At 45.0% G+C, this 144,179-nt stretch overlaps 1 protein-coding gene and 1 pseudogene across 4 annotated transcripts; both read left to right on the forward strand.

The window, feature by feature from the left end:
* Positions 1-9,434: 9,434 nt before the first annotated feature.
* On the forward strand, positions 9,435-9,701 carry LOC127664211 (ATP synthase subunit f, mitochondrial-like; annotated as a pseudogene).
* A 5,394-nt stretch (positions 9,702-15,095) lies between these two features.
* On the forward strand, positions 15,096-69,014 carry Pfdn1 (prefoldin subunit 1). 4 transcript variants are annotated; one of them, XR_007973015.1, is made up of 5 exons: positions 15,096-15,160; positions 18,625-18,791; positions 38,039-38,123; positions 62,318-62,530; positions 68,633-69,014. XR_007973015.1 is itself a non-coding variant. In XM_052155485.1 (5 exons), the coding sequence occupies exons 1-5, from the start codon at positions 15,128-15,130 to the stop codon at positions 68,714-68,716; spliced, it is 477 nt and encodes a 158-aa protein (XP_052011445.1). In that variant the 5' UTR covers positions 15,096-15,127; the 3' UTR covers positions 68,717-69,014. The 4 variants fall into 4 exon arrangements, 3 of the variants coding, with proteins under 3 accessions (XP_052011445.1, XP_052011446.1, XP_052011447.1); XM_052155485.1 differs by lacking the exon at positions 62,318-62,530 and adding an exon at positions 52,826-52,933; XM_052155486.1 differs by lacking the exon at positions 62,318-62,530.
* Positions 69,015-144,179: the final 75,165 nt, after the last annotated feature.

Below are 144,179 nucleotides of genomic sequence, written 5' to 3' on the forward strand. Positions count from 1 at the left end.
CACTGTTGTATGGAATTTAGTTTCATAAGTACAGACTGCCCCATTCTTTTTGGGGGTGGGTGGGTGGGTGGGTTATGGTGCTAGAGATAAAATAGGGGGCCTCATGCATGTTAAACATACACTTTAGCAATGAGCTAGCCCGGGCTACGCCCCCCTTTCTTGAGAATATTGGAAGATGGACCATTCAGGGGAAGAGTCTTACAAGACTAGATACTGTTTAGCTCAATTCTGTATCCACAGTGGCTACTTACAGGCCAGTCAACCACATCTTCTTACTATTCTTGGGCATGGTAACCGAGAGCTTAAAAATGAAGGGTCGGACTGGAGAGATGGCTCAGAGGTTAAGAGCACTGACTGCACTTCCAGAGGTCCTGAGTTCAATTCCCAGCACCCACATAGTAGCTCACAGCCATCTGTAATGCGATCCGATGCCCTCTTCTGGTGTGTCTGAAATACATAAAATGAATAAATAAATCTAAAAAAAAAAAAAAAGAATGAAGGGTCAACAAACAGAACAAGAAGAAAAAAATTAAAAGAATCTAGAAGGTAAATGTTTATAAGAGCTATGATTTCAAGCCATTCAAAGCACACCTAGTGTTCCAGGCACCGTCCTGAATACTCAGCATGTCAGTTTGTTTAATCCCCACAATGACTCTGTAGTTACAATGCTGTTTTGTACCTAATTTTCATATGGGAAAACTGAAGAACAGAGCAATAGATAACCTGTTTGCCAACATGTATGGCAGTATTCCCAGCCCCAAAGCTTTCAGGGATTCTCCTGCCTCCACACTTTATCTCACCACGGGCGTCCTGAGACGTCAGACCAGGGTTACAGCATCCCACTTTATGGGAGTTCTAGGGGTACAAACTGAAGGACTAATGCTTTCTCAGCAAGCACCTTTCCTACAGAGCAATTCCCCAGTACTAGAGTGCTTTAACCATTATACCACACTGCCTTTTCTTAAAAGCCCTGAGAGTTGTGATGGGAACTTTTTTTTTTAAGTTTTGTTTTTTTGTTTGTTCGTTTTGTTTTGTTTGAGACAGGGTTTCTCTGTGTGGCCCTGGCTGTCCTGGAACCTGAAGGCAGGCTAGCCTCAAACTCATATAGATCCACCTGCCTCTGCCTCCCCAGTGCTGGGGCTAAAGGAGCGTGCCTCCACGCCTGGATAAGATGGGAAGTATTATGTAGAGAGAACAGGAAGGAAGTTGAGTGTGCATGCCGGTTGGATTTCTACTGATGCAATAAAATACCATGACCAGAAGCAAATTAGGAGGAAAGGGTTACTGGCTACAATCCAGCTTCCAGGGAAGTGAGAGAAGGAACAGAAGAGAGAAGGCAGGAACTGATGCAGAGGCCATTGGAAGACACTGCTCACCAGAGGCTTGCTCAGCCTGCTTCCTCATGCTACCCAGGACCACCTACCCAAGGGTAGCACCTACTCCAGTGAGCTGGGCCCTCCCACATCAGTCGTCAATCAATCAACGCCCTACAGGCTGGCCCACAGACCATCCTAGTGGGGGCAGGTTCTCAATATGTTCTCTTTCCAAATGACTCCAGCTTGGGTTAGATCACCTTCTACCATGTGCTTCCATGGGTTCAAACTCAGGTCACCTGTCTTGTGGCAAGCGTCTTTACCCATTGAGCCATCTTACCAGACTCTACCTTGTTGATTTTTTTCTCTTTCTTTCTTTCTTATTCGCTTTTTTGCTCTTGTTTAGCTTTTTTTTTTGTTTATTTGGTTTTGTTTTGTTTTCTTGTTTTTACATTTATTTATTTGGGTTTATTTATGTGTTGGTGTGAGTGTGGATGTCAAGAGGAACTTTCAAGAACAATAGATTCTCTCCTTCTCCTGTTGGACTCCAAGGACCAGACTAAGGGCAAAAGGCTCAGTGGCAGGCATGTACACTCCCTGAGCCACCTTACTGACTCTCGGGTGGTTTTTGTGCCACCGAGTCCAGCAGTCAGCAATTTCTAGTGAGTCGCTAACAACCAGAGCTGAGTGTTGAGTCATCAAGGGCTCAGTTGAAACAAGGGGTCATTTGCTCTGACATTTTCTGAACCTTTCCAGATCGTCCCATTCTTTGATAAGTCCCTCAATGTCATAGCTTCCACATCTGTCATACTATCCACAGCTCAGGCCTCCTGATTCACTGATATGACATTTGCGGCTTCTGTAGCTTTATAAGAAGAAAACCCAGAGTTGGAGAGTCACTAGAGCGTTCTATAGCTCAGTTTTCTTATCATCACAGAGCTGCTGGCTTCCTGCTGAAGCAGTCTCCAGGTTACAGCAATATTATGTGTTCTATGCTGCCGGGGCCTAGTCTCTGTGCATATCTCTTCCCTTTGAACCCATGCAGAAGGTTTGCCTCTATCCCATCTCATCTGCCCAAACATGGCTGGAAAATGTCATTATTATTGCCATAGGCAATTGTTACTTTAATTTTTTCAAGCATTATTATTGTTGTTGTTCTTGTTGTTTCGAGACAGGGATTCTCTGTATAGCCCTGGCTATCCTGGAACTCACTCTGTAGACCAGGCTGGCCTCAAACTTAGAAATCCGCCTGCCTCTGCGTCCCAAGTGCTGGGATTACAGGTGTGTGCCTCCACCACCCAGCCTCAAACCTTATTTTTAATGATGGTTCTTACATGCTTTAACCTCCCTTGTAGCCCACCACCCACCAAAGATAGTGGGAAAGAAAGGATACGGGAGAAACAGGGGAAGTGAACCTGTTTAGAAAGGTTCTTTGGAGCAACTCCAGTCTGTGTTGTCTGGAAATTGGCAGTTCAGTTCACAGGTCAGCAGTGGCAGCTCGATCCACTCGCAAACACTCTATAAAGTGGATATATATATCCTACGAATATATATATCCATATATATGTATATGTGTGTGTGTGTGTGTGTGTGTGTCAGTTGTCCAGTTTGGTGGAGTAGGAATAGCAAACATGAATCAACAACTGTGGCACTGCCTAGCAGAGACAGCCAGGCCTCAGCCTCAGCAAGAGTCAGCAGGAGGGACCAGGAGGAAGGCCAGGAGAAGTCCTCTGCTGTGCCTCTCTCCATGAAGCAAAGATCAGCAAAGACGTGAGACCCACAAGCATTGCACAGCTAACTCTATAAGCAAGCCTAGCTCAGCCTCCGTCACTGTCCCTCAGGTCCTATTTATACTCTCCAAACATCACGCGTCCTCCGCGGGTCTTGCCTCAGCATGGGTGTGTCTAAGCTGACATTCTGCCAATAAGCTTGAGTTTGAGGAAGCTTCGAGAGCCTGCCACACACCACCAGAAGCTTTTGTGGTGTGGTTCTCTCTATGGAATCCCAAGAAATGTAGTTCAACTGCAGAATGTAAGGTGGATCAATGCATTCATGTTGTTAACAAAGAATTCTTCAACAGGTGTCCTTTCATATCCTTGCTCTATGAGAACATCCTTTCACCTGTGTCTGCTTCAGCTAAATGTTCCCCAGGAAAACACCATGCAAACAACTTTCCAAAGAATCCTTAAGTTTCCACTTCAGGCAATGAGGTGCCTAGTTAAACACCTCAAACTCTGTTACTGCGGAAGAGAGATGGAGCATAGACATAGTGGAAGTGATTAGTTTCTGCTCTAAGTGTTTTGTTCATGGAGCCGTTTCCTAGCTCACCATGTTACCTTATTTTCACAGCTTTTGAGCTATCTGCCCAGGACTCATTCAGGGTGAGAGTAGTCTAGCTGAGTAGTAAGAGTATTTGTGTCTTACTTACTTTTGTAACTTATGAAAGAAAGCATTTAATTAGGAGCTTACAGTTCAAAGGGTGAGTCCCTGACTATCATGGTGGAAAGCATGGCAGAAGGCAGGCAGGCATGGTGCTGGAGAAGGAGCTGAAAGCTCACATCTTGACCCACAAGCATGAGGCAGAGAGAGAAAGAGAGAGAGAGAGACAGAGACAGAGACAGAGACAGAGACACACACAAAGAGAGAGTTAATTAATTAGGGGAATGGTAAAAATTATATGAAGATTCTTCTATAGGAGAGGTAATCTCCAGGAGTTAGAAAACTCAGGGAATGGGCTGGAGAGATGGCTCAGCAGTTAAAAGCACTGACTGCCTTTCCAGAGGTCCTGAGTTCAAATCCCAGCAACACGTGGTGGCTCACAACCATCGGTAACAAGATCTGATGCCCTCTTCTGGTGCTGTCTGAAGACAGCTACAGTGTACTTACATATAACAATAAATCTTAAAAAAAAAAAAAAAAAAGAAAGAAAGAAAGAAAAAAAAGAAAAAAGAAAAAAGAGCCAGGCGGTGGTGTCACATTACAGATCCCAGATTACAGATCCCAGCACTCTGGGAGGCAGAGGCAGGCGGATTTCTGAGTTTGAGGCTAGCCTGGTCTACAGAGTGAGTTCCAGGACAGCCAGGGCTATACAGAGAAACCCTGTCTCAAAAAAACAAACAAAAAACCCAAACAAACAAACAAACGAACAAAGAAAACGCAGGGACTATAGAAAAGGGGTTCCTGGAAGTCTTGTTCTTGCAGGGATCAAATGCAGCACCCGGCTCATGCTAGGAGGCCCTCAGCCACCAAACTATGCACATCCTTAGACGTACCCAGGAGTCTTGCAGGAAGCAGAAAAGGTGTTCTTAGAAGAATCAAAGGTACTAAGACAAGAGAAAGAGATCAGAGCCAGCCAGATGATTCAGTAAGGGCGGGCCCTTGCCACCAAGCCTGATGACCTGAGTTGTCCCTGGATTTCAGGCACGCCACCATCAATGCCCTGGCAGTCCATCTTCCTTTTATCCTTAGATGACAACTGTATTAGCTGCTGGTTTTGTTACTATGACAAAATATCAACAGAAGCAATTTAGGAACGTGTTGAGTTTGCCCCACGGTTCGTGGGTACACCCTCAGTCAAGGAGCAGATGAGATGAATGCTCTACTCAGCTCATGGTTAAGACCTGAACCATAACTTATGAAATGCTGCTGCCCGGGCGCATTTAAGATGGGTCTTCCTCTTTAACTGATCTACTCTAGATATTCTCTCTCACACAAGCCTAGAGATGTGTTTCCATGATGATTCTGAATCCTATTAAGTTTTCAGTCAAGATTCACCTTTGTGGATACAGTTATTTATTTATTTATTTATTTATTTATTTATTTATTTATTTATTTATTTTTAGGCAGGGTCTCATTATGTAGTCCTGACTGACACAGAACTTGATAGGTAGACCAGGCTAGCTTTGAACTCAGAAAGAACTACCTCACTCAGTCTCTGGGATGCTGAGATTAAATACATACACCACCATACTCAGACCTCACCTCTTCATTTCTTTTAAAAAAGATTCTTTTAAAAGATTTTGTTGGGGCTGGAGAGATGGCTCAGTTGTTAAGAGCACTGACTGTTCTTCCAGAGGTCCTGATTCAATTCCCAGCAACCACATGGTGGCTCACAACCATCTGTACAGAGATCTAATGCCTCTTCTGGTGTGTCCTGAAGACAGCTACAGTGTACTCATATGCATAAAATAAATAAATCTTTTTTAAAAAAAGATTTCGTTGGTGTGTCCACTGCATGACCATGGGTGGGCAGAAGACAGCCATAGGCCCACCTGCTGCAGTGTGGCCTGCCCACAGCAGGAGCCACTGTGATGTGCAAGTGTGTGCTGGAGAGATGTGTGTGTGTGTGTGTGTGAGAGAGAGAGAGAGAGAGAGAGAGAGAGAGAGAGAGAGAGAGAGAGAAGTGGAAAGGTTTGAACACTGAGAGGTGAAACTGGAGACTTAGAGGTAGAAGTTCTGGAGTAACCTAATGTGAGAGGCTTACCCTGCCACCTGAAGCCATGGTGACGTCTTGGTCCCCTGCTGCCACTGAGGGCTATGTCCAGGTCCATGGTCATACAGAAGTAAGGGTCTATGTCATTATCTGTGGCCCATATTTCCACCAGAGGCTCCGTCCGAGGATACCCCTGGTTTGGGCTGTAGCCTCGGATCATATTGATGTCCAAGGGCTATGCAGAGCTGGCCCAACCCTTTGCCAGCTGCAGCATTCAGGAGAGCTGGCCCTGGTGGCAGAAACATGAGAGCTAGCCCCACCACCAGTCTGCTGTGTGATGGTGTGGATGAGGGAGAAATGCCCCTTCCCCCCATGCCCCTGGCCACCTGCAGCAAGTGGTCCCAGGTCACAAGAGTGGGAGAGCTGGCCCAGTCCCTCTGTGGCTGCAGCACCTTGCCTGGACAGCACAGTAGAGCTGGTCCTGGTGTGTGGGTGAGCCGGCCCTAAGGGCATGAGAGCAGCAAAGCTGGCTTGCTGGCTCTCCTGGCTGGCTGCAGCCTTGGGTGAGCTAGCTGGGCAGTGCTGGAGGGCTTGCCCTGGTGATGTGGGTGTGGGAGAGCTAGTGGGGTGGCCAACTCAGCTACCACCCAGGCCCAGATCCAGGGCTTTGAGTTGGCCCACTCCAGCGTCTACCCCATCTAAGAACAGCTGAAGCACGTGAAGGGGTTCAGGGCCAAAGCTGCAGGGTCTCCATGACACAAGGCAACAACAGGATATCCGAGAGGAGTCCTGAGGAGGATCCAGGATTGATAGGGGATCAGAAGCCAGAAGCCTCAAACCAGACTAATGATTGCAACGAACATTTGCAAGTAAAGATGTGTGGACAAAATGGTGGACTGTGTGACACACTGTGACACACTACAGCTTCTACAATGAGATACTTTTTGTTGTTGTTCTTGTTTTATTTTAATTTTTTTATTTTCTTTTGGGGAGATAGTTATAAGGGCAGAAGGTGGACACAGAGGAATGGGGAGATGATTGGGATTGGGGTGCAGGATGTGAAATTCACGAAGAACCAATAAAAAGTTATAAAAGGATTTATTTTGTTTTTATTTATGTGTTTGCGTGTGTGCCTGTGTGCGTTTACATGTGGTGTGTGTGTGTGTGTGTGTGTGTGTGTGCATGTGCGCGCGCCCTCAGAGGTCAGAAGAGAGCAACCTACCCCTTAGAACTAGCGTTAGAGGTAGTAGTGAGCCACTTGGTGTGAGTGCTAGGAACCCAACACAGGTCCTTGGACTGCTGTCTTAGTCACTGTTCTATTGCTGTGAAGAGACACCATGACCACAGCAACTCATATAAAAAAGAAGCATTTAACTGAGGGCTGGCTTACAGTTTTAGAGGCTCAGTCCATTATCATCTTGGCCAGGAGCATGATGGTACACAGACGACACTGGAGCAGTACCCAAGAGCTACATCCTGAACCATAGGCAGAGAGAGAGAGAGAGAGAGAGAGAGAGAGAGAGAGAGAGAGAGAGAGAGAGAGAGAGAACATTTTGGGGAGGAGAGGCAGGTTGAGACAGGGTAACCCATGTAACCCTGGAACTTGCTATGTATATAGCCTTGGCTGACGCTGGACCTCTGGCTGTCCTGCCTCTACCTCCTAAGTGCTGGAATTAGAAGCTTGAGCCAGTACTTCCTGCTTCATTTAAAATTTAATGCATTTAAATCCTATTTTGTGCTTAGTATTTTTTTTAAAGATTTATTTATTTATTATATGTAAGTACACTGTAGCTGTCTTCAGACACAACAGAAGAGGGTGTCAGATCTCATTACGGATGGTTGTGAGCCACCATGTGGTTGCTGGGATTTGAACTCAGGACCTTCAGAAGAGCAGTCAGTGCTCTTAACCGCTGAGCCATCTCTCCAGCCCCGCGCTTAGTATTTTTATAATCAAAGTGTAATATTAAAAAGTCATTCAATTTGGAAAGGGTTTTAAAATAGAAGTACTATCCAATATAGAAAGTAGAATATTTTAAAAATATTCAGCAATTCTGTTTTTTGTGTATTGCATTATTTCTAGATGTGTTAAAAATTAGACTATGAGAAACTAATAGATGAAGCTAGATCACTATATTGATGTGTGCTGTATCTCAAATGACAGATAATAGGCAGCTCTCTTTTGGTAGTGGGGTGGGAAGTTGAGACAGAATCTCTCTTTGTGGTCCTGGTTGTCCTGGAACTTGCTATTTTAGAAGTCAGGTGCTGGTATAAAAGGCATGCGTTACCGCACATGGCTTTTTTTTTTTTTTCTTTGAGACAGGGTTTCTCTGTATAGCCCTGGCTGTCCTGGAGCTCACTCTGTAGACTAGGCTGGCCTTAAACTCAGAAATCTGCCTGCCTCTGCCTCCCAGAGTGCTGGGCACCTGGCTATTAGTTGGGTCTTGATTCTGCTAATTATTGCCAACAAAATTGTGTCCATGATACTTTCTAAATTTTCTGTAGTTATGAATCTCTGTAAAGCTGTATATATTGATGCTCCACTGCCATCCAGCACCTGGGGTCTGGAGTATGGACAAGAGTGAGTGGGAGGCCTATAAACAAACAAACAAAAAACATGATAGGGATGGGGACTATTGCTCAGTGGCAAGGCACTTGCCTACACGTACAGTCATAGGTCAATCCCCAGCACCATACAGACACTGATATACATGCCACAATAACAACAAAACCCTGCAACCCATAAAGTAACCCGGCATGATGGCACAGGTCTGTGCCCTCAGCACTTGGGAGGTGGAGGTGGGAAGGTCAGAAGTTCAAGGCCATCCTCAGCTATATAACAAGCTCAAGGCCACTTAGATTATAGAGACTCTGTCTCAAAAACAAAACAAAACAACCAACCAACCAACTAAACAAACAAAACAGAAAATAAGGATTGGGATTTGGTGAGGCTGATAAAGTGCTTGCTGTGCAAGTGTGTAGACCTGAGTTCAAATCCTCAGATCCCATGTAAAGAGCCTGGTGGAGCCATGTGCATCTCTAATCCCATTGTTGGGAGGCATAGATAGGCAGATCCCTGGAGCTTGCTGGTAAACCAGTATAGCTGTGTTGTCAAATTCAGTGAGAATCAATGTCTCAAAAAATTAAGTGGGAAATGATAAAAAAAGATACCTAATATTGATATCTGACCTACACACACAGCTCTCAACGTGTACAAAGGAGGAGGAGGAGGAAGAGGAGGAGGAGGAGGAAGAGGAGGAGGAGGAGGAAGAGGAGGAGAAGAAAGCTTTTCTCTGAACAAAGAGGATATGAGAAAGGAGAGAGGGAGCTTTCTCTTCTCCTTCCTTCCAGCTAGACTAGACATCAAAATGACGAGTGGTCTTGGATCACTTGGATCTGTGTAAGGCAGAAGGGGCCTGGGGCTCATATACTTGTCTTAGATTGTTTGTGCATGCGTGGCTGTGATGGAGAGAGACAGGTTCTATCTTGTCTGAGCAGTGACTATTTTGGATCTCTGTTAGAGCAGCTGAACCTATATTATACTAATGTTTTTTACTCACAAGGGTGAGGGTTATTATTCCTACAGAGGAGACAGACACTACATACATGCCTTCCCCCCACCCCCACTTGGCAGGAAAGTTTCCAGTAGTTTGACTAGGTTGAAAATTTAGCAGTCACACCAGGACTGCAAGATGGTGTCGCTTGTGCCATTGAAGGAGAATAAACTCATGGAGGGTAAATTTGGAGAGCTGCTGAGCTGGATACTGCTGTGGGATTTCACGCCCAGTGGCATTGCAGGAGCCTTCCGGAGAGGGTATGGCGGGTATTAGAACAAGTACATCAACGTTTTGAAAGGCAGCGTCTCAGGGATTAACATGGTACTGGCAGCCTATGTGGCTTTCAGCTACTGCATTTCTTACAAGGAACTCAAACATGAGTGGCGACACAAGTACCACTGAAGGGGGTGGTGGGAGGGCATTGCATGGCAGAGTGTAACTGCCTGCCCCACTCCAACCTAGGAAGAATTCAACTGGCAGAACCTCCATATCCTGACTGAGAACTGGTGTCCAATAAAAGGTGACTGACTGGTTCAAGAAAAAAAAAAATTAGCAGTCTTTCCGTTTTGAGTTAGGGCTTCACCATATAGTCTAGGCTGGCCTATATAGTTGGCCTTGAACTCACCGTGTAGTCCAGGTTGGCCTAAATGCAGAGTTTTCATGTTTCTGTCCCTTGAGTGTTGGATGCCACTATGCATGGCTTTTTTTTTTTAAAGAGCTTTATTGAGCTAAACTTGACATATAACAATTTTCTGAATATATTAATTTAATGCATTCACATTTGGGAAGCCAACTCCATAATAAAGCAATAGCTTCAGCTGCCATTACCATCTCTTTCCCAGCCTGCTGGGAGGCTGTCCTAACTGGTTATCTGATTTCCACTCTTGATTTCTCCATTTCTCCCCCTGTTTAGTACCCACACTGTCCCTTTGAAAATGAGATCATATCAATATTTCATTTGAAATTATTTAGTGGCTTCCAGGGCTGGAGAGATGGCCCAGTTCATAAAGTGAGTACTATTTAAGCCTGGGAACCTGAGTTCAGATCCCCAGAACCCACTTAAAAAGGTGGTCATGGTCGCACAGCATATGACACTAATGCTGAGTGGGCAGAGAGAGGTGGGTCCCTGGAGATCCCTGGCCAGCTCATCTAGCTAAATAAGGAGACTCTTCTCAAAAAAAGGAAAGCTTGAAGCAAGGAAAGATACCAACATCTGTGCCCTCGGCACATAGGCACACATAAGCCCATATGCACACCTGCACACACCGACAGCAACACTGTACACAGACACAATACCACACATATACAATGTAACATACCCCAGAGTATACACATGAAAATTAAAAAAATAAGCAATATGAAATGATTTAGTGTCTTCCAATCCACACTCAAAACGAGGCTCTAATCTGACCATGATCTGACCTCACTCATCTCTTGCAGCCTTAGCTTACCATCTAGACTCACTGATTCTTTGTTTTTGTTTTTCAATAGGCCAACCTTGCCCCATTTTAAACTGTGTTTGTGAGCGTTTGTGTGTATGTGTGTGAATGAGTGCATGCAGAAGGCAGAGGGCAACACTGGGTATCCTTCTGTAGGTAACATGCCTACACAGAGAGAGGGGAAGGGGAGGGAGGGGAAGAGAGAGTGGGAGGGAGAGGAGGAGGAGAGGGAGAGAAGAGAGAGTTTTAATCGTGTATTGAAGTGTCTGTCTGTGTGGGCACATTCCAGTGTCTATGAAGGCCAGAGGCATTAGAGTCCCTGCAGCTGGAGTTACAAGAAATTATGAGTCTCCTGATGTGGGTGCTGGGAATCAAACTCAGGTCCCCTTAAGTGCTGAGCTGCCTTTCCATCCCCTCAACTTTTTATTTCTTCAAGAGAAGCTCTTTCACTAGAACTTTCCAAATAGGCTTGGCTGGCTAGCCAGCAAGTCTCAGTACTTAGCTTGTCTCTACCTTCCCAAGGCTACGAGGCTCTGATTAAATTTTTTTCATTGATTCTGGGCACCAAACTCAGGTTCTTGTGCAAGGCAAACACTTCACCAAATGAGTCATCACCTTGGTTCCAAATTCTTAGCTCTTTTGATTTCCTCTGTCTGGGAAACTCTCGTCGGTTCTCTGCTGGCTCCTTTTAATTTTTTCAAGTCTTGCTTCAAATGTTTCATCGTCCTGAAAATGTCCCACATTTAAGTAACTTCTACTCATCTATATTTATTTATATATTTTAAGTGTGTTTTATGTGTATGTGTATTTTGCCTCCACTGATGGAAGCCAGAAGAGGATGTCAGATTTCCTACAACTGAAGTTATAGACAGTTGTGAGCTGCCACTGGGTGCTCTTGGCGGCTAACCCATCTCTCTAGGCCCATCCAAGCATTTTATTCTATTTTCTTATTTGAATATATGTATGTATGTATGTATGTATGTATGTATGTATGTATACATATATAGACATTGCATATACACACATATATATATGTATACACACACACACACACATATATATGTGTGTGTGTATGTGACAGAGACACAGTTTTATGCAACATGGCTGCCTTTGAACTCCCAATCCTCCAGCCTCTACCTTACCTATTGGGATTACAGGTATGCACCACCATGGACTGACATTTACTTATATAATTTTTTTCTTGTTTGTCTTTCTTCAAGAGAAAGCTGCTCTGTGAGGCCAGGGAATTGTTCCTTTTGATGTGACTATATTTCGAGTGCTGAAATGGGGCCTAGCAGATATTTAATAAATATTTGTTGAATGAATAAAAATGTATTGCTCAAGGCTGGAGAGATGGTTCAGTGAGTAAAGTACTTACTGCTTGAGTTTCGGAGTTCAGCACCTCAGCACCCACATAAGAAGCAGAGTGTAGGCCATGTCTGTAATCCTGGTATTGGGGGGAGAAGACAGGAAGTTCCCGTGGCTCACTGGCCAGCCAGTCTTGACTGTCAGCCAGTTCTTGATCCAGTGAAAGACTGTCTCAAAAAATAAGGTGGGGAGTGACAGAGGACAACAGCCAAAGTTGACCTCTGGGTTTGAGTCTTGGAACCCACATAAAAATCCGGATACAGTGAGCCAGCACTGCTGAGTAGGGCACGCAGTGACAGAAACAAGAAAGACTTTGTTTCAACCCAAAGTTGTCCTCTGACCTACACACACACACACACACACACACACACACACACACACAAGATAAAAAATAGATAGAGCCAGGCAGTGGTGACACACACCGCCTATGATCCCAGCACTCTGGGAGGCAGAGGCAGGCGGATTTCTGAGTTCGAGGCCAGCCTGGTCTACAGAATGAGTTCCAGGACAGCCAGGGCTATACAGAGAAACCCTGTCTCGAAAAACCCAAAAATCAAAACAACAACAACAACAACAGCAAACCCCAAGAATAGGTAGTCTGGAACTCATACGCTTTAAAGGGTTTTGGTAGATATAAATGGAAGGAGTTTACAACAGCGTTTCTTTCTCTAATTCCTTTTTTAGGTCTATGTAGTCCTGGCTGGTGCTAGACAGAGATCTTCCTGCTTCTGTCTCCTTAGTGCTGGGATCAAAGAAAATCATCAGAAGAGAGATCCAACAGACATCCTCAGTGAAAGAAGTCACATCCAGAAAACCTCAGGCTCAAGGCATTGTAAAGAAAGACTATATACAGTTCTAACAACAATTATGCTCTAATTATACTCCGAATCAAGTAGATCATGGAATTATGGGAAGGAGCTGATAGATTTGAAAATGACCAAGTGGAAAAGGTTTTTTTTTCTGTATTTTTGAGGCAGAATTTAACTTTGCAGCCTTTAATTTAACTTAGCTGGCCTAAGCAGTATTTTCTAAACTGAAGTTTACCAGAGCACGGGGGGGGGGGGGGGGGGGGCCGCATAGCCAGAATGACAGTGTATGGGAGGCTGAGGCAGGAAGATGAGGAGCTCAAGGCTAGCCTGGGCTATGGAGAGAAAATCTATCTCAGAGGAGCAAAGACAACACTAAATAAAAAAATTAGAGTTTATAGTTGTTGAAGTAAAAATTCAGTTCAAGAGTGAAATGACAAACAAGACACAGTTGAAGAGACAATGCTTAAATGAGTGGAGTGAATTATAGAAAGCCTCGGTGTAACTCACAGAGATAGGAAGGTATGAAGCGTGAAGCAGAGGTTGAGAGACATGGATCCTTCAACACACTTCTAATCAGACATTGGCTGCACACTCTCCAGAATTACATCCGCCCTTAGATGAAGGAAGTATATTGTGTGCCAAGCAGGAACGAGAGAATGACAGAGCCAAAGCCAAAGTGCATCTCTGTGTACGATCTTAGTCTGGATTCTACCCCTGTTTCTTGGCATGGTGTCCCTGTATAAACAGCCTACACTGGCCTGGAATCACTACCAGACTGCCCTTAATTTAATGATGATCTTTCTGCCTCAGTTTCTCCAGTGCTTGGATCACAGGAATGGGCCACCACGTTTGACCTTCATCTATTATTTTTGAGTTTTTTTAGTTTTTGTTCTTTGAGACAAGTCTTACGTAGTCCAAGCTGAGGCTCAGCTCTCTCTATGTCATTGAGAATAATTTGACCTTTTTAAATTCACAGATTTATTCTTATTATCTTTAATTTTGTCTACATGTGTGCCTGTGTGTGAGAGCATGTAAGTACAGATGCCTGCAGAGGATGGAGGTATGCATTCTCCCGGATCTGGGGGTACAGGTTGTTGTATCTAATGTGTGTGCAGAGTCAAGCTCTGGTGTACAGAGAGTCAAGCTCTGGTTCTCTAGAAGAGGAGTACGTGCTTGTTAACTGCTGACCCATCTTTCCAGTTCCTAGCTTTAATTGAAAATTGAATTTATTTAGTGTATGTGTGTTCATGAGCATGTGGGGTACACACATAGAAGGAACTCGGAGGATAATTTGTGGGAATCAGTTCTCTGCACCACATGGGTTCTCAGGATTGAGATTGAATTTTAGTTCATTGTGGTGGCAAGCACCTTTATTCCCTGGGCTGACCTGACCTTGAACTTCTGATCCTTCTGCCTCGACCTACCTAGCACTTGGACCACAAGTATGCGCCATCATACCTGTTTTGTGCAGGACTGTGGATCAATCCAGAGCTTCAAGCATGCTAGGCAAGCACTCCTCCAACTAAACTACACCCCAGCCAGGAATCTGATTTCAACAAACACATGGGGCTTGTCTTGAGAAGCACTGTGTCTAGAAGATATATGAGAGGCTTCAGCAGAATTAAGTTCTTTTTGGTTGAACGGTACTTCTTTTTTTTTTTTTCCGAGATAGGGTTTCTCTGTGTAGCCCTGGCTGTCCTGGAACTCACTCTGTAGACCAGGCTGGCCTCGAACTCAGAAATCCACCTGCCTCTGCCTCCCAGAGTGCTGGGATTACAGGCGTGCGCCACCACCGCCCGGCTGAACCGTACTTCTAATGGTCTTATAGGCATGTCCGAAGCTGGGGGCTTTATATATCCCTAACAGCACAGGGACTGAATGAATGGCTGATGAGCTGTGAAACACAAACCTGTTTCACTTTCACAGTCCAAATGAAGATGTTTGTCTAATTGTGTGTGGAAGATAAGAGCAAGCCACATCTCAGCAGTTACACGTTTACAAAATCTAATCAGAACCTCAATGTTCAGGGTCACTTGTCTCATAGCAGAGTGGTAGAGTAGGGTAAGATAGATTACAGAACGAGAAAATAAGGGTTAGTTGAGCTTCACCTTTTGCGCAGGCGCAGAAGGAAGCCTACGAATAAAACCTGAGAGTGCTCTTCCCCCACCCCTTTCCGGCTTGCCTCTAGCGCAGGCGCATAGAGTGCTCCAATATGGCCGCCTCCGTGGATCTGGAGTTGAAGAAGGTAAAGGGGGCTTTTCAGAAGACAGACTCTTTTGTTTGAATGATGAAGCGAGTGGGGACGAGAATGGGGGTGGGGAGGCTCTTGCTGGTGGAAGGAGACTGTAGGGGGCGGGATCTGGGCTCCCGGAGCCCTGAGACGGGCGGGACTCGCTCTGCTTCAGGTGGAGGGTCTAGCTGGCAGGAGCTGCTTCGGGCGGGTGGGTTAGGTCGCTGGGTCGCGTGCGGGCTGGGCTGCAGTGTGTCCTTTATGTTGGAACTTCAGAGACATAGCTCTGTGTTTTGGAGCCGTCGGGTTCCTAATTTCATAGCAAGAACTGAAGACAGCGTCTCACAGTGATGCCCGTCGGGGTGCTTGCCGGAGCACCGGCAGTTTTGGTTTCCTTGTTTGATTTGAAAAACTCCAGGTTCAACTTTTGCTTTTAAAGGTCATTTATTCTGTACCATACCTTCCCCATCACTTTTGTAAAGAGCTCACACACCACCCCTCCTCCCCAAGTAAGCTTTCCAAAAGACCTTTCAGAGGAATTGGATTATTATTATTATTATTATTATTTTCAATCCGTTGCTTAGAAATGGTTTTGTTGTCATTTTGGTTTTTTGTTTTTGCTTTCTTTTTTGTTTGTTTTTTAAAGTGATAGCGTCTCAGTGTTGTCTGGAGACTTACTATGTAGCCAGGCTTTCCTTGAACTCCAGTCTTTCTGCCTCAGTCTCTTGAGTTCTGGGAATTACAATCTTGAGTCAAATGTCAGTTTATAAATGGGTTGTTAATTGGAAACATTTTTTTCCTACTTAACAGTCCAACGACCCTGACTGTGCTTTCTTTGTGGAGAGGTAGCTGTAATTAGAGAGGACCCCAGAATTCATTCAGTTTAAATGTACTTTCTAGAAAGGTAAACTTCTAGTGCTTTTTGGTTTGTGGTTTGTTTGGTTTGGTTTGGTTAGACCCTGAACCCCTAATGCATTTTAGTGCTGCCTTCCAAGTATTAGTGTAACAGATATGTGCTAGGGTCCCTGGCAAGAAAAGTCTTAAAAGATTGAACCCCAGGCAAAAAAATGGGTCAGTGGGTGAAGAGACTTGCTAGGCAGCCTGGCTGGTTAAGTTCTAGCCCTAGAACTCATGGTGGAAGGAGAGAACTGCTCAAAGTTGTTCTCAAATGCCTTAGAGGCACACCCTAGTACACTGGTCCCTAGCTCACACACAATAATAAACACATCTTAAAAACCCGAGTCTAGAATTTGGGATTATTGTGACCTTTTTTTTTCAATCAGTAGGTTCTTTTTTTTGGGGGGGGGGGTTGGGGTATTTGGTCTTTTTGAGACAGGGTTTATATAGCCCTGGCTGTCCTGGAACTCACTCTGTAGACCAGGCTGGCCTCGAACTCAGAAATCCGCCTGCCTCTGCCTCCCAGAGTGCTGATATTACAGGCATGCGCCACTGACGCCACCACCACCACCACTACCACCACTACCACCAGGCTGACTAGTAGGTTCTTTAGATGAGAAACATTTTTAAAACTTGTGTGTGTGTAGGCATGCTTGCAAGGTGCTTAGTGGAGGTCAGAGATAACTTTTGGAAGTTGGTTCTCTCTTAGGTAGTGGGTCCTGGGGTTTGAACTCTTGGTGCCAGGCCTTCTAGGCAAGCTGAACCATCTACTGGCCCAGATTCTGGTTTTGTTTTTTCCAAACAGAGGCAGAGTTTCATGTAGCCTGGGCTGGCCTGGAACTTGGCTGTGTAGTTGTCATGCACCTCTACACCCAGTTTTCCCCAGTCCTAGGATTTGCACTCAAGGCTTCCTGCATTGGACAAGACCTCTCACTGGAACCTAGGGATTACCACTTTGGCTAGATTGTCTGTCTAGTGAGCTGCAGGGACCTTTTTTTCTCCTACCTCCATGCCTAGCATTAAACAACAGAAGAAAGTTGTATTTTTACGTATGTATCTTGCTTGCATGAATGTCTGTGTACCGCATGCGTGCTGCCCTCTCAGGCTAGAAGAGGGCTTTGCATCGCCCTGAAACTGTAGTTAACAGGTGGTTGTGGCCTGCTATGTGGGGACTGGGAACCAAACCTGGTCCTCTGCAAGAACAGCCAGTGCTCCCAAGCTCAGCTTTCTTTCTGGGCCCTGGGGGGTGAACTTTGGGTCAGTTGACTGAACTGTTTCCCAAGCTCCCGTAAGTAGCATCTTCAGTAGCTGCCTTTGGTTAACCTTTGCCTTAGCAGTACGACAGCTGAAATAGCTGTTCCTAATAAAAGAAGCCACTTGTTACAGTTCTGGGGATGCTAAGCATGTGGACCTTGCCTTTTGCCATTCTTGTCTCGAAACATGTAAACTTAGCCTTTTACAGCATTCTCTCGTGGGATAAATCTCAGCCTTTAAAATTTTTCTTTTTCTCTTTTTCTTTTTTGAGACATGGTCTCCCCATGTGTTCTGGACTAGCCTGAAACTCACTATGTAGGTAGACCAGGCTAGCCTTGAAATCACAAGAGATCTCCCTGAGTGCTGGGATTAAAAGTGTACATTTCTATGCCTGATATGTAAATCTCAGCTTTCTATATATAAAGCTTTATGTAAAATGTTTTCTCTTCTTTTCATGTGAGCTCAGGTTCCAGGGATGGAACTCATGTTGTTAGGCATGGTAGTAAGTACCTGTACCTGCTGAACCATCTGGTGGACCTCTGTCTGTCTGTCCACCCATCTATTTATCTATCTATAGATAGAATAAAATTAATTTAAAAGTGTTTGTGTGTGCATATAAAAGTGTGCTCAAGTGTTCTCTTACCATGTAGTTCTCAGGGATCAAACTTAGGTCATCAGGCTTGGTGGAGAGTGCTGTTATCTGCTGAGTCAATCTCGCTGGCCCTAAAAAAATTATCTTTTGTGAAACTAGGGGTCTTGTAGCTCAGCCTGGCCTCGAATATCTTATGAGTCTGAGTCCTAAACAACTCCTGAACCTCCTGCTTCTGCCTCCCAGTTGTTAGGATTATAGGTGGGAGACACCAGGACTGGCTCTCCAGCCAGTATTTTGAATAATGTGGGGTGTTTTGGAGTCTAGTTATTTAATACAGATTAATAGGTTGTTTCTTGCTTTGGATCTCTGGGTTTATCTCCTGAATGTTATTTATCCTTTTTATTACTCTCTGGTTACTTGATAAATATAGCTATACTCAGCAATCCACCTGCCTCTGCCTCCCAAGTGCTGGGATTAAAGGTGTGCACCACCACCGCCCCGGCAATATGGCTATTTTTTAATGCATGTTTGTTTGCTTGTTCATATTGATAACGTTGTCTATAAATAGGGCTAACGAATAGGGTATATTTAGAATAGTGTTAATAATCCTGTTGACTCTTATTTGTGCTTATCTTGGTAAATTTTACAGCCTTGTCTGGTTAGCATGCTCTGTTGTAACAAATCTAAATTTGACTTAAAAGTTTAGCTTACTAAATCAAGCACTTGTTTTCCTTAGGCCTTCACAGAACTTCAAGCCAAAGTCATTGATACTCAACAGAAGGTGAAGCTTGCAGACATACAGATTGAACAGCTGAACAGAACGAAAAAGCACGCACACCTCACGGACACAGAGATCATGACGCTGGTAGATGAGACTAACATGTATGAAGGCGTAGGGAGAATGTAAGTAAATTACATCCTTTGTGTTGTTTTGGGTGAATTAAATGGTAGAATTGTTTGTTTTCAAATTGGGTTAAACAAAAACTTGTGTTTTTTAGGCCAGGTGGTGGCGCACACCTTTAATCCCAGCACTTGGGAGGCAGAGGCAGGTGGATTTCTGAGTTCTAGGCCAGCCTGGTCTACAGAGTGAGTTCCAGGACAGCCAGGGCTACACAGAGAAATCCTGTCTCAGGCGGGAAAAAAAACCCAAAAAACTTGAGTTTTTTAATTTTGGGCTATAGAAATAACTTGTAAGCTTTCCTTTTTTGTTTTTAATATTAGATATATTCTTTATTTACATTTCAAATGATTTCCCCTTTCCTGGTTCCCCTCTTCCCCCTGAAAGTTTCATAAGCTATCTCCCCTCTCCCTGTTCCCCAATCAACCCCCTCCTGTCCTGTCCTGGTATTCCCCTACACTGCTGCATCGAGCCTTTCCAGGACCAGGGGCCTCTCCTCCCTTTGATGTCCAAAATGGCCATCCTCTGCTGCCATGTATCTGGAGCCAAGGGGTCCCTCCATGTGTACTCTCTGGTTGAAGGTTTTGTCCCTGGGAGCTCTGGGAGTACTGGGTGGCTCATATTGTTGTTCCTCCTATGGTGCTGCAAACCCCTTCAGCTCCTTGGGTCCTTTCTCTAGTTCCCCCATTGAGGAACTCAATGTGCTCAGTTCAATGGCTGGTTGAGAGTGTCCCCCTCTGTATTTGTTGTGCACTGGCAGAGCCTCCAGGTGACAGCTATATCCGGCTCCAGTCAGCAAGTACTTGTGGGCATTGATAATAGTGTCTGGGTTTTGTAACTGTATGTGGGATGGGTCACTAGGTGGGGTAGTCTCTGGATGGTCTTTCCCTCAGTCTCTGCTCCACACTTTGTCTCTGTATCCCCTTCTGTGGGTATTTTCTCCCCCCTTCTAAGAAGTACCAGAGTATCCATACTTTGTTCTTCCTTCTTCTTGGGCATCATTTGGTCTGTGAATTGTGTCTTGGGTATTCCAAGCTTCCACTTATCAGTGAGTGCATACCATGTGTGTTCTTTTGTGATTGGGATTGGGTTACCTCACTTAGGATGATATTTTTCTGTTCCACCCATTTGCCTAAGAATTTCATGAATTCATTGTTTTTAATAGCTGAGTAGTATTCCATTGTGTAAATCTACCACATTTTCTGTATCCATTCCTCTGTTGAGGGACATCTGGGTTCTATTTGAGCTTCTGGCTATTACAAATAGGGCTGCTATGAACATAGTGAAACATGTGTCCTTATTACATGCTGGGGAATCCTCTGGGTATATGCTCAGGAGTTTTTTAATTTTGGGCTATAGAAATAACTTGCAAAAGCTTTCTTAAAAAAAAAAAAACCCAGGTGGTTTTATATGTGTGTATTTTTAAATTTTATGTTTTTCTCTTTTTCTCTCTCCCTCTCTGTGGGGGCATGGGTATGTGTGGGTGTAGGTGTGCCTGTGCCTGCCTGCCCCACCCCACCCCACCCTTGTCCATGCCAATGAAGGTGTTAGATCTCTTGGAACTGGATGTAGGTGCTTGAGAGCCTCGTGATGCTGGTGCTGGCACCTGAACTTGGGTCCTCTGCAAGAGCAGCTAGAACTCCTAACTGCCGAACCCTCTCTCCAGCCACAGCCCTTTTAAAAATGTTTCTATTAACTATGTATGTATGTATGGCTGTAAGTACAGGTCCCCACTAATTTATGCTTTGTACTAATTATCACTATAATCTATTTATTTTAAAGCATTCTTAATGAGTGAAAATAAAGACATGTTATTGAGAAAGAAAGAGTACTCGTGAGTCCGAGGAGTGGGCTAGTGAGCAGGGGAAGGGCTGAAAAGCCCTGATTGCTAATATAATTAACCACTTACATTTTTTTCTATCAAAAACATATTCTCCGTATGAGAGAGATTAAGTTTTCTTTGTGAAAGCCATTGTGTAAGGGCCACATTCCATTTCAGTTAGCTCACGGGGAACTGATTTTTTTTTTTAAGGTGGGGAGGAGGGAGTTCTGTGTTTGGTCTTTGGGCATTATGCACTAGGTGGGCCTTTAAGTTTGGAGATCTTTTAGTTAGAATGGAATTTGACCTCAGTCTTGGGATGACTTCTTTTGTGATTGACTGGGAGGAAGCATAACATGTGTAAAGTTCTGTAATGACTTTAGAATGACATCATGACAAGGTGACCCTTGGCGGGACTAATTCATTCTTTCTGCTAAGAGGGAAGAGAATGTATGTGAACCACATACATTTTCTCCTTAGTTCATGGTTTTCATTTTGTCTTGTTTAAGAGACTGAGAGCCCCTTTTGTGAGTTTTTGGTTTTAATTTTGAGATGTTCTTACTGTTTCTCAGTCTGGCCTCAAACTCATTGTGTAGCAGAGGGTGACTGAACTCCTTGTCCTCCTGCCTCCAGGTCCCCACATGCTGGGATTATGGTGCTGTTCAGGATTAATTCCAGTTGGTGAGGGTGTTAATGGTTCAGAACAGAATGGGAGCCAAGCAGAACCCTTGATGGTGGGCCCTGTAGTGTGAAATGTATTGCTGGCATTCACCGCAGGGTAATTTTATTCCTTAATTTGAATATTCTTAGGTCTTAAAACAGTGATGTCAGCCTATTACTCTCCTTGGAATTCACATGATGACTTTAGCCTTTGTTTATAACAGCTAAAGTTGTAAAGTTTTTTGTTTTTGGGGTTGGTTGGTTGTTTTTACCAAGCTGGCCTAGAACTCAAAGGGAACCACCACCTGCCTCTGTCTCCTGAGTGCTGGGATTATATATACCCTCCCCACTCCCCACATTTTATAGATTTATAAGACAGGGATTCACCTGCTAGCTTCGCAGAGCCTTCCGTCTCTCAAGGGGGCTAGGGTTACTCTTGTGTGCTTCACTGAAAACAATGTTTTCAATTTTCAAAAAGTTTTAAATTTTAATTGTTTCATGTTTGATTCTAAGAATCAAACCTGGGGCTTTGAGCATTCCAGACAAGTCTTCAGCCACTCAGCTGCAGCCCCAGCCCCGAAGTTTATATTTCTTTAGAATAATGACATTTAGTAAGCATGGTGCATAGGTTAGTTTTCTTTTTTCATATTGTCCAAAATTCTACAGAGAGATTATATCCCATGTATTACATAGTTCAAAGGCTTACACATGCGAACTCAATGGTAGAATGGTATTATCTCATATAAATTATGTTTCTTAAGAGAAATGTGCAGTTTTAAGAGTTTTGGATGAGCTTTGGTTTTAAAATGAGCTTTGAATTCTGCACTTTGTTCAGTGTGAGTTTTCCCTGCATTGTAGGGCATGTGAGGTGAAATGCTTCTGTTCCTTGGCCAGACAGAGTATTGGTGCCTCAGGGCTGGAGAGACTTGCTGAGTGCCTGTCTGGTCATGTGGATGTGCCCTTTCTTGATGCTAACCCTGGAATACCTACTTCTGAATTTATGGTCCTGAGTAATCTTGAGTCTCATTGTTATTAATTTCTTTGACTCCAGCCTTCCCCTTCCCTTCTAAGTACTACTCGAGAATTCTGGTCATATGACTTCACCCCATAGTTTGTATTTTGAAATAAGATTTTTAAAATCCAAAACCCTGCTTTGTTTTAGAGCCTGCAGTAGATTTTTTACCTTGTGACCCACAATCACTGTTATTGTTTGTTTTTTGGAGTGCTGTATGTTAGACAGGTGCCCTGTCATGAGTGGCATTCTCAACCTTTTTCATTGTAGCCGAGCCTAGCCTGAATTTATTACAGTAGCCCAGATAATGCACCTGCCCGGTGCATCTCTGTATTGCCTAGACTGTCTTGGAACTCACTCTGTAGACCAGGCTGGCCTTGAACTCAGAAATCTGCCTGCCTCTGCCTTCCAGGTGCTGGGATTAAAAGTGTTCACCACCACTGCATGGCTTCTTGATTCCTTAAAGAAGAGTTATGCTTCAAAGTGATCAGAGGTTCAAGAATTAGAACTTATAATCCTATTTTAATACATGATTTGGTCAAGATGGAATTATAAAGTAATATATAAAGCCACAAGTGGTGGTGAATGCCTTAAATCCCAGCACTGGGGAGCTGGGCAGGGGGATTGTTGAATTTCAGGCCACTCTGGCTTACAGAGGGAGTTCCAGGCTAGTAGCCTTGTTACATAGTAACACTGACTCAAAACTGACAAACAAATAAAGTAACATTTTGACTGAAGTAGAGGAATTATTCTTTAACAGAATTGCCTGATCAGACTTGATTAATCTGATAGGATTTCTTCTTTTGAGAAAGTTGACAAATTTCCAATGCCAGTCAGTTTCAAAGTGTCAAAACTGACAACAAAGAAATCCCTAGATCACTGGGTGGTGGTATCCATGCCTTTAATCCCAGCTTTTGGGAGGCAGAGGCAGGTGGATTTCTGAGTTCAAGGCCAGCCAGGACTACACAGAGAAACCCTGTCTCGAAAAAAACAACAAACAACAAAAAACAACAACAAAAACAAACAAACAAACAAAAAACCCCAAACCAAACCAAACAACAACAAAAAAACCCCAGTCCTTCAGAATGATGCTGTGGCAACGTTCTTTGGATGGGAGGATGGGGGTGAGGAACAAAGGCTTTTCTGTATAGTGTAATTTCAGTATAATCCTGTCTGATTTTTTCCATCCTCACATAGCTGGAAGACAGATTTCCCTTTTCAGGATATGTATGTATTTAAGCAGATCTTTGCAAGCCCGCATGCCCTTCAGCTTATATTTAGAGAGAAGGTTGGTAGTGTTAAATAACTTCTGTGTGACTATTTTGGGGTTAAAGTGAGGGAAGCCAAGCTTCGGGGTCAGGGAAGATGGATCGCTCTCCACTATAAACCCCAAGCTTCATCGCTCAAAGCTGTCTGTCCGTCTTTTGGGTCCTTGCCAGCACATTTTTGTTCTCTTACTTCATATTCTTCGGAGAGGCTGTTATGTAGCCTGATACTACTACCACCGATTTCTAGTTCTGCTGCTTAAGCTGTTTGTGAGCTGATCTCACCGATCCGCTTTGAGAAGCATGATGAAAGTTACAACTGTGGGCTGACCTGTCTGGCTATTTGGAAGTGTTTGTCTTTGCATCTTTTCTATCGTGCAAGGAGGGAATCCAGATTTCAAATAAATGTGATGTGAATATTTCTTGTTTTTTTTTCCCCACAAATACAAAATAATTTCTAATGAGTTTTTCTTTTCACTCTTTATAGTACAGGATGAGAAGTTTTTGAAAAATAATTTTAATGTTTTGATAAGAATTATATTTAAGTACATATAGATAATATTTAACCATGCTAGTGCTTGAAAAGACTGTTTTTTTGTTTTTGTTTTTTTATAAACAATAAGCATGATTCTGACCTTGATTTGATATGAGGACTATCCTAACATTTTGTTGAGCAGTGCATAAATAACATTTCTAATTTTCAAAACAGATAAATTGGCCTTTTATTTTTATTTATTTTTTAACATGAGAGCAACTTGAGTAGATTAGCCTTTGAGAAGAATGATAAGTCCCTTTTTAAAGCTTGACTAAAAATAACTTGGTGCCATATTTAAACCAATTTAGAGGTATGCTTCCATTCTGTGGGTATTTTTTTACATTTAAGGAACTAAGAATGAACAATGGTGTAAATCTACCAGCCGGATAAGCGTCTAGCAATGCAGAGGGTGCTCTTGGGGAGTGTGGCTATTTCTACTTGTTGAAGTAATTTTATGGTTGATCTTTGCTGGTTGAAAGATCTAGAAGTATAAACTTAAGTTAAATGCTGCATAGGTAGAGAGTAAAACAGTAGACGCAAAGATAGCCAAGAGCCGCTCTGTGAGAAGCACTCAGGCAGATTTTCAACTAATTAGGATAAAGAAGTCAGAACTCCTCATCACAGCTTGGTCAACTTGCCCTTTGTTTAAAATCATAATGTTCATGCTGTTATCTTATTTGTTACTGTGACTGTTGACACTTAATTTTACTTGTGACATCCCTTAAAGGCAGGGTGAATAGTTTACTTACATTAGCTATTGATAGAGATAACAGGGGTGCATCTGAAGTGTGCAGCCCTCTTACAATCTCATGTGTCCATGTAAAGTTTATCTTCCAATTAAGTGAGGTAATTTTAAAGCCAAAGAAACTCATACTCTGTCTGGATGCTGGGAATTGAACTCAGAACCTCTGTGAGAGCAGCACCCAGCTCTTAACCGTTGGAACATTTCTCCCAACCCCAGGTTTATATATTGAATGCTAAGTGCAGATGGGAAAAATACGTAGAATACTTTTGGTAGGAGAACTCTATTGTAAATGCAAATTTATAAGTTTCTTTTATATTCTTTCCATAGGGAGTAACTTGTATTTTTTGGTTTAGAAAGCAATGTAAAGATACTTTTTTCTTTTTTTTTTCTTTCTTCTCTCTCTCTCTCTCTCTCTCTCTCTCTCTTTTGTGGGGGTGTGTTTTGAGACAGGATTTCTCTGTGTACTCTTGGCTGTACTGGAACTTACTCTATAGACCAAGCAGGCCTTGAACTCATAGATCCACCAACCTCGGCCTCCCCAGTGCTGAGATTAAAGGTGTGTACCACCACTCAACTGCAAAGATAATTTTCAAAGGTAGTATTTTTATTTTTTTACTTTAAAAGATTTTTATTTTTAAGAGAAGAGAGGCTCTTGCTGCTCGGCTACTCTTACTAATAGGACAGGACTCGCCCTCCCTGTGTTTTTATACAGAGCCATTTAAAGCCATTGCTGTCACTGCTTACAGTTCTGAGGGAAAGAAAAACAACGCTTCCTGTTGTATGTGGGAAAAATGACTTCAGTTTTGTTGATGTGGAATATGTATAGAACCCCAGATGGGCACAGCTCCTTCTTCCCAGATTTTGGACTCTAGAGAGAGGGGACCTTTGAGTAATCTTAATTTCCTTAAGTTGTCAACAATTTAAAAACTTAATGCTCATTACGACTGTCCTCCTGCTGTGTACAGTGACATAATTGTTTTTAGGTTGCAGAGCTTACCAGACATTTGCGCAAGTCTTACATAGTCATGTTTCTTCTGCAGAAAGAGACTTTAATAATTCCTTCCTGTCTTCCCCTCCCATGTTTCCTAGAATGTAAACATTCTTACTGAAACACAGGATATTAATTTTGAAAATGTGCTAATTACAATCAATTGTTAAAAGGAAAAAAAAAGAGTCTCTTAAATAGTGCAAATGTGCTAAAATAAATTTTTATTTAATGTATCTTTATGAGGTTACTTATTTTTAGACTTTAAGTTCCTTCTTTCTCTTCTTTCCTCCCTCCCTTCTTCCCTCCCTTCTTCCTTCCCCCCCTCTCTCTTTTGTTTTTTAAAGACTATAATCCATTTATTCTGGTTCTTTGCATCTACAACTCCTGACATTAACAGACCTGATATAGGGACTGGAGAGACGGCTCAGTGGTTAGGAGCACTGGCTGTTTGCTCTTCCAGAGGACCAGAGTTCAACACCCAACACTAACATGGTCGCTTACAACCATCTATAAGTCCAGGGGATATGATGTCCTCTTCTGGCTTCTGTGAGCTAAGGCCCACACAGCGCACAGACATGTAGGCAAAACACACATACACATAAAATAAAATAATTAGAAGTAGCTTTAAAAAAAAAAAGACTTGCAGCTGGGTGGTGGTGGTGGTGCACGCTTTTAATCCCAGTACTTGGGAGGCAGAGGCAGGCGGATTTCTGAGTTTGAGGCCAGCCTGCTAGCCTGGTCTACAGAGTGAGTTCCAGGACAGCCAGGGCTACACACAGAGAAACCCTGTCTCGAAACAAAACAAAACAAAACAAAACAAAAAAACCCAAAAAAAACCAACAACAAAAAAAGACTTGCTATGTCTCCCACAGAAAGGATTAAACATAGTCTGCCTCTGTCGTGTGAAGGTAGAAGTTATACAGCAACCTGACAGCAGCATGATGAACCTAAGTTGATGATAAACAAGAATCAACATGGTTAACTCTGGGAAGGGGTCAGGTACCAACTGACTTGTAGCTGCCCATGTTACACTTTGTTACTGAGAAATTATGTTCTAATTAACTTGAGGGAAAAAAGTAAAATTAAAGCTGTACTAAAGAATTTTCCGATTTTTAGCTGCCACATATGTCATAGTTATACATTTAGGGACGGTGTGCTGTCTAATCTGTTTGAATGAGATGGCTAAAGTGCCTATGTCGAGGACTGTAGCCTGTTTCTCGAAATACCCAAAATGGACTTGAAAGAACTGGCCTACAGCAAGAGGCTCAAACCATTGTATGTACACATAGGTGGTAATGATTTATTACTTGTATCAGAAATTGCTGTGCTCTAGAGTGATGGCACACACCTGATTACCAAGTGATGGTAAGCCATTGCTAGGTACATGGAGCTGAACAAAAGGATTGAGTCCAAGAGGAATTCTTGTTACCTCTCTCCTCCCTGTTTTTACAAAGTGTGTGTGTGTGTGTGTGTGTGTGTTGTGTGAGATCATGTGTGCCTTGGAATTACAAGTGATTATGAGCTGCCTCATGTGGCTACAGGGAACTGAACTTGGGGCCATTGGAACTGCTGCAAGAACTCCTAACCACTGAGCCACTTTTTTCTAAAAAAAGTAATCATTTTACTTGATCAGTATCTTGTATGTGGGAGCACACGCGGAAGTCAGGACAACTTGAGTCATTCTCCTTTTCCACCATGTTGGTCTTCGGACACACACTCAGGTGGCCAGGCTTGGTGTCAATCACCTGCCGAGCCCCCCTGGGCTTCTCTTGTTTAGAGGCATATCAGTTACTTTGAAATAGGTCAGATGTTTGGAATCATTATCCTTTTGGCTTTAAAGTGGACTTAAATTACTCTGATACCAAAACTTTCAAGCATCCAGAGGCTAGTATTAAAAACATCTCTAAATAGGTAAGAACTCATGACTGCTCTCTGCCCATCTTTTTATGTTTGCTGAGACTAAGAGATTTGGATGACAATATGCAGTCTATTTTTGGTTTTGTTTTGCTTCATTTTGAGACATGTTCTTACATTGTAGCCTAGCCTGGCTTGGAGGAATTCATTATGTAGATCATGCTAGTTTCAAACTAAGGTTGATTTTCCTGACTTAGACTTCTAAGAGCTGGGATTGCTACACCAGCTTCCAATATGCAACCTGTATGTATGTTTCTGAATGACTTTTGACATGATTTAAACTTTTTTGATGACTTCCTGTTCTTTTATTGGCTTTCCACCTGTGTATGTTCATCAATACTCATATTCTTGATTATATTTTTCCAGTATCATATTTTAACCTATTAGTAAAATAAAGATTACATTTTTAAAGAAGAAGGAGTAAGCTTTCTTACTATTTACTTCAGCATTTGAGGTTTGATGAGGTCAGAATAAAAGTGGTAAACATCAGAGGTGATTATTTACCAGAATATTTAGAATGCCAAATAGTAACCCCAAATAAACATCTGTTTTAAAAATAGATTAACGTACTACAGCTTCCATTTCAGGAGTAATGACTTGACTAAAAAATATACAGTGCTTTTTAAATTAGCACAAGCTGAACCTTGCAGTGGACATTACTTATCTCGAACACAGAATATTCATTCGTAGGTGGGATCAGGGTCCTCAGCCGCCATGGACATCTAGTCCCTGGGGTGTAGTCTCCGCCCTCACCTGACCCCTCAGAGAGGAGTCCAGCTGGGCCTTATTCTTTCTCCCTGCCTTGACTTTCCTCTGGACCTGACCAGCATCCTTCTCACTCATACTGTTTTCTTTTCCTTCACATTTGTAAATACTAGATTGACACTGGGCTTACCAATTAGATTTTCTCCCCTCTTGCCTGGTGTTTAATTGTCTTCCAGGTCTCTCCCTCCCACCCTCTCTGAGATAGGATATCCTATATAGCCCAGGCTGACTTTGCATTTATTATATTGCTGAGACTGAAGTTCCATTTGTGTATGTGTGTTTATGTGTTTATATGTGCATGTGGATGAGTACGCGCGCGCGCGTGCGTGTTTGTGTGTGTGTGTGTGTGTGTGTGTGTGTGTGAAGAGCAGCAAATGCTCTTAACTACCTGAGCCATCTTCTCAGCAATCTCTTCAGTTCACTGAACCTGGAACCAGTGCAGCAAGATTAGTTGGCCAGTTAACTCTAGGGAGCCTCCCGACTGCCCCCCCTCCCCAGCCCTAGAATTGATCAAAATGTGTGCTGTGCCTCTGTAGGTAGGTCATTAAGCTTGCAGAGCAAGCGTTTTACCAGCTGAGCCATTTCTCAAGCTCAGACTTTAAACTTCTGCTTCTCTTAGCTCTCCCTCCTAGGCTCTGGGATTATAGGCATGTGCCACCACCTGGTGTATGCTATTGGGAGGTTGAACCCAGGACGGACTCTTTGCATACCAGGCAGGCCTTGTAATGGCTCAACTACATCATCAGCCTGCAGATGCTTTCTTACATATTGACAAGTCCCACGTTTTTATCTTTAGCTGCCTTCCTGCATTCTGAACTTGGTTATCCAGCCATCTACTTTACATCTCTATTGGTGGCTTAATAGGTATCTCAGTGAACTTGGCCAACATAAAAGTTCTTGCTCTTTATGAATAAGCCACGCTGCTCGGTCTTCCTCATTCAGCCAGTGGCTTTTCTATCCTTTCACTGCTTCCACATCTGGGAGCACTGGAGCATTCCTTTTTTTTTTTTTTTTTTTTTGATCTGGCAAGTTTTAGGAGCATTTACTGTGTTTACAAAAATGCCATCAGCATAGAAAGTTTCCTCATTGATTTTGCTTTACTTTTTTTTTTAGTTTAAACTCACTGTGTGTCTCTTACTAAGTAGACCATGTTGCTAAAATTACTTCCCAGGAAGAGATGGAAGCAATCTCGACCCCTTTTCCTAAGGTCCCAAGGGAAGCTTAGGCACAATTCTGCCTGAGTTCTCTCTGGAGAACCAGTGAGTTTATTGGGGTTACCTATAGGGGTGTGGGTTCCCCCTCCTCAGCAATCTGCACCCGGAAAGCCTTTACCCAGCAGGGACGAGGGTGTCCTTGTAGCTGCAGAGATGGAGCCCCTCCTTTGTCTTCGCTGGTCTAACACTTCTCAGAGGCCACATGCAATTAAATGACAGAGTTGCATACACCAGGCAGTAAGGTGGCTAGATACTTAGGTGAGAATCTTTTGACTCTCCCCTTCCATGAGGTGGTATAAGAATCTGACAGTCCCAGCTGGGATAATCTCTTTGCCAGGGGGTATAAGTGACCACTCTAAGATGGCAGTTGATTTGCTTGGGGTACAGTCACTTCTAACAACCAGGCTGATCGTGAATTTAGAGGTCCACTTGTCTGCCTCTGGAGTGTTGGGACTAAAGATGAGGAAGACTCTCACTGTGAAGCTCTGGATGGCTGGAAGTTGTAGTTCTCCTGCCTTAGGCCCCAAGTGCTGGGATTAAATGTATTTGTCACCATACTTAGGTAATTAATTATTATGTCTTCACTTTATGAAAATTAGGATTCATCTTAAAGTGTGTGTGTATCTGTTCGGCTATGAGATTGCTCAGACAGAAAAAGTTCTGCCAAATAAGCATGAAGACCTGAGTTCAATCTCCAAACCCCAGAATAAGCATGAAGTTATATACTTAAAAGCCTGGCAGAGACAGGTTCACCAGGGGCTCTTTGGTCCGCTGGCCTAACCTGATTGGTGTGCCCCAAGTCTCAGTGAGAGCTCCTGTCTCAAAACCAAGGTAGAGTTTGGGAATGGTGCCTGTACTGGCTGGTTTTGTGTGTCAACTTGACACAGGCTGGAGTTATCACAGAGAAAGGAGTTTCAGTTGGAGAAGTGCTTCCATGAGATCCAGCTATGGGGCATTTTCTCAATTAGTGATCAAGTGGGGAGGGCCCCTTGAGGGTGGTGCCATCTCTGGGCTGGTAGTCTTGGGTTCTATAAGAGAGCAGGCTGAGCAAGCCAGGGGAAGCAAGCCAGTAAGAAACATCCCTCAATGGCCTCTGCATCAGCTCCTGCTTCCTGACCTGCTTGAGTTCCAGTCCTGACTTCCTTTAGTGATGAACAGTAGTGTGGAAGTGTAAGCTCAATAAACCCTTTCCTCTCCAACTTGCTTCTTGGTCATGATGTTTGTACAGGAATTGAAACCGTGACTAAGACAGAACCTCACATCTTTAATCCCAGTACTCTGGAAGCAGAGGTAGGTAAATCTTTGTGAATTTGAGGCCAGCCTAGTCTATATAGGGAGTTTGAGGCCAGCCAGGACTATATAGGGAGATCCTGTTTCAAACAACAAGGTAGTTTAATGGAATAGCATCTTGTTTCCAATGGTTTTGGGGGTTCCTTTCCAGAAAGTCATTCTGTCTCCTTTATTTGAAGCAGGATGTCCAATTTATAATGGGGCTAGAACTCACTATGTTTCTAGGCTGGCCTCACATTTGTAGCAATCCTCCTGAATCAGACTGTGCAAGTGCTGGGATTACAAGCATGAGCCACTCCTGCCAGGACATCCAAATTGTAACAATGTCCTGAAGTGTTTTCTCTGTTTACCTCTAGTAGTTTAAGAGTTTTGGGTCTTTGACAGATCCAGATCTCTAATGTCATTTCGTATGGGGAGGAGATAGGAATCAAGTTTGATCCATTGCATTTGTATTTCTAGTTTTCCCAGCACCATTTCCTGAGTAGGCTGTTCTTCCTCCAGTGTATATTTTTGGTGCCTTTGAGAATTAGCTGGTTGTAGATACGTGGGGTTTGCTTGCTTGTTTTTGAGACAGGGTCTTTGTAGCCAAGGTTGGCCTGGAACTCACTGTGTAGCCAGGCTGTCTTCCAGCTTCCAGGTGTTGGAGATCCAGCCTGTGGTCTTGCACCTGCCAGGCAGGCAGGACTGCACAATGGCACATAGCTGTGTCCCATTTCTCTTGGTGGAGGAACTATTTGTAGCATTCCTGTGGCATATGTTTGCCAAGGTAAATATTCTCAGTTTTTATTTGAATTTCTGTTATTTTTGAAGTATATGCTGGTTGATACTTTTTTTTTTTAAAGCTCGTTGAAAATGTCACACCGTTGTCTTCTTACATAGTTTGTTATAATTCTTATCTCTGAATAATGTGTCATTCTCTGGCTACCCTTAAGACTGTCATTATCTTTGGTTTGCAGTAGCTTATACTTTGTCCAGTTTTATGTGTGCATGTGTGTGTGTGTGTTTTCATTTTTGAAACTGGCTGGGGGCCAGAGAGATAGCTCAGTGGTTAAGAGCACTGACTGCTCTTCCAGAGGTCCTGAGTTCAATTCTCAGCAGCCACATGGTAGCTCACAACTGTCTGCAATGGGATCCATTGCTCTCTTCTGGTGTGTCTGAAGACAGCAACAGCGTACTCATATATATAAAATAAATAAATCTTTAAAAAAAAAAAAAGAATGAAACTGGCTGGGACGCTAAGTATCTGAGAGTGGTGGCTGGTTTATTTTGTTTAAGAAAGTGCAAGTTTAACCAGGCAGTGGCTGTGCACACCTTTAAACCCAGCACTTGGGAGGCAGAGGCAGGTGGATCTCAGAATTTGAGGCCTAGCCTGGTCAACAGATCAAGTTCCAGGACAGCCAGGGCTGCACAAGAGAAACCCTGTCTCAACAAACAAACAAAAGAAGTGCAAGCTCATGATCTCTTTACAAGTTTCTTCTCTCTCTTTTCCTTCTTGATCTAACTACATTAGAGTGCTTGAGGCCTTTTTTGTGTATGTTTTATTATTCTTTTTTAACTCTACATAAATAAGAAAAGGTTAATTGTTTTTATTTATACTTATTTTGTAAATATGCATGACGCATGTGTGTGGGGACCTGCAGAGGCCAAAAGAGGGTGTTGTATTTCCTGGAGCTGTAGCCAGTGTGGGTGCTGGGAACTTAGTTCGGTCCTCTGGAAAAACAACAAGCACTCTTAACACTGGCATCTCTTCATCTCTCCAGCCCCTATGTGGAATAATTTTTTAAAAAAAAATTCTGATATGTAGGTGTGTGTGTGTGTGTGTCTGTGAGAGAGAGAGGGGGGGGTAGATGCATGTGTGCATGCTGTGCCGTGAATACAGAAGTCGAACAACTTGGAGAGTTGGTTTTTTCTCCACCTTTATGTTGGAGCTGAGGCTCAAACTCAGGTCCTCGGGCTCCTGAAGCTGTTACTTTACCTGCTGAGCTGTCTTGTTGGCCCCTTGGCGACGGACATTTTATTAGCTTTTCTTATAGTTAATTTGAACTATGCTACTTGTCTAACTAGGAGTGACTGTAAGTTAAGTTTTGATCTACATGTTTGAGGGTCTATAGTTGTATACTTTGGCCTGTGAAGCTAGTGTATGGTTATTGGTTATTGTCATGCTCATGTCTCTGTAGGGGAGTGTCTGGGAGCTGATCATACAGTTACCCCGGAGGAGGAGGCTTCACATGTCACATTTTGCAGATGCTGTTTTTAGCTAAAGATTGGCCATTTCTCAGCATTTGTACGTGGACTGGGAGAAGTGTTGCCCTTCGCATGAATCTGAGGCATTGGTGTACCTGAAATGTCATGAATGTTTGTTCACATCCACATCTAACCCAGCTTAGATTAATTTTTATTGCTTTAAATTTTGTCTCTGGGTGTGTAGGTGCACATGTGTCAGGGGCTGGAAGGGTTGGTCCTCCTGGAGCTGGAGTCAGAGGTGGTGAGCTGTCTGACAGGGGCGCTCCATGAATGTCCGGCTCAGCCCTCTGCAGGAACGATGTGCTGTCTTAGCTGGGCCATCTCTCCGGCTCCTGAATGCCTGTGTGTGTGTGTGTGTAAAGATTATGTGTATGAATGTATGTATGTGCACACATGAATGTCTTGTGCTCTCAGAGTTTGGAAGAGGTTGTCAGATCCACTAGACTAGAGTTATAGATGGTTGCTATCAACCATGTGTGTGTGCTAGGAATCAAATCTGGGTGCTGTAGAAGAGCAGAGAGTGCTCTCAACCACCGAGCCGTTGCCCCGGTTCCACGGTGTATATCCTTTCATGTTTGTTTGTTTTGTCTGCTTGTTTTGAAAGAGGGTCTCATTATGTAACACTGGCTGTCCTAGAATTTACTATATATACCAGGCTGGCTACAAACTCAGAGATCTGTCTGCCTCTACCTCCCGAGTTCTGGGGTTAAAGGTGTGCACTGTTATGCCTGGCTTGATTATATATACTTCTTAATTTTTTTTTAATTAATTTATTTATTTACTTACGTAGTATATATGAGTACACTGTGGTTCTCTTCAGACATATCGGAAGAGGGCATCAGATCCCATTGCAGATGATTGTGAACCACCATGAGGTTGCTGGGAATTTCGGTTATATATTCTTAAAAGATATTTTTAATTTAGTTATTCTACTCACTCCTGACGTAGTTTTATTTTAATTCTACAAATAAACAAATTTATTTTTTTCAGTACTCTTAGGCAAAAGGTGGAACTCTTTGGGAATCTGCCTTGAAGAGCAGGTTCTTCTAGGTGTGCTCTCACCCGGTTAACCTGCTGTTTTCTGTTTTCCTGTCAGTGCAAATATTTGAGACTTCTAAAATTCCTCAGGGACTTTCGGGGTGCAAACCCAGTTTCTGCTTTGTAACTTAACAAACATCTTCTTTTAGAAATTCTAGCTTTCCCAGGTGGGGGTCTCATATAGTAGGGGCTGGCCTCCAACTCCCCCCTGTAGCTGGGGGTGACCGTGAGCCCTTGTTTCTTCCGCTTCTGCCTTCCTAGGGTCAGATGACAGGTGTGCACCGACTTGTCTAGCTCCAGTTTGGTTCATTCTTATTCATCCCTTTTTGTGGATGTCTTGAAAATGAAACGCCATTAAGATTTTTTAAGAAATCCAAACAAAGTCAAATGTTGGGAGCACTTTTTTTTTTCTTATTTAAATGGCATATGTTCAGGTGATCAAACTGCATTGCCATTGGCCTGAATTGTATTTCTGGAGGTGCATAATAAATACTTTTGCTCCATTCTGAATTATAAGAAGTGAAGCTCATCTGTCAGCCCGTAGTATGATCTAAATCACAGCCTGTGGTGTTTCTCTTAGAGGGGAAAAATTAGAGAAGTGTGTTATCCAGGTGACATAATTGCAAATAAATTAAGAGTGAATGCAGAAGGTCACATGTCTCTGAGAGCTGGTTTTGCAGAGCCACAGGGTATTGGCTTCCAGGTGAAATGGAGGTCTTTTGAAGCAATGGCTAATAAAGGTTATGTAATCCCATTTGTCACCTGTACACTGGCTGCTCATCATTTTTCATGAAAAAGAAGAATTCTTTTCCTTTTTTTTTTTTTTGGTACATTTTAAATTTTAGTTTTATTATCTGTTTATAGAAACAATTAAGCAAGATCTCTATGAGATTCTCTTCTGGAAACTGTGTACTTAATATTTGTGATAATAAGACTTATGATGCATTGTGTCCAATTAATTCACTGCCTCTTAGATCATAGATAACGCATTTCTTTAGGACCTTTCAGAAATCTTAGCCTTTTGGAAGTCTTTCTAATAGGTATATCGAGTATCTATGCCATATTTTGAATTGAGGGCTCAAATAACTTTCCATACATTTTGTTTTTGAATTTTGTATGCAACAGCCCCTTTAGGTAAGCATTTTGGCTTATAAAATACTCATCTTGTTTAAAACCTGAATGACTGAGACGTTTTAGGTTCATAGTAGTAGGCTGGCGGGCTGTGGCCTGTGAAGTTGGCCAGGCTGACACAGCGACCTTAGGATATGTGACCATGGACAACGTGTTTCTGTTGTTTACTGTTCTTGCTTTCTAGTGACTTTATTTTTTGCTCAAGGGATTTAGTATCTGTTCAGATAACTTTCCTTTTAAAGGCCACATAAAGTAATGACTTGCCATCTAATCTTAGCCTTGAAAATTTCCCAGACACTAAGAAAGCTGATGTCTGATGGCCTATCATTTGAGAGTACTACTCAATGGTAGTCAGTGCTGTTTGAAAATTGTGCGTGATCACAATAATTGGCCACTCCTGGGCCTTGCCCATGTGATGTTTTTCTTTCTTTCTTTCTTTCTTTCTTTCTTTCTTTCTTTCTTTCTTTCTTTCTTTCTTTCTTTCTTTCTTTCTTTCTTCCTTTCTTTCTTCCTTTCTCTCCTTTCTTTCTTCCTTTCTCTCCTTTCTTTCTTCCTTTCTCTCCTTTCTCTCCTTTCTCTCCTTTCTCTCCTTCTCTCTCTCTCTCTCTCTCTCTTTCTTTCTTTCTTTTTGGATTTTTTGTTTTTTTTTTTGAGACAGGGTTTCTCTGTGTAGCCCTGACTGTCCTGGAACTCACTCTGTAGACCAGGCTGGCCTCGAACTCAGAAATCCACCTGCCTCTGCCTCCCAGAGTGCTGGGATTACAGGCATGCGCCACCACCGCCCGGCTGTGTGATGCTTTTCATGTCATGTCATTAAGACCCTGTGTAGTTCAGACAGCTCTTCGTGAATAACATTCCCTGATTCTGAAAAAGAAAAGCCCCTCAGTGTGACCCAGTCTTATTTGAAATAGCACTTGTCTCTCTGGTCCAGAAAGAATGTTTAGATATGATGGGTTCTATAGGGAAAGACCTACAGTTAATTAATCAGTATTATTATTTTCTTTTTATGAGTGTCAACCATCTCCCAGGTATAATGAAGAATCATTAGTTAAGGTAACTAGACATAGGGCTAGCGAGGTGGCTCAGCCATTAAGAGTACTTGTTGGCCCTTGCAGAGGACCTGGTTCATTTCCCAGTACCACATGGCAGCTCATTACCATCTTTAACCCCAGTTCCAGGGTGTCTGATTTCTACTTCTGACCTCTGTGAACCCCAGGCATATATGTAGTGCACACAGATACACACAGGCAAAATATCATACACATAAAAGTAAAATAAATCTTTTTAAAAAAGATTTATCTGGGTGATTGACATCATGGATGAAGAAGCAAAAGGATTACTGGCATGAAAGAGTCCGTGGGGCTGTATTAATAGGTATGGGACGGTGCTTCATGAAGGAGGAGAAAAGTGTTTTCTTGGGTGTCAGGTCCCAGTTACTCTGTGAGTGTCCTTTGTTCAGTATCCATGGAAACATAGTTTTTTGGTGAGGTCCTACGGAGGCATCCTGTTGTTTCTTTCAAGTTGGCAGAGAAAAAAAATCACATGTTGATAACTCAATTTGTTTTGATTTTTTTGTTTAAAGATAATGTTTGGTTCTTTGCTGCTGAACCCTTAAGTGTAAAGAGGTGAAACTGTCCAATTACATATTTGTAATTGTGAGGCTGGAGCACTGAAGGGCTCAGTGGTTAAGAGCCCTAGCTGCTCTTCCAGAGGACCCGGGCTCAATTTCCAGCACCCTTCCGACACCCTCTCACAGAACACATGCAGGCAAAATAACAATGCATATAAAAAATAAATTACCTTTAAAAAGTAATCGTAATTGTTACTTGAAATCTATTTTAGCCTAGTTAAATAATCTTGAAAGACAGTTGAGTAATTGGAGTTTTTCTATGGTTCCAGAAGAGAAATACTTAATTCAATTCCCTTACTTGAGGCTCTGAAACAGTTTGTTCTTCCTTTTCCTGCAGCAAGAATTGTGAATTTAATGTCAAAAATCAGTGTTAATACATAAAACTTCCCCATATTTGGATCCTCAATAGCTACGGTAAATAATGTGGCTGACTGTGAAATGGAAAAAGTTGAGATTTTCTGTTTGTGCGTTTTCAGCTCCCCAGAGGTATTATACACTGGGATAGTAATAAAAGACACTATGGCTTATGCAGTGCCTTTGTGTGAGGAGCCCATATAGACACTAAGGCATTGATCTTAACACAGTACTCAATTGTGACTTTAAAGGTCAGGAGTTACTGCTGTTACAAAAAGCCAAAAAGATGGAAAACGTTCCAATTTACAAATACTGCTTTAAAAAGTCTACAGAAAAAGACAACTCAAAGTTACTAGAAATTTTTGTAGCTTATATGTTGACTTTTTAATGCTTTTGCCATTGTTTACTATCTGTAAATATTTTCAATGCTAGAATGTCTTTTAAATAAGAAAGCAGAATTTACTTTTATCCCTTTACTTTTCCTTGGCCAATAAAGCTTGAAAAGTTTCTGTGATGGATTAGTTTTTTTTGTCCTGAATCTAGAGGCCATCCTCTTGACTACTGTGTTAATTGTGGGTTTTAACAACTGGTTTTGAATATAGTAATAGTAGTCATGTGATTTAACTTTCAACTCTTTTTGTTTTCTAGGTTTATTCTACAGTCCAAGGAAGTAATTCATAACCAGCTGTTAGAAAAACAGAAAATAGCAGAAGAAAAAATTAAAGAGCTAGAGGTATGTGCAGCAGCGACCGACCTTCCGGGACAAAAGCAGTGATCACACTGGGTTCTATGAAAGGAAAACATGGCCAACAGGGGCTGAGTTTAGGTCATAGTTTGGTTTTATCTAATTTGTTCTAATTATGTTGAAACTGTGGAATAGCCATATCTGTGACAGTATTTGAAGGTATAGAAACAAAACTGTTGCTGGACAGTGGTGGTGGTACAGGCCATTAATCCCAGTACTCTGGAGACAGCAGCAAGCAGATCTCTGTGAGTTTGAGGCTAGCCTGGTTTATAAAAAGAGCCCCAGGATAGCTAGGACCGGACTATTCAGAGAAGCTCTGTCTCAACAAACAAACAAAAAGAAATAAAACCCTTTTTTAATTATAGTAGGGAGCTGTAATTAATAAACAGTAATAATTATTAATTACTTAATACTTAATAAACAATCAGGGATGTTGTGTGTTCCAATGAGGAAAACAAAACTTTAAAACTTGGGTAAAAGAGGATAGACTAGGAAGCAGGGAACTCAAGTTTATTATTACAGTGTCCTCATGTGCTGGAACCTTCAATGGGATTTTCTTTGGAGCTTTGGAGACGGGTTTGTCCTGTATGTCACAGAGGTTACATTAGACCAAAAAATTGGCTGTTTCTTATGCACCAAGATTTCCTGTGATCAGGGTGGATACATCATGATCTCATAGGTCATGTGATTTAATTTCTGTCAGTACTATTGAGGCAGTGGTTTTAGACTATGACTCAACCCTCTGCTGAATTGGGGAGACAGCCCATCTAGTCTGTGGGGATTCCTCAGGCCACTGATCTAGTGTGGCCTTGGAGTATGTAGAATCTAAGAAACTTCAGGGTTTCTTAGTCTTATTTTAGTTTGACTGATAATTTTTTTTGGTGATGGGAGATTTTGAGACGGGGTTTTTCCATGTAGCCCAGGCTGTCCTGGACGTCACTTTGTAGACTGAGTTGGCCTCAAATTCACAGATTTGCCTGTCTCTGCCTCCCAAGTATTGGGATTAAAGGTGAGCACCACCACTGCCCAGCTTGGCTGGTAATTTAAACTAGCTTAATATATTTATGCATTGGAAAGATGCAGTGTAAAATAAGTAAGACAGAAACCATGAGGAAACAAGCCTGTTGGCCTGTGGCACCCAGTTGGTTGTTACAGCCTTTACGTCTCCCAGCTGCTTTACAGTAAGTGCCCTTCCTGTAGGTTTCACTCAGAAAAACATGAAATATTTAAAACCCAAATAAAGCCTTTCATATAGGTTAAACAAAAAATTGTTTTTTGCAGCCAGGCAACAATCTAGGAATCCACAGCCCCTCCACAGCCCCAGTGTTACAGGGGGACACCATCACACCTGGATTTTCTACATGGGAGCTGGGGATCTGAACTCAGGTCCTCATATTTGTATGGCAGGCACTTTACCAGCTGAGCTATCTCCTCAGCCCCATTCGCTTTAATCATTTTATGAAAACCAGAACCAAAGCCATTAGTACAGTTTCCGTTTTGTTGTGTTATGGTTTTGAGACTGAGTTTTCTTTAGTTCATAACTTGCCATATAGCCAGAGGTGACTTTGAACTCCTGAACTTCCTATCTCTATTTTTCAAGGTCTGAGATTGCACATATATATGTCAACATTCCTGGCTTTTGAATAAGTGATATGTAAAGCTAGATTTTAAATTGTTAAGCAGTGGCTAAGGAAATTACTTAGGGCATACAGATAAAATGATTTTTTTCTTTCAAACATTTATTTATTTATGTAGTGACAGGGCATGTGTATGCTATGGTTTATGTGTGGAAGTCAAGAAAACTTGCAGGAGTGAGTTGTTGTCTTTTGTCCTGTGGGACGTAGAGATTGAACTCGGGTCCTCAGGCTGTTTAGCCAGTGCCTGTACCTGTGGAGTCTTGTTCATACCATCGTGTGGAATAAGTATACATTGACTGTTTTGTGAAAACATTAATGTGTGTGTGTGTGTGTGTGTGTGTGTGATATGACACTTGGGTGGAGATCAGGGGCAACTTGTGAGAGTGGGTCTGCGGTTTAGAGATCAGATTTAGGTGGTCAGGCTCGGGTGGCAGGGTTATACCCCCTGATCTTATCTTTTAGCTTTTATACTTAATTTTCAAAGGGGCTGGGTTTAAAGGCACACACCTTCAATCCCAGCAAGGAGGCAAAGGCAGACATATCTTTGTGAGTCCAAGGATAGCTTGGTCTACAGAGAGAGTTCCTGGACAGCCAGAGAAACCCTGTCTTGAAAAAAATAATTTTCAAGGGGTTTGAAGAGATGTTCATGAGTTTAGAACATGTGTAGCTTCTGCAGAACACTCACATCAAGTAGGTCACAACCACCCATAACTCCTCCTCTATGTAAGAGTTTCCACAGGCACCTGTGTACAGGTCTCTCTCTCTCTCTCTCTCTCTCTCTCTCTCTCTCTCTCTCTCTCTCTCTCTCTCTCTCCCCCCTCTCTCCCTCCCTCTGTCCCCCCTCCCCCAAGACAAAATTGCCACAGGTGATTTTAGCATATTGTTCAGTTCTAATTAGTCCTGGGGGATTAATGAAGTCTATAGAAAACTGCTAGGGCTAAGTAGTCTCTAGGGTGTTCAGTTTCTTCTTTCAGGTCTTTAGTTTCACATGTTATTTATATTATAAAAATAATAAATATGCATTTTAAAAAGCAAAAATGTTATAGAAAAAATTAAACATGAAAATATACTCTTCTTGTTTTCCTGTATTCTTCCAAGTGTTACATGCACATTTTGTATATATTATTTCAACTTTGTTCAGTGTATTATTTTCATACATAATATGTATATATACAAATACATTAAAAACATTATGTCACCTGATAATTATCACTATTAGCCTTCTGAATTAACACTATAAATTTGTGTTTGGTTTCTTGTTTTGCATTTCTCCTACTGTTGCAGGCTTTTATTGACTTTGCATTCAGTTACTGCCCGAGCTTTATGTCTGCATTAGTGTACAGACAGGCCTTGAAGATATCCCAAATTTTGGTAGTAATAGAGGTGTATTATATTAAGGCTAAAATGATCTTTTTTGTGGTTTCTCAATACCTATGAGAGTTGTGTTTACATCATACTTTAGCATATATATACACGTATGTGTACATTCATTTATAAATCCATAGCATATATATATGTATGTGTACATTCATATATAAATCCATAGCATATATATATGTATGTGTACATTCATATATAAATCCATAGCATATATATATGTATGTGTACATTCATATATAAATCCATAGCATATATATATGGTGTGTTATAATCTTTTTACTTAAAAATGCATATGCCTTAATTTTAAAATGATTTATTGGGGCTGGAAAGATAGTTCAGTGGTTAAGAGCCCTTGTTGCTCTTGGAGAGGACTCAGGTTAAGTTCCCAGTGCCCACACAGCAGCTAACTACAGTCTGTAACTCCAGATCTAGACTCCATCTAACCCCTGTGGTCCCAGGCATGTATGTGGTACACAACCATACATGCAAGCCAAATACCCATACCACATAAATAAGATAAATGAAAAAAAAAAAAAAAACCTCAAGACAGAGTTTCTCTGTGTAGCACTGGCTGTCCTGGAACTCATTCTGTAGAACAGGCTGGTCTCTGCCTCCTGAGTGCGCGCGCGTTGGACAGCCTGTGTTAAGTACTGGTGGCTGCCAACTGGTCAGGGCGGTTGCTGAATGTTGGGGTGGCCATGACAATTTTAAAAGTCAATAACATTGTCCTGACAACATTTTCAGAGTGAGTGCTTGCCTAGCATGCCCTGGATTCAGAAACAGCAAAAACCCATCACTCTAATTCTGTAAGAAGTTGTACTATAGGCAAAGTGCTTTTGAGCAGAGTCCATAATTGTAGTAACTCTTTTTTTGATTGGCAGCCTTCAATCCATTGTACAGCTGACAACAACCTTGAACATTTTCTCTAAAATTTTCTTTTTTTCTATTTTTTTTTTTCTTTTTGGTTTTTTCGAGACAGGGTTTCTCTGTGTAGCCCTGGCTGTCCTGGAACTCACTCTGTAGACCAGTCTGGCCTTGAACTCAGAAATCCTCCTGCCTCTGCCTCCCATGTGCTGGGATCTAAGGTGTGCACCATCACTGCCTGGTCTCTAAAATTTTCTTATTAGTTTTATTTTATTATTTTATGTGTTTGCCTGTATATATGTCTTTATATCGTGCATGTGCTTGGTGTCTGAGGAAGACAGAAGACCTGTCAGGTCCCCAAATGGGTGCTGGGAATTGAACCCAGGTTCTCTTCAAGAACCAGTGCTCTTAACCTCTGACTGTATCTCGGCCCCAACCGTGAGCTCCTGAATGCTGAGCTTACCAGCATGTGCCACTACATCCAGGTCCTTATGCTGTGCTGCCGATCCATCCTTGTGCTACATCCCCAACCAGCCTGCAAACTTTGTATAATGTTGATTTTCCAGCTTCCCCATGAGCTACCAGTCCTCTTAATATATAATAATGAAGTCTTTCAGTTAACCTTGTCCAGGGCCATCAGAGTCGTGCTCTGTGGCAGCCATGATGGACAGCTGTACGCAGGCCCTTGTGCAGGCCTTCCTCCTCTCTGCTCTTACTGTTGTAGGCAGGCTAGCCTTGAACCCATGAAGTGCTGGGCTTACATGCACTCACCACCTTGCTTGGCTCTAAGTAAGCTGCGAGTGAGTGGTGAAAATGGAAACTGTGCCACACTAACTGTGTTAGCAAATGAGAGGACTCAAGCTGTCGGGTGCCCAGGCTCGTGCCCATATGTTGAAAAGGATCTTTCCTCTGAGCTGTAGGTTTCAGCACCAACCTTAACATTTTCAGAAAAGCATGCTAGAAACAGTCTTGCTGTCATCCAGGTTTTGTAGTCCCATAGGGAGCAGTCTGAGAAGATACAGTGTCCGGGGCCCTTGAAAGTTCAGAATAGTAAATGACCCATTGGCTTCACGATAAATCATCAGCCGTATTATTAGTCTTTAGTAAGAGATCCAGACTGTCCTTTGAGGCTCTAAAATCAAGAATGGGTTTCTCTAGCCATGGGAGCCCTAGGTGGCATCTTCCAATAGAGAGCTATTGTTTGGCATAGACATTATTAATGATCTGTTATCAGAGCTGAAGCTCTTACTCTGGCTGCTGCTTCATCTCGCACTCTTAGTCAGTAGACTCGTCATCTTGCTTTAAGCCTCATGAGTCAGCTGCTGCAGCTGTAAACTATTGCAGCTTTCTCAGCCTTTACAGAATTGAGAACTGGCTTCGGTTCGAGGGTTTGTGGCGGCTGGTTTGATCTTCTGTTTAGACTGCTAGCGTTCCCTCCATCACTGTGAAGGCTGCTGTGCTTCTAATTCATGTGCTTCCTAGAGAAGCACTTTGCATTTCTGCCATTTTCTTCTCCATTTACAACCTGGCTGTTGTCATAAGTGGCCTTTCTTTTGTCTTATCTGAGTTCTAGTACACATGTCTCATTAACTACGTCTGATTTTTTTTTATTTAAGGTAGGTGATGTTGGACTCTTCCTTTGACTTGAACACTTTGAGTCTTTTGTAGGAAGCTAGTCACACTCTGAGGTAAATACTGTTGTTTCAGAATAAGGAGGCCTGGGAGAAGAGAAAAAGTGGAGAAATAACCAGCCAGTAGACTTAGTAGTGAACACAGTTATCAATTACATTTGTCATCTTATATGGGCATGGTTTGTATTATCCTAATGCACTAGTGACATCACAGATTCGGTGTTGGCTTAGCAGTTGTGAGCACTTGCTGTTCTTGCAGAAGACCCAGGTTCAGTTTTAGCACCCATGTGGCTCATCACAACCATCTGTAACTCTAAACAGCCTTTTCATGCACTGCACAAAGGTGGTGCACATACATATACCACAGGCACAGTCCTCATATGCAGGAAATAAAAATAAATAAATCTAAGTTTAAAAAACTGGTTATCAAGCTTAGATCATGAATAACAGATACAATAATAAAGGGAAAGTATGAAATATACTGAAAAGTACTTCAACGTGTCAAGGACATAAGTTACCATACACTGTTGAAGAAGTACTAACAGTATACATGCCCAACACAGCCCCGTAACAAACCTTGGATTGCTAGACAGTGCTGGGGTCAGTGAGATGGCTCAGCTAAATGACAATCCCTGGGACCCACCCGGTGGTAGGCGAGACCAGTTCCTACAGGTTGTCCTCTTGACCTCCACAGGCACATGTGCACATGCACACATGTGTACCCTCCTGTCACACACTTGTGCACCCTCCTGCACACACTAACTGTAAAAGAACAAGTATATAAAGGAAATACAGTAGCTATAAAACAGTGACATGATATGTGTGTACTTCTCATTCTGCCTGTAATCCCTGTTTTTAATAGCAGTCACCGCATGCTCCGATTTGTTCCTGAAACAATCCTTATGTTCTTTTTTAGTTTTGATTTAATTTGGTTTTTGGAGATAGATTTTTGTCTATGTGGCCCTGGCTGTTCTGAAACTCAGATGTGTAGACCAGGCTGGCCTTGAACTCAAGAAATCCACTTGCCTCTGCCTCCCCAGGGGTAGGATTAAAGGCATATGCTACTCCAAACTACTTTTTATGTTCTTTTTAACTGTACATAATAATAGACTATTCCTTTAGCCTAAAACCTATTTGTGCACTTGAATAGACTCACATTAATTTAAATATTCTTTGTGCTTCTGAGTTTTCTTCTGTTTATTCGGTTGATGAAAGATTTGTGGGACCTCCTGTAAGGGTATTTATGAATGTGTCTTTCATCTGTCAGTTTAGTGGGCAGTGGTACTTAAAGGGAGGCGTGTGAGTCTCCATGGTTACTGCATGCACACCTTAGAGTAGGTTTTATATTTTTAGTAATTTCTCAACTCTTCTTAAGGAAACATCCCACTGATTTCTGGTACCCATTGTCAGAGTTTTATATCCATCTGATTGTTGTTAATGTGCCTTTGTCCCATGCTGCATTTTAAGGGGTCCTTTCAGGATCTCTGGCTGTGTGGACTGCTGGCTGACCCTTCTCTATGTGTCTGTCCAGTTCTAGGCACATGTGAATGCCTTTGCCACTCCCTTCTCTTTCCAACAGGGTTTCCACCCTTCCCACCGCCCTGGTTAGCTCAGCACTGACAGAATGAGAGTGAGGGAATACAGGCTTCTGGCCTTTGGCATAGTGCCCCTTCTGACGCAGGGTGCAGTATTAGGGTTGTTGAAACACTTCCCTTGCCCAGGCTGTGAGCTCTGGAAGAAGAAGAGTGATTTGAGAACTGGATATGAGGTGTCTGTGATGCTGTCCTTGGCTTAGCTCTGGTCCCTGATGAGAACATATTTTGAAGGAATTCCCATGACTAAGGAAATTTTACTCTGCCCATTGAGGGTAATGTTTTCCAGAGCACAGGTGGCACAGGTAGTCCAGCTTTGCCATAAGTGTTCCATTTTTGAGCTGGTATTGGTTGTGATGGATCTGTCTTTGGAGGTCACTAGCGTGTTTTAAAAACATTAAGACTGAGGGCTGGAGAGATGGCTCAGTGGTTAAGAGCCTGCACTGTTCTTCACCAGGCTGGCTCGGTTCAGTTCCCACCGCCCTCGGCAGGCTGCTCACACTGCCCTAACTGCAGCTCAAGGCAGACTGACGTGGCCTGCCTCTGGGTGCACCAGCACACACATCACACCTCCTCCCCGTACACACATGAGTGAAACAAAATCAGTCTGTGAAGATTCCACAGAACTTTAGTAATGGAGTATACCTATTTCAGCTGCTTATATAACTCACTTTAGAGCCCATTACACTTTTAGTCTATTTATTTTGTAATGAGATACGGAATGGAAGAAATGTGTATTAAACATAGTTAAGTGGTTATAAAGAAAATACCCATATAATTATAAGGCTGAGAAATCAAGCATGGACAAGACACCAGAGTTGTCCCAGCACGTTTGTTTCCCATTTCCTGCGTACACTACCATTGCTTTTCGCCACCCTAAACTTTGAGGTAACTATTTCAGTTTTCAAAAATAGATTTACTTGGGGACTGGAGAGATGGGCCAGCACTTGCCGCTCTTGCAGAAGACTCAGGTTCAGTTTTCATTCTGGCAGCTCACAACCATCTGTAACTCTACTTCTAAGGGATCTGACATCCTCTTTCAAACTCCAAAGACACCAGGCATGCATGGGTCACACATACATGTACATAGGGAAAATACTTACATATAAGGTAAAATTTTTAAAAATTTAAAATTTTAAAAAAGTTTTAGTTTATTTTAAATTATTTGTGTGTATGTCAGCGTATGGGTTTGAGTATGGGTATGTGTGTGGGTGTGTGTGTGTGTGTGTCAGTGCATGAGAGTTGCAAGTGCCTTGAGGGAAGCCAGTGTCAGCTCCCCTGAAGCTGGAACTGCAGGTACTTGGCGGTGCTGGGATTCAGATTTGTATCAGTGCTTTTAACAGCTGAGCCATGTTTCCAGCCCCAGCTGTTTCACTCTTCATGGGCCCAGAGAGACAGTTGAGCCGTTAAGTGTGCTAGCTACTCATCTAGAGGATCCGGATTTAATTTCCACCACCCACATGGTGGCATCTAACCTCATTCCCAAGGGATCTGATGCTCTCTCTTGGCGTCTGTGAGCACCCGGTACATAGGTATACATAAAGGCAAAACACCCATGCACATAGAATAAAATGTTTAGTTTTATTATCTGTAAATGTATCCTAAAAATAATATAACTTACTCTCTTCTTGGACTTTTTAAACAAAGTCACTCCATATTTTTGTTTGTTTGTTTGTTTCTTTGGCTCGATGTGTGTCAAGTGCTTGTTTCTAAGATGACTTGCTCATCTTCCCTGGTATCACATTATGTAGACGTGCTAGCAGACAACCCATTCTCATCCGTGCAGACCTCAGAGTGTGACTAGTTATAACATACTACTCTTGCTGAGGAGGGACTTCACCCCAGCAGAATCTGAGTCCTGGAAATATTAAATGTGTCAGAAATTAATTCCACAAACTTCTAGCTTTCAGGAGTAGCTAAACAGAAAGGAATTTAATAGATGTATTGCTTTTTTATTTTTTTTTTAAAAACTTGTAAGTTCCTAAGTACATTGAGGTTTCAGACATCATTCCTTCAGAGAGGCCGTTTGTGTTCTCAGGTTATTTAGGGTGTCAGTGGGTAGAAACCTCAGAGCCTAGGGTGAACTCTGTAAGATCCCCAAGACCTGGTGTTGTGAGGCATAATGTAGCTTTAGGATCCTCTGTCCTACCTTCAGAGGTAGTGTGGCCATGGGTCCCTCAAAGCCCACATGTACCCTTTGATTTGATCAAGTCAATATTCCCAGTTCCTTAGTGTGTATTCATTGTGATCCCCTTACTAAAATTTCCTCAAATAGAAACTTTGTATATTTCATATTCCCAGTAGAAATATTTTTGGTTTAAGGAGAATTTAGATGTGAACAGTTGAAATGGACTGCTCTTTTTATTTATCTACCTGACAGATACATTTTACAGGTATTTTATATGCAATATACCCTTGATTCAGAATGTAAAATACCTGTAAAATGTACCCTTATTTTATGGTTAAGGTAAAAAATTTGCAGTAATTAAACGCTCATTGCAATGAGCCCAGAGATGAGCTTCCCGCATCTTGATGCATGCTGTGTTTTTCCTCGCAGATGTAATTCTAGGGAGCTTCATGTCCTTGCAATGCTTGAGCCCATATCAGACCTCCTTCTGAGTGCTTCAGCGAGTTACCTACCTCAGCCTTGGCTGTTACACACTTCCGTATGAATGAGTATAGGCACCCTACCTTCCTCATCCCTGTGCTTGAGAGGTCTTCAGATATTTCTCAGGCTGCCTGGAGGCTTGTTTGTTTTGATGAGAGTTACACTTTAATTTTCTTTACTGTTAGTGAGCTGCTCTATGTGGTAATCGGAAATCAGTTACTGTTCTTACAGGACAGGTCATCTCCAGCTTCAAGTGAGAGATGCTGGCCAAGCAGGTGCTGAGGTGCACATCTGTAGCACTACCACTCTGGGAGGCAGGAGCAGGGGCATCACAAGTTGAAGGTCTTCCTTTGCTATGTGAGTTCCAGGATAGCCAGGGCTATGTGAGATCCTGTTTTAGACAGACAGACAGACAGACAAAAAGGTACTGGCCAGAAAAGCCAAAGTGTCTAAGCCACAGTGTGGGGATGGGCACACCTATATTAATAAGTGTGTTCATGGTTTGACGGCGTCTTCTTTCATATTTGTGTTCCAGTCACTTACATCAAAGAAATGTTCATATGATATTAAAATTAGGTTTATAGGAGGGCTAGAGAGATGACTCAGCCATCTCTGAGGTCCCTGATTGGATTGCTAGCACCCAACCATAGCGGCCTATAACTCCATCTCCAGAGGACCTGCCTGTATTCACATGCACAAACTCACACGGACACACATATACACAATTTCTTCATAAATAAAATTTGCACTAGCCATCACCAGTGTTTAACTGCACATGCCTAAGTCACCATACACAGGAAGATGCTTTATTGATGCGTAGCACTTTATATGGTCGTACAAATTATACAGCCCTTAGAATATTGGCGTGTTTGTCCCTGTATAAACTCTGATAAAGAATTAGGTTTCCTTCACTGTATATGGACATTTTATAAATTGTTTCGTGTTAGTTCTTATTGGTTTCAAGTCATTTGCTGATGTAGATAGTTCTGGTCTTTGTTGAAACTTTACTCATCATTTTAATTTCCTGTGCTATTTAAAAAATCATTTTGTTATATTTCATTTATTTATTTTTAAATTTATTTATTGGTTTTTCAAGACAAGATTTTTCTGTGTAGACCAGGCTGGCCTTAAACTCAGATATCAAACTGCTTCTGCCTCCAAGTACTGGGATTAAAAACATGCGCCACAATAACCAGCCCTTTCACACACACACACCCCCCCATATTTCATTTATAAATAGAATGTTTTGGGTTGATTTCATATTGCTAATTATGATTAAATAGAAGAGGCTTTCCAATCACATTTTGTCTTCCTTTCAAACAACTCTCTCACCTGCCACCTGCAGAATTCCTTCTCTACTCATGAAGGTGTTCTTTTTGGTTTGTAATCATCTTACAAGTGATAGTTTTTTTTATGATTTTATTTCTTTATTTTATATATATGAGTACACTGTTGCTGCCTTCAGACACACCAAAAGAGGGCATCAGATCCCATTACAGATGGTTGTGAGCCACCATGTGGTTACTGGGAATTGAACTCAGGACCTCTCTAGAAGAGCAGTCAGTGCTCTTAACCACTGAGCCATCTCTCTAGCCCAAGTGATAGTTTCTAAAATGAACACAGATATATTACACGCCTTTAAACTTGAACATTGCTGTGTGCACACTGACGTACACATGCAGAGCTCAGCAGATGACTGCGGGAGTCCATTCTCTCCTTCCACCAAGGAAGGAGAGGGGTTTGCTGCTGAAGCCAGGCTTAAGCTGCAAGTGCCTTTGATCACTGAGCTGTCCGTCCGCTGGTTGGCCAGTCCTGACTGTTTTTTGAGGTGGTGGTGGTGGGTGGTCTCAGTGCCTTGGCCCTAATGAACTTGCTATGTTGCTGAGGCTGTCCTTGATCTCTGGGTCTGTCCCAAGTGCTGGGATTACAGAGATTCAGAACCACACCCGGCTTCTGCCTCTGTTATTAAGAAAATGGACGGGAGTATGGAACAGTGCCCATTCAGGAAACCTTATCAGTTTCCACTAGTGTTTTATAGTGAAACACTGTTTTTATATCTAAAGGGTAAACTGTGATGCTGCAAAGATGTGGAAAATGAGTCTCCTTAGTTAGAGGAAGTGATAACTTTGTTGTCTTTTGCTGGTGGTATCTGATAATCCCCCTCCCTTTAGCTATTCTGGGCATGTTTAGTTGCCTGGCGTTGTCCACTAAATTGCTAAAAATAACAAATAAGGGGAGTGTGTTCTAAGGCCTTCCCCATGAGCTGCAGAGGGATGCTCAGCGTGGCTCCTGGGGAAAAGGCAAAAGGAACCTCATACCATTTTCTCTGACTGGATTTTGTTTGTTTATTTAAAATGCTGAACAAACCATTGTTTGAGGCTCCTTTGTCTCACACCCCAGAGCACTTGGGGACCCACAGCCGTGTACAGTGCAGAGCCAGAGCCTAGGGCCTCAGAAAGCACACTTCCGCAGCTGCAGCCTTGTGCTTATGGCTTTTGCTAGTGGGAAGGGAGAGAGAGAGAGAGAGAGAGAGAGAGAGAGAGAGAGAGAGAGAGAGAGAGAGAGAGAGAGAGAGAAAGAGAGAAACAGAAGCTAGTAAACAAATGAGGTTTGATAGTTTAAATGGGAAAGTGAGTGTGTGGAAAAGAAATGTACTTATCCCTAACCAGCTGTTTTGAGTCAGGTTGTTTAAAAAAGCTAACCACACATATGATTCCAATATACCTGCATTTAATTTACAAATTTAAACAATGTTTATTTGTTGCATGTACATGTGCATGTGTGAACACGTGTGAGTGCATGCACAGGTCATTCGCCCGTGGTGGTTGGAAGACAGCGCGACAGACCGTGTGGGTCCTGGGGACCGAGAGTCAGGCTCAGCAGCAGGCACTTGGCCTCAGCGAGGCCTCTGTCTCCCTGGGCATCCCACAGTGTTCTCATGGAAAGCTGTGCCTGGGTTTGTCTCTGCAGCTCTGTTCTCCACTCTGCATGTTTGGGAAACTGTTGAAGGATCCTTAGATGCCTTTCCTGTCCCCTGCTGTGGGTCACGGTGCTGGATTGTGTGCAAAACAAGCAAACTTTCTTGCACTTCCGTTGCTCTGCAGTTTTTCTTGATTTACCTGAGGACTTTCTTCAGTTTTCTTTCTTTCTTTTTTTTTTTTTAAACATTCTCTGCTTATCTTTTTATTATTTTCTTCGGTTTTCATATTCTCAGGTTACTAAAGTCTCTTCTGAAATCCTTTTGTTGCATAATTCCTGCTTTGATCTGGGGTGAGGAATGGTGTGATTCTGACTTCTTTAACACTGGGGCCAAAAAATGGATTGCTTTCATTACAGATATTTTTTGGACGAGTGCTTGGGCATATCTGAGGGGAGTCTAGTGTTCATGTGAAGCTGTGTGTGTGTGTGTGTGTGTGAACTGATAGCCTCACATATGCTAGGCAAGCATTCTGCCACTGCACTGCATTCAGCTCAGGGACTGCTGGGTTCCAGTCCTGACCTTGCTGGCTTTCCCTTATTGCTCTGACTCTGGAGCTGGCCATGCCTGGATGGCCAAGGGAGGCAGGTTTGCTCTTATGAGAAGGTAAAGGTTGACATTGTAAGCTCTAAGCTGAGTGTGTTATGTTGGTGGGATCACCCTGCTCTGAGCTGAGTGTGTTATGCTGGTGGGAGCACTCTGCTCTGAGCTAAGTGTGTTATGCTGGTGGGAGCACTCTGCTCTGAGCTGAGTGTGTTATGCTGGTAGCATCACTCTGCTCTGAGCTGAGTGTGTTATGCTGGTGGGATCACCCTGCTCTGAGCTAAGTGTGTTATGCTGGTGGGATCACTCTGCTCTGAGCTGAGTGTGTTATGCTGGTAGCATCACTCTGCTCTGAGCTGAGTGTGTTATGCTGGTGGGATCACCCTGCTTTGAGCTGAGTGTGTTATGCTGGTGGGATCACCCTGCTCTGAGCTGAGTGTGCTATGTTGGTGGGATCACCCTGCTCTGAGTTGAGTGTGTTATGTTGGTGGGATCACCCTGCTCTGAGCTGAGTGTGTTATGTTGGTGGGATCACTCTGCTCTGAGCTGAGTGTGTTATGTTGGTGGGATCACCCTGCTCTGAGTTGAGTGTGTTATGTTGGTGGGATCACCCTGCTCTGAGCTGAGTGTGTTATGTTGGTGGGATCACCCTGCTCTGAGCTGAGTGTGTTATGTTGGTGGGATCACCCTGCTCTGAGTTGAGTGTGCTATGTTGGTGGGATCACCCTGCTCTGAGTTGAGTGTGTTATGTTGGTGGGATCACCCTGCTCTGAGCTGAGTGTGTTATGTTGGTGGGATCACTCTGCTCTGAGCTGAGTGTGTTATGTTGGTGGGATCACCCTGCTCTGAGCTGAGTGTGTTATGCTGGTGGGATCACTCTGCTCTGAGCTGAGTGTGTTATGTTGGTGGGATCACCCTGCTCTGAGTTGAGTGTGTTATGTTGGTGGGATCACCCTGCTCTGAGCTGAGTGTGTTATGTTGGTGGGATCACCCTGTTCTGAGTTGAGTGTGTTATGTTGGTGGGATCACCCTGCTCTGAGCTGAGTGTGTTATGTTGGTGGGATCACCCTGCTCTGAGCTGAGTGTGTTATGCTGGTGGGATCACCCTGCTCTGAGCTGAGTGTGTTATGCTGGTGGGATCACCCTGCTCTAAGCTGAGTGTGTTATGTTGGTGGGATCACTCTGCAGGGAGGGAACTGCAGGACACATTCAGCATCTTTCTAGGGGCCTTTGACCATCGGTCATTTTTCCTTTTAACAGGAAATGCCCACTTCAAACTTTACTGAAGATAACATAGAGAGATGGCACAGATTTTTGTTGTTTGATTTGTTTATTGTGGTAGAGGCTCACCTTGTTGCCCAGGCTAGGGTGGGAAATCTCTGTCTTCCTGCCTCGTACGTGTTAGAATGTCCCACCCTGTGTAGCAGAGTCTCTTATTTGGGTTTTCTCCTTTGGCAGTGCTGGAGAGTGAGCCCTGGCCCTTCCACATTCCAGGCAAGCCCTCTGCCACTGAGCTACACCCCAGCCTCAGCATATCCCAATGTTGTTCAGTCTTCAGAGGCAGAGGTAGGCCGATTTTTGTGAGTTGGAGGCCAGCCTGATCTACATAGTGAATTGTAGGCCAACAATTGTGTGAATTGTATATAGTGAGACAAAACAAAATGATTTAAAAAACCCAAACGAGCCCCCTCCATACACAAAAGCCTACACTACCACCAGAACACAACAATACTGATGCGATTGGAGTCTCGTTGTTGTTTGCCAGAAACTGGCTGCTTTCATGGTATATGTGCCTGATGGATAACACGTCACTCACATATTTTAACAACCTGGGTTTGTTCACTTAATAGCAGGTTTCACAGCACTAGTGAACTACTACATAAATAGATGTAGCTCGTTGGTTCTACACTGCTGTAGAAAGTCCACAAGAAAAAGTAATTCTCTGTATTTTATTTGAAGAATTGAGAGTTGATACTATAGTTTACCCCATGTAAGTGTGGATTTGAGGCTTTAAGACTCCTCCAAGAAGAATAAACTGGTGGGCCAGGAGGCCTGGATGTTGGGCATGAGGACGTACACGTGACATCTGCTGCTCTGATTTCTTAATAGAGAACATCATCTCATGAATTGGTATCTTTGTTCATAGTTTGGAAATAAAGATTACCTGTGTTTTGCAGTGCTAGAGTCATTCAGAGAAAAAGGGATACCAGAGTAGGAACCCAGAGTTCTGGGCTGTAGACTGCAATTCATACTGTTATTCACTTTGGCGCTAAAGAAATGAAAATTCTTTCAAACACTTATCCATCTATCTATTTGTGTGTGTGTGTATGCACGTGTGTGCTTGTGGAGCCTGTTTCCCTCCCATTGTGTGGATTCCAGAGATCTGTAGTCCCAGGTTTCTTTACTGAGTCCTCTGCCAGCTCAGGATGCAGGCATTGTGGTGGAATGTTTGAATTTTCTAGGATTTTTGATCTTATAAAATGAAAGTTGTCTTGAAACATCAGCTCTCAGTAGAGATTGTGCATGGTTTCTATGTGGCCTAGCACCTAGGGGTTGAAGAAAGGGCAAAATGGAGCCACCCCTTGAATCATGTTTGCATAGAGAACTGTGCCAAGGACTCTTTTATTACTCCGTCATTATAAATTTAATTGGTATTATGTCAGTACTTAGATCAGAGCTAATAGCATATGAAACTCCAATCTGTTTACACTAGTTCCATGGTAGCATGGATGGGTGTGGAGTTGGGGACAAATAACAACTGTGACGTTTGGTCCATCGAATGGTTTCATCATGGTCTGAATTCTGCATCAATCACCCTGGACAGAGAAGTTATGATGTGGACCCGATCTTCCCAACGGAGCACTTGGCTGTGAGCAAGGTCCTGCTTGCTTGTCTTGCCTGGAAAGTTAGCTTAGAGATAGAGCAGTGCTTCCTGGGATGATGCTGTCAGGTATAGCTGTGAGCTTCTGTCCTTTCCATCTGAAGCCAGAGCCAGGGTTTTTGGAAAGCTTTATAAATAGCCCTTTGATATCGGAGTGGATTCGTAGTCTCCACTTCTGCCCTCTGTTGACCCACAGCCCAGCCAGGCGGTGCCTGTGACTCATGCCTCTCTGCTTGCCGTGGCTTTGAGCTTGTTTTCACCGTCTCCAGGTCTGTTTATGGGTTTCCGGTTGCCGTATCTCTATTTTTTCAGTTGTATAAATACGTTAACTCCATTGGAGAGTAGTAGTGTGATCACATAGCCTTTGATTGTTCGTTGGCTCCCTGAGTTCCATATTAACTTGTGGTTCTGAGTGCTTAGTACTTCTGTTTAGAGCATTAAGATAATTTTCAGAAATCAGCGTGTCAGTCTGTCTTCCCCTGGCCAGTCTGTGTATGAACTACTTAAGTTTCTGGGTGGGCTGCGGGTCAGTTGAGGTACCACTGGGGAGTAATCTGCTGGAAACTTCTCTCTGTTGTACCTGTCATCAGACAGGCTGCAGCATGAAGCTTCTTTACCTGTGTGACCCATCAGCTTGAGGATACTTTTGTAGCTGAGTTAAAATACACTTAACATAAAGCTGTTGTGTAACCATCACTACTGTGACCCCAGAAGAGCACATCTTGCGGGGGCCCCCCCGTGACCTTCCCCCCCCCCCAATTCCATCTCCACAAGGCAGCCAGTCTCTTTTTGATTTCACTATACTTTTATTTATTCATTAATGTGCATACACACGAGTGTCATGTCTGTGCACACTCTTGCCATGAGATCCTGGGGTTGGAGGACTGCTCTATGGAGTCTGTTCTCTCTCACTATGTGGGTTCAGGGCTTGAGTACAGGCTGTGGTGGGCGTGGCACCAGCCACCTTTACCTGCTGAGTCACCTGCACTGGGTTGATTGGTTTTGGTTTTTGTGGAATGTGGCTTTTGGGGTTAGCTTAATTGAGGTCAGGGATAATCTGTCAGTCTATCCTTCCACCTTGTAAGCCTGGGGACTGAGTTTACTAGTTGGTGCAGTCACCTTTAGAGCCACCTTGCCAGCCCTTTTGATTGTTTTTTAATTGCTCTTTTATTGAATTGTAAGAAAACAGCAGTTCTTCGTTTAGTTGGAGCAGAGAGCCTGGCCACAAGCCCACATACCTGTGGGGGTGAGTCCTACCCCCTGCTGAGCTGACTCAGCCTCACCCCCACTTCTAAGAATGTGAGGTGTTGGCTTGTGCTTCCTCTTCCGGCTCTGGCACACCCTATTTACTAGACCTTTGGTCCAAACGCTTGATTTCTGGTTCCTCCTAAAGGGAGGACCTCACTGGCTTTCTTATCGATGCTAGAGTTTGATAGTCCCTCAGCCCTTCTTAAAGAGACCATTGTTTTCTTTATAGAAAACTTTACAACAATTTATGTGTGTGTGTGTGCCTGTGTATGTGTATGCCATGTATGTGAAGTACCCAGGGAGAAGAGAAAGGGTGTCTGATCCTCTGGAGCTGGGCTCACAGGTGGTTGTGAGTCACCAGACAGTGTGGGTTCTAGGGACTGAACTGAGTCTTCTGGAGCGCAGCACTCTTAACTGCTGGGCCCTTGAGCCTTTTTTAATCCTGGAAAAATAAAAGTAATATATATTAAGAACATTCTTGATTTATTAAAAAAAAGCAAGTCCACATTTTCTTTAGTACACTCAAGTGCTCCTAATTGTCTCCAGTGAAGAGACTTGAGTTGTGGCGCGTAGGCGGAGCCATGTCATCTGAGAGGGCAAGCGCTGCGCTGCGCTCACTTCCATGGGACCTCAGCCGCTCCCTGCTGCCTTTTGCTGCTCTCCTTGCACTTCATGGGATTCTCGGCCTCGGCCTCGTGTGCTCTCTGAGGAATTGCCTTGGCTGCTTTAGTTCCTGAGCAAAGCCTTTCAGCCTCTCAGCCTTCGCTAGGTGTGATGCCAGCCACGCCTGAGCAGTTGGGGCGTGTACAAGGCCCAGCGTCTTGCTGGAAAGATCTTGACACTTAAAATATTTCTAATTTCTTTCATGGAACTTTGGGGTCAGTCCTCAGGGTAGAAGATAGCCTAGAAACTGGATATGGCACCCCCTCCCTTCCCACACAGCCCATCTTTCCTTCCTCCCCTTCCCTCTCCCCTCCCTCCTTCTCCTTTTGTTGTGTTCTGTTTTTCTTAGCCAGGGTCTTGATATAGGGCCCTGGTCAGCCTGACTTTCTAGCTTTTCTGGTTGATCTCATCTCCTTTCCTAAGCATTTTTTTTCTTTTCCTCTTTTTTTTTTTTTGTTGTTTTTGTTTTTTGTTTTTGTTTTTTTCTCCTCTTTAGCCCTTTATTTCTTCTTCCTCCAGCTATAAAAATGTTGAAGTTTTTTAAGGCTAAATCCTCCATACTCTAAGAGTGTCATCCTATCTCATGACCTGGGGGGAGGGGGCTCTCATTAACTTAATTATTTTAACTTTGAAGTTCTTTTTTTTAATGTTTATTTATTATATGTAAGTACACTGTAGTTGTCTTCAGACATACCAGAAGAGGGCATCAGAGCTTGTTATGGATGGTTGTGAGCCACCATGTGGTTGCTGGGATTTGAACTCAGGACCTCTGGAAGAGCTGTTAGTGCTCTTAACCGCTGAGCCTTCTCTCCAGCCCTGATTTTAACTTTGATTATGTTTATCTGTTTGTGTTGGGGTATGCATATGCCATTGAGTGTGGCGCTCACAAGACTGAATGCAGGAGTGGCTTCTTTCCTGCATCCAGGGAATCCTGGGAATCAAACCTAGATGGTCATGGTGGCAGTCACCCTTACCTGCTGAACCATCCTGTTGCCCGTACACATGAGAGAGGTGGGGGTGGACATGGGGGAGAGAGAGAGGGGGGGGAGAGAGGAAGGGAGGGAGAGAGAGAGAGAGAGAGAGAGGGGGGGGGGAGAGAGGGAGAGATTTTACTGCTCATCTTTTGGTGGTACTGGGAACTGATTCAGGGCTCCACATGTGCTAGGCAAGGGCTCTGCCCTGAACTACACTACATTGTCAACCTTCCGAGTTATGCTCCCCGACTTTCTGTTTTGTTTTTTGAGATAGGATCTCACTATGTGTGTCTGCCTAGGCTGGAACTCAGTCTGTAACCTAGGCTAGCTTCAAACTCAGATTCTCTTGTCTCTGCCTACTCAGTGCTGGGATTAAAGGTGCCCAGATTGTTTGTTTGTTTGTTAAAGATTATTGCAACAACCTCTAACACAGTGGTTCTCAACCTGTGAGTAGAGACCCCTTCCACAGGGGTAACCTAAATCCATCAGAAAACACAGATATTTACATTAAGACTCATAACAGTAACAAAATTAAAGTCATGAATTAGCAACATAAATAATTTTATGGTTGGAGGGTCACCACAACATGAGAAAGTGTATTAAAGGATCACAGCATTAAAAAGTCTGAAAACCACTGCTCTAATAGATTTTCAACACTTACACGTGTGTTCTGTAATCTTGTACTTAATAACATCTCTAAATTGCAGATCTCAGACAACTGTATTTGCACATCACAAGCAACTGGACCAGATGCTTAGCCTTGATGGCCTCTGGGAATAAAGTGACGGACCTGTCTTGAGCATGCGTGTTACCTGGTCACACTCATAGTCCCTTCTGTGAGAAGCTGAGTTTTCACTTTGGGCTTTAGTGAGAGGAGGTGCTATACTCACTAGTGGCTTCACAATAAATATGAAGACTTTGATGGCTCAAAACCCCGTATAATGAGCTGGGCGTAATTATGGGCACTTTTATCCCAGCACTCTGGAGGCAGAGGTAGGAAGATCTGAGTTTGAGGCTAGCTTGGGCTACTTAGTGAGTTCCAGGACTGCTAGGCACATGTAGTTAGACCTTGTGTCAAAAAACCTTATCAAAGGAAAACAAAACCAAAAAGAAGGCCCTGTGTAATCTGACTCTCAGTTGCCCATCATTGAATAAGAGAGGCCCCTAGAGGCTCATGTATTGAATGCTTAGTCATCGAATGCCTTGCTATTTGAGAAGGGTTTGCAGGTGTGGCCTTGTTCAGGGAGGGAGGGGTATCACTAGAGGTGAGCTTTGCAGTTTCAAAAGCCCACAGGAGGCCTTTAGAAACACCTTTAAAATTCACTTTTGTTTTGTTCTGGAGAGCTCTTATCTGCGTCAGGAGTTAGTTCCCTGCTGTGAGCGCCCTATGACTTAAGCCCAGTGGTCTGTGGGTCTGCCTGTGCTGGGTGCTGTTCTCTTACTAGGAGGGGTGGAGTTTTTACCAAGTCAGACCAGCTGCTCAGAGCCAGTGCCCATTGTGACCACAACAAAGCAAGCCAGAGACTGCATGGGGGAGGGGGCCACGTTTCAGACTTCCTTGGAGCTGCCTTTAGTTGAGTATTTATGAAGGGAACCTTCTTTGTTTTTGTTTTATTTTTGAGACAGATCTCACTGTAGCTGTGGCTGACCTGGAACTTGCGAGGTAGACCAGCCTGGCCTTGAACTCATCGACCTCGCTCTGCTTGTCTCTGCCATCACACCTGGCGGCTATGTAGTTTTTATAATTTTATGAAATTGAGCAGATGGGTGGGTGCCATTCACTGAGCACAGATGCCTGAGGAGAATAAGTATGAAATCGCTTTTGTTGTAAGCAGGCTGACCTGTTGAAAAAACAAAAAAGCAAAACTGGCTGGGAACTGGCAGGCAGGAGGGAGGTTAGCTAGAGAGGCAGCCCTGTAGGAGGGAATGTATGGTGACAGAGAGCTAAGAGGAGGTGCCTGAGTTATGGTGGATGCTGGTGAGGGACTGAGCAAATCCTAGAGAAGCCTGATGCAGTAGGGCGCGCAGCCGGCCCTGCAGTTGTAGACCCTGTGGAAGCAGAATTGGAGAGGGCCGGGGAGCAGGTGGGAGGTAGAGGCCGCTGCTGAAACGACTGCCTAAGTTACAGCTCTTGGAGGCTCCATTCTAAAATGCCAGCACTTTGGGATCCTGAAGCAGGGGGATCACTGTGAGTTCCAAATGCCCAGGTAAGTGTCCTGTCTCTGTAGGAGTGCCAGGGTTGTAGATCCATGCTGATCTCTTTCGTGGTTGGCCTGGGAATTGAGCCCAGGTTGTCAGCTCGTGTGGCAAGTGCTTCGCCCTGGTGAGCTGTGTTGGTGACCAGAGGAAACATTTTTCAGTATTTCATTTTAATGACTTTCCTTGTCAAGATGGATCTTAAATAAATAGCTTAGGAAGAAAGAGACAGTAACTGGGAAGGCATGCAGTGATACATTCAGGGCTTAAGTAGGAGGCTGGTTTTGATTCCTATAGAAATACGGGACACTGTTAGCATTTTAACGGTGGGGAGAAAGGACAGTCACAGCAGCCGTTGCTTCGATTCAGCAGCAGAAAGCAGAGTAATTATTACATCCTCCCCCATTGGTGAGCTGAGAGAGAATAGAGTAGTATAGTTTGAGAATCAGAGACAAAAAGTATGAGTTTGTTTTGGAGTGTGGACAGGTGGACATAGTAAGGCTTTAATAGGGTTTCTGGCCACGGTATCTTTTGAGGATCATGGTCTGTAGAGTGTTTTCTTCCAGCATTTCCTTGCCATTATAGGCATGGCTATGTTTAATATAGACTGGCATTTTGCCAGATAAGTGCAACAGGGGAGAGGGTAAAGGAGAAAAGTGTGTGCCTGGAAAATAATGTTGTGGTTGTTGTTTAAGAAAATTTAAAAATCCTTTGCTGGTCTGTGGCAGCTAGGCTGGGTGGGTAGGAAAGGGGAACGAGGTCACTCTGGACAGGGTAGAGCGTAGTGTCAGACACCAGTGGTCCAGGTCTCGAGGTTGTGGTGGTGAGCGGGCTGTCTGGGGCGGGCACAGGGGCTGTAGCTGTGCGATCTGGTGGAGGGCCTGAGCCAGGGGCCTGGTGAGAACCATGAGGAACATGGGGCAGCGTCATGGGCTGTTGTCTGTGCTCTACTTTAAGTCACTTGATGATGCAGCCTCTGGGTGGGAAGGCAGAGAGCCCCAGTGAATGGGGGCTCACCCGGGCAGTTGAGTGGGGTGCTGAGAATGACGGACACCCCGATTACTGAAGGGAAAAGTAGGCGGAGCTGTTCTGTGAGCTGAGCAAGCGAGTGAGTGAATGGATAAAGGAGTGAATGGAGGCTGGCATGCCGTCAGCCCTCACTGAATCTGTCACCCAGGAGAGGGTGGCAGGGCACAGCTGCTGAAGGCTGGCCTTGTGTGTGTCCCTAACGGCCAGCTGCGCCTGTTACTTAGGTCACACCGCTGGTTCACATGGTATTGATGGCTTCGTTTGTGCTGCAATTGCAGACAACCCCATAAAACCTAAACTATTTATTTTCTGGCGTGGTAGAGGGAAGATTTACTGATTCCTGATTTGGACAGTGGCTCTCACACTTAAGCAGGCTTTGGAATCACTGGATGACTGTAAAACACAGATTACTGGACTCCACCCAGAGTTTCGGATTCAGTGAGCCTTCGTTGGGACATTTCTTTTTTCTCTTTTCTTTTCTTTCTTTCTTTTTTTTTTTTTTATTAGATATGTTCTTTATTTACATTTCAAATGTCCCCTTTCCTGGTCTCACCCCCCCATAACCCACTAACCCATCCCCCATCCCCCCTCCCCCTGCTCACCAACCCACCCACTCCCAATTTCTGTCCTCACATTCCCCTACACTGGGGCATCAAGCCTTCTCAGGACCAAGGGCCTCTCCTCTCACTGATGTCCAACAAGGTCATCCTCTGCTGCATATGTGGCTGGAGCCATGGGTCCCTGGGAGCCCTTGGGAGTGCTGAGTGGTTCAAATTGTTCCTCCTTTGGGGCTGCAACCCCTTCAGCTCCTTTGGTCCTTTCTCTAACTCCTCCATTGGGGACCCTGTGCTCAGTCCAATGGTTGGCTGCGAACATCTACCTCTGTATTTGTCAGGCTCTGGCAGAGCCTCTCAGGAGACAGCTATAGCAGGCTCCTGTCAGCAAGCACTTGTTGGCATCCACAATAATGTCTGGGTTTGGTGACTGTATATGGAATGGATCCCCAGGTGGGGCAGTCTCCGGATGGCCTTTCCTCTGATCCACACTTTTTCTCTGTATCTCCTTCTGTGGATATTTTGTTCTTCCTTCTAACAAGGACCAGAGTATCCATACTTTGTCCTTCCTTCTTCTTGAGCTTCGTTTGGTTTGTGAATTGTATCTTGGGTATGCCAAACTTCTGGGCTAATATCCACTTATCAATGAGTGCATACCATGTGTGTTCTTTTGTGATTGGGTTACCTCACTTAGGATATTTTCTAGTTCTATCCATTTGCCTAAGAATTTCATGAATTCGTTGTTTTTAATTGCTGAGTATTACATTGTGTAAATGTACCACATTTTCTGTATCCATTTCTCTGTTGAGGGACATCTGGGTTCTTTCCAGCTTCTGGCTTTTATAAATAAGGCTGCTCTGAACATAGTGGAGCATGTGTCCTTATTACATGTCGGAGAATTCTCTGGGTAGATGCCCAGGAGTGGTATAGCTGGGTCCTCCAGTAGTGCCATGGGTTGGGGCATCTCTGACAGCTCTGTCAGGGGTGGGAAGCACGTGAGCAGCACTGCCCTTCAGGGCTCTTCTCCCTGACTCTTGACTAACCCAAACGTCCCAGCCTGCATCAGTGCCAGCCATGCGACAGGATGTCTGGGTTTTTGTCTCTGCTGGTGATGGTTCTTTGGATGAAGCTTGTTGGTGCCATTTGCTTTGGACAAGTTGTCCCCTCTGCCTCTGCACTCCTGCAAGCTTTCCTCCACCCTTGTGTCTCCCAGGGTGTCATAGCCTGGGCTTTCCTACAGCTTAAATAGAAGTCAGGGAAGGTATCTTAGAGGTCACATAGCCTCAGGGAGACTGAGGGGCTAGCCTGTGGGCTGGAAGGAAGGTGCTAGACCAGTGTGGCACTTGGTGGATTGAGTTGAACAGGGAGCAGGGGATCCAGCTGCCTTGGTGTCTGACCCCCACAGGAGCAGCGTCCATCGGCTTCTCCACAGGAAACCACACTGTGTCTGCTTACTGAACAAGTGATGAGCTCCTGTCCTTCAGCACAGCAGCTTCCAAAGGTGGTCCTGACATAGCTTCTAGAAGATGCAGATACTGTACCCGGTCGCTTGCTTGCCCTGAGCTTGTACTTCTGCAGTCACCCTTGGTCCTGGCATCTTCAGTGGGAGTCACAGATGGTCAGTACCTGTTTCTCACATCAGACCCTGACTTCGTGCTTTTGTGATGTTGTCTTCCTCAGTTCAGGTCATGGGCGTCCTTGCTCATGGACGTCAGAGATGCTCCCACCGGCTGCAGAGACCTTTCATTTTGCCTCCTGACCTCCTGCTCGTGCCTTCTGTCTGTTCCTTTGGCTTTCTCTCCCCTTGCTTTCCACGTTGGTTTCCTGTCTGCTGAGATATACCCTCTTAGCTTTAGTGCATCTCAGACTTTTCCAGCTTCGTTGTGGTGGGCAGCTGCCTCCCTCTGAGCAGCCGCACTCCAAGACTGAGAGAAGTCAAGAGTCTGGCTGTGCTTGTGTGTGCATGTTGATGCATGTACAGCCGTGTGTGCGAGTGGGTGGAGGCCAGAGGACAGCACTGGGCATCCTCATTAGCTGCTCTCCACCTCAGCCTTTGAAACAGGGTCGCTCAATGAACCTGGAGCTCGTCCATCTGCCTGTCTGACTGGCTGGGGGGCATCCAGGGGCATCCAGGTGTTGTCCTGTCTCTCACCCTCTACCGCAGAGATCTCAGGCATGTGTTGCTACATGCAGTATGTGCTGACAATCCACACCACCAGCAGAGCCATCTCTCTGACCTTTTCCTTATTATTTCTTGTTCTTCCTCCTCCTCTTCCTCTCTACCTTCCTCTTCTTTCGCCTCTCCTTCTTCCTCTCTTCCTTCCCCTCCTCCTTCTCGTCTTTTAAATGACAATCGTGCTAAGTTCATAGGTGTAAACCACCATGTTTGCTTCTTAGACTTTTAATCTGGAATGCGGAGGGACAGATGAGCAGAAAGTAGCCTTTGCCTTGAAGTAGGAAAACTTGAAGTTGGCAGATCCCTGGATTCACCACAAGAAAGTGTGTTGGCTGTGGCTATGACAGACTCAGAGCTGAGAGTCTCAGAGGACAGGAGTCTCCCCAAATCTCTGATGCAGAAGAGTCTAAGACAATCCCGTCTGTTGCCCTGCAGCTTGGATTGGGGGGGTGGGGCACAGGGTTGGCTGGAGGCCTGCTTCGATCTACTGCATCTTTCCTCTCCCCTTATCTCCATTTTATGTTTTACTTTAATGTTTGTCTGTGGTTAAGAGAAAATTGAGAGGCATAGAGAGGAGACATGTCAAAACCCTAGAGGGCAGAGATCAGAGAGAAGAACCTGATAGCTAGTATGGTGCTGCACACATATTCTCAACATGTGAGAGGCTGAGGCAGGAGGATTGTGAGTTCAAAGTCATCCTGGACTAAAAAGAAACAAGCTACATGGTATGAGAAAGCAAGAAAGCTCCCAAGCCTTCTTTTTTATATCCCAAGGCACAACAAGCAGGAAGGAAAAAAGTGCAGATTCAGGAGAGAGTTCCTAAGAGAGAAAAATCTGGAGAGTCACAGGTGAATTACCTCAGGAGTCTAAGAGATTGTGTCATGCTGGGAAAGTTCTGGGCACTTGAACCTTGCTCCTCTGATGAGACTGAAGAGCCAGTCTCAGATGTCTCCCATCTGAGCAGTAACTTCAGCAGTGGTACCTTCCAAGCTATGTTGAGCCTCGCAGGAAGTCTCAAAGATTTCTTAATTAAAAGAAGGTCCCACAAGAATGTCACTGCACCCAGAGCTCTGTGGTTTGATGGACAGAGAGAATTCCCTAGGGAAAGGCTTGTGAGGGGAGCTGTGTGCAAGGCGGGAGGCAGCTGCAGCAAGGACAGCACACGCCTTCTCCAGGACTGCTGTGGGAAGGTGGGTTCTGGGCCCTCTGGAGCTTACAGGTGACCATTGTCCGTGTGCAGTCCACAGAAGCAGAACGTCTGGCACCAGATGGGGTGGTTTCTTACAGATCCCAGAGTCTAAACTGCAGGGACTTGAAAAGGCTTGCTCTATAGCTATAGCAGTTGACCCGCTAAAGAAGGCCTAGGGCCTGCTCTGCTTGAGACCAAGGCTCCGAGGTCTCTGTTGTCGTCAGAGAAGTTCTAGTCATAAATCTATATATATCCAGGAGCCAGGGTAGAGGCCAAACCCTAACAGGAAGGCCATTGTGGAGAAATCACTCTCTGCCTTTGCTTCCTCTGGCGCATGTTCTCTATTTATTGAACTTGGGAGGGAAACAAGGGCCAGTGAATGACCAGTCCTCCTAAGATGCTCTCCCAGTGAATGCATCACTTCAGCCAGCATGAGCTGCTGCTATGCACTGGCCATCCTAGACTCTAGGACCCAGGTATGGACAGAACCAAATTCCGACCACTAGACATTTCCTTCTCAGAGAAGGTGACACTTGAGAACTTGGTTTGGGAAATGATTAGGTCACAGGGGCATAGCCCTTTGGATGGGATCAGTGCCCTTTTTTGTTTGTTTGTTTGTTTGTTTGTTTTTGTCTTTTGTTTTTTTGAGTCAGGGTTTCTCTGTGTAGCCCTGACTGTCCTGGAACTCACTTTGTAGACCAGGCTGGCCTCGAACTCAGAAATCCGCCTGCCTCTGCCTCCCAAGTGCTGGGATTACAGGCAGGTGGATTTCTGAGTTCGAAGCCAGCCTGGTCTACAGAGTGAGTTCCTGGACAGCCAGAGCTGTACAGAGAAACCCTGTCTCTCAAAAACCAAATCCAAAAAAAATAAAAATAAAAATAAATCAGTGCCCTTATAAGAGACCAAGGACTTCATTTGCACACTTGAAGGTCGAACTTTCTGTGTGCAGACAGAGCCAACCAGATTCCTAATCTGCATCTGTCATGGTCCTAGCCTGCAGAAGGTGTATGTTTAAAAGCCGTCTCTGCTGTGCTGTTTGGCTTTAGCAGCCCACGGACTAAATAGCTTTGATTTTTATTCTAAGATGGAAATCTGGTGGAGAGAAAGCTTTGAGTGTAAAAGGAAGACCTCAGCCTCAATGTGGCGATCAGGGAAGACAGTTCATGAAGGCTCTGAGACAGGGCTAGCAAGGTGTGACAGACTCACGGATGGCGCACAGTGGCTGTCTAGACCCAGTGAGAGGATGGAGCTGCTGTTCCTGAAACGGCTGGCCCTGACGTTGTAATCCTCTCAGGAAGTAACTACAGAGCGCCAGGGAGAAAAGGTTTGCTGAATCCTGCTTCCTTTATATTCTTTATCCTCTGTGATGGTTTCGTTTGCATTTTTGGTTGGGTTTGTTTTCTCAGTTATTTTTGAGAGAAGTATGATCACAGCATATAAATATTCAGAGACATTTGCCAGTTGATGTGGCCAGAGGTATTAGATCCTTTAGGTCCAGAAGAGCCTTTGGTATGAAGATATATGGACATATCTCTTCTCGTGTTCTGTTGATTTCTTAGCTATAGTCACTACAAATTTGTACATTTAAAAAACAAACTTTTCCCATTTCTTGGAGGTACAGAGGGCCTGCGCTGCTTCTGAAGGGCTGCAGAAAGAGTGCCTGCTTAGCTCCTCCAGCTTTCTAATGGACCAGTCACTCCGTAGAGCACATATGCCATTCTCCCTCTTTTGGTGACCTTCTTCCCATCACCTGCTTTCAAGGACAGTAACTGAATTTAGAGTCCATAATGGGATCGAATCTGAGACTTCTGTTCCTGATTATGAGTGTGTTCAGGGGTAGCAGAGATTAGAACCTCAGGGCACATTTTGTGAGATAGTTTACCTCACAGGTCATTTGGGATTAGTTATACTTGATGCTGAGACAGGAACTATTAAAATACTTAGAAAAGATCCATTATTGAACTATTTATTTCTAAAGAATTGTACACTAAGTTCATTTAAAGATTTAAAGGGCTGGGTTTGATGGCACATACCTGTAATTCCAGCACTTGCAAGACTTGAGGCTACAAGTTCAGAGCCAGCCTAGGCTACACATGGAGAGCACCAAGGACAGCTCAGGTTACATAGGAAAATCCTGTTTCTAAAAATAAAAGCCAACCAGAAAATGAGACTTAAAGAAAGATAAGATTATTTACACTATCTTTTTAAAAAATATTTTTATATATTGTGTGCATGTGTGTGTTTTGTTTGCATGTATGTACACACTTTGTTCCTAGTGCCCAAGGACATCAAAAGAAGGTATTGGATCCCCTGGAACTAGAGTTATGGATGGTACTGAGTCACGATGTGCGTGCTAGGAATTGAACCTGGGTCCTCTGCAAAGAGCAGCCAGTGCTGATAACTGCTGTGTCCGCTCTCTAGCCCCCAATCTGCCTTTTTTTTTTTTAACTGAAGACTGGGCTATAGTAGTATAAAATTCATGAAAGAGTGAAGGACGAGATGCTGTGGGACATTGTATTGATGCAGAGGATTAGTACCTGCAGTTGTTGGGAAACCCGGGCAGGATGAAGTAGACCTTGCTCATGCTCTAAGTTTAAGGTTTTGCCATCTATGACAGCAGTTTATCAGGCCAAAAGCAACAGACCTAGGCCCCTGAGCTTTAGCCACGGCTGGGCGAGTCCCGCTTCCTCCACCAGCTTCCTCCGTCAGCACTTTGTATAAGGCTGGGTCCAAGGTGCCCAGGAGGCATGTGGCACTATGACTGCTATCCTGTGGGTACATTCTTCAGTGATGAGCCAGCAGTATGTGCCTCTTAAACTCACAAGTAAACTCTATGGGCTGTTTATCAAAGGAAGTCCAGTCCCCAGTCTATCACAATGATAGGCCATATCAGTGTTAGCATGTACTTAACCAAAATCCCATGGCAACAGTACACAGTTGGAGCCGATGAGTGCACAGTCCTGATGGCTTTGACAGCCCTCCAGGTGTTGTAAGGAAGTGGTGCAGTTGGCAGCAGGCAGATGAGTCAGGGTCTGGGCCTTTCCTGCCCAAGACTAAATGTAATGGGAAGGTCAGGTTAGAGATGGTTCACACAAGAGCTGGTACAATTGTCTTGCTTCTTCAGAGCAAGCCTTGGAAGGCATGGTTTGACAGCTATCTGGACACAGTGGGAGAAGTTTAAGGCAGAGACTTTGTTTGTTTGTTTGTTTTTTGGTTTTTTGGTTTTGTTTTTTGAGACGGGGTTTCTCTGTGTAGCCCTGGCTGTCCTGGAACTCACTCTGTAGACCAGGCTGGCCTCGAACTCAGAAATCCGCCCGCCTCTGCCTCCCAAGTGCTGGGATTACAGGCGTGTGCCACCACCGTCCTGCTAAGGTAGAGACTTATAGACTAAGCATTAGCGCTTTGGTGCCAATGACCACCTTGAAGATAGGCTCTTTCCCTGTCTGTACCTTCACGTCCCAAGCAAGCAGGTCCAGGAGGTCTGCCAAGCAGGTTGTGATGCCTCTAGAAGCATGGTGACATGTGGCCCACCAGCCCTCCACTGTAGGCCTTCCCTGGGTCATATAGGCACTTTTGGTGAAATGTGGAGGGCATTGGTGGCAGCCCAAGTGCTGGTCCATCAGTCATTTATGTGCCCAGGGAGTGGTTCTGAGTATTCTTTGAAGATGGGTACTACTCCTCTAATGGGCACTTTCGTGTCTGCTAAGAGGGAACACAGCCACAACACTGTTCCCAGGGCAGGAGCCTATGGTAAAGCCACCATGCTTTTGGGATGAGCACAGCACAAAAAATGTATATACATCATTTCCTTTGACTAAGTGGTCCCAGTCCTGATGTGGCTTCCCAAAGTAGTTGTTTCTTTGTAGAAGTTGAGAGTTTTAATTTAGGACAGAAGATGAACTTCCACAAGCCTGCTCTACCCATGTGTCATTGTTCTGGACTGTGGCAGCAGCAGATTCACTAGGAAAGCAGACTGCACCCTGTGCAGCTGACAGGGCTCACTGGACAGTGTGGTGCGTGCACCAGAGGCTGTGGATGCCCGGCTCAGACCATGGAAAGCCCTCAGGGGGACATTGCATTGTGGGGCAGGAGCTGTCCTGGAATTTTCTGGCCTTCATCTGGTATAATGTCATGCTCTTACGTTGGGGGAAAGGGTGCTATGGCTTGCCCTCTACAGGGCCTTTGTGCTCCCTATACCTGGCCAGGTCCTCCTGCTGCCTGAGTGGACTGCTGAGCTTCCCTGCCCCTTATTTGGTAGAATGTCTGGGATCCCTGTCCAGGGAGGACACAGATCCTGTGGCTGTCATGGCCACCCCTGCTCACCTTGGCCCTAACCCTTCTTTCTCATATTACAGCAGAAAAAGTCCTACCTGGAGCGGAGCGTTAAGGAAGCTGAGGACAACATCCGCGAGATGCTGATGGCTCGGAGGGCACAGTAGGAGCTGCTGGGAAACTACTTCCCTTCTGATCCCTCCCACGCTGTCAAGGCAGGGGCTGTGCAGGGTGCTGCCCTCCCTCTGCCCAGCGGCCCCCTCTCTCCATCACCGAACCCCTCAGGTTCCAACCGAATGTCTGCCAACCCCTGTCCATGACACTCTTCTTTCCTGGGGCAAACCAGGAGCTCTCAACAAAGGGAAGACTGGAGGGCAGACGGAGAAAGCTGTCCAGTTGGGCCTGTCACTAGGCATGTGGGTTAGACCAGGTTAGACCAATAAAAAGCTATGTCTTACTCTATAACATCTGCTTTTCTCTGCCCAGGGAGGGAGAGGCAAGTGTCTTCCTCAGCTTGTGTCCCCTTTTTCCTCCTCTTTCTGTCCTCTGACAGGTGCCTCATGGCGCCTCTGTAGAGCAGAGGAGGAAGAAGACAGGTTGATAGGTGAGGGGAGCAGAGCCACAGCTGGCTTCAGGGCTCCTTCCCTGCTTTCTCCCCAGAAATCCAAAACAAAGTTCACTAGCAAGCAGCATCTCCGGGCTGTGTCTGGCTGGCTGGCCCTGGTGCGCCCGTGGCCCTGCCTCCGTGCTCCCTGCACGCTCTGTCTGACAGCTCCACAGGCGGCTTTCAGGAACTTGACTGCAGGTCAGTTAAACACAACTGTGACTGAAAACTAGATGTAACTTAAGTATTTGGAACAGAAACTACTAGTAAACACTCAGAGCTCCCTTCCTGTTGCCCTGCACTTGGCCATCGGACAAACTCCTGACACAGTTGCTGAGTCAGCCAGGGTGTTGTTATTTGGTGGTGGGCTTTAATTGGGAGCACTGATCCAGTGTGTAAAGATATAAAGTTGTTTCTCTCAAGACATGATCGACTCATTCTCCACACACACACTCCTTTGAACCCTGCCTTCCATGGCTGCTTTAGATGGACAGCCGCCAGGGCTGTCCTGGTGCTCTGTTGCCAAGGATACCCTGACAGCTTAGCGACACCCTGTGGCTGAATGTGAGAAGAACAGGCTGGTTAGCTAATTTAGGAGTGGGGGAGCAGGAAGAGCCTCTGATCTGTTTACTCTGTGATTATGAGTCCTGGAGAGCAGCCCTGGGCAGTCCACAGTCACCCAGAGGTCCCTTTCCCAGGGCCTGAGCAAAAGCGGGTCTGAGCTGTGTTGGTAAATATGCCCACCCGAGCCATCTCTGACACTGGGCCGTGGACAGCTCTTTTAGGAGGTCGCCAGAGTAGAAGAAAAGTTCCTCTTTGTGAATTGGACAGTAGGTACCACAAGGTGACCTGCTTACATCCTACAAGCCTTGGTGGATGGAATATAACAGAATCTAGGAGATAGAGTCACAGCCTCAAGGTGGTTTAGATTACCGGGAATAATTCAGACAGCCAGATTTTGGACAGATTTATTGAAACAGAGGGTGTGAGCAGAGAGATCTAGTGGTGTGTCACATATTGCCATTACCTTGAGTGTATAATTTAAACATTATAAATATATATTTCATAACTAAGCCTTTGGCCAAAAAAAAGGTAAATTATTTAGCACATTTGTTAAAGATCAGTAAGAAATGAGTTTTGAACATTAAAAAGATCAAGTCACAGTTACAGCAGTAACCCTCACTAATCTAAAACTCCGTAGGACTGAAAGTAGAGGTGTCTGCGCAGAGCTAGCCACTTAGAGCAATCAGAAGAGATGGGACCAGGCACACCTATCGGAGGTGGCACAGAGCAGCCAAGCAGAAGAGCTGGGCTCATCAGGCGATCAGGTGAGCATGTCCCAGAGGCAGCAGCAACACAGAGCAGTCCAGCAGGCTGTGAGGCAGGTAGACGGGCCCAGGTCATCTCGTCTTTGGTCTTCCACCACATACACTGGAAAGAGAAGGAGGGGAGAGTGAGACAGGTCCAGTACACAGCTCAAGCCCGCAGTCACCTTCCAGGACCAGAGAAGGGCAGCCTGCCTGTCTCTCCTGTGCTTGCCGAGGATGCGGAGGAAGGCCGGCCTCTCTTCTCCCATCATTCAAGAGGACAACCGTTTTCCTCCTAGGGACACTATAGACCAATAACCACGGCAGTGAAGCTGGTGATCAGTGAAGCCCTTTAACAGCTGATCAGCTAGGAAGCACCATCCCCGACACTACATGGGTGTGTGTGGTCGGGGGCACTCCTGCAGATTCAACTAAGACATGCAGAATTCAAATCTGTATTTTAAAGGAATGATCAGGAATAATAAAACCAAAACAAACCAAGTGGTGGCACATGCCATTACTCCCAGCTCTCAGGAGGCAGAGGCAGGAGAATATCTGAGTCTCGGGACAGTCAAAGCCACAGAGAGACCAAACAACAACTCCCTCCCCATAAAAACAAAAACTTGAGTGTTACTCAGTTGCAAATTACACTGTAAAGATGTGCAGCAGGAGTGCAGACTGCTGGAGGCCTTCAGAACGGAGCTGCGAGCCTCAGCCTACACTAGATACCTTGGTTTCTCTTCCCCTAGGGTGAGCTCTATGGTGGGTAGGAGTTGGCAGCTACTTGTTTAAGCTTAAACCCCTCATCAGATCCATACCTTTAAACTTGCACAACACAGGAATTTGGATTTTATGAATCAGACCAGTTCTGCAGCGGGCCTCCGGCTCTAGTCTTGTGTTTTCTATTTTTACACCTTGGCAGCTCTGGGGCTGGTGTAGGAGAGTGCACTGGCTTATTAGGATCTGACACAGGTTTAACCCAAGACCACTCAGCTTTCAGCCCTCAGGGAGGCTGCTCACCATGCCAAGACTTAGTGAAAAGCCCACCACACAGTGCTATCTGGCCCTCAGCCTTCCTGAGGGACAGGCACTGGGCGTAGTCCTACTTCCCCTGGAGACTTTCTCCCAGCCCCGGGCACAGGGCCTTCCCTCCTGTGAGAACCTGTGGACCTTGAGCTCGCTCCGCTGCAGCAGCACCAGTGCCCAGTCCTGCTTGCTGCACTGCTTCTCCATATCAGCCAAGGTCACTGCTGCCAGGTCTCACCTCACCAGTTCCTGGAAACCCGGGGACCTAGGGCCTTCCTGCTTACCCCTCCCAGGCTGCTGACAAGATGCCCAAGGCACCCATTTCCAGAAGACAGTCCTCCAAAGCTCTTCTGACGCCCCCTCCTTGTCAACAGACGCTAGGAGGATGGGATGGGGTCAAGGGTCTGAAAGTCTCCTACCCGCCTCTGGCTTTCAAGTTAACCAAAGCAGCAGTAACTGACCCAGAAGCAAGGTGGAAGGAAGGCCTTCCAGAGCCTCACAGCATGGGCTGGGGGCCTAGAGATGGGAAATCTTCCAACAGCATTTTCTAGACACCCACCTGCTCACGGGAGAAAGGCCTTGTGTTCCCAGAGGGTATCTACTGACTAGCATAGCCTGGCCTCCGCCTCAGGCTTCTCTATCCACCCAGGAGGCTCGCAGTTCTATATTCTATGTTGCCTCTGTCCCCGTCACCTCTATGAGGGAATCTGCCTTGAGAATTCTCACACCTTCCCACTATCATTTCAGTCACGTCTCCTGTGCTCAGCAGGCATGTCCTGAGTGCCAGGTGGTCATGAGCAGGTAGTGCAGGCGTGCTGTGCCCGGTCAGATGCACTGTCCTGGTAGCTGCCTTTTACAGCCAGAGCAGAGTGCACTGCTGAATACCTCAGGTAAGCTATGCTAGCTTATGCTGTGAGACTGTCCCTCCACTCCCACCCTCTCAGTTTTTCTACTTAAAGAAAAGGAGGAGAGGGCGTTGGGAGTCAAGAGCAATGGGTAGGTATGGGAGCAGGCTGCTCCTGGCCTGGAAAGAGGTTGTGGCACTGTAGAGCTTGTATAGTTTGATCCTCCTTGGAGATCAAGTGCCCCCCTGTGGCCAGACTTGAGACAAAAGCACCATTCTAGGTCCTGCGATACACTGGCTTCGTTCATTTCAATCAAAGGACTAACCTTATTAGCTCATTAAGGTCACAGATTATTCTGTTTAACCATTAGTAGGGGCCTCTGTATTGGTCCCAGGCAAGAGAGTCTGTGAGGCTCTATTCCCAGGGATTAGGCTAGGGCGACATCAGATGTAGACTCCTTTATTGCTTTGCCTCTTATCAAAGCCATCCTTCCACTCTGAACCAGTTGTCAGCCATCTTGGCCCCAGCCTGGTATAGAGTCTTCAGAAGGTCAAGGACCTAGAACTCTGCCACCTGGGTATAAATACAAGAGTTGGTGGTGGGGTAGGGACCCAGAGGCCTTGGGTGCAGAGCAAGTTCTGGAGGACTCCGATGGTTGTAGGCAGGGCAGTTACCCACCTTGTCTTTATGCTAGATGGGCCATGCCATGAGGCACACAGTCTCCTGTGACCAAGTGCCTATCCACCAACCCCTGGGTCTTTCTCCAGGCCACTTGACATATCACACCAGAAGCCCCTTGGTTCCGGGATAGTCTCCAACCTCATGGGCTTCATTTACAAGGGCAAGCTATAGGCAAGTAGGACAGGGCAGGATGAGTCACCAGAATGTGAGTGGAGGCTTCAGGTGATGTCAGCCTGACATCTGAAACTCTACTCTGACCTTCTAAATGATTAATGAAAGGTTCTGGTGTGCTGGTAGTTCTACAAGTCCTTGTGCAAGCTTGTGAGTACATCTGAACTGTCTGGCCTGAGCACGGAGGAGAGGCAGGCAGGCAGGCAGTCCACACCATGGCTTTTCTGCAAGGAGCAAGAACCTTCAGCAAGAAGACTGCACCTCAAAGTGTTAGGTTCCAGCCCAGAGACAGTCCTTGGAGGGGTTCGTTCTCGACTGTCAGGAGCACACAGGCACAGTGCCCCGTGAGGAGTGCCACCAGTGGAGTCTTGGTTGCCACTGCCCACATAAGGCGTCTAGACAGATGGCAGCTAACTAGCCTTCCTGAGATTACAGAAGATTCGAGAATGCTTCTCAACCATGTAGACCAAGAAGCAGATAAAAGGAGAAGTCTTAAGTGTTACCATTATAGTGCCTCAAAACACAATGGCTTGTACCCCACCCTCATATGGGCAAGAGGAGGACATACAGGCAAAAGGGGCTCTGCGGCAGCCCATGGAGGACACCCATGCTAGGGACATTATTTGAGCCAGTATGTGAGGGAGGGTATGCTGGCGACCAGGACTGCAGTGGGACAGGCCCAGCAACGCCCCCCCCCCCCCCCTGCCAAGCTCAGCAGCTTGTCAGTAACGTCTCCTCTAGACTCCAGAAGCTGAGGGTGGGGTAGGCTAGGAGCCCCTTCCACATGCCTCTTCCTCCCCCACGGGACTGTCACGGCTCTCAGGACTCCTCACAGCCTCAGCAGGTTCCATGGCCTTCGCCTGCTGAGTGTGGCTGCTCTCAGTCCGTCTTCCCACTCTTGTTTTAAGCTACCCTCAGAAGCTTCTAACCTCATGATCTCTTCTGTGAAACTGAGTCATGAGAAACTAGGTCTCCTAGATCTCTTACCTCAGTGTCCCAAGATTCTCTGGGGCAGAGCAGACAGAGCCAGAGGCAGTTTCCTGTTGATTGGCTGACTGCCACCCACTTGCTTCCATGTTCATGGACTGGCGTGGGGAAGATGGGTGTACGGAAATGGGTCCTGTCCCTAGTCTCAACAAGTGCAGCTGAGAGGCTGAAGTAACTAGGGAGCCCCGGGGTCATCCAGGAGAGCCCCAAGCAATCCTGCCAGGGCTTGGTCACAAGGCCAGCTTGCTAGTTAGCACTCTGCTCCCAAATCTGTGAGCAGGACGCCCCACAGCGTCACTTGGATACACAAAGCAAAGGGGAGAGGCAGCACAACACCTAGAAGCTCAACACTCGAAAGCTACACAATGGGCACTGTCCCCAAACCTTTACCGCAGCTGGGTGTCTCTGTACAAGCAGCCCTGGCCTAATACGTAGGGCTGCACGGCCCCACTGCCAAGCACAGACAAGATTGGTTAGAGTCTGAGGCAGCGGGGAGCCTCCGAGCTAGAGATGCTGGGGATGTGTAGAGCTGAGACTATGTGGTTAAAGGCAGACTTACCTGTCCTTCCACCCAACTGCCTCCTAGACCTGGGCTCTGCACATCAGGGTGGCTCACCTCAAAGACAGGCAGTGTGGCTACAGTACAGGTGCCGTGGGATCTGACTGTTGTGAAGGGAGAAGCCGAGCTCCTGGCCGTGCCTCTGGTCAAGACTGGCTCCTGCCCTGCTCCAGCATGTGTTCTGGAGTCAGAGCCCATGTCCTGATAAGGACCTGCTCCAGTAGTCAACTGTGACAGTAACTTTCCTACGTGCCTGCTGAGTGGGCGCCCTGCTCGCCCTTCATGAGAGCTTGTCTAGCCTTTCTTCAACTGCTCGGCTCTCCATGCTTGGTTCTCTGAGAAGGATGGTTATGCACGTCTGTTCCAATCCCAATCCTGACTGCCACTGACACACTAATAATAGGGAAGAAGTCACAGCTCTGACCTTACAAACCAGAAAGTAACACAAAGTACATTATGAACAAAATGAGGAGGTAAAGTGTTTGGTGGGACCTGGTAGGACACCACAGGAACTAATAGGTGACATCCTATTGGAGAAATCATGAAAATACAGGTTTTCTTATTCTGGGTCTGTGAGGGAAGGGGCTTCCGGCAACCTGTATTAAGACATATTTATAATAAGTGTAGTTTCATGTTATTAAAGGGTGATAAAACAGTCTAGGTACAAGGTGAAGGAAGTATGTGTTGGGGGAGGGGACAGGACAAAAGATGATCTGTGTAGCAGGGCAGGGCAGCAGGCAGATACACGGAGCTTTATCTGGTGGGATCCTGCAGGGACTGGGGAGGGGAAACACTCAGACATTTAGTTCCTTGGATGAAAGGGAGGAGAACCTCACAGACGCAGCACGCAGCACGGCAAGGCAACATCTTCCTGGGTGCGGTGTCTACAACTATCACTAAGAGGAAAACAGGAAACTGGGCAACTGATGTCAGCATTTAAGGAATGAGGAGATGGCCCAGGTGGTGAACTGCTACACAACTGTGGTGGGGACCTGAGTTCCATCCCCGGTGTCCCTGTAGAGAAGCCAAGTGTGATGTATGTCCCTGTAATCCTAGCACTGGTGAGCCAAGTGTGATGTACGTCCCTGTAAACCTAGCACTGGTAAGGTGAGACCGGTCACTGGCCAGCCAGTCTAACTGAATGGGTGAGCTCTAGGTTTGCAGAGGAACTTTGTCTCCAAAAGAAAAAAAGGAGGAGGAAAGGTGGCAGCAGCATAGCAGCAGCCAATCCTGGCTTCAAAGGTCATCACAGAGTGATGGGTACCGAGCCTCTAAAGCACTGTCCCCAAGAGTTCCGCCTACAAGAGCAAGTGGAGGCCGGCTGCTATCCACCCTCTTCTAGTGGGTGTTGGAAATGAACTATAGTCCTTATGTTTGCATGGCAAGCACTGGACTGACTGCGCTCTATTATTTCTAAAGGCTAGTCCAATGTGAGTAGTCTGAGCGAGAATGTAGATCTTCCAGCAAGTCCTGGTCATGCAAGAGGCTAGAGGTTCCCAGTGCTCACTATTCTCCAGGGAAGGTGGGATGTTACATGATACGTGGGTATTTAAATAGAAAAGTTAAGGAAGGGCCCTTTGCTAGGAGTTAGGGGGTGATTGACAGGACTGAGTTGAGGTCCTTCTATAGCTGGGGCCCGCAGATCAATTATGGGACCTCTTTGAAGTCTCCGGAAGTTATGGAAACAATTGCCCAGGATGCTGATGAAGAAAAGGCAGTATTAAAACAGGTCAAGAATGAAGGTTCTCAATATGAAGGAATAGAAAGTTTCCTCCCTGAGTTTCTCAAGCGACATTCAGAGGATCTTAAACCATTGCACTGTTTGTCCAGACAGAGCTACAAGAGAGGAGGGCCCTCCAGTTTAGCCCAGGGCTGGCTGGCTTGTATGCAGACCTTGGCTTTGCAAGGGCAGCAAACACCAAACACCGCTGCTATGGCCCCCACACTGCACCACACCTCCTGCACACACTGCCTGAGGCCCTATCCAGATATGCTTATAAAATGAAAGGCCTACATTCTGATTTAAGTAAAACAAAGGATTCACTTTGCTTTTGTATTTCTGAATTTTCCACGCTGTTGAATGAAGGAACAAGCCACAGAGAGAACCCCAAATGTCCATTTCCTGCTGCAGATCCTGGCGAGCCTCTGATATGCCCCAAGGGAAGAGATCTTAGCACATAGTGCTTTGCATTGAGTGAGACAGAAGATGGATTCCTTTGATCCTGGGGTCAGCCAGAAGATCTGTGGGAGGGAACTGGAGAGTAGCAACTACTCAATACCTTCAGGACCACAGCGGGCACTCAGATCAGATCAGAGGACATGAGTGGGAACCTCGGAAGACGCTGTGGGGATCCAGGGAGGAGTCAAGGATGGGAGGCTCCAGAATGCACTTGGGAAGACAGTTTCTCTAGTGCTCCAAACCCAGCGTGGGGAACATCATGGCAGACGACAGAGATCAACGTTTCATCACAGATATATCCTAATGCAGGGACTTTGTTAGTTTTAGCTGTAACTAGACTGCCACTCACTATTGAAACCAAACTGGCCTTAACTCACAGAAATCTGCCTCTGTGACTGAAGGCTTGTGCACCACACTTGCCTCTCCGCAGTTTTTAGAGAAATAATTATGATGTGTCTGTTAATGAAAGCTGCTCCTGTTTCCTGCACAGCAGTTGTGTGTCCTGATTAAGTGTGGAGACGTGGAGGCAGGGGAAGCCCTCATGAACCTCGTGCTGCCACTTCAACACCATACAACAGCTCACCATGATGGGGGCTTCAGCTCCAGTCATCAGCACAGCAAGTGAAAGCAAAACAGACAACATTCGAAAGATCCTAGTTAGATACTTGTCAGGCTGGGGTCTCAGCCAGGGCTACACAGTAATACCCTGTCTCAAATAAGTAAGAAACGAAGACCAGGCTCCACAGCGATCTAGACTGAATACAATTCCAATAAAAATAAGACATATCATAGATAAAATTTATGGAAAGACAAAAGAACTGCGATATTTAAAACAAGATTCCCTACAAAGTACAGTAGTCGACAGTTAACTGTGCTCATGATTAGTGTCTATATCTCCTTAGATCTAGGGACTAGAACAGAGGTAACAACGGCTAGAATGAACAAGACTAGCTGGTTCACAGGCACACAGAGCAGGCCCAGAAAGAAGGGGCTGTTTCCAGGAGGAATGTTGGAAAGAACTGGAATGCAGAAAATAAAACAACCCTCAATATCTTTTTTTTTTCTTTTTTTGAGAATAGCTTTGGCTGTTCTGGAACTCAGAGGGCATGTACATCACACCTGGCCCCACCCCAGATCTAAAGCATTTTATTTTAAAAACTAATCTAAAATGGATCATGATTCTAAATATAAAATAGGAATGTTTTTAGGAAGAAATTTAAAAATCTTCAGTACTTAAGATTAGTTTAGCATTATCTATAAAAGAAAAAAATCAGTAACCTGGATTTTATCAAAAATTAAAAGCTTTTACTATATAATACAGTGTTAACTGGATAAAATGGTAGACATACATTTGAGGGGTAGAAGCAGGGATGTCAGGAGTCCGTGGTTATCCTTGGTTTCATAACCAGTGCAAAGGTAGTTGGAGCTACGTGGAAAACTCTAATACACACAGGGAAAAAAGCAAGTCAACAACAAACAAAACAAAACCGGAAGAGGCTGGGTTGGGTGATGGTTCAGTAGTTAAAAGCCCGTGCTCCTGCAGAGGACCCAGTTCAGTTCATGGCGCCCCACAGAGGCTCACAACCATCCTAATGCCAGTTTCAGGAGACCTGAAGTGCTCGCCCCCTCCCTCTCTCCTCCTCCTCCTCCTCCTCCTCCTCCTCTTCCTCCTCTTCTTCTTCTTCTCTCTCCTCTCTCCTCTCTTCTCTCTCTTCTCTTCTCTCTCTCTCTCTCTCTCTCTCTCTCTCTCTCTCTCTCTCTCTCTCTCTCTCTCTCTCTCTCTCTCTCTCTCTCCTCTCTCCTCTCTCCTCTCTCCTCTCTCCTCTCTCCTCTCTCCTGACCTCTGTGGGTACCAGGCATGCACACAGTTGCATATATAGACATGCAGGGAAAACAGTTACATGTAAGATAAATCTTTTAAAAAAAATTTTTTTAAAAGCTGGGCATGGTGGTACACACTTTTAAACCCAGCATTAAATCCCACAAGCAGATCTCTGTAAGTCTGAAATCATCCTATTCTACAGAGCAAGTCACAATACAGTCACTCAGGGCTATATACAGGCCCTGTCTCAAAGAAGAAAAATACCTCAAAACAAACTGATATGCAGTAGATCTATATTCACAGCAAAACAGTCTAAGGGGCTTGATTGGGTTCCTTTTCCAGTTAAAGAATGGATAATTACCACACCATTTATATATGGGAATTTGGCTCATGGCCAATCTCATTTTAAATTAATAGGGAAGAGACAGGTAAATCCTTGTGGGTTTGAGGCCAGCATGGTGTACAGAGTTAACAGGACAGCCAGAGCTACATAGTAAGACCCTTCCCCTGCAAAAAAAAAAAAAAAAAAAACAAAAAACAAAAAACAAAACAACAAAAAAAAAAAACCAAACCAGGATTCTCAAAAAATCAGTAGGAAAAGACAAATAGGAAAAAATGGTCTTAAGAATATATACAAGGGGCTAAAGAGATGGCTTTGTGGGTAAAGACACTGTGAACAGAGAAAACTAACTCCTCAAAGCTGTCTCTGACCTCCACCTGTGTGTCAGGGCACAGACGCATGTGCTCACATAAAACTTAAATATATAACTATAAAATTATATATACATGCATATTTGGGAATATACATTCCCAAATGTGTTATTTGTTCAAGGTCAGTGGTAATCTGGAAGGAAAAAGAGAAATACCATTTCACACACATTTGCAGGTGCTAAACGTTCAATGTTTGCAGATGAGGTTTTGTGGGTTTTTTTTTTTTTTCAAAGAAAAGAACTGAACTTGTGTAACTCTAGTTGTTTATTCCAGCAGCAGGAACAGCAGCTGCGAGAGAACTGGGTCTTGGCTACTCAGTCCAAGCTGTCCAGGAGGCAGCAGCAGCAGAGCGCGGCCCAGCATGCGGCCAGGGCTGCCTGACACCCGGCATCCGTGTTGGTCTTCCTTTCCCGCTCCAAAATGTACACTGGGAAGGGGGCAGGCGGGGGAGAGAGAGACCAGTTAAGAAGGGACTCGGAGCAGCGCTGGTCTGGCAGCACTTAGCACACTTTAAGACTTACACACACAAGACTGTCAGCTCTACCAGGGCAGGCTGGGGGCCACTCCAGTGCCTGGCACACACACTTCAGGAGTTGTCAGAGCACTGAAGTCTCCTCTCCTTCGTAAGCTAGGAAGCCCCACCCAGCACCTCATTTGATACTGTCCAATTTACAGCGACTGAAGAAGTGAGCCGACTTACAGCCCTTGACCTAAGCCTGGCGTGCTCGGCACTGGAGAAGCTGCGCCCACTCTCGTTTAATCCTCACAACCATGGTTTACTACGAGCCACATGGTGACATTTTCATACACCGTTATAGTGTGTCCATGTGGGCGTTGGGGGAGGCGGCGCTTGTACGGAAGGAAATTTGTAGGGATGAGCTACAACTACTTTGGATGAAGGGAGAAGAATCAGTATATAGAATTTACTTAAGAGTCCAATCAGCTAAAGTAAGACAGCATATACCAGAGAACAGGCAGAGGATACCTGCTATTAAAGAGAGCTAGGTAGGTCTTATGGGGCCAATAGTTAAGTAAGCAAGGAGGAACTTATATCTTTATATCTTTATATTACTTATATGCAAAGTGTTATCCATGTTTCTGAAATAATATGAGAAACTTAAATGTCAGAGTGTGGGGGAAGAGTAGAGGTTTTTACTTCTCATTTTCCACTTTTCTTAAATCTGTTTGATTTAAGCCACACTCAAAGGTGCTTCTCTACCTAAGAAGGAAAGGAGAGAGGGAAGCAGAGAAACGCAGCTCCAGCAGGAAGGCACCGATCTGATTTGGCTGCCTTGACCCCCACGTCCTCTCAGCGAGCTCTGCTGCACTGCTCACTGACCTGCACTGACTGCCAAGTCACTGCGGCAAACTACAGCTCCCACTCAGTCCAGCTCTGCCCAGTCTGCGCTACCAACCCTCAAGCCACACCGGCAGGACAGCCTCTGATCCCTGCTCCCATCTACTCAATAAGCCTTGATTCTAGTCAGACTCCTCTCAGAGTCTGCTGCCCATGGGCCAGAGTGAAAGCAAGGACCAAGGCCAGGCAGCAGAAGCCAGATCAAATTACTGACCCTCCCTCTAAGAAGCTCAGGACCTAGAGGGTGAGCACCCCTGTGCTTGTGCCAACACTAGAGCGAAGCCCTGTGAGTATAAACACAACCTCCCTGTTGGTCTGTTGCTACACATACAGATGCTAAATTCTGAGCCCCAAGGTCTGGCTGCTGTCTAGATGAGTGCTTTCTCACGGATACCAGATTTTACTGTGTAAACCATGCTCCCTAATTTAAAGCCGACTGATTAATAAAAGGCTAGAACCTGTGATTGAGCAGTTAGGAGGGCAGGACCTGAGGATCGAGTGTGTGGGGTGGGCTCAGGAGAGACCAGGGGGTGGAGGAGCAAAGGAGAAGAAAGGGAAGAGGGAGAGAGGGGGAAGTGAGGGAGAGGGGAGAGAGAGAGGGGAGGAGGAAGAGGAGAAAGTAGAGGAGAAGGCATTCTTATGAGGCTGGATGGGTCATGAGCGTGTGACCAGGAGAAGTGCATCCTGAGGACAGGCTGATGGAACAGAGGCAGTCCAGAAGAGATGACAACAGCAAGTAGCAAGGCGCACATGGTCTGGATACAGGGGAGAGTAGCACAGAACCTGCCCAGTCTAGGCTTAGAGCTTATAACTAAAATACCAGGTTTCTGTGTCACGGGCTAGCTGGAATAAATAATTCCTTTGCACTCCCCTATATGCCGTGTCCCTACATGCCTGGGTTTCTGTTGAACCCCACTCCCTCCCCAAAGCAGCATTCAGTGTTACTCACACACAGCCCCAGCCTCACTCTCTGGGTTTTTCTAGGGAGTTGAGACCTCAGGTGATCTGGGCCATGGAGGAAGAGGACACAGGAAGCAGTGAGCATCTGGGAGGATTCCAGGTCCTGGATTCCCTTTCCCTGCTCACCACAATATAACCCTATGTTCTTCTCCCATCCTAAGCAGAGTCCCTGCATCTCAACTCCAGTCATGGCTTCTGTCCACTGCTGCTGGCCTGGGTCTTCCCGGGTCCACTCTCAGGACAGAGCCTCTCACTCTCCATCCATCAACACTAAGAATATGCATTATCTGCTGCAAATATTTCCCTTTGCCATTTCTTCTAGGTGGCCCTCCAACATCTGGAACACTAAGATACAGGACTGCAGCCTCCAAGCCAGCACAGCTGCCTGCATCTCCCAGACACAGCCGTCATAATTGCCATCACTGGGCCCAAGCATTACAGGCAGCCAGCATATTGTGGTCCAATTTAATGCAGAAAGAAACTGCTTCAGATAGAGTCTGGTTTTGTCCAAAGTCGGCTGTCAGTGTTTCCTCCTGTCTCCCAGCTAATCTGTAGCACCTTCTCACCGTCCCACACTTAACCCAGCAGCCAATCATGCATCTGCTCAACACCACCTAGGTTCCCTGTCACAGCACACTTGCCTTTACTGCCTGAACTATTCAGACTCCAGGGATCCTATGGGTGTGGAGGGCCTCAGATACCTCCAAGCCAAATGCCCTTCCTTGAACTTGTAAAACTTTTATGTAACCTCTGTACCCAAGGCAAGTCCCTTAGCAGCTTGACAAGAGTATACAGCACTTAGAGAGTTTGCAGCAATCCTAGAAAGCATTACCAATGCCCCCTCTTCATAAGAGTAAAGGAACCTAACTTCCGGCACATGTGCACTATAAGAGCAAATACTAGGCTGTGAACAATCAAAACAGAAGTATGAATTTCATGTGTAAAATTCTGTTTCCAGCACGGAGGACTATATTTGGTAGTGTGGAAGTCTGCAGAGCTCTGGTCTCTGAAAGCTGGGTGACAGGAGCTGCTCTGAGGCAGCCAGTGTTTATATCAAAGTCTGCCAGGCCAGCACCCAGCATGGCGCACAGCTACGCCTAGCAACGTGTGCATTCCCATACCGTCCAGTGGCTCACACTAGCCCTCTCAATGTAGAGGACATAAATGTGTCTGAAACAGTATGTCCTATGTCTTACCCTGCAATATTCAGAAGGCAGCCCCCAACTATGTCCTCAAGATGCCTCTGTCTCTACTCCCTTCCCCTTACCCAGGAACCTGAGGTGCAGCTGCAAGTAGTAAGCAGGGCAGGGGCGAAGGTTCTGCCAGGACTCTGCCGATGGAAGTTACAGAAGGGACCCTTCCTATCTGACAACCGTATATAGACGGATGTGACATTCTATTACTGAGTTTTGTCCCACAGTCCTTGGCTACTAACTGCTGCCCAAGGCAAGCTACAGAAACCAGGACTTCTCTTCCCTAAATCAGGTTCACAGAAATACTAACTCTTCCCCACCTCTCTGTGTTGGAACTGGCTATTAAGAATGAACTCCCTTAAGGGCTGGGCACCGTGGTGCATACCTTTAATTCCAGCACTTGTGAGTTCAATGCCAGCCTGGTCTACAAACTGAATTCCAGGACAGTCAAAGCTATATAGTGAGGCCATGTCTCAATAAACAAACACCAAAATAAAACAAAGGTGAATTCTCTGGCTTACCTTGAAGTAGGTCAGAAGTTCTTCCTTATTCCCTAAGAGTCCTCCCAACAGCCGGGGGTGGGGACATGGGGGGGGGGGATACTGCACTGGCAAACCCTGCTGGTTTCCCCTGCTCTATTCATGCCCTAGCCTTTAGTCCAGAGATTCTCAACCTGTAGGGTGTGACTCCTTGGGGGTCGAATGACCCTTTCACAGGGGTCAACTAAGACCGTGGAAAAACACAATATATTTACTAATTCCTAGCTAGCAAAATTACAGTTATGAAGTAGCAATGAAAATGTTAAGGTTGACTAGGCAGAGGTGGCGCACGCCTTTAATCCCAGCACTTGGGAGGCAGAGGCAAGCGATTTCTGAGTTCGAGGCCAGCCTGGTCTACAGAATGAGTTCCAGGACAGCCAGGGCTACACAGAGAAATCCTGTCTCCAAAAAACAAAACAAAACAAAACAAAAAAAAAAACCCTCAAGACATAACGTCTTGATTTTGTTGGAGGTACTATGTTCAGGATTTTAGAATAGTAATTTAATAAAACATATCAAATTGAATTTAGATATATAATCATCTACTCCCTAGCCAAGTAACATTGGTAGTTAATAATCTCTCCTAGCCTCAGTTTCCTGAGGGGTTATACTGGTGATCTGAAGCCCTGAAAGTTGTTGGAAAAATTAAAAGACAAAACATCATTAGAGCAGCGCTGGCACACTGTGAATCACTCAGGAAACAAACTGAACTAGTACTGTTATTCACATGACTATGAGTTTTCAGGCAGGGCCCCCTCCTGATCATGGAATAGTCTTGCTGTGTAGCCCAGGTTAGCCTCAAACTCTCAATCCTCTTGCCTCAGACTCCCAAATGCTGAGGTGATAGTCATGTGCCACCATACCAGACAAGGGTACGCTTCTTACAGGCAGATCTAGATAAAAAGAACAAAAGGGGCTCCCTTGGACTCTGGGGAGAAGCTTCTGAAATAAGCAAGAGTTCAGGAGGCAAAGCCACCACACGCTGTTCTGGAAGCAAGCTCCCCCACCCCTGTAAGTAGCAAAGAACAGTTTCTGAGTGTGAGTGTGGGAAGAACTGCCACTCTGTGGGAAGAGAAAAAGAAACCAGAGCTGGTGGAGCTGTGGGAGGAGAATGGAAGAGCCTTGGGTTGGAGGTAGCCTTGAAATCAGGCTCTTCCCTTATCCCGATGCACACACACTTCCACACAGTTCCTGTAGTTTTTCCCTTAGCTTCAATGTAACTGGTCACACTTAGGAAGACCAATGCTTAAAAGGTCCAGGTAGAGTACTTCCAAGAGCAGTGGAGGGAATCTTACACACTGAACCTGACACAGAGGAAGCGCTGGTGGGAGGCATCAGGACGACAGCTCAGGGACACAGACATTGGTACAGTCAGACAGGTCCAGGCCCAATAAAAATATGCCTCACCCCCTGAAGGCCTGGGCACCCTGGGCACCCGAGCAGGAACTCTGCTCCTCCCATGGGTTTTATCTGCACCTGCCTAGACCACCTGCTATGTCTCAGCCTCCCAAAGATCCAGACTGGGCAGAACACCTGCGAGCAAGCACGCCCATCCACCTCCAGGAACTGGTCGGCTGCATATCTGTTGAATAACCCTTCTTTTTCCTTTCCTAGTCAAAGGCATACCCTGTAGAGCTCAGGGAAGCCAGCTCCCAAACCACCTGCCTGGCTCATTACTGGCTCCTCCCAAGGTGATGTCAGAGACTCAGTTCAAGGTTGGATCACCTTGTAAAAATATCATCCTTATCCTCTGCCGCCATGAAACCTCTGATCCTGGGGGTTAGCTGCTTGTCCTCTATAGCATTCAAAGCAAACTCAAGACGACAGCAGAGCACAAAATCCAGGCCACAGTCCTAACAGGTCCCTTATCTAGTTCAAACCTGCCTGATGCCCCTTCTCTCCCTAGTTCAGCCCTGCACCTAACTTGGACTGTCCTTATACCTCTCAGAATTGATATTGGTGCTTTGTAGTGAATGATGCCCAAAGATGAAAATGTCTTCTCAACAAAATACCGCTTGGTTATTCTTCCTGTCTCAGCAGCCATGTGCCAGAACAGTTGAAAAAGGCGCCCGAGAAAAGCCAGGAGCAGGCTCCTCTGCTTTGCACCACCCAAGTTTCGACAGCTCCCTGGAGGAGCCTCTGCACACAGCTTCTCCAGCTCTTTCAGGCAAGCACACCCTCACCTGCAAGCATGAAAACCCAGCCTTAGCAGCTGAGCTGACAGGGCAGAGAGAGACACAGCAATATTCAGATGAGAAAGGACGGACTCCAGGCAAGAACAGAGTGAGCTGGAGTAATCTGGGCTCTAGCTGGGGATGCTTTCCTTTTTCTGAGTTCCTTGTTTACACACAGGCCCCATAGAGCCTGAGATTCAGGGACACGGGCCAGCAGGATCTATCTCGGCACCATTCACATGGGCTGCGTGGCCTACAATCTCGGTCCTTAACCGTGCCCGTGGCTACGCAGAAGAACTCTGAGTGGCTCATCTATGGGTCTAGAGATTTTCTAATTAACAAAGAAAACACCAATGATTGTACTCCCTCAACTTCACACAACTAGCCATCCCCACTTCCAACAGTAACACCAGCCAGGCAAACACAGAGAGACCCCGGCCCAGGAAGCCTTCCTGTTCTATACACAACAGCTGCAGCTATATGAAGCCTACTCTCAAGCAGGTGTGCCATTAGCCAGTGCAACCAGTTGGGTGGCAATTCCCAACAGCACGGAACTTCATCAATAAACCATATCCTGGGGAATATCCACATGCAATTCCACTGATGTTCTACGAGAAGCAGATGAAGCAAAAGCAGGTTATCGAAGCCAACAACCGGGCACTGCTGTGCCCGTGCAAAGCTGCTGAGTCCTCCGCTTCAGCTGCTCATGGTTTCAAGTCTCAAAATGGAGCCATTTCCAGGAAACCCCCTGCCCCCCCCCAAAAAAAACCCATCAGGGTTCTATTTAGCCCAAGGCTACCCCTGCAGTTACAAGGAACTCACAAACTCAAGAGCTCTTAGTAGAAAGGGATATGTAAAAATGCAGCTGTAGCCTGTTACGAAAGCCGATCAAATATCAAACTGTAGTGTGATGATGAGGTAGATGCCCCCTCAGGGTGCACTGCAGTCTAAACTTAGAAGGTGAATAAAGCCAACTTTTGGTCTCAAAGTCAAGCCCTTAGTGGAGAAAGGTAATTCATCAGCAACTAATCTTTAAAGACATCTTGTTTTAATACCCTCACCCAAAAAATTAAATGCAAGGACCTGAACAAATAATGTATACCCATGGTTATTATTCACAGTATTTGAAATTATTTACAATGGCTGAAAGGTGAATACAACTCAATATCTACCAATGAATGAATAAACTCAATGTGAAATATATCTTCAATGGAATAATACCCAGCCTCAAAAAGGAAGAAAAAAGTGATAAACGCTAAAGACATACCACATGAAACCAGCCAGTCACAGAAGGGCAGGCGCTGTGATTACTATGATTCCATTTATTTGAAATACAGACTAGTCAAATCCACAGGCAGAAAGAGGAATGGGGTTGTCAGGGGCAGGACAAAGGGTAGCACGGGGATCTGCTATTCCAGAGGTGCCAAATTTCCATTTGGGAAGAAAAGACAATAACCAAACAACAATGTGAATGCAGCTAACATCAAAGAGCTATGTCCTTAGATATGATCAAAAGAGCAGATTTTATGTTATGAATATTTAACTACATACATCCTTTCAGGGCTCCTTAGTGATATCAAAATCTTCTTCAGGCTCCTACTGATTCATGAGGCTTCCAGGGCTCATCAACATGCAGGACAGCAGAGCTTAGTTCACAGCAGTGAAACTGTCTAAGCTGGTGGCACAGGGACATTCTGTTCCAGCAGCAGCTAGGTTCTCCCTAGCCTGGACTGCAGTCAGCCAGAGGCATGTCACAGTTACCGAAACCCAAGACTGCTCTCCTTGGCGTCTGCCTGCCCTCCTGGCCTGGAGACTTCCAGACTGCTCCCTCCGGGCACCTGTCACACCCAGGGCTCCCGGACAAAGCAGCTGTGGTTCCTCCTCAGTCTCCCACCTCAATGCCCACTTCTCTTTTCCTGACACAGCCAACCCTGGAGGAGCTCACGGAACACTGGGATGGAAGAAATGTGAAGGCTGCCACAGGCACCTGTTAGCACAGGAAGAACCAACAGTAACACAACTGGAACTCAGGATCAGGACAGGGTGCTCCCGCAGTGAGCTGAGGGGGGATGGAGGTCAGCCCCGTAACACTGCTGACTGGCCCTGGTGAAGGACTGGAGACGAGATGGCGCTCAGTAGTAGTAGAGTTTGCCCAGCCTGAAAATCAGACTGTTAGAATGATTTTAGAGAGCTGATCAGCCATCAGGGAAACCGTTCCTTTTTGGAGCTTTAGTACTAGAATTACAGGGAAAGGGGAAACGGAGAGGTTACTGTGAGGGGAGCCAGCTCTTTGGAACCTGCCCAAATGGGCAGACTCACCAAGAAGGAAGCTGCTGTCTCACCTGCTCATGCCCAGGCACAGAAAGGCACAGGCAGCTGTTATCAGCAATGTCAGCCTGACTCATGCAGTGCCAGCCCCGTGAGCCCCATTCAAACAGTACCTGCCACGTTCTCCAGGAGAGCAAACACTGCGGTACCATTTCTCCTGAATGCAAAGCATGTTTTATCTTAGGTATACAGACCACAACTGGCTTCTCCCCGGAACAGATTTCTAAGTTACTAATTAACTGCTCCCACAGACGTATTTATGCAAAAACACCCCAGGCTGTTTTCCTCCTTGACCAACAGACATAATTATAGGACAGTAAAAATAGCTGTTTTCTCCTGAGTGCAGTTAGAGCCCTGAACCCAGTGAGTTCTGAGGTCAAGACTAAGGCAGGGAGGCATTGTCATGAAGGTGGTGACATGGCACAGCCATCACTGGTCCCTGTCTCCCCTCCGGGCACTGCGCACACTGCCTAGGGTAGAGGATGAGGTTTCCTTGCACATCTGGAAAGAGCAGTGGGAGGTGCTCTGCTGGTCACAAATGCTTTTCTAACTATGACAAGCCAACATCCACCTGAAGGGCAATATCAATGGTCACACAGATATACTTATTTGTTAAAGAGAGGCCAGAGCTTTCCCAGTGGAGAAAGGGAGACAGAGGGGGTGCCAGACTTTGTGACTCTGCTAGCCTGGGAGACAGAGCCAGCATTTAGAGAAACACCTTTCTCCCATGATTAACACTATCAGTCTGGCCGGCTTGTCACTGAGGAATTCAAGAGACCCATCACCTTCCCCCTGAAACAGGCCAGACGACCCTGAAATGGTTCAGCCTGGGAGGTAAAGTATGCGTACTTAGAGCCTCTGCTCGGCCAGGAAGGCTAGAACACATTTGGTTTTCCCCAAACCACTGAAGAGAGTTCAGCTGCCCGAGGCAGAGTGGATTTATTTATAGTGCCACCATTTAGAGAAACTGGAGACAAAACAGAAGCACTCTCAGAGAACTCTGGAAGTCCACCATACCATCTCTCACCCTAGGGAACACTCTTGGACAGTCTGCAACATCCCACTATCTATCTACCTGTGCACAGGCAGATCAGTATCTCACTTCGCAACCAGCCCTGTTAAGGAACACAGTGCAGGGAAAGGAGAGACTGCATAGGGCAGGCATCCTACAGCCACCCTCAAGGTCATTCTTAAAGCAACAGTTTCTCCCAGCTTTAGTTTCTCCATCTATAAGATGTATCCGTTTGCTCACTGAATTAATACACATCGGCCAGTGTATGGCACACAACAAGTGTTGAGTGTATATTAGCAGCTATTGCTACTCCCCAGACAGACACCTAAAGAAAGCAAGGCCGAGCCCCCTGGGGGTGAGATAACTGGAAACACCGTGGGCATTTATAAGCTGGTAGAGCCGATACATATTCCTATATAATAAACTACAGCATTTCTGAAGAACCAGCAAGAGACAAGGGAATGGGTGACAATCCAGAGGAGCAGGAGTGCTGTTTCCCAATTTAATAAAACTCACAACCATCCTTACCAGTTATGCCCACAGTACCAGAAGGCTGGAGCTAGCTGACATCAAGAACTCTGTAGTAACCCTACCCTGATCACTCATGAACGGAAGGGGCAGTGATCTTATTTAGGAATACTTTTTGATCTTCAAGAAAAGATCTGGTGAGCTCCCAGCTCCATGTTCTACCTACTTGGAAGTCAAGAATAAAACCGTTCTTGACTTCAATGCCATTTATCACTCTTCGCCCATAACCTGCCGTAGGGGACTCCGTAGGCCTAGCACACAGAAGACACCAAATGAATAAATGAATAAGCAATCTGTTTTATGCTTACAACTGCCACTAGAATACTGTTCACACCTTGACTGAGAGCAAGCTGCAGGTACAGATGTAGCTAGCTGCTCTCTGGAGAACTATAAATATTGGTAAAAGCAACAAAATCAACCAGCCCCAAGTACTAAAAGAAGACAGTTTATCACAAAACAGTTTTTGAGACAGGATCTCATTAAATAATCCAAGCCAGGCTCAAACTCACAAGCCCCCTGCTTTAGCCTCTGGAGTGCTAAGATGGCAGGCCTGTGCCACCACCGTCCCTGCCATTCCTCCTGCCTCAGCTCAAAAGCTTCAAGTAAGATCTGGGCATAGCCTAAACTTCTCGGAAGGGGCTGGCAGCAATCCCTGGCACAGGACTGTCACTTTAGACTCAGGAGGCTAAAGCAAGCAATGGGACTCAGAGCAGAGCTGGCCAGGGAGAGCAGGCCTCCAACCACACAGCACCTTTCCACAGGGGACTTTTTGGAACTCTTTTTCAGTTCTATAGCCCCAGAATATCCTGCCCACAGCCCTGGGAAATTTATGGCTACTCAAAGGCTGACAGAGGGTCCTGGACAGGATTCTGGGGAAGACTAGTAAGGGAAAGAGAATGAGAACCATAAATGACCTAAGATAAACATGGTACATGATATAAGAAAAAAAATCATTCTGCCCATTTAAGAGCTCACAATAAAACATCTTTTTGAGGTTTATTTTGGGTCTCGCTATGCAGCATTGGCTGACCTAGAACTCACTATCACTAGGTTGACCAGGGTGGCCTCTTAACTCACAAAGATCTGCCTGCCCTTGCTTCGCAAGTTCCCAGGTGGTAAGATTAAGGGTGTGTGCCTTGATGCTGGCCTGCTCATGCCTGACCTTCATAATTCAATCTTATCCCTCGTCTGTTGGGCAAGTGCTTTAGAGTTAGTGCTGTGGTTCAGTGGCAGGGTATGCTCTTAAATATATATGAGGCCCTGGGCTCTATCCTCAAAATTTAGAGAGAATCTAGATACTATTAAAAATAAAGACATAAGGAGATTCTACTTCAAAAAAATATATATATATGGCATAAAAATCTTTTCTAGACTGTTCCTATGGTCTTTCTGGGAAAGGTTGTCTTAGTTAAAGGAAACAAGGTCTGACGCCTAGGATCCCAAGTAGAAACCTGGGCTCTATTCCAAGAACAGGAGCTTATGAGAATGCGTGCAATTTATTCTTCCTTCTTGCTTCAGAAGGTAATGTCTAAAATGCTGAGAGTGAGGCAGGGTCCTCCCTAGGAGGGGAATTTTTTCCAATCAGTACCCCAATCTAAATGCATAAGCCAACTCCTCCAGCAGGGAAGGAAAAAGAAGGGAATACAACTGGCCCCTCAAAACTCAAGGGTTGCCCCTTGACAACGTCCAGTAGCAGGCTCCCTGGTGCAAGCTGGTAAGACTTTCCCTGAGAGATAGGAAAGTATTGCCTGGAGAGGAGACCTACTCTTCCGGGAGCCATGGCTAGACTCTTATCCTCTTGGCTAAGAGCAATGACTCGGACACTGTCAGGGCCCAGCCACTGGGTCTGTTTCTGTGGACTCCAGGTTCTTGCCAGCGGCTCAGCTCAGCAGGAGGTAGGACTCTTCAGATCTGTATGGCTGAGGCCCAGCTCTTCTAGACACAAGTTCACAAGATTTAAGTTATGCTTAATATACTTGGCATAGTCCATTTAAGTGAAAAGCAAGTCCCTTGCCCTCTCTGTGGCTCAGTTTCTTTTACTGAAAACTGGGTACAAAAAGCACCAATCTCTTAGGACTGTCATAAAGCTCATATGAGAAAATCCTATTTTGTACCTAGCATAAAATAGAAGTGTGGCTATTTTGTTATTGTTCTATTTCTAAATTAGTCAAGGGCTAAAAGGCAAAGTAGTCTTTCTGTAGTGCTTTGAGAAACAGGCGGGTGAGTATGTGCTCGCTGTGCAAGCATGAGGCAGAGCCCCAAGACCCACACAGGAAACTAGCCATGGTGGTACATGCCCATAGCCCCAGCCCTTGGGGACAGTGGCGAACAGCCAGACACCAGGGACTTGCTGGCCAAACAGTCTGGCAGAAACAGGGAACTGCAGGTTCAGGAAGAGATTCTGAAAGGGTAGAAAAACAATTTGGGAAGACACCCCAATATCAACATCATAGGTGAGGCATTGATTAGATTGTGGTAGAGGGAAACACAGTACAGAGTCAGCAGAGAGACGAACATCTCACGGAGACCTCAATATAAACCAACCCCTATTCCTATTCCTGAAGACTCACATTCTCTGGGGCCAAGATGCAGCCAAGGTTGGCCTTGACAATTTAAAGTGTTAACAGAAATAAGAACAACAGAACACCTAGCACACCCTTATGCAGTACAGGATTAGCCTCAAATATGTCCCCTGGACAAAGACCATGTATTAGATGATTTGTTTGTTTGTTTGTTTTTTTCAAGACAGGGTTTCTCCGTACAGCCCTGGCTGTCTGGAACTCACTCTGTAGACCAGGCTGGCCTCAAACTCAGAAATCTGCCTGTCTCTGCCTCCCAAGTGCTGGGATTACAGGCGTGCGCCACCACTGCCTGGTTTAGATGAATTTCAAAAAGGGCTACATCACAGACTGGTGAGATGGCTCAGCTGGTAAAGGTGTCACTGGACACTGCTGCCTCACTGGATAACCTGAGTTCAATTCCTGGGACTCACATGGTGGAAGGAAAGTGTATGTTGGTCACAGGCTCCACCACTGACCCAGCCCAAGCTCAACCATTTCCCTGATTCAGGAAGATACAACTGTGTAAGTTACAAACTTACTTACCTTTTTTTTTTTTTTTTAAGAATTATTTATTTATTTTATGTATGTGAGTACACTGTAGCTGTGCCAGAAGAGGGCACTGGATCTCATTACAGATGGTTGTGAGCCACCATGTGGTTACTGGGAATTGAACTCAGGATTTCTGGAAGAGCAGTCAGTGTTCTTAACCGCTGAGCCATCTCTCCAGCCCTACAAAGTTATATTAAATGATTTATTTTTACTATTTTTAAGTGTGTGTGTGTGCATCTGTGTATGGGTATGTGCATTTGAGTGCAGAGGCCCATGGACACTAGAGGCACTTGATGTCCCTAGAGCTGGGGTTAAGGGAGGTTATAAGCCACCAAATATGGGTTCAGTCCTTCAGAACGGCAGCACTTGCTTTTAACCAATGAGCCATCTCTCCATAAAATTATTTTTTTTAAGTGGCCAGGTTTCCTGGTGTAAGAACCTAGGTCTAACCAGAGGCAGAAGCTCTGACTGTAGAGAGCCAAGTAAACCGGGCTTTGGAGGAAACCAGCTCTTTTGTTCCAGGTGAGTCTGGATTTGGCCTTCACACAGCCACTGTCTGCCAGGCTGAGTCCTCACTCAGTAGTGTAGACACCAGGCCTTGAAGATTTCTTTGTCAGCAGCCTAATGATAATCATGCTGTGGTGAATCCCAAACTTTAGATGGTATCAACCCTGGAGAGTCACAACAGTCGTGGAGTGCAGACCTTTAAGATGGGCCACTTCCTGGGCAGCCAGTACTCCTGAAAGTGAGTGCTGTAAAAACCCAAGGGAGACTTTGGTTGTAAAGAGGTTTTCAGTTTCCAGTATGGCTAACCACACTGGCCACCAGGAGGTGGCTTTGGGCACTGTGCCACATGAGCAGCTGGTGTGACAAGAGCCACACTGCCCTGTGCAAGCTCTGTTTCTGAATCGTAATAAGGTCCTCGCAGTACAGCTAATACCTTATTACGATTCAGAAACAACTACATAGGGGAGACCCCTGTCACCTTGGTGTCCCCATAACTAATGACCTGAAGCACTGTTGTTCCTCAGGTGAGTTTATAAAGCTTGCAAAGAGAGATTCCGACAGTGAGCGCTCGCTCAGCCAGTCTCTGAGTCTGAACTACTCTATCCTACCTGTAGCTTGAACTTCTTACCTGCCGCTTGTTCAGAGCAGTGTTTTCTGTGACTTGTTTTCCTTGCTCACCAAACCAGCGTGTTCACTGTCTCTACCAGCCCAAGTACAGAAAGCTCTGTGAAGGGTGAAGCCTGCATGAGCATTCTGTTTCAAAATGAGGTAGAGTGATATTCGAGCAGAAAATCCAGGCAGTGCATGGCTAAAGGGGGCTGAGAATTCAATGACAACTTTGTCTTGACAACCCAGCCTTTCAGCTGGCAGGCACTGGCTACACCCACCAGCCAGCCAAGGAAAAGGAATATGCATAAAGTAGTTGTGTTTTCACACTCCATTACCTCTGAGTGCAGGGCGAGCCAAGCCGGCCCTTCAAAAGAAGCACAGAGCGCTCTGTCTGCCTCTGCCTTTCAAGTGCTGAGCTTAAAGGCGAGCACCAGCACATTTGGCTAAACTGTCTTAACATAACCGACAGGTCCATGAGACTTAGATCAGTTACCAAGGAGACCACCCTTAAAGTGCTGGACCTAGTTGGTGCTAAGTCCCTAAGAGACTCCTAAAGGCCATTCTCACCTGACTTTGGGATGCTGTCTAATAAGTGTCACCACGGAGATTCATCCAGAAGTCCTTTTATAACTAATGGTGTGTGCTACTGCTACTGCTACATTTAAATGCTATTCCCTTAGAGAATGCAAAGGGGCCTAAAGGTTAAGAGCTGGAAACCAGACCAGGTAGACCTGGGTTCACATCAGGCTCACCCAGCTACTAGTGCCACAGACCATCGGAAAGTCATTTTATTCTCTTTCCCTTGGACTTGGGTTAAGGAACATAATAGTCACAAAGCACATAAATAAGGTCTGATGAGACACAGCAACATTTGTGACCAGCCCTGAATTATGAGACGCATATATGAGATGGCTGAAAGAGAGGTGGTTCCAAGGTTAGCAGTGTTTTACCTTTTTAGAATGTGTGTGTGGGGGGATGGGTGGACGACCTTGAGGGAGCTGGCTCTCATCCACCACATGGTATGGGGCTCACACTCAGGTCAGCGGGCCTGGTGGTGAGCACATTTACTCACTGAGCCATCGTCCCCGTAATTTGTTTTAACTTGTGCATAGGACACCACATGATACATAGAAGCAAGCCAGGCTATTGACCTGAGTGAGCACGGCAAGACCTCATAGTGTCTGCAAGTCCCTGGTCTCACGTGGATATCGCCGTGCATCCTAGAAGACTGCTAACAAGTGGTAGTGCACACCTTTAATCCCAGCATTCAGGAGGCAGAGGCAGGTGGATCTCTGAGTTCCAGGCCAGCCTCACCTACAGAGTGAGTTCCAGGCCAGCCAGGACTATACAGAGAAACCGTGTGTGTGTGTGTGTGTGTGTGTGTGTGTGTGTGTGTGTGTGTGTGTATGAGAGAGAGAGAGAGAGAGAGAGAGAGAGAAGAAGAAGGAGGAGGAGGAGGAGGAGGAGGAGGAGGAGGAGGAGGAGGAGGAGGGAGGGAGGGAGGGAGGGAGGGAAGAAGGGGAAGGAAATCAGAAATTAATCCATGAACCTCTTCGCCCAGAACCAGGGACCGCAGTAAGTGCAGAGCGATGTGGCCATTGCCAAGGAGCCCAGGCCCCGGACTCAGACTGCAGGTCTGGACCTCAGCTTTCCTGGCTCTTTGCTGCCCAGGGATCTGTTGGTCCTTATACTTCTACTTATCTATATAGCAACGATAACAAGAAGGCTCACCTCAGAGAGTCGTTCTGAGGACTAAATGAGTTAGCATATAAAAGCGCCCAACATACGTAACTAGTTGGCAAATATTTGCTCTACTATTTAGATAGTATTTATATTCTTTAATAAAAGAACTACTGAATATTTAATATTAAAAGGAAAAAACCACTGGTCTGAAAATTTTTGTTGTAATGGCTTTAATAGAGGAACTAGTAGCATCCAGTTTTCTAACCTAAACTGCATAGACATAAAGCTTGTCCAGTCCAGAAGGCCTACATAGTTCCACATTCCAAGAGCACCTTCCCCAGCAGGCCAGCAGGACCCGGCCTGTGTTTTCACAGCTGACTAAGCTGGTTAGGAAGGCCTCTTCCTTCTCTGGACTCAAAGGCAATGACCCACTTCAAGTTTTAATGACCGACTACAGCATTGGCTCTCAAGGGAAGGTGCTATGGACCCTTCGAGAACATTTGGTACGAGCTGGAGACCTAACTAAAGAGCGTCTGCTACAGCTAACACAGAGGAGCGCTGCTGTGCACCATACAATGCTGCAGGAAAACGCCCATAAGAGATTTCTGATAGAAGGGTCAATAATGCTGAGAAATCCTGTCCTACAGGGAAGGAAGTTGCTTGTAACAAATACACAATAGTGTCCACACTATAACAGCACAGCGTCAGCAGATACAAAGGACATGTGCAGGTAAACAACCGCCCAGGAAATACCATGAAAATGAATGGAGACGATGGAGCATCTGGGTTATAACTGGAACTTTTTAAAGTCCTGAGACTATTATTATTTTCTGAGCCAGAGGTTCATTCAGCCAGTTGACATTCCTCCTCCGACATTTGTGACTGCTGGCGTCCTAACAATGCTCCAGGCTCCCACCATAGACCAAAAGTGAACAGGGTAAGGGAGGGAAAGTACTCTGTCTTCTCTGCAAAATCAAGATGGGTTTAACAACTTGAAAAGGCTTTTCCAGTTTCACTCTGTGCTGTCCTACATCTCTCTAAATTGTTCTCTCTCTCCTCCCTCTCCCTCTCCCTCTCCCTCATGTATATGTATGTATGTCTGAGCTGTCCTCAAACAGTGTGTGTTTCTGCCTCTGCCTTCCTGGTGCTTAGATGGAAGGTGTGAACCTCCACTCCCAGCTAACATTCCATAATCACTTTCAGATAGTTACTGGGGAACCCAATGGTCAGTCAAATTGGGCAAGATCTATCATGGTGCTTTTAGATTAGAGAAAAGAATCCTAACTAAATAACTAAATAACTAAAGGCAATGCTATAAAATCCTGAATGAAGACAGCAGAGTGAAACTTAACCCCAACTGGGAGACGAGCACAGCCATGTTAAGAACCAATGCTACTGGGCTGGAGAGATGGCTCAGCGGTTAAGAGCACTGACTGCTCTTCCAGAGGTCACGAGTTCAAATCCCGGCACCCACATGGTGGCTCACAACCATCCTTAAAGCGATCTGACACCCTCTTCTGGTGTCTGAAGACAGCTACAGTGTACCTACATATAATAAATAAATAAATCTTAAAAAAAAAAGAACCAATGCTACTGAGAAATACCAAGCCTTCCCCATCCTCAGCTCAGAATTCACAAAGGCCTTTTTCTGGTCCCAATGTGAATGTTTAGAAAATTGAACAGTGAACACAAAAAACCAGCAACTGGAGTTTCTTCCTCCCAGACGTTTACCAAGACTAGCTAACCCCTCCCACCATGCTGTAGATAATAATGACGCCAAGGTTCCAGGCTGTGTGGTAGCTGGGGCCGCTCTGTCGGAGTGTGCATGGCCCGTCTGACCCCAGCATTCTGTGTGTATGACTGTCCTTTCTTCGTTCCTCTGATGCCTCGGTCTGGGTATGAACAAAAGAAGTCATAGAAGCGACCTGTATCAGCTAGTCAGAAAGAGGTGAAGAACGCCTCCAGCAACACAGAGATGACATTTGTGAGAGGAGTAGGAATGGGTGCCTGGGTGACATTCAGACCAAGACAGGTCTCAGGCCTGCTGAATCCTGGCCATTATTTTAAGAAAAAGAAATTCATGCTGTGGGTGAAGCCTCTACCTTAGCAGGGCAACAGAACACCGCAGGTAGGAAGGAGAGGGCTTCCTCCCACACCGAGGATCGGCGAGTTTCTCTGGTACAGAGGACATTTCTGAGTTGACCATGAGGTTAAACTAAAGTGAGTGGCCGTAAGAAGGATCACAACCCCTGGGAAGACCACATAAGCAACCTAGCCTCTTCCAGATGAGAAGCCAGAGCAGTCTGTCCTGGTGGCCACCAAGAGCTTCATGTCTTCATTTTAGCAAGAGTATGTGTCCAGATCTACATGCTGGGCCAAGAACCATAAGCATGCCACACCTGTGACATGCCCAGATACCATCTTAAAGAGACGCTGTCCAGGCCTATATAAGACCCAGGGGAGCCGGGCAGTGGTGTCTCACACCTTTGATCCCAGTGCTCGGGAGGCAGAGTTGGGGGATATCTATGAATCCAAGGCCAGCCTGTCTACAGAGTAAGTTCTAGGACAGTCAGTGCTACACAGTGAAACTCTGCCTCAAAAGATAAATTTAAACAAAGAAACAAACAGAAAACACAGGGAAAGATTCCCAAAGGATTTTTAGAACACTCAAATGAATGTCCCAGGATAGGAGTTAAGAGCTGGAAAGACAGGGGCTGGAGAGATGGCTCAGTATATAAGAGAATACACTGCTATTCCTGAGGACCTAAGTTCAATTCCCAGCATATCAGCTGCTCACAACTGCCCGTAACCCCAGCTCCAGAGGGATCTGACACCTCTGACCTCCGTAGGCACTTGTATTCATGTGCACAAACCACCACCATCACCACCATTACCGCCGCCACCATCATCTCCACTGCCGCTGCCACCGCTACCACCCCACCCCCACCCTCACACATGCCATATACATAATAAAGACAACAAAATTAAATCTTAGCTGGGCGGTGGTAGCGCACGCCTGTAATCCCAGCACTCTGGAAAGCAGAGGCAGGTGGATTTCTGAGGCCAGCCTGGTCTATAGAGTGAGTTCCAGGACAGCCGGGGCTATACAGAGAAACCCTGTCTCGAAAAAAAATCAAATAAAAAAAAACAAACCCCAAAACAAAACAAAACAAAAAAACAAAATAAATCTTTAAACAAAAGAAAAAAGAGACAATAGGGACTAGCTTGAGTACTATACAAAGGACCAAGGGTGGAAAGGAGAAGAGGAGATAGAAAGGCTCTTCCAGACTTCTACCCAGCGTAGTAGGAATGTGACCAAGGAAAGAATTTTAAGGAGATTGAACAGGACAAACTAAGGAAGGTATTTTGCACACCAACCAAGTCCTGCTACTGAGGGTTAAGTCAAAGGCAGAGGAGGAAGCAGCACTGGGGGCACAGGTACACCGAGTGCAGCCACAGTCAGATCTGGAGCAGTGGAGCAAGCAGAGGCAAAGCAGTGGTGCCTACCGTGGAGTGGGCGGGGCAGCCAGGGCGGTGACTGTAGAGAGCAGGCTCGAAGCCAAATGCCACTCTCGGATGCCAGCTCTGCCCCCCAGCTCACATCTTGAACAAACCGGCTCTTTCTTCGTCTCTGTCTTCTACAGGCTCAACTGCCATGCTGATTAAATGAAGGCTATGCACGCCATGCTCCGTGACATACTGCTGTGACAGTAACACTGCAGGTTCCATTCCAAAAACACAGCAGGAAAAGGAAGGCCCGAGAGAGAGCTGCACAAGACACCGTGAGGGGACACTTGGCCACTCAATCAGTGCTCAGAATTCAGTGGCGACTACAGTGTGAAGAAGCTCCTGCTGGATATGATGGCACACCGCGTCGTTAGGGCAGCCTAATCTACATAGTGAATCCCTTCCTCAAACAACAACAACAACAACAACAACAATAGAAGCCAGTAAATAGTCTGCCAGGGAGGGGAAACAGTAGACAACCAGGAACACTAGGGGCTAGTGTGAGTACTAAACACAGAGACCAAGGAGGGAAGAAGCAATCGGAGGACCTTTCTAAGCTAGGTAACAAATAAGGAAGACCAAAGGACGGTCAGGCAGACAGGCCTGGGGTGGGAACAGCCTGTGCAAGGGGCCTGCAGTGAGTCCTGGCAAGTGCCCAGGATGGCCCCAGGGGAGTAGAGCAGGCAGCAGGCTGAGGGGTGAGACTGGCAGTGGCCAGCTCACATAGGGCCTTGCTGTACCCTACAAGGACCCTGGTTTTCACCCAAGTAAAATGGAAGCTACTTAGGGATCTGGGTAGGAAATACATAGCAGGGGTACAAGCACAGGAGGGAGACCAGCCACAGGTTACAGTGACAGGAGAGATGCCAGTGGGCCTCGCACGGCAGGCAATCAGGACTGACCCTTAGCAGCCAGGCTCCTCTCCTCTCCGCTCCGGGGCACTCCTGCTCTCCATACATCTGCTCATCTCCAAGCAAAGTTAAAATCGCCACTGGTGTGTCATAAGCTGAGCAAGTTGCATTCCTTTATTTTTCCCATGGGCCTATAACCCCATTTTTACAGGACAGGAAGCTGTCATCCACAGAACTAGATAAATAAATGCTACTTAGAGTACCAAATCGATGTGGGGTTTGGTGGTTTCAGTGTCCTGGCCAGAGAAAGAAAAAAAGGAAAAGAAAAAGAAAAAGGGAAGAAAGGAAAGAAGGGAGGGAGGGAGGGAGGGAGGGAGAACCACTAGATTGTCCATGGTGGAGAGGCTTCTCAGAGGACAAACCTGCATGATCAGGGTTCAGAGTTTCTGATGAAGGAAGACATAGAAGCTCACACAATCCAGGCTGAGGTCCCACACAGGCCAGTTATCCGGAGGAGTCAGAAATACTGTACCACCATCCCTTCTATCCTCACAGCAAATAATGAAAGCAGAGAGACATCAAGAACGGAGCACAGAAAGAGAAACATGGGCCTCCATCCCCTCCCCTCAGTCCTGACACCATTATTCCTAGCCAGGAGAAATCAAGCCCTAGAAAGGAATTCCCATTCCTTTCTTCAGATTACAAAGAATAAAAATGGGGTCACTGGGAGGCTCCCAACTTAGAAATCTCATTCTGAGGCCAGCTGGGCTTTGTAGCTCCACATGGGCATCCCAAAGGACAGTGCCATGAGTGGGAGTCATGCTAAATCAGTTTTTGCCAGATACCACAGTCCTGTCCTAGAACACTATGTATAAAACCAGGTCTTGTGGCTACAAAGCAAGGGAAGGATCTCAAAGACAGAGTGGGGAGGGGCCAGATAACTAACATATTCACAACCACTTTTTGAAACATTTCTTTTCACCTAATACATATGTACAGAGTACATGCATGTCTGTTCTACATGTATATACATATATGTATGTATGTATATATGTATGTATGTATACCAAGTACTAAGCACTATTCTCGAAGAGACAAAAGAGAAGAAACTGCCTTTATGAGATTTCCAAGGGGAGGTGGGGACAGTCAAAAACCAGGGAGGTTCAGAAACTTGCCTGGAAGCAGAGTGTGGTGGCACATGCCTTTAATCTCAGCACCCGGGCCAGGCGGTGGTGGCGCATGCCTTTAATCCCAGCACTTGGGAGGCAGAGGCAGGTGGATCTCTGAGTTCGAGGCCAGCCTGGTCTACAAAGTGAGTTCCAGGACAGCCAGGGCTACACAGAGAAACCCTGTCTCGGAAAAAAAACAAAAACAAAAACAAAACAAAAAAAATCTCAGCACCCGGGAAGCAGAGGCAGACGGATCTCTGTGAGTTCAAGGCCAGCCAGGGCTACATAGTGAGATCCTGTCTCAAAAAAAAGGGGGGGAGAGGTGATTGGGGAGAAAAAGGAGTAGGAGAGGAGGAAGAAGAGGAGGAGGAAGAGAATACTAGTAGCCTATTATAATTACTAGATAATTTTATTTTATTTGTGTTGTGAGGGATAAAGAAAGAGAAAAAACTGAAAGAATATTTTCCTTTGGTGGGCGTTTCAGAATTTCTGGCAAATCTGTGCTGGATCTTCAAAGCAGAGCACAAAGAGGTAATGTGCTTAGCTTGAAATGAGAGCCCTCTGTCTTAAGTCAACACTTGTGGCCTTTAGCCAGGAGTTATGTCTCACACCAGTAAGCTCAACCAGGAGGAGGCTAGCCTTGGCTACAAAGTAACACCCTGTCTTAACACAACCAAATTCACCCAAACAAAAGAGCTCACTCACCCTGGCAAATCACTACGGTTTTGTGGTATCAGTTTCTCTAAAAAGAGGGAATTGGCTTAGTAAGAAAAAATAAGATACATGGATCCATGTGAAACTCAAATGTACTCAACAATGGCTGCCCAGCATGCGTGGGTGAGGACTCCGCGAACAGCAGGAACATGGATAATGGATCAGTGATGTTTACTGTGACCTGGGTGACACTGTGGCTATGATTAGCCTGGAGTCACCTGGGCAGGATTCTTTCAGCTCTCAGTACTGATGCACCATCCTTTTAGCTTAGGGAAAGTATTAAAATCCCTTTCATTCCTTCTAACAGTTTACAGAACTGTCCTTTAAGACCGATTACTCATTTTTCTCTGTAGCCTCAGCAGGCCTTGAATGTGATCCTCCTGTCTCTACTTCTCAAGTAGCCAGGGTGGTGGATATTCTCCACCAAGTCTGGCACCTGTTTTCTGACACAAGATTAGAGAGATACAACTATGTTTAATTTTTTACTCTTAACTGTTTCCACTACTGTATGTTCACTAGAACTGTTACTCCGGATGCCTCACTGTATAGGAATTCACCTGCCATACTAGAACTGCTTCCAAAGACCTTCCATGAATGTGGCATTTTGTAAAATGTTGCCACCAACGAGGGAGCGAAGTACTTACTCTCCCCCCTTGAAACGGGATGTATGCTGGGGAGCTGGGACTGGCTAGAAGAGTCGGTGCATGCCTGTAATCCTAGCACTCAGAAAGGTGAGGAAGACTAGGTTCAAGACCAGCCTGAGCTACACAGACATAGCAAGATCCCACATCAAAGAGTGTGGAGGAACAGTATCATTCTTGGATTACTGAGGGTAAGACGAACATGACGGACAGCTGCTGCACTGTGAGGATACGCGGCAGCTTGGGAAGTCCCGGTGAACTGTAGGACTTCTGCAATGTTTATATGTGTCTGAAATTATTTCACAATCAGGTAAAATAAGTATTTTTTTTTTAAAGGAAGATTTGGTACCTGGCCACCCTGAAGCTGCCCGCGGAGGGAGGGAAGAGAGAGAGAGGCAGGGAGAGGGATACCCAGCACCAAAGTGCTTCAACCACCCAACTAAGACATTTGAGAGGTAATTTGTTTATTTTTATGGAGTTCTGGTTAAAATAAACCACAATACAAATTTCCACCAAAACTAACAATCTTGATAGACAGCACATGGCTCAACTGAATGAAACCTTTAAAGAAACTAAAAACGCCAAACAGCCAATTAGAGTTGAGAAGTTTGAGGCTGGTGGAGAACACGCAAGAATAAAGGCGTTCAGGTCCCCTTAACAACAGAATCTTCTTAGCCTTCCAAAGTCAGTCTGTCCTCATTTTCTCTCCCTCTCCGCCTCTTGAAGATGCTCCACAGAGGAGCAGCTGCGCCTCCCCAGCAGTGCAGGGTAAAGTGAACCAATAGCACTGCCTGATCTTGATGCAAAGGCAGCAGCAATGTTTATAAAACTTACTACAGGGCAGACAGGGTGCACTGGAGCCTGGCATGGTGGTGCAGGTCTGTAAGCCAGCACTAGGGAGACAGAGGCCAGGGGATCAGGAGTTCACCGTCATCCCCCCCACTACATAGAGAGTTTGAGGTCAGCCTAGACTATATATAAGACCCTGTCTTGAAAAACAGGCAGGGGTTGACGGGAAGCAAACACACTGTTATTATGATCTGTGTGGCAGCCCTAGTAAGCAGCATTCAGAAGAAATGAATCAACCTTCCTGCAAAGTCCTATCTAAACTACAATTATAATCTCTAATGGCTCAGATGACCAAATGTATAAAACTTCCACTGGCAGCAAAAGCCTTAAACTCTGCCAAATCTGCCTCATCTCTAATCCTATGTTGGGATCTTTCATATTCTCGGCTAAGAGCTTCTGTCCTGAGTTTCCTTTTATTCGGCATCCCAGGTTATTCCCCTCCCCATGTATCTTAAACATAGTCCAGGCTCTCCTCCCTCGGGGCTGTCAGTGGCTTTCTGCCCCTGTAGCCTCTACTCCCAGACTTCTTTCTTTTTTTCCTATCTGGATCACCACCTTTATTAGGCAGCAAGCAGTTCTCTCTTGCTCATTAATAAGGGCTGAGATTCTGTCACGTGTGCCCTTACACGTCTTGACTGAAAACCATTTTAGTCAAAGCCTAAACTACTGCAGTAAAAGCAGCGAGGCTACTTGAATTTGGGCACTGAGGAGACAGACTGAATATAAAATGAAAACTAACTGACTCTGGGGAGAGGAGATGCTTTTGAGTCCATTAGTGTACGGGTGGAGCGCAAGGAGGAATAATTTTTATGGAATGAGGCTTAGGTGGTGACAGATGTCATGCAGATGTTTTATTTTGGTCTGCAGAGAAGTAGGGCAGAGTGGGGGTGAGGAGCAGGTGTGAGGGTAGCATGGGAAAGAGCAGTAGGAGGCCTAGCCACAGAGGACTTCAGTGATGGACTTTTTTAGTTTTGCCTGTATGCATGTCTATGTACCACATGCATGCCGGAGTCTGCAGAGGACAGAAGATGGTACCAGATTCCTGGAACTGGAATTACCTATGGTTATGAGCTGCCATCTGACTGCTGGGAATGGAACCAGGGCCCTCTAGAAGAACAGCCAGAGCTCTTAACTGCTGAGCTTTCCAGTCCTTCAATGGTAGATGGTTTAAGCTAATGTAGTTATTGGCTAAGATACCTGGAAGTCTTGGATATGAATCTATGTAATTCATGGGAGAGATGTGAACAGCAAAACATTGAGAGGCTAGTCTACCTGAAGAAGGGCTGTGCATAGAGAGGCTCGTGCGGGCAAGCCAACACTCAGCCCCCTGCCAGGCTAACGGCTGAACTAAATCATGTGACCCCCACAAGAGAGCACTGAAGCAAAAGAATCTCCCTGCCAATTCACAGAATAATGATAATAATATCATCATTGTTTTAAGTTGAATTTTGTGGTGTACTGTTATATATATAATAAAGAGCTGAAATACAATCTCAATAAGCCTCAGACTCCACCTCTGCAGCCCGGGGCTGATGTTACGGGGTTGCTGTTAACATTGCATGAGGCTGATAGTGAGCATAATATAACAAGGAATACTTGTTATAGTTAGAAAAAATCATACGGGGTCCTAAACTAAATTGCGGGTATCCCCCTTTGGGACGCCTTATCCCTACAGGCACTTCCTGTATATGATTTCCAAAAGGCTGGGTTTCTGAGACAGATGCCGTAATTTCTTCCTGAATTTTTATTTGTTTGTTTGCTTGCTTGTGTGTAGGTGTGGACACCCTCATGCCACAGCTCAGGTACCGGGAGGTCAGAGGCCAGTGTGCAGGAGTAGGTTCTTTCCTTTCACCATGAGGGGTCGAGGGGACATCAAACAGGTTGAAAGGCTTGATGGAAAGCTCCTTTGCCCACTGAGCCATTTTGCAGGCCCTTGACTACAAGGCCTGAAAAATAAACTGTGTATCATAAATAGATAACCAAAGAAAGTTCTTAGATGAGCTACCTGCCCATCCATGCACCACATCCATGTTAAGCCTTTAATAGTTACCAAAAGTCAACTGAGAACGGCTGAAGGAGCTGGGTGTGGTGGTACATGCCTTTCTCCTAGCACTTGGGAGGCAGAGGCAGGTGAATCTCTGTGAGTTTGAAGTCCAGCCTGGTGTACAAAGTTCTAAGACAGCCAGGTCTGTTACACAGAGAAACCTGTCTGGAAACCCCCTCACATCCCAAAAAGAATAGCTGAAGAATGGCCTCCTTGCTCTGAAGGAGGCATTCCACGTGTGCAGCTCTTAACCAAAAGAACTGCAGCATACACTGGAACTTCCGGCAGAGAGAGACAGAAGCAGAGAAGTCTAAGATCTTCTAACTGGAGAGAAAGGCTTAAATCTCCAAACAAGTAAGCTCAGACACACACTAGAACAGCAAACGATTCTGACCGTAGATCCCAGAGACAATACCAAGAACGAAGAGTGAAACGGTGCCCAACAGGTTCATTCTACAACGAAGTCACCTCCAGAACTCTGTCCGTAGGTCCTGGGCCCTAATGGAGAAAAGCAGCTGACTAGGTGCTGGGGCCTGCTTTCTTTGGGTACGGAATGAATGAATGCAAGGAGTTAATGATTCGCAAGTACATGAAAGCACATTAAATACCTTTCAAAGGCATTTGTGAATTATGATTGCTAACACTAACTAAAGAAGCCTTTTCTTAAGATGGCAGATATCAAATATTAATTATACCAACAAAAAGAAACTCAAATCTGTATTTTCTGTATGAAGTCTACCTAAACTAAGATGCATTTGTTCTAGACAAACTAAACTCATCAGATGCATACTAGAGTGTAAGCCTAGAATTGGCAAAGAGTGTTTTGGGTGAAGGATGAAACACCAGATGAGCATTTATGAATTCCAATTTGAGCAAATCTACTAGACAAGCCAGATGCTGGATTAATTTCTTTTTATATTGACATATAGCCCAGTAAAGTGCAAAACCCCTAACTGTACACCTCAAAGAGGTATAGACCTAGGTTAGCCATGAAGTATGGCAGGCAGGAGGACCACCACCTTGTCTGGCATACACAAGGCCCTGGTTTTGCTCATAGAATTGTTGCAAGGATTAAATGTTGATATACATAAAGCTTTTAGGAAACCGTTTGGTGTACAATAAGCACTTGGTAAAATTAACTGTTTTTAAAAGCTGAAACAGCTCTTCTGTAAGCCAAAGGGTTATAAAACAGTCACAAGACATGTATGTAGCACAATGCTTCTCGCCATGTTTTATTTTTAACCCTGCACTGATTGGTAGTTCTATAAAAAGTGATCACGTGCTTGACTGCCGGGAATGCCAAGCTGCTCTTTTTTAACATTCGAGCTAACTTCCTTTGGTTCTCACAGTCCAGTAACAGTTTACTCTTCAATAAATGAACTGCCTTGAGTAGCACTGTTCTCGCATACAGACCCAGAAAACAAGGGCAATCTCAAGTAGTAGACTGAACAGAATTATGAAAATAATAAGAAAACCAACCTCAGCAGCAAGGCCGTAGGATGACGTGAGGGCCAACAGGCTAACAAATAAGATGACCCCAATGAGCTGAAACAAACAAAATCAGCTGCAAGAGGACGACGCCAATGGGCACTTCCCACCAGTGCTCCAGGAGGAATCCCCTGGAGAACATGTCAGCCAGTAAGCCATCCCCACAGAGGGCACAGGAGGCAGGAAGGAAGGAGGCAGAACTGACTGGGGCCTCCTGAGTGAAAGCCACTCTGAACCACCAGCATCAAACATCAACCAGAAATCACAAAGGTCACAACTTCTTCTCTGCCACAGAATTGTGCAACCGCTCTCCTTGGGGGTGGGGCACCAAGACACGCACATTCACATATTCACAGATACCTACCTGTGGTCTTAGGAGGCTCCTGAGGTCCACCCTGCCAGCCGTACTGTGGGTATCCTTGATAGGGGTACCCCTGAGGCGGTGGGTAGGGGTACCCCTGAGGAGGTGGGGGTCCCATAGGCCCCATTGGCTGTTGCGGATAAGGTGGGTATGGGGCTGTTGGCCCTGGCCCCGGATATGGTGGAGGGTTCTCTGGGTTCATCAGGAACCTGGCAATGCACCTAAGAGACAAAGCAAATAGAAACTATTTGCATATGGAAATCAGTAGAAAAAAATTTCCAACTGATGAGATCATTTACTAAATGCCTTAAAGGTGCTTCAACGACTCTGGAAAGCCTACAGCCTTGTCCATCTGGGTTTATTCTCATCACAGCCACACAGCCATTATCTTACTATCTGTTCTTCTTCTGCTTGTCTTCATTTCTATTCCGGATAGAAGGCTGTGACAATCAAGTCAGTTTTGGGTCACTACCATGTCCTCAGAGGCTTGCTTAGTGCCTGTAGTCTCCTCAATAAATGTGCTGAATGAGTAACATGATAAATTGGTTTTAAATTCCCTGAAATGTCCATAAATGTGGTTAGCTAGCTTTAAGATAGCAGAAAATCTAATAGCATTAACTATCAACCAGATCAGCAGATGCTGGTCCAGTACTAGAAAACCCTCCAATAAACAGGCTTGGGCTACAGTGGTGTCTCCTAAGAGGCAGCACTGCTACCAGTGACCAGACACACCCCTTGTCTTGGGCTCTAGGATAATATGCCTGTTCTTTCCAGACCCATGGCTCTAAGCAGTGAGCTGTCTCTAGAGAATGCCGAGCAAAAATTTCCTCCAAACTTCCACACTCCCAGGAATCTGAAAGACTCACTAGGAATCTTCCCTGTGTTCACTAGTTTCTGTCCTCAGTGGCTTGTTTCTATGAGGGAGCCTACGCTTCCTGGTTACCAAGCCTATTAAATATTCTCTTGACTGGGCTAGAAGCTTTGAGGGCCAACATATTGCTTCCATCGTATCTACAATCACCACAGTGCCTGGCACAGAGACGTCCAGATTAAAAGCAAACAAATCATAACTGGGGAACAAGGTATACTCTACATGAGTCACTTAAACAACATGATTCCTGTGATGCCACACTGCCTTGCTGTTAGCATCTCCTGGACTAATATTTAACCTATTTGAGTATCTTCTAACCCCAATTAAACAGTAGGAAGGAATTTAATAACTACAAATTAGTAATCCCACTAGTTCTTCTTTAGAATATGTAATCAATAAATTCTTAAGTGATTTTATAAAGGCCAGAATAGTCATAAGACTCCCTAGGGATTCTGGATTAAAGTAGCAGATTCCTTACGTAACTTTTATATTCTTCCTCCCAAATAGTATCAGATTACCAGCTAGATACTATCAGTTCTTGCTTCAAGAAAAGTTCATGTGCTTCAAGAAGAGCTCATCTAGTCCCAGCTCTGGAGGAAGCACCCAATCTGCTACACTCATCAAGGTCAGCATCTCCCCTTTTCATCACAGATGATTCAAGGAACCAAGAACCGAGTTGATCATAAACGCCATTTCCTGGTCAGCAGGCCTGACTGAAGCAGTTCAGTTCTTTCAGCAAACAGTTCCAACAACCCAGGCTCCCCTTGCCATTAACACAGGCACATAAAGGTCTATGAAAGCTATGGCCTACCAAATTGCTCCTAGCCCATCAGCCACTGTTAGCCTTAAGATGCAGTGGGTATTTCAAAAGACTGAGCTAACGTACCCACTGGTCCAACCTAAACTACTACGGTGCTTCTAGTCCTGGGAAACCAATGACAAGCAAGTCAAGCAACAAGCAATGACACACAAGGAAACACGCATGTAGGAAGTGGGCTAAGACAGTGAGGAACTGGTATCAGTGTGACTCAAACTCTTGTCTTGGACAAATGGTTGAAAGACAAATACAATGACTGCTAGAGTGATGGCTTAAACCTAGCAGAGGAAGTGGGGGTAGAGGGAGTGTCCCTTGAAGGCAATTACAAACCAATGCTAATATGGAATCAGGATTTTTTTTTAACCATGTATGCATTAAGCCTCCCATTTTAAGACTTACTTTTCCAGACTCTGAGAGAGACTCGAAAACAAAAACAAAACCACAACTAGTGTAGCAGAGAAAGGCTCAGGGTGTGCCAAGCAGAAGGGCCTGAGCTGGACTCTCCAGAAGCCACACACAGCCAGGATCAGAGGCACTTAGGTCTGTGCTATACACAGAGGGATCCTGTTAGACACTGTGCAGCGCGAGAGGACCAACACTGAAGGATGTCCTCACACATGCATCATGGCAGTACACATGTGTACTCACACACACACACACAAACACACACACCCGCCCATCCCAAGGACAAATAACAACAGAAGCCGCCCTTGATCTGTCCCAGCTCTCACCTCTGTTATAGGCCAGTGACACCCATCCTAATCTACGAAGCTTTTCAGTGACTGATACCACAAGCATCACCTGAAGGGAAAACACTGACCACTTGACTTGTGCATTTTGTCTCTCCAGCAGGAAACTGATTAACACAGAAGTCGTTCTTATTAATTTGCATATGGCCATTCCATTATTTATTCTTAAGTCGCCAAAGTAGAGCACAGCCAGACATTTTAACTACTGTCTCCTGAAATTCAGTATACATGACCTACCTTCATTAAAACTGTGTTTTAACCTGATCCATCCGGCAAGCCTATACATTAAAGGACATTCTTATTCTAGGCAAAGCCAAAGCTATCTTTCCCTGATGATACTGTCCTGAGAACAGTGAGCAATGGAGAAGGAAACAAAACCGAAGAGCTCACAATGCCGCTCTTGGCACCTCCGCGCTTAGCTGCCTGCTTTCACTCCTCTCCCTTCCCCAGCCCCGTCCTATGGTCCTGTGTGGTTCTTTCTGAATGCCCCTTCCCCTCGGCTGCGTTCCCCTCTCATTTTTAGTATGAGCCTTTCTCCCTTATCCAAGGAAGAACATGTCTAAGGAAGAAGAAAATTATCTGTTATTCGGAAACACCTACAGAAAGCAGAAGCATTCGGTAGCTCCAGGAACCATAGCTCCCTTTCCTCCACGTTCACTCCTGCATTTCCCAGGCCTCCGCCTTAAAGAACCAGGGAGAGGTCTGGTACAACAACAACAACAACAGCAACAAAAACCCACTCATAACAAAAGAACAGCAAAAGCCACACAAAGAGAGTCTGAACAAAATCAAAGGTCCAAGAACTAGAAAGCAGGACTTCACCTGGGACAAACCAATGATTCTCCAGGCACCAAAGAAACAAAGCGGCCTGACAAAGGCCACCTAACACAGTCACATCGACACAGACCACACTGCACAAGCAAAGCACTAGTGAGTTTTAAATTTGAGACACTGGACTTGTAACTTGACTGGTTTCCCTCATAAATTTGGTAAAGTAAAATCCTTGCTAAACAAGAGCTTCAAAGGGAAGACCTGAAGGGGTGCGACAGCCAGGATCCATTAGCAGACTAGACTGCCCGCTCTTCCCCCAAGATCTTGTTCAAGACACAAAGACACGCACAACACAGTCACAAGACTACAGTCATTCTCCAGTGCAACACAAAGGGCAGAATCTAATTGTGAAAGTTGTTTCCAGAGATAAGATACTATAAGGTCTGTCTCATCAAAATAGATAGCCAAGAAATAAAAACATAATAACCTTAAAAAAATATCATTGTTAGCATCGACCCGGCAGCTGCTGGCACTGCTCCTGTGGGCAGGATGGTGAATATACTTCATCCAGAAAACCTGAACAATCTCAAAAGTAAAGATTAGAAACTGACTCATGCCCTTAATCCCAACACTGGAGAGGCAGAGGCAAGCTAAGTAGATCTCTGAGTTTGAGGCCAGCCTGGTCTACAGAGTTCCAGGACAGCCAGGGCTACACAGTGAAATCCTGTGTCAGGAAAAAAAAATCATATACTGATACAGGAGAGGACAACAAAGAAATAACTTCTCTAGCCAACTACGATAAGACCATGCACAGAGGACTTCTGACTTTTTATTGCTTCATATATATATGAATGGACAAAGATTATCAGACACTGGAAGGTGAAACCTTCAACATAAGAGACCAAAAAGGGCCAGCAAGATGGCTCAGGCCTGATGGCCAGAATTTGATCTTTGTGGAAAGAGAGCACTGGCCCACACATTATCTTCTGACCTTCATACTGGTACTAAATAAAGCCGGGAAAAGAAATTACAACCTACACACCTTAACAAGGAAAAAGTTACTACAGGACGTCTATGTTACTACAGGATGTCTATATAATTAGTTTGTCTGTGGGTGGGCTGTTTTCATTTCTGTGTGTATATCTATGGGTCTAGTGCTGAAGATTGAACCCACAGTCTCACACACGCTAGACAAGTGCTCTACCATTAACCTACACTCTCAGCCATCAGTTCTACACTTTTGAAATAAAATGTAATGCTGTGCAGGAAAATTTAGGAGCTGGTGAGGGGGCCCAGTTGGTAAAGAACTTACCAGGAATGCATAAAGACCTAAATTCAATCCCAGAACCCATGTAAAAAGCTAAGCACAACAGCCATGGGCTTAGACTCCCAGTGCTGGGGATGAGGAGAGGAAACGATGGGGCTTCCAAGCCTGCCAGTCTAGCCAAATGTGAGTTCTAGGGTGGGTGAGGCCCTGACTGAAACCAGAAACAGAGAAGACGGGAGGGAATATGAGACAGGGTAACAGGAGGTGAAAAGGACTACCCAGGGTGTGTGTGTGTGTGTGTGTGTGTGTGTATGTGGTATGGTATATGTATGTGTGGTGTGTGTGTGTGTGGGGGGTGTATGTGTGTGTGTGTGTGGTGTGGTATGTGTGTGTGGTGTGTGTGTGTATGTGGTGTGGTATGTGAGTGTGGTGTGTGTGTGTATGTGGTGTGGTATATGTATGTGTGGTGTGTATGTGTGTGTGTGGTGTGGTATATGTATGTGTGGTGTGTATGTGTGTGTGTGGTGTGGTATGTGTGTATGGTGTGTGTGTATGTGGTATGGTATATGTATGTGTGGTGTGTATGTGTGTGTGTGTGTGTGGTGTATGTGTGTGTGTGTGGTGTGTGTGTGTATGTGGTGTGGTATATGTATGTGTGGTGTGTATGTGTGTGTGTGTGGTATATGTGTATGTGGTGTGGTATGTGTGTGTGGTGTGTGTGTGTATGTGGTGTGGTATATGTATGTGTGGTGTGTATGTGTGTGTGTGTGTGTTGTGGTGTGGTATGTGTGTGTGTGTGTGTTTGGTGTGGTGTGGTGTGGTATGTGTGTGTGTGTGTCTGTTTGGTGTGGTGTGGTGTGGTGTGGTATGTGTGTGTGGTGTGGTGTGCGGTGTGTATGTGTATATAAAACTGCTAAAGCATACAAAATAAAACAAAAGATGGAGACTGGAAAGAGGCATCAACCTCTGACCTCATGTACACGCACAATGCATATCATGCACATACATACAAACACAGAAAAAGTTATATAATCTGAACAATCTCATGTTTTGTTAAAATAAATAATAATAAAAAATCAATGTAGTAGAATAGTCCTGGGCTAAAGACATAGCTCAATTGTAAATTTCTATGCAAGCATACGACTGCCACATGTTACCATGTTACATTAACACTTCTCTCTCTCTCTCTCTCTCTCTCACACACACACACACACACACAGAGTTCAATGTTTATTGCAATTACCCAAAATTATTATGCTTATTTGTGTGTCTGTATTGTGAGCATGAGTATACCATGACACTGTGAAGGCGAGAGACAGACAACTTTTGGGAGTCAGTTCTCTCCTTGTGTCTCTGGGTCCCAGAGACCAAACGCAGGCCATCAGGCTTGATGGCAGGTGCCTCTTGTTAGCCTCTAAATTAAACATTAAAACATTTACACTGAATAACAAGTCCTAAAACAAATTCACACAGTACAGTCACTTAATTTAATATAAGGATACCACTACCGTTGAGAAAGGAAAAGATCGTGTTTCCAGTAAACAGTCTGGATTTAACTGGCTAGCTTGGGGGGATGGGGGTGGGGAAACTCCTAACCTTATATACAAAAATAACACAACACATCACAGAACTATAAATAAAAGCCAGAGCATCAAACTTTTAGGAAAATGCACGTCATGTGTTCAATTCGTCTTATGACTCAGCAATTCTTGTCCTGATAACTGCTTATCCTCACTTGACTACAAGGTATTTCTGGGAAATCAGGGAGGTTACAGTGTCGTGCCTTGTTTAAATTTCAGTATAAATTCTGAGGAACTGTGTCACTGGTATGACTTACCTGTACAACACTACAGAGAATTTTTTTTACAAACTATAATTTCTACTATATATCACTGAACAGTTTAAGTGGGGCACTGTGGTATATGCAGCAGTTTTTGATCAAAATGTATTCAGCATATATGCTGAAGGAAAAAATGCAAAAGCCTACACAGATACACCAGAGTAGCTTTGAATTATGACTGCTCCAAACTGGAAACTATCTAAATCAGCAGCAGAACAGACTATGGCATATTTACATGGGGCAAACAATATCCTAGCAGTACTCAATGAAAGACCTGTTCCTGTGACTCCCAGGGACAGGCGAGCGAAATCAGCTGGAATCAAGCACTGCCATGATGACCCATGATTCTGTTCACCTGGGAACAGCGGCCCCGACTTTAGGACACTGGGAGACACGGGTGGAACTTTCAGCGGGCAGAAATGGTCTGTCTCTTCAGCTGGGTCATGTTTGCATAAGAAATATAAATCCACTGGGGTGAACAGTCAAGTTTTCATATTCTATATTGTAAAGCAAACAGAAAATACTTAGCTATAAGGGAAAAATATCTACAATGGTTTACTTAGGGTTCTGAAATCAGAGGTAGATGATTATTAATATTATTACTATTATTATTAACTTATTATTATTATTACCTAAAGGTGGTTAACACTTTGATAAGCTTGGGAAAATTAAGTTTTCTTAGTGCTTTCTGATATGTTCGTGGGGTTTGCTCCTTTTTAATGTCTACCTCACCTCTTAAGACTCTGCCACTTCTGAGAAGCCAATTTCCCTCCCGGTTACCAGCTTTGCCTAAGTAACTATCTACCCCACATCTGTTCTTTGCTGCTTCTCTGCTGTGGCTTTTGTAGTCACTGACTCTCTTTGTCACAACTAAGATGATGCTTGGCTAGGTATCAGAAGGGTTAAAGACAATTGCTTTGGGTTACATTCACATACTGAAGCCTGAAGTCAGGATACTGCGAGCCTGAAGAATCTTTCCTGGCAGCTTGTATAATCGTCTTTCAAGTTAAAAAAACAACCCATGAGAACAGATCCTAACCTAAAGGCCCCTATCTCTTCTAGCTGCCCTTCTAGCAGGACCTTCGTAAAAAGACTTTTATATTCTAGGCCCCTCAACTTTTGAATCTACACCCTTAATTTTGAGTGTAGACTGTTGAGCGTTAAAAAAGCTCTAGTAGTATTGGGTTTGTACAACCATCTATCTCCATGATGTCTAGTTTCCACTTAATGGTAACTTTGGCAGGCTGCCTTATGCCGCTCACACAGGTCATTTATTCAGTCCATGAAAACGTCCCAGAACATCAACTGTAACTCAACACTAGCAGTTCCAGGCACTACTGAGATGATATATGCACGAGTCAGTTCCTGTTCAGACTACAGAGACAGACAGACAGCAGCAGCCATTACAGACCGACCTATAAGGCGGGAAGCAGAGCACTATGTGCACAAAAGTAAATGAGCAGTCAGCGAAGTTCCGTTTCTGCAGAAGTAATGATCATATCAGGAGCTGAGCAGACACAGAAACCAATTACTCTACTTCCACACATTAGTCAGAGGCAACAATCTAGGAAATAGCAAAGAATAAAAGGACATTTCAGAAATGGGCAGGAAGCCGGGCGTGATGGCACACGCCTGTAATCCCAGCACTTGGGAGGCAGAGGCAGGTGGATTTCTGAGTTCAAGGCCAGCCTGGTCTACAGAGTGAGTTCGGGGACAGCCAGGGCTACACAGAGAAACCCTGACTCAAAAAAAAAAAAAAAAAAGACTCAAAAAAAAAAAAAAAAGAAGGGGAAGGGGAAGAAGGGGAAGAAGGGGAAGGGGAAGGGGAAGGGGAAGGGGAAGGGGAAGGGGAAGGGGAAGAAGGGGAAGAAGGGGAAGAAGGGGAAGAAGGGGAAGAAGGGGAAGAAGGGGAAGAAGGGGAAGAAGGGGAAGAAGGGGAAGAAGGGGAAGAAGGGGAAGAAGGGGAAGAAGGGGAAGAAGGGGAAGAAGGGGAAGAAGGGGAAGAAGGGGAAGAAGGGGAAGAAGGGGAAGAAGGGGAAGAAGGGGAAGAAGGGGAAGAAGGGGAAGAAGGGGAAGAAGGGGAAGAAGGGGAAGAAGGGGAAGAAGGGGAAGAAGGGGAAGAAGGGGAAGAAGGGGAAGAAGGGGAAGAAGGGGAAGAAGGGGAAGAAGGGGAAGAAGGGGAAGAAGGGGAAGAAGGGGAAGAAGGGGAGGAAGGGGAGGAAGGGGAGAAGGGGAAGAAGGGGAAGAAGGGAAGAGGGGAAGAAGGGGGGGAAGGGGGGGAAGGGGGGGAAGGGGGGGAAGGGGAAGAAGGGGAAGAAGGGGAAGGGGAAGGGAAGGGAAGGGGAAGGGGAAGGGGAAGGGGAAGGGGAAGGGGAAGGGGGAAGGGGAAGGGGAAGGGGAAGGGGAAGGAAAAAGAAAGAAAGAAAGAAGAAAGAAGAAAGAAAGAAAGAAAGAAAGAAAGAAAGAAAGAAAGAAAGAAAGAAAGAAGAAAAGAAAGAAAGAAAGAAAGAAGAAAAGAAAGAAAGAAAGAAGAAAGAAAGAAATGGGCAGGGGGTCACTATGGTGGCAGGGTGGGGGGTGGGGCTATACAGAAGCGGCTAAGGGCGAGCCAGCTGCTCAGGATGCTTCTGTATAGTCACTCTTCACTGTTTTCGAAGAGAATCTTTAGAACTTTATTTGCATCTGCTTGCCAGGTGCCACCAGCCGTCCCAATCACTTAACCACATTAGGAAATAACTACTGCAGAAGATCTCTAACATTAGTGCAGGCTTTACCCATCTTCTCCATTAGTCTATTACTGCATCAGGAAGGAAACTCGGGAAGTTTTCTAATTTCAAAGGTAAAGTAGTCTGCTACTCTGGACAAATTGGAGGTAGGAGGTCCAGGCGCTGTATTTCAGAGCTACACAATGAGGTAGAAGCAGAACAACCCTCAGTAAGGGAGTCAGACTACAACAGAAAATGTGAAGCCCAGCTGAGGAAAATATGTCAGGTTCAACCCCAACTCACAGGCAAAGCTCTTTACTAAAGAACTTTTACCTTGCTTCCTCCTGACACTTCCCTATGTAGCCTGGGCTAGTCTGAAACTTGAAGTCCTCCTGCCTCAGTCTCTCAAGTACTGGGATTACAAGTGTTTGTCACTATGCCCAGATCATATTTAAAATTATACCTCAAATTATTAAATGAACATATTATCTTTTGAACTGGAAGGTCTACCTCTAGGGGTTTTCATCACACACACACACACACACACACAACACACACACACACACACACATATTATAGAAGTATGCTAAAATTCTAAACTTTATATACATATGCACAGGTTTATTATTATAAATTCATAACAGGTATATAACACACACACACACACACACACACACACAGGATATATAGCATCCCAAAAGTCCATCATTAGGTGAAGGCAAAATAAACCCTGGTACTCCCAAACCATAGACAGAAAGAAGTAACACTGCTACCTGAGACCCTTCAAAACAGTAAACAAGCAAGAACTACATGGACCAGTGTAGGTAAACAGCAGCAGTAACCAACAAAGCTAGGCAGCATTTCACAGCACCATGCATTCACTTAGTTATTTGGATTTAAAAATAAAGTTTTAAGTCAGGCATTAATCCCAGCCCTTGAGAAGAAGAAGCAGGTGGACCTCTGAGTTTTGAGGCCTGGTCTACACAGTAAATTTAAATTCCAGGCTGCCTAGCAACATAGTGAGATCTTCTCTCAATCAATCAAGCCATTAAGTAAGTAAGTAAAAATCAATTTCTATTGTTAAAGACTATAATCCTAGCACTTGGGAGAACTACACAATAAGATTACAAGTTCAAGACCATCCTGGGCTACATACTATATTCAATGTCACCCAGGCTAAACTCAAGATCCTTTCATGAAACACAAAACAAAAACAAAAGTTAGATCACAATAAATGGTTGCATTAATAAATACAACTATTGAGTACACTGTTTACATATTATGCTTTTTTGAGGCAAGGTCTCATTCTGTAGCCCTGGCTGGTCTACACAGACCAAGCTGGTCTTTTGTTTTAGCTTGGTTTTTCTGAGACAGGCTCTCACTCTGTGGCTTCTGTCCTGAAACTCACTATGTAGACTAGACTAGCTTTGACTTCAGAGATCTGCCTGCCTCTGCCTCTGGAGTGCTAGGATTAAAGGTGTGTACCGCCATGCTCTGTATGGCATATTAACAATAAAGTTTCAAATTCCTGCTGATTCTCCTTGACTAAATGCCACATGGCTTTTAGGGGGAAAAATTATTTCTTACTTTACTGAGAAGAAAAAGATGCTTCTAACTAACTACAAGGAAAATAGATTTTATTCCAGAAACCATCTGGGAACATCCAGCTGCAAGGCAGGACCCATAATTGCAAGCAGACTGGTGGGTTCCCAGGCAACCTCATCACCAGTCTGTTCCAGCCTTCAGAGCGTCTGGTCCTGTGGCAAAACCCACAGGTTGTCTGAATGCAGACTCCCTCTGCCTTGAGCTTCTAAAAGGAGTCTCTAGAGGCACAGCATAGCCCCTTGCCTGACTAAGAACCGTGGAGAGAATCTCTTCCAAACACTATCTGTCAATAAAAGAGGCTGTGGTCAGTGTACAAAGTACTGCTGGCTTTGTGCCCACACCAGCTCCATACTAGGCAGCACCTGGACCCTCACTCAGTCACTCAGCTCCGACTCCTGTCAGTGCTGCTATCTGAAAGCCTAAGGCAGGCTGCTCCTCAGAATAAAAAGGATGGGGCCTCTGACTAACATCCAGTCACAGGACAGCACTAACTGTGGAACTTCAAACAAGTCAGCCCTCAAAGTGAAAATGGCGAGACAATGAGGCCCAGTGAGAGAAAGGATCAAAAGAAGGGGCAGCGGTGAACGGAAGGGAAGGGAAAGGGGGAAGAACGCTGTTAACACATAAAGTGAGTCCGGGAAATGAAAGGAGAGGTTAGAGCACAGAGAGCCTGAGAGAAAGGAGAGAACTGTGCCCCCTGCCAAGATGGGGGGGGTGGGACACACTATAAAGGGACAGGGCCATCCCTCCCGGCAAGCCTGAGAAAGCCACTTCCCAGGTCAGGTCCCCCACCAGCACAGCCCCTGAAAGGCAAGTGCCACCAGCCTCCCAGAGCATTAGATTTGGCTTTGTGGGAATGCTGACATCTTGACGGTTCAGTGAAAGGCCCCTACAGCTTAATGTGCGGGCAATTTAACTAAGCGCTCCTGACTCCCGATGAATACCCAAACCGGCCCTCTTCACTCCACCATGAAAGCCACTTTTCTAACGAGAGCCACAGCTCTGCCAACGCAGCAGGTAGCTCTCTCAACAGACAACAGTAAATTTCAGTTCAGGCCTGCAGTGCCACCGATGCTGCCACCCCAGCAGCATTCTCCCATCCTGGCTTCTAACATTGTTAAAGGTATAAGCATTGTGGATAATAAAGACTAGAAGAAACAAATGCTAAATCACAATTTTTCTGTCACTATTAACACCCACAAAGAACACTCAACATTCAAAAAAGACAGAGGATCCAAAGCAGTTAGTGGCACCAGCGAAACTAGAAACTAATAGTATAAATAAAACCTGAGTTTTCCAGGGGCACGCTTGCACAGAAAAGACAGTACTGCATCACAGCCTCAACGAAGCCAGGGTCCACCAGCCTCCCAGAGCATTAGATTGGCTTTGTGGATAAAATAAATAAGACAGATATTTCTATATTATACTTTTCTCTTTTTTGGAGACACAGTCTTGCTATGTAATCTAGTCTGGCCTTGAGCTTGTAATCCTTTTAACTCTGCCTCCTGAGGTAGGTTTGCTGTGTGCTACCAAACCTAGCCACTTACTCTCAGTAACTAGATTCTTCACTCTGTGGCTTTCTTAGTATCAGACTGTTGCACAAATTTTAGGACAGGGTTCAAGGAGACTTCTCTGATGGTCTGCCTACCCAGAGCAGCCTGACCACCCTCCGACAGCTACCTGGAAACCTCACCATGGATGGGTCATCTCGTAGGGTGAATATGTATGCACTATGATCTAGAGATCATGTACAATTTTAGCTTACAATAGTCACCTTCTACTTGTGGCAGCTGATACAGTCGTTCTCAACTTAAAGGCAGTAATAAGATAGCTTCTCTTACAAAAAGCACTTCAAGTTAAAAATGTCTTACATTTATTTACTATGTGCATTCACATTCCAGCACACATGTATCATTTGGCACAAAGTTTGCCAGTAGAAGTCAGGATAATCTTAATCGTGGGAGTCAGTTCTCTTTCTACCATGTGAGTTCTGGGATCAAAATTTCAAGTTTTAAAAACTGAGATGAAAGCTGGGTGGGGCAGAAACAGGTAAATCTCTGTGAGTTCGAGGCCAGCCTGGTCTACAGAGCAAGTTCTAGAACAGCCAGGAGTATGCAGAGAAACTCTGCCTCAAACAAAATAATAAATAATAATTAAATAATAATTTAATAATGGTCAGACCAAGAATAGGCTAATTACTCCAAAATGTCTCTTGGTGCCAAAGCTTATGGATAGAGAATTTCTAAGATGAACCCTGCAATTACATCAGTGTTCGAGGGGGTCGGAGGAGTCAATAACATTTGTCCTTTTGCCAAGCTTAGCAGTATTTTCCACACAATATACATCAGTTAATTTGATTTACACTTCCTCTACTCATTTTAGTTTTATGTTTTAGCTTGCAAAAACATTAATTATTTTGGCTAACATCTGGCCCATGGCTAGGGTCATGGGCAGTCCCGAAGTCAAGGTGAGTGTGGTGACTGGAGGGCGGAAGGCTGAGGAGTGTCTAGGCGAGATGTGGTCACCCCAGTCACTTCAGAGTCACTTTAAAGATGTTAGGGGCTGGAGAGATAGCTCAGTGGTTCAGAGCACTGGCGACTTTTCCAGAGGGCCCAAATTAGAAGGTTCCCAGCATACACAGGCAACTCCCAACAGTCTTTAAGTTCAATTCCAGGAGATCCGGTGCCCTCCACTGAACTCCATGGGCACCAGGCATGCATATGATACATGGTCATACATGCAGGCAAAACAGGCATACACGTAAAATTTTTTTTCTTTAATGAAAATTGTCTTTAAAAAAACAGCAAGGAAAGCATGTAGATAGGAAAGAAGTCACACCTTTGGAACACAAATGAATCATGAGAAATATCTGAGGCTCCTTTTTTTTTTTCCACTTGAAAAAGTTTGTCCCAGTAGTTTCATAGCCACCCTCAGACACTGATGAATCAACAATCGTAATTCAAGAGTCAGCAGAGCCAGAAGGCTGAGGCTGCCTTCTGACTGGGATCTGCCATTTAGCTTCACAGTGGGCTCTGCAGGAAGGGCTGAGTGAAGGAAGATTCACAACAGCTGAAGCATCCAGGAGGCTACTGTGGGTGTCAGGGAAGCATCGAGGACTAGACGTAACGACTTGAGACAGGCGTGTTCCTTCAAATGTCTGCTCCCCACACATCACACCAACTGCCCTGCCTCCGGTCCTGATGGGAAAATGAGTGTGGAAGACACCTGGGACATCCCCAGCTTTCCCCTCCCTGGAGATTTCTGCAGCTCAACTGTCCACTATTCCTGTTCTTTTCCTGCCACTGAGCATGTCTAGATAGTTTTCGAATGTGATAGGTTTTCTAGTCAATGCTCTTGGGACCAGATAACAATTCTTAAGCACAAGTCATCAGGGAACTAACTAATGACAGGCATCTCAGAATAAAGAAGGCCTTTACTCCCTAATGAGTACATTCAGGTAAAGTAAACTATCCTCCCACCATGACTACCAACGCTTCCTCAACTCATCTAATTAAAAGTTCAGAAAACTATCAATCATTCCTGCTGTCTGCTGCTCAAAGGTCAGACACAAACTATTGGTCTCCCTTGTTTTAGATGTGAGAATCCTGCCAGTTGTACATATAAGGCCTAAATCAGTCCCAGTGTTCCTCTGCTTATGATGGGGTTACACCCAACAAACCTATGAGTTGGAGCTATCATAAATTTAAAAATGCAGTTACTATAGTAAATACCATAGCTTAGCTCAGCCTACCTTAAATGTGCTTGAATTATTGTTAGAAGTTGTACAAAATCATTCAAAAAGCACATTCTACAATAAAGTATTGAGAGCCGGGCATAGTGTCACGTGGCTATAATCCTGGCACTTGGGAAGCAGAAGCAGGAGGACCAGAGAGATGTTCAAGCCTGGGGTCAGCTATACGGCAAGTTGAGGCCAGTCAGTTAGAGATGAGAGCCTGTCACCTTTTAAAAGATTCCTTTAAAAAAAGGGGGGGGGAGAGAAAAAAAGTGTACGTAGCGGGCAGGGATATTAATAATCTTTTGTAATTTACTGAAAATTATACTAAGAAAAAAAAAAAACCAAAAATGGTTATATGGATAAAATGTCCTACTATAAAGTAGAAAAAAGTTAACTTGAACCCTGGTAGATGGGGGTACCGATATTCCACATTTCCTAAAACCCCCCTGTTGTTGTTCCCATTTTATCCAATTCTCAAGGGGCATGAACTTTTGCACATGAGGCTAGAGAGTGGACTCTTAGTCAGTGCTCCTAGCCTGCTGTCTTTAATTGCTGACTCCCATTTTATAGCCAAGCCAATTATTTGCCTTGGACAAATGTAGGGAGCTTTGAGGGCTGGGACACAGCACTCAGCTTAGCTTTTGGAAAACAGGAAATCTCTTCTGTCTACATTTCCCTCAGGTAAGAAAGCTTTACTCAGGCAACAAATGCCAGAAATATGAGGCTGACCTTAACAGCTCCACAGAGTCCCTGCAACAACAGCAAGGCCTGAATCTCACTATAGCCAGACCTGGGGCTGAACAAGACAGGAAAATGTCAAAGACAACTATTCAATTCTCATCCAATTTAGTGAGCAGTAATGCCAACTTCTACCTCTGATGAGCTTTAAGGACTAACTAACTCCTTAAGGGCTGAGACAGTGTCCAGTAACAACCTTGCTGTCAAAGGATCCTGGGTAGGAAGCCGCAGGCCCTCCAAGGACTACCCTGTGACTGGTTTACTGCAAATGCTTGGCAGAGAAAGAGTCTAAGAAAATGAAACATGTATTTATTTGCACATGAAATAAAAACAGGTGTCTAATCTCGGGCCTCTCTAGATCTTGATCATAGGTTGATTTGTAACTAATTCCAAAGACTCCAAGGGTGCAAAAGGCCTCTAAGTATAAATGGTATGTCAGCAAAAGTTTGTAACTTTCACCTCTTTTTAAAAAATTGCTACCTCTCAAAATACAACACTCATCCAGGAATTGAAATGTCCTGCTTTGAAGCAATTCAAATCTCATATAGCTTCTTATTAATTACATCTCTGTGAAGAGGGTCCAGAGCATGACAAGAAGGGAGTGACAAAGATGAAGGACTCAAACTACACCAGTGTGAGCGTCTCACCTTAGCCCAATTCTTTTGATTTCTTTTTTATTTTATTTTATTTTATTTTATTTTATTTTATTTTATTTTATTTTACTTTATTTTGGAGACAGTGTTACTGCATGGACCGAGCTTGGCTCAAACTTAGTACATAACCCACCCGGAACTAGCAATGTCCCTTATCACTGAAGTCACAACATGTTAAGGTTGGCTCTGTTGCTTTTTATTGTAATGCTGTCCACGGTTTTCTGCAGGGATGAGCAAATCTTCCCATACACAAAATGGTGCTGTGTAATCTTGCTCATTAATTTAAAACTATTGGTTGAATAAAGATGCCTAGGCAGAAGAGAGAGAGGTGGAATTTCAGTTCCTGGGCTTGGGGTCTGAGGCAAGACCAGACCAGGAGAGAGAAGGAGGTGGAGCAGGGAAAGGGGGCCACAGGGTAGGTGATAAAAACAAGCGCGTGAGGCCTGGCCAATTGGACTTGAGAGCTGCCAGATGGGACGTGCTAAGTCCTAACTCAGGGTTACTGTTGGGGAAGTAGACATAGCTCAGAGGGTAGCTGTCTGCCCAGCTCTAGAGCTTGTAAGGTTTATTATATATATAAAAAGATTTGTGTCTTTCATCTGAGAACAACAACAACAAAAAAAATCTAATGTGGAGTAGAAACCCAGGCTTGAGATCAAATTATTATCACAATACAACACCAAACAACTTTCTCCGCTTTGGTGCTGGGATGGACCGCCATGTGGTCTTGTGTGCCTGGCCAGCTCTCAGACAGTGAGCTACAGCACTAGTCTTTGGCTCCACTCCATGTAAGGAAAACCTTGTGTCTTGAATGCTGGAAGGCCAGCCCTGGTGTTTATTGCAGCCTGTGTTTAGGAAAAGACACTAACATTTTTTTTAATCCTGACAATGAACTCTGTCATTCTGTACCAATGAGAAAACATGTGTGTGTGTGGGGGGGGGGGGTGACCGGGGTGAATTTAAGTGGAAAAATTCCAAAAAACCTTTCAGCCTACTTAACTGTAACAGGGAGAGGGAAGACAAGAGGAAAACCTGTTTCGTTCCAGAGGAGGCAGAATTAGTTCATCAGCTGAAATAGGATCAGAAATTTGGAAAACCGTTTATTTAACAGGAAAAAAAAAAAAGATGTGCCCCAAGGCATCTAATTTCCAACAATTCTCAGGTTCCTGCAGAGACACTTAAGTACCTCTGTGGTACTCACCTTCAATCCCAGTACTTGGGAGGCAGAGGCAGATGGATCTCTGTGAGTTCCAGGTCAGTCTAGTCTGGTCTGGCCTACAGAGCAAGTTCCAGGACAGCCAGGACTACACAGAGAAACCCTGTCTCGAAAATAAACAAAAAAGAACCCCTGTGGCCTTTAGGAACATTGCAGTCTTGTGGCTGAATGTGTTTTAAAGTCACCTCTCAGGACTTTTAGAGACTGATTTCACTGAGCTGACAGGAATCGATTCATTTTCCCTGTCTCAACCACTCTAGATAGGCTCTCCAGAGTACTGTACTAGTTTCTACATTTACATATAAACCAGCTGAGGACATCTTCCTAAGTTCTCAACAATTCCCTAAACTGCTTTTTACTGTACAAAATCCCCAGAGGTCCAATTTTGTTTTCTGAAGTCTAACAAATACAATACAAATTGGTTTGGTCACTTGGATTCTTTACAGAAAACAAAGTATTTGGCGTTTCAACAGCATCAATATATTTTAAGGAATAAAAAAATATAAATCACCAAATCATTCCTCCTTATAAACCCAAAATACAATTTTCTGACTTCACAGGAAATCAAAATAAAATAGCCTAATATTTAAATAAAGCGTAAGTTCTTTGTTTATGGTGTATGCCTGTAAACCCTGTACTTGGAAGGTAGAGACAGGAGGATGAGGTGTTTAAAACCTTAGACTCAGCTGTATGACGGCAAAAGCCAGCCTGGACTACATTTGAGACTATCTCCTCAAAATCAACACACACACACACACACACACACACTTCACACACAGTGTGAAGTTAAGCAATCTTACTCTGAGAGAAGCTGAGTAGAAAAAAAACTGAACTGGAAAAAAAACCCATCTTAAAATTTACATTTCATTCCATATCACATTAAAACTCCTGTCAATCAGTTTGGTTTGAATTTCGCCCTAGGATTAGGGGTATATTTTGCAAGACATTCTGAAGTCTCTGAAAAGCAATGTGCTGAGAACATTCCAGACTCCAAGCAAATAGAAGGAAGCATATATCTCTCTTATCCTGTCATTCTGTCCAGTCAAATGGGATACAAGAAAACAAGATACTGTTGGGTTATGTCCCTTCTAGAATAAAACCGAAATCCTGATGAAATGTTACCAGCATTTTGGCTGCCTGAAACCCGACCAAGTCTATTATAAATATATTAGAGTTGAAGTGTTGTCACCTCTTTTCCAGAATATAACACCAACCACTTCAGTGTCTCCTTATCCGAGGGTTCCTACTTCCCCAAACCAGGCGACGTCTTAATGGCTCCCTAGAGCATATAATGCCTCAGGTAGACGCTCAAGCTTTTTCCCAACAAGTCCCAACTTCATGCTCCAAAGCCTGCATCCCAGTAAGAACTCCTTGGAGTTCAAGGCTCGGGTCTTTTCCCTCAGAGGTCCCCCTTTCCCTGTCCTCACTCAAAACCCTCTCCGGTTTCATCTCTTCAACAGGTGTACACTCGGATCCTGCGCCCAGAGCAAGCAGCCGGGGTTTCTTCCCTGCGCCCACACCTACGCAACACCGGCTCATCCCGCCACAGGGCTCCCACTCCCAAGCAAGCTCGACCCTACACAGGTCGCAGAGCTAGGAAACCGCAGCCTAAGGCGAAGAAATCCAGCAGCTTCCGGCCGACATCCCTGGAGACAGGGTGGGGCGAGCCCCGCTCAGCTCCCAGCCGGCGGACTCGCAAGCCCAGCGGACCCAGGGACCCAGCCGACTGCGGGCGACACTCGGTCCGCCGCAGGGTGCCGGGCGATAGCAGCAGCGGGGTCCCCTCTCTTCTGGAGCCGCGCGCCCCAACCCGCCGCTCCGCGGGTCCTGCCAGCTCTCCCCGCGCAGCCGCCCGCGTCTCACTGCGCCCTAGCCCAGGCTGGCCGCCCCGCTCCAACCCCAGAGCCCTCACCTCTCTGCCCCACGAAGCAGCCGCTCGCGGACCGGGTCTGGACTGAGGACAAGCGGACCCGACTACGCCTACAGCGCCGCACCTGCCGCGAGCCACTGAGCCGCAGCGCCGCGCCTGACGTCACCGGAGCCGCAAGCGCTGGCAGCCCGGAGTCACCTGATCTCCCTGGCAACGCGCGAGGGGTGGAACCAAGCGAGGGAGGCGTCATAGCGCGAGCCCCGCCCCCCTCCGCGTCTCCTTGTCTCCGCAACGCGAAGGGGACTTCAGCCTGTCCCTTAGCTCCCTGTGGTCCCTGGTCTGTATCTAGAGTTTCTCTCCGGGTCCTTGCGAGCACCCCGTCCCACGTCGCTAAGACCGGAGCCTGGGGGAAAAGGGCGGGGTCCCTGAGGACCAGTTCGGGACATAGCAAGTAGGGCTGCTGTGAGGTCTGCTGTTGTTGCTTGGCCTCTTCTCCGCTGCTAGGTTCAGGGATCTACAATAGATTTACGTGAGACCTGAAGCCAATGACTAAGTTGCAGTTTGGCTACTCCCCATAAACCTTGCTGCAATAGTGTGACCCACGCATGAGAATGTAACGAGACTAATTGCAAGAATCTGAACGGTAGGGCCAGAGTCCAGGCTAGGACCTCTTGTTCTTCAATTCCCCTATTGCCACAGGGAAATTCCTGAAACGGTCCTGGAAAACAAGCTTCCTAGTTCTACTTGGAAAAAGAAAAGCTTACTTTTTCATTTTGGGAACTGATTCTTTTCTGGGCTGGGGGGTCTATGTATTTCAGTGGTTGAGTACTTGCGGAGCATGTGCAAACCTAGATTGACTCCCTAAACCTGGCTAGAAAGGGGGAAAGTGGTCCAAATTCCTCGTGTTGATTGCAATACTGTTATCTTTACACCTTTGTTACTACCCAGTCTTAACAAAGACTGCGGGCAGTGGTGGCACACACATTTAATCCCAGCACTGGGAAGGCAGAGGCAGGTGGATTTCTGAGTTCGAGGCCAGCCTGGTCTACAGAGTGAGTTCGAGGCCAGCCAGGGCTACGCAGAGAAACCCTGTCTCGAAAACAAAACAAAAAAACAAAACAAAAAAATAGACCATGAAAATGTAAACAAATGGGCTGGAGAGATGGTTCAACGGTTAAGAACACTGATGCTCTTCTGAAGGTCCTGAGTTCAAATTCCAGCAATCATATGATGGCTCATAATCATCCCTAGTGAGATCTGACGCCCTCTTCTGGAGCGTCTGAAGACAGCTACAGTGTACTCACATCTAAGAAATACATAAACCCTTTTTTAAAAAAAGAAAACGTAAACAAAGTTGAAAATGAAACACACACGGGGGAGGGGCTCACTCTGGCTGACTTCCAATTCAGCTTTAGCCTCCCACCCCCTGAACCTCTAAAAGAGGTTTTCTGTCTGTCGTCCCTGCCTTTCCCACAAGAGGATCTTTGACCAAGAAGTTAATTTACAACTAACGTCTACTGAGTATCTTTAGAGCCAGGCTGATTAAGATATATAGCATTGGAAAATCAAGAATACATAGATAGCCTGACCATAGTTCATATCTTTTCTGTTTCTTAGTATAAAAGATCAAGAACCCTGGCTGGCCTAGAACTCGCTCTGTAGACCAGGCTGCCTTCAAACTCAAGATCCACCCTCCTCAGCCTCCAGAGTGCTGGGATTAAAAGCATGTGCCACTACGGCCCGGCCATATTCTCAGTTTATTTATTACATATTAATTTTGAAACAGGATCTCCTGTTTCCCAGACTGGCTCTGAACTCCCTATGTAGCTGAGGATGGCAAATCCTCCTGCCTCTACCCGAGTGCTAGGATTACAGGTGAGTGGGCCGGAGAGATGGCTCAGCACTTATGAGCACTGACTGCTCTTCTGAAGGTCCTGAGTTCAAATCCCAGCAACCACATGATGGTTCACAACCATCTGTAATGAGATCTGGTGCCCTCTTCTGGTGTGTCTGAAGACAACTACAGTGTACTTATAATAATAAATAAATCTTTTTTATAAAAAGATTACAGGTGAGTGAAATTGTACCTGGTTTTATTTGCTGAGGATCATATACTGGGTAAGAACCTACCAACTAGCACATCCTAGCTTCTACATTTCGGTTTTGTGTGTTGTTTTGTTAATAGCACATACATGGAAGAAAGACAGCTGTGGAAATCAGAGAAGCGCCACGGCTTTACTAAGACAGAGCTAAAGGAGAAAGGAGATTGAAAACAGGAGCCCTGGACTATAATTCCAGCATGAAAGAGTGTGAGGCGAGAGGGTCATCCCAGGTTCAAGGTCAGCCTGAGCTACAGAATGAGACCCTAGTTTGTTTTAATAAAAAAGAAAGGGGCTGGTAAGAGGGCTCAGTGGGTAAGAGCACTGACTGCTCTTCCGAAGGTCCTGAGTTCAAATCCCAGCAACCACATGGTGGCTCACAACCATTCATAATGAGATCTGACACCCTCTTCTGATATGTCTAAAGACAGCAACAATGTACTTACATAAAATAATAATAAATAAATCTTTGGGCTGGAGCAAGCAGGGACTGATCGAGCGGGGTTGACCAGAGCAAGCAGAGGTCCTAAATTCAATCCCCAGCAAGCAGCAACTGGCAACCACATGAAGACTCACAACCATCTGTACAGCTACAGTGTACTCATATACATAAAATAAACAATTCTTTTAAAAAGAGAGAAAGGAGGAAGAGAGAGAGAGAGACCGAGACAGAGAGAGAGAGAGAAAAAAACTTGAGTCCAGGAGGAGAGCAGTGAGGAGGAAGTGGGTACAAGGCAGAGGCAGGGAGGCCTAGGGTGTCTGGCAGAACAGAAGAGACCTCCAACTAGACAACAAGTCAGAGCTGGAGATGAGGGGAGTGAGTTGGGCCAGAGCGAGGTTTGAAAGGACCTGGGGGAAGAGAGAAATGGTCGGTGTACCCTCCCACCCCCCGACCCCCCACCCCCTGCAATGCTGAAAGGGAAGAGGAGGTATTGGGTAAGAGCATCACAGGACAGCTGAGAGGCTGCAAGAGGAAGGCCCGGAGGGAAGGGAGACATGGGGTCAGCGAGATGACAGCACACACACCTGCAGCAGCTATGTGGCTTCAGGGCTAATTAATGCACAATGCAGAGAGGAGCAGCATTGTGCATTAATTAGCCTCTGAGGACTAAAGGTCATCCAAGTGTACCCCCAAAACTACCTCTGGGACATCACGTGGTTTGAACCACTCTGCAGAACTATGAAGCGGGGGGGAGAAAGCAGATGTGGGTGGATCCATACTGTACCCCGAAAGATTCCTCAAGACATGGTCCTGTCAGTTCTGCTCATCTAGAGAACCCTGACGAATACAGGCTTTGTCTTATTGTCTGGAATATTTCTAGGCCCTTGCTGACAGGTCTCCTTGTCTCTGGTGAGCAGGGTGGAGATGAGGAGGAAGTATAATGGCTGAAAGAGAAGAGCGTCATGGCACCTGCTGGCTAAGGTCGGGACATAGGAGGGCTGTTCTGGGGAAGAAGGGGGCATCCTCTCAGTATGGCCTCTGACTACTCCCTTTTTCTGAGTAGCTAGGGTCACAGGGAAGGGACCATCATCAAAGAAAAATCAAAACATTCATTACCCTACCTCCGTTGCTGATGGAAAGCTTGTGAATAAAAAACTCAGAGTTGCTGCTGACAAGTTCCAAGAATCAGTGATGTGGCCAGCGGGTGGCAGAGCCTCACATCTTTCTTCTGAGATTTGACCACGCCTCAGGATGAGCATTAGGCCTTGTGTAGAAGTTGATGGGCTTTCATCAGGTTTCTTCACAATAGCTGTGTTTCTGTTCCTGGAATGAAAAAAACCGTGTGGTCAAGCATATGTCTTGGGAAGTCCACTGACCACAGGAGTTTCAACATGTGTTCATTCATAGCAGTCATCCAAAGATGATGGAGGCAGCAAGGGGCAGTGACAAGAATCTATGCTCTGAGGTCTGTTCATTTGTGAACTTGGGCATGTCTCGCTTCTCTCAGTAAAATGCTGGAACCTCACAAGACTATCGTAAATTTCAAGTGACTCCCAGGGCATAGAAATCCCAGATTCATAAATTTTTGCTTTTGTGGGATCAAAATTGATTCTTTGCACAGGCCAGGTAAGTGATCTGTCACTGAAATGCTTTCCCAGAGACTTCATGCTTTTAAAAGCCTTTTACAAAAAACATTCTAGGAGTTGTGGGTATAGTTTGGTGGGTAGAATGCTTGGCTAGCATACATGAGGCCCAGTATTTGTCCTAGAACCACATAAACCAAGCATGGTGCTACACACCTGTAACCACAGCAGTTAGAATATAAAGACAGGACAACTCAAAATTTATCCTAGGCTATAGAGAATTCACAGCGAACAATTTTTTTTTTTAAATTAAACTGCTTCTTGGACTAGGGGAGTGGTTAAGTTGGTCGAGTGTTTGCCTGGCATGCCTGAAGCCCTGGGTGAGATTGCACATAAAGCTGTACCACATAAACAGTAAATAGTACCACATAAAACTGGGAGGTTGGTACATACCCATAGTCCTAGGAATTGGGAAGAAGAAGCAGGAACACAGGAACTCTTGTTCAAGGTTGTCTTTGGCTACATAGCAAGCACCAGAGCATCCTGGAATATACGACCCCATCTCCAAAGGAGAAGGAGGAAAGCTGGTTTCTAATTACCCTTGCAGGGCCTTTCAAACATCCAACACCTACAAGAACACCAGGCAGCGTGTGAGTTCCCCAGACACAGTGAAACTGAATTGTAAACTCCCATATCCTTTGTGCCCTGGTCGTCATTCATGGAAAGATCATGGTGCCCGTCAGGGTGGCTAAGGTCTAGACCAAAGCCTCAGTAAATGTGCGTATTCTAGGTCTCAACGCATCTGTATGAGGGACTCAATGAGTGATCAGATGAAAGAATAAACAAAGGTAACTGTGATTTATGATGATGTAAGGTCAGCCTGATGGATCCTTTATTGAGTGAATGAAGGCGTGGATGAATGATTCAGCACATAAGCAAAGATGACAGAAGAATGGAGACAGCCAGAAGACCAACCTAAGCAGGCTATGAAAACCAGGAAGTCCTAGAAAAGAGGCACAGAACAGTTCGCAGGGGAGTTTTTAAGATAATGGATTCTTCTGTTAGACACACAGGGTGTGGGTCTGGAAGGACTGGATTTTAGTGGGACGCTGTGACTTACTGGCCATGTGACCTAGAACAAGTTGACTTAACTGCTGAGCAATTGTTCCCTAGATTGTAAAAATGGAGATAAGATTGTTAATTGCTTTACAGCAACCCTGAGGATTGATTGAGAAACCGGTGGAATCAGAGCCTGGGGCGCAGTAAGTTTTTTTATTAAGTAAGTTTTTTTATTAAGAGCTAAACAGAAGAGTCTAGAAATGAGAAGGAACCACTCAACTTCCTTGGACTGGGAAATGGGAACAGAACACAGTGTTTTGTGAAGAAACATTTGGGAGCAGAATGCAAGTTGGGTCCGTAGCACCACGGCAAAGGCTCAGCCTCAGAGGATGAAGGACCGGGAGCTAGAAGCTACCACACCCAAGAAAGAAAGCCTGCCCCACCCCAGTGGTCCCTGTATGGGAGTTCGAGCCTGGCGCACAGCATCGTCAGTAACCCTGTTAGTGAATGTCAGTAGGTGCATAAATCGAACATCTTTCTGGAGCTTACAAGGCCAACAGGAAATGCTGGAAAAATCCTCTTCAGTCAAGCACAGCAAATTTTAAAGTCCAGGAGAAATCTACCAAGACCTGGCTCATTTCAGTGCTACTCCCACTGCCAAGGGAGACAGAAGACAGATGTGAATGTGACCAGATACTTTCAAAACCTAGGGAAGAAATGGCCAGTGTTTCCCTCTATGAAGTAGGATTAAAGAAATGAGGAAAAAAATCACTTCTAGGCTGATAACGCATGCCTATAAACCCAGCACTTGGAGGTGGGGACAGAAGGATCAGAAGTTTGAGGTCAGCCTCAGCTACAGAGTTTGAGGCTAGCCTGGGCTATACAGCCTGTGTTCCTGTCTCAAAACCAAAACAAAACTATGGTTTCCTTGTCCAATGATCTCATGGAATTTCAAGTGCATGTGAAGGAGAGAAACTCAAAGTCACTGTCAGCCTCTGGCCATGGGTCTTCAACTGAGCAGTGGGTCTGTTCCGAGCCTTCCTATTATCTACATATGCAAATTCTGATCTTCTGCGTCACAACTGCCTTTGCTGCAAGTGCTGAAGGATTAGTCAAATCACTTTCTTTGGAAGTGATGACATGTGAATTCCTGAAACCGAAAGTCCAAATGTTTGTCTGCGTCTGAGCGAGTCATACCTGGATCCAGGTGAAACCCCGACAACAGGAATCTCTGTTTCCTCCACGTGTCTTCATTCAGGACAACTCAGGCAGCCAGCCCCTCAGTGTCTGAGGACTTTCTCCATGCTGAAAGTCTCGGTAGACTAAAGGCTTTCAACAGCACCTGGAAAGCTCCAGGATTGAAATCTTGGGTTTGAACGGCATATGGACCTGTCTTTCTTCTGAATGTGTGGTTGTAGGCAGGGGTGTGAAGCCTTGGCTGGTCCTGTGTTCTCCTCAAATTCCCCAGGAGGAAGAAATGGCTTCCCAAGGAAAGGGGAAGATCAGTAGCCCAAAGTAGGAGCTGACCCCTACAGGCCGCCAACACTATGACCATCAGCCTTTGAAAATTCTAGAAGGCTTATGTCATAGACTATTCTAATAGACTTCGATTCACCTGAGAATCACTCACCTTCTCTGGTGTTCCAGCAACGGGACATCCAATGGGGAGGCAGCTCCGGCACTCGGAGACGAGCCACCAAGAGCAACGGACTGGCCTTTGGTTTTACGGAAATGTACCCTACTCTGAAAGCACAGACTGCCTTCTCAGGAAGGCGCTACAAGGAGCACTTAATGCCCTGAGTGTGTTTGTACAGCATCTGGTGCTCTCAAGGGGCAGCACATAAACGCATGCATTTCAAATTGTAACCCTCTGAAGCATTGATTCCTGACGTGGCTGGGCATCCTGATAGTGATCTGAGAGGAACCAGTCTGGAGGAGAGCACATTTTTCACCGGGGCTGGGTCTCAGTGGACTACAATAAAGTCCCAACAACTCTGAAACATCTTCCTGCTTTTTAACCTTTTAAAGAAGCAAAAAAGAAAACCACATATAATTTGGAGATGGCAAACCCATCAGTTCCTTTGCATTTCTGTTTTTTTCTTTTTTCTTTTCCTTTTCCTTTTTCTTTTTTTTCTCTTTTCTTTTTTTTTCTTTTTGGTTTTTTTGAGACAGGGTTTCTCTGTGTAGCCCTGGCTGTCCTGGAACTCACTCTGTAGACCTGGCTAGCCTTGAACTCAGAAATCTGCCTGCCTCTGCCTCCCAAGTGCTGGGATTAAAGGCATGCACCACTACCACCCGGCTGCATTTCTGTTTATAAAAGAAGCCAAGTATAACTTAGTATGGGACACACTAAGGGTGAAGTCAGGGAGACATTGAACCCACATATCCAACATGTTTGCAGAGTAACAACCATGTGTTGGGGGTTATACCAGGCTCTGGAAATGTAGCAACAAGGAGCATATTTTATCCAGGTGGCTAAAATGAACTGTTAGCACTGGGGAAGTGGAGACAGGAAGATCAGAAGTTCAAGGCCATCCTTGGCTACATAAGGAGTTGGAAACCAGCCTGGGATACATGTGACCCTGTCTTAAAAGACAGACAGGCAAACTATGTTCAGAGGAACATGGAAATCAAGCAGCAGAGCTGCGGCTGACACCCATAGACCCTTACCTGCCTTTAGCTTTAACTTTCTTCTAGCTTGTGGATGGGAGGTGACTGGGGGCAGAGGGGACTACAGTGAACCGGAGAACAAACTTTACAAAGGAGGCAACTACTCTATTCAAGTAGTAGCAATTTGTCAAGGGGAACATGGCTCACTGGGGCCAGGCTGCCGGGCTTGTTATAGTGGTTTTAAGATAGGGTCTTGCTATTCAGCCCTAACTGGCTTTGGACTCAGTCTGTAGACCAGCTAACCATGGTGATCTTTTTATCTCTGTCTCCTAAAGTGTTACCATCCTACTCAGGTTTTGTAATATCTCTCCCTCTACTCCTGCCTCCCCATCCCTCTCCCTCCTCCCCTCCCCCCTCCTCCTCTTCCTCCTCCTCCTCCTCCTCCTCCTCCTCCTCCTTCTTCTTCTTCTTCTTCTTCTTCTTCTTCTTCTTCTTCTTCTTCTTCTTCTCTCTCTCTCTCTCTCTCTCTCTCTCTCTCTCTCTCTCTCTCTCTCTCTCTGAATAGTTCAGAACAGAGAAAATCCTCCATTTTCAGTCCCTATCATTCACCTTGTTTGAGACAGGAGTTGCTGGGGTTTGCCTGAGCACACCAGGCTAGCCAGCCCACGAGCGAGCGTCTGTCTCTGCCTCCCATCTCACTGTAGCAGGGCCAGACTTGCCGGTGTGTGCTGCTCTGTACAGCTTTATGTGGGAGCACAAACTCATCTTCATGCCTGGGTAGCAAGCATTGCCTTTACACATGGAACCGTTTCACCAGCTCCCAGTTTCTCTCTCTCTCTCTCTCTCTCTCTCTTTTCAGCAAAACCCAGAAAATAGTATTTAATGGAAAAACAAAAACAAAGCAAAACCAAGTTTCAAAATACTGTAATAATCAAACAGAATCTGCTAAGCATAATCCTGGCCACAGATCTACCCCAGTGTTTGAGGTCACACCATGCCCACTGTGTCCTTGGAGTGGTATGATTCCAGACCAAAAACCTGAATCTAAATATGAGAAGAAACCTGTATATGCGCTGCTTATATCTCTTGGTTTGGTTTGGTTTTGAGACAGGGTTTCTCTGTGTAGTCCTGGCTGGGCTGGAACTCACTATGTAGATCAGGCTGGCCTCAAGATCTACACAGAGATCTGCCTGTTTCCTGAGTGCTAGGATTAAAGGCATGCATACTACACCACCACCCAGTCTCTTAGGCTGATTTTTTTTTTTTTTAAAGACTAGGGTAAGAGAGAAGCAAAGGCCTTTGGGAATGGTAACTGGGAGGGAGTAGCTGCAGCATTCCAACCCCATGGCATGGAGGAGGTTGGCATAGAACCATTTTACACAAGGCTGACAGGCCATCCTTATCTGAAGGGGAAAATTTAACTTTAGGGCGGGCTTCATGTTATATCTGAGGCCCTAATAATGATCATTATGCTGTCAGCACGCAAGACTTGGTTCAAAATAATTCTCCTCATGCAAGTCACAATCTACCCACTTCTTGGTCCTTCCATGTCACTCGCCTCTGCCTGGGGCCTCCCACACCCACAAGCTTTTCAGTCTTGCCCATTTGTCAAGAGACGGGAGAAACAGAGAAACATGGAAAGGTTTATCCAGGGTGCTCTCTAACTGGAGTTGGTCTCTGGTGGCACCGGGTCATCTTCCTATCCTGGCCTTTGGAGAAAAAAAAGGGAGGGGAGACACAGATACAATACACCATACAATACAATAACCAGCTGGCCTTGATGGAGAATGCCTGTGATCCCAGCACTGTGGGAGGCTGGTGCAGAAGGGTCATTAGGTCAACATCAGCCTTGGCTATATATGGGGCTTAAGGTTAACTTTGGCTTCATGAGGAGATCCTGCCTCAACAAAACACCATCACCACCTTGGACTGGAGAGATGGCTCAGGGTTTAATAACACTGCCAGCTCTTGCAGAAGACCCAGGCTCAGTCACCAGCACCCACACAGTGCCTCACAGCTGCCTGGAACTACAGTTCCAGGGAATCTGATGCCCACTTCTGCTCTCTGAGGTTTCCTGCATGCACAGAGTGACATGACAGCTGCACACATATATACTATATATCTGTCTGTCTGTGCACATTTGCATCAAGCCAAATGTTCTGGTCCACGCCCGTAAGCCCAGATTTGTAGAAGCTAAGACAAGAGAATTACCCAGCAAGCAGCACTCAAGGCCAGCCTAGGCTACCCAGTTCTAGGACAACCTGAGCTACAGAGAGAAACACTCTCAAAAAGAAAACAACAAAGCAACAAAACCCCATACCATCGATCATTACTCCACAAGAAAAAATTCACTCTTAAAATGTAGAAAGGAGGGTGCTGGAGAGATGGCTCAGTGGTTAAGAGCACTGACTGCTCTTCCAGAGGTCCTGAGTTCAGTTCCCAGCAACCACATGGTTGCTCACAACCATCTGTCATGGGATCCCATGCCCTGTTCTGAAGACAGCTACAGTGTACTCACATACATAAAATAAATAAATAAATCTTTTTTTAAAAATACATAAAGGAATCCCATCCTTGGATCGTAACAAGATCAGAAAACCTCTGTTTACTACAAGAATTGTTTCAGAAGGAAATGAGATCTGGCACAGGAAAAAAAAAAAATCCCAGTTCTATCAGCTCTCAAGATAGTAGCTTTACAACCATCTGCCGGTGTGTTTCATCAGAGCAAAACAGCTCTGTGGAGCAGAGGGGACAGCTTTGCTGCTGCTGGGGCTGTGACTGCGGCTGCCTCCACCCCCTCCTTCTGTTGCTTGGATGAAGCACCAGCATGTGGCACTGCTGCGAGATTCTTAGAAGATCCAGACAAGTGCTGCTGGCTGGAGCCTTCTACATCTGTTTGCACTGCGAGGCTCCAAATTCCAACTCCTCTGGGATCTTCTCCTACAAAGCCACTCAAACCACACACAAGGAGGACTTCCATAGCTTCTGGGAGACAGGAAGATAGCTTACACACACACACACACACACACACACCTTCTGCTGAGACAATCATTTGATCACCCTGTGGCTTCTCTTATTCTGGGGGAGGGAGTGCAGCACTATGTAGGGCTAGGAGTGCCCAGGGGGTGTGGTCTCCCGGGGTGTGGTCTCCAGGGGTGTGGTCTCCTACTTTCTCACTTTGGGACCAGAACCATTTAACTTAATCTTTTTGAGCCTCATCTGTTCCCTCATCTGTTAACTGGGAATAACAAAAGGACCAACGATCTAGAAGACTCAGGTTCAACCAGGAACCCTCTGCTCAGTCTATTCACACCACCCCTGCCTGGCCAATCAGAGTCCTTCTCTCATTCATCCCTCTCATAACACAACATTTCTTTCCCACTAGGACTTATTACTGACGCGGCTCATTCATTTTGCTGCTTCGTTTGTTGAGATAGGGTCTCCTGGGCTCTTTCTTTCTCCCTTCCTCAGTTTGGCTTGTTTTAGGACGTTGGTTGAAACATGCTAGCACGCAGTCTTTTGCCTAGTTTCTTTGAGATAGTGTGTTTTTGAGGGTCATTCATTATATTAGTTGCTTCCTGTTTCTGTAATAAAACTCTGACCAATACCAACCTGGGGACGAAGGGTTTATTAGGTTGCCTTTTTCCTGTCACAGTCCCTCATTAAGGGAAGTCAGGGCAGGAACCTGGCGGCAGGGACTAAGGCAGAGGCCAGGGAGGGGTGCTTCTTACAGCTTGTTCCTCAAGCTTGCTCACCCTGCTTTCTTATAGAACCCAGGACCGCCTGCCCAGGAGTGACACCACCCACGGTGGGCTGAAGCCTCCCACACCAGTCATTAATCAAAGGGAAAAAAATGTCGTCCAGACATGCCCACAGGCCCATCTTATAGAAGCAATGAGAGGCAATTCCTCTATTGCGGTTTCTGCTTCCAAGATAATTCCAGTGTATATCAACTTGACAAAATTAATCAGCATACTCATAAACTTGTGTTGTCTGTTGTTCCTTTTCCTTAGAGAATGATAAGCCATTGTTGGAATCTACTATAATCTATTCACTGATGATGGAGACCTGGGCCATTTCCAGCCCGGGGTATTATGAGCTCTGACAAGCTCTGACAAGAAAGGACAGATATGTCCTTTCTTTCTCTTAGTGAATATGTATTGTGGAGCATGTTGGGCTTATGAAAAGAGTATGTTCATTTTTATAAGGAATTCTAACTTTTCCCCAAAGTAATTAACTTTTTAATAAAGGTTCTAGTTTATACTCCTTTTCTGTTTTGTTTTGTTTTTTTGTTTTTTGAAGACAGGGTTTCTCTGTGTAGTCCTGGCCTTCCTGGACTAGTTTACTCTCTCATTAGCAACATGCAAACTTTTTCTTTTTTAACTTTAACATTTACTTTATTTTAAAAATATTTATTTATTATATGTAAGTACACTGTTGCTGTCTGACACTCAAGAAGAGGGCATCAGATCTTATTACAGATGGTTGTGAGCCACCATGTGGTTGGTGGCATTTAAACTCAGGACCTTTGGAAGAGCAGTCAGTGCTCTTAACCACTGAGCCATCATCTTTCCAGCCCTTAACATTTATTTTTAATAATACATATGTATATGTATTTTAATACATATGTGTATGTATGTATATTTATGTGTGTGTGCACATGAATACAGATGCCCTCAGAGGCTGGAGGCATTGGATCCCTTGGAGCTGGAGTTACAGGAAGCTGTAAGCAACCCTACATGGGTGCTGGGAATGGAACTCTGGTCCTCTGGCAGAGCCACGCGTGCTATTCCTCCAGCCGCTGTGCTTGAATTTTAATCGGTCCATGTTCTTACCAACACATGTTATTTCTAGTTCTTTAAATTATTAGTGTTGTTTGTTTTCTTTGAGACATGATCTCACTATGTCATCCTGGCTGGCCTGGATCTCACTCTGTAGACCAGCCTGGCTTTGACTTCACAAAGATCCACTTGTCTCTGCCTCCTGACTGCTGGACTTAGAAACACGTGACACTTTCAGTCTTTCAAAGTGTAGCCATTCCAAATTTCGGCAGTTGCCTTTAAACCCCAGTATTTGGGAGGCTGAGGCAGGGAAATCTGTGAGTTCCAGGTCAGCTAGGACTACATAGTGAGACCATGTCTTACAAAAGAAATAAAAATAAAAAAGCAAAACAAAACATCACCCTCACTACCACCACCAACACACTTACCCATTCTAATTGGTGCATGGTATTACATCATTACCTCATTGGAATTTTCTCTGATGGTTAATGATGTTGGGAAACTTTCCATGTGTTTATTAGATATAGTTTGAGGACTTGTTAGACTCTTTCATCCATATTTTAATTTGATTGTCTTAGTACTCTGAATTGTAAGATTTCTTACTAAATAAAAATCTATTGTGAAAATATATATATTTAGGGCTGAAGAGATGGTTCAGCAGTTACAAGCTCACTGCAGAAGCCTGAGGACTGAGTTCCCAGGACCCACACAACTGCCTGGTCCCTTACGTGCCTGCAATCACGGCTCTACAGAGGGCAGAGGGCAGAGGATCTCTCAGGCTTGCCAGCTGCCAGGCTGGCCAAAACCAACCAAACAAAAACCTTACAAACAAACACAACTCACTGGAGATCCAAGCTGCCTCTGAGGGGCTCTGTTACTTCAAGGCCAGACTAATCTGCATAGTGAGAAGATGTCTCAAAAAATAAATAAGGGCTGGAGAGATGACTCAGAGGTTAAGAGCACTGGCTGCTCTTCTAGAGGTCCTGAGTTCAGTTCCCAGCAACTGTATGTTGGCTCACAATCATCCGTAATAAGATTGGGTGCCCTCTTCTGGCCTGCAGGCAGAACACTGTATATATGTAATAAAGGAACGGACAGAAAAATTTAAACGACAGAGGCCATCTCAAAGGAATAAAGCAGAGAGTCTTCCTTTGGCCCTGTGTGCACACTTGCCCTGCTCTTGCACGTTCATAATCACATGCAAATACATAGCACAAAGTTGTTTCTAGTGTGTGGCCTCTGTTCATTCCCCTGTCTTTCTCTCTCTGTGTTAAGAATCAAACACAAGTTGATTGAAGGTGGAATTATAAACATTTTCAGATAACACTGAAGGTTTACATGGAAAATATTTCTGGTAAAATTCAAGAAATAAATAGACAGCTGGGCAGCGGTGGTGGCGCACACCTGTAATCCCAGCACTTGGGAGGCAGAGGCAGGCCAATTTCTGAGTTCACGGCCAGCCTGGTCTACAGAGTGAGTTCCAGGACAGCCAGGGGTACACAGAGAAACCCTGTCTCGAAAGACAAAACAAAACAAAACAAAAAAGAAATAAACAGACAAACACATTAAAATTGACTATTTCATGGAAAATTTTACATATAAAATGGTAGATATAAAAATTCTAAATTAATTGAAGGTGGAATTAGAAACATTTGTGATAAAATCAAAGATTTACATTGAAAACATTTCTGATAAAATAGAGGAAGTATATAGAAAGACATATTAAAATTGAAGATTATCATGAAAAATAATGCAGATAAAATGATAGACATATGAAAGCATTACTAAATTAATTAAGAAGGGAATTATAAACATTTTCTGATAAAATTTATTTACATGAGAAATATTTTGTTAGCCTATGTCTTTTTATTGGGGAGTTGAGTCCATTGTTATTAAGAGATATTAGGGAATAGTGATTGTTGCTTCCTATTATTTTTGATGTTATTTTTATGTTTGTGTGGGTATCTTCTTTTGGGTTTGTTAGAAGAAGATTACTTTCTTGCTTTTTCTAGGGTGTAGTTTCTCTCCTTGTGTTGCCATTTTCCATCAATTATTCTTTGTAGGGCTGGATTTGTGGACAGATATTGTATAAATTTGGTTTTATCATGGAAAATCTTGGTTTCTCCATCTATGATGATCGAGAGTTTTGCTGGGTATAGTAGCCTGGGCTGGCATTTGTGTTCTCTTAGGGTCTGTATGAAATCTGCCCAGGATCTTCTAGCTTTCATTGTCTCTGGTGAGAAGTCTGGTGTGATTCTGATAGGTCTACCTTTATAAGTTACTTGCCCTTTTCCTTTTTCAGCTTAGAATTATCTTTATGCCTATCATTTTATCTATATAATTTCCATGATAATCTTTAATTTTAACATGTTTTTCTATATATTTCTTTAATTTTATCAGAAATATTTTCCATGTAAATCTTCAAGTTTATCAGAAAATGTTTATAATTCCACCTTCAATCAACTTAGGAATACTTTTATACCTACCATTATTATATCTATATAAAATTTTCCATGATAATCTTCAATTCTAACATGTTTTTCTACATTTTTCTACAGTTTTGTCAGAAATATTTTCCACATAAATCTTTAATTCTATCATAAAATGTGTCTATCCCATATTTCAATTAATTTAGCAATGTTTTACATGTCTACCACTTTACTCTTTAATTTTCCATGAAAATTGTCAATTTTAACATGTTTATCTGAAATATTTTCCATGTAAATCTTTAATCTTATCATAAATGTTTTTATTTCCTTTTTCTTTCCTTTTCAATAAATAAAAAAAATTAAAAAAAAAGAATCAAACACACACAAGGCTTCACACATGCTCCAGTAGGTATTAAGCCCATTCAAAAACTCCTTCAAGCTGGGCAGTGGTGGCACACACCTTTAATCCCAGCACTTGGGAGGCAGAGGCAGGTGGATTTCTGAGTTCGAGGCCAGTCTGGTCTACAGAGTGAGTTCTAGGACAGCCAGGGCTATAAAAGAGAAACCCTGTCTCGGAAAACAAACAAAACAAACAAACAAAAAACCAAAAAAACTCCTTCAAGAAACAATCAGTTGTTGGGTCTATTTTAAACATTGTGTGAAGTTAAGGTTGAATTGCAATGTTTTCCATATGGCTATTTAATCATTCTTTCAAAATTGCATTTATTAATGTATGTGTGTGGTGTATTATAATGTGTTCTCTCTCTCTCTCTCTCTCTCTCTCTCTCTCTCTCTCTCTCTCTCTCTCTCTGTGTGTGTGTGTGTGTGTGTGTGTGTGTTGCTTTTGCCACGGTACTCTGTAGAGGTCAGAGGACGACTCTGAGGAGTCAAGTCAGCTTGATCTATCCTGTACCCACTTGAACTATCCTGTCCAGCCAGACACTCAATTATTCTAACACTGTTAAAAAGTAAGTGCCTGTTGGGGCGAGGAGGCTCACACCTTTAATCCCAGCACTTGAGAAGCAGAGGCAGGTGAAGCTCTGTGATTCACAATTGGTCCACACAATAAGTTCTAGGCCATCCAGGACTACACAGTGAGATCCTGTTTCAGCAAAACAAAATACCTAGGAGGAAGTGGAAAATGAGGGACAGATATGATTAAGATGCATTCTACATATGTTTAAAAATTTCAGAGAATTAATTAAAAATTTTTGAAGTACTACTTCACCTATAATTATCCAAATTTCCATCTTTGATTCCCTGCCCCCAGCCCTTCCAGCTCCACTCAATGCAGCCTCCATCTTTGAATTATTATTGATCTCCCCCACTGGTCTGTAAGTTCCACGTATTTGTTCTGGGTTCTTTTCCATCTCTGCCACTTCCTTGCAAGCAGAGAAATTAAGGAAAGGGCTTGCTGGATGCTGTTAAGATACTATCTGGAGAGCAATAGCAAGGGTCGTGGAGAGCGAAATGATCATCGATGTGGCACCTGCTCCTAAGCCTGAGGGAGCAGGCCTCAGCGTAGAATGCACCGGGTGTCCAGGGAGCATCAGAGAAACGATCAGTTCTCATTGGCGTCCAGTGCCACGCCCGAGGCTTCCAGGCTGCACAGTAGGAATCCAGAGGGGTGGTAAGAAGGGAGGCAGCTCCTGGGAGGGGCAGACAGGCCTAGCAGCTCTGCTTACTGCAAGTCGGTTGCCACAGTGACAGCAGGGAAAAATGAGAGGCACAGGACGAGAGGAGGTTTCCTAGACACATCCACTCCACAAAGACTGATGCCTTTTGAGCACCGTGTACCGTCTTAAACACCAGAGATCCTTGTTGGAAAGCCAAGCTCTCTGCTTGGGGGAGGAGGGTAAGACCAGTAATTATTATCAAGTCAGATGTGGTGATGGATGCTTGTAACCTCAGCATGCAGTACACTGAGGCAGAAACCCTGGCGTCTGGGCTTAGCTTGGGATGTGTATGAGTTTCAGGGCAGTCTGGAAAAGACCCTGTATCAATAACAAAACAAGAAAGATTCTACCCAGCTGGGCAGTGGTGGAGCACGCCTTTAATCCCAGCACTTGGGAGGCAGAGGCAGGTGGATTTCTGAGTTCGAGGCCAGCCTGGTCTACAGAGTGAGTTCCAGGACAGTCAGGGCTACACAGAGAAACCCTGTCTTGAAAAACAAAAACAAAAACAAAAACAAACAAAAAAGATTCTACCCAGAGCAACTGCAACTTACACACTGGGTGAGAATGAGTATAGTTTTTAAGAGTACAGTCGCTTCTCACCGACAAACGTCTACCCCTCACGTGACACACCAATCTTACTCCTACTTATTTCTTCAAGTGACATGTGGTTCATGTTCACACGAGACCCTATACACAGATGTTCATAAGGGGTTGGTCTTATATTACAGCTATATACAATGTCACTCTTGGGGGAAACTGGGGAAAGATTAGGAATCTGCTGGCTTTGCAACTTCCGGTGAGAATAATTATTTCAAAATTATATACAAATACATTTTATGAATGAGTTGAAAGTGATTTATAGGGTTGGCAAGATGGCTTGGTGGTTAATAGTGCTTACTGCTATTTTGAAGAACCTGGGTTCGATTCCCAACACTCACATCAAAAAGCTTCAAGTTTCATAAGTTTACAAATAAAACAGCCATGGGCTGCAGAGATGGCTCAGCAGTCACGAGTACTGAATGTGCTTCCAGAGGCCCTGAGTTCGATTCCCAGCAGCCTCATGGTGGCTCACAACCATCTGTAATGGGATCTGATGCCCTCTTCTGGTGTGTCTGAAGACAGCAACAGTGTACTCACATATATTAAATAAATAAATACATCCTTAAAAAAACAGCACAATACAACAACAATAACAACAACAACAACAATAATGACAACGACAAGCCAGCCAGGCAGTGGTGTCACACACATTTAGCACTCCTGAAGCAGAGACAGGTGGATCTCAGAGTGAGTTTTAGAACAGCCAGCGCTACACAGAGAAACACTGTCTCAAGAACAACAACAATAACAACAAAGAAAAGAAAAAGAAGAAAGAGAAAGAAGAGTCCCAGTTGATGAGTTAAAAAGCAATGACTTAATGATGTATATTTTCTTTTTATTTATGCACACATGAATGTGTACATGTCTGTAGGTGCCCAAGAAAGTCAGAAGATGGCGTAAGTTTCTCTGGGACTGGAGTTAAAGGTAGCTTTCTAATGTGGGTGCTGGGAAATGAACCCATGTCCCCCACAATAGCAGCAAACACTCTTAACCACTG

This window comes from Apodemus sylvaticus, chromosome 13 (assembly GCF_947179515.1).
Source record: "Apodemus sylvaticus chromosome 13, mApoSyl1.1, whole genome shotgun sequence".
NCBI classification, from domain to species: Eukaryota; Metazoa; Chordata; class Mammalia; order Rodentia; family Muridae; genus Apodemus; species Apodemus sylvaticus.

Excerpts from the sequence above, each read along its gene's own strand:
- Pfdn1 (XM_052155485.1), top strand. The coding sequence starts at position 15,128 with ATGGCCGCCTCCGTGGATCTGGAGTTGAAGAAG. Across the intron at positions 38,124-52,825 it reads AAAAAATTAAAGAGCTAGAG|TGCTGGAGAGTGAGCCCTGG; the intron begins GTATGTGCAGCA and ends CTCCTTTGGCAG. Across the intron at positions 52,934-68,632 it reads TTCAGTCTTCAGAGGCAGAG|CAGAAAAAGTCCTACCTGGA; the intron begins GTAGGCCGATTT and ends CTCATATTACAG.